Below are 144,179 nucleotides of genomic sequence, written 5' to 3' on the forward strand. Positions count from 1 at the left end.
TCACTGCATCCCATAGATTTTGGGTCGTCGTGTTTTCTTTTTAATATTTCTCGAGATATCTTTTGATTTCTTCCTTGATCTCATGGTTGACCCATTCATTATTTACTAACATGTTATTAAGCCTCCATGAATTTGTGTGTCTTCCAGTTTTTTTCCTGTAGTTCATTTCTAATTTCATAGCACTGTGGTCAGAGAAGACAATGGGTATGATTTCAATTTTCTTAAATTTATCAAGAACTTGATTTGTGGCCTAACATGTGGTCCATCTTGGAAAATGTTCCATGTATGATTGAGAAGAAAAACCAACAAAGAAAAAAACAAATATACTCACATGTAAAAACAACTGATAACCCACACTCAACACAGGCAAAAATATCAAAAATACAAAAAACAAAACAAAACAAAAAAAGCAGCGCCACTCTTGGCTTAAGCCCACCAAGTAATCTCCAGGTTGTCCTCGCTGTACAAAGAGTCCTCTGTGTCTTGTGCAGGAAGAGCCCGCCACCTGGTGCCCAGAGTGACCCTGGGACTGCAGTTCTAGATGAATGGAGCTGTGGGGTCTGGATGGTAGTTTTTACAAAGTCAGTGCAGTTTCTGTTGTTGCCTGCACATATGCACACTCAGAGTAACACAGCCAGCCCTGTGCCCAGGTCTCCTGAGTCTTAGGGCACTTCTGTGTGTGTGTGTGTGTGTGTGTGTGTGTGTGTGTGTAGGGTGGGAGATTTCTGAGCTGCTGATAGCCCAGAGCTTCGTCTGAGCTGCTGATAGCCCAGTTTCGTCTGCCACCTGCTGGGTGTGTGACTCCTGGGTGTGTCTCCACAGTTGTAATTGCCCTGCCCTAGGGCAATTAATTACCCACAGAAAATGTAGGGGTTGGAGATGGAGGAGTCTTCTCTCTCCCAGCCCAGCAGTGTCACACTCTTCCCAGCCTCTTCCCTGGGTGAGAGCTGCAAGCCGGGTCTTCCCAGATCCTGAGCGCTATGGCTCCTTATAGTCTGACACTAATCTTCAACTCAGGGGCCATCTTCAGTCTCTGGAAGGGCCGGAGTAGTAATGGGAGAGTGGGGGGAGGGGCCCAGGTCTGGTGTTTCTGTCCTTTGTCCAATCTAGGGCCCAGCTGGAGGTCTCAGCTGAGGTTACTGCCTTAAATGCTGGATGTGCTGCTCTCTCGGCAGGAGAGGTCAGTTGTGGGATGCAGGGTAAGAGCCCACCTCCTGGCTCTTGTGGTCTCTGTTCTGTCCTGGGACCCCCTGTTTCTCCGCAGTTATGGATGCGGGCCACATCTCCACTCCACTCCCTTCCTTCTTCCCCTGCTCACCCAGTTTGCCCACCTTCAAGTAATCTTCATATGAGTCTCTTAACTGTTCTGTGTGATGAGCAGAGTCCTTTGATGGGTTATAGATGTTCAGTTTGTGGTAGGTTCCGGAGGAGAACTCAAGGAGACCATCTCGCTGCCATCATTCCTATGACGTCACTGGAGCCATTATTTATTTGACTAAACTTTCTGCCCCTATCTCTTTCTTTTCTCATTCTGCATGCACATATTTTTGATTGATGGTATCATGTAGGCTTCCTCTTACATTCTTTTTTCCCCCTGTTCTCTGACTGGATAATGTCAAATGACTTGTCTTTGAGTTCATAGGTATTTTTTCCTGCTTGGTAAAGTCTGCTATTGATACTCTTTATGGTTTTATTTTATTTATTGTACCTTTCAGCTCTAGAATTTCAGTTTTGTGTTTTCTTATAATTTTTATCACACCATTGAACCTCATTTTTTCATGTATTTCTTTCTAGACTTCATAGAGTTCTATTCGTGTTCTATTATAACTCTCTGAGCTTTCCTAAAACAATTATTTTGAATCCTTTGTCAGGCAACTTGTAGATTTCTCTCTTTGGGGTTCAGTTACTGTAAAATTATTGTGTCCCTTTATTAGTGTTGTGTTTCCTTGATTTTTTTTTCATGTTCTTTGAAGTCATGCATTGCTCTCTTCTTATTTAAAGAAACAGTTACCTTCTCCAGTCTTTATTGACTGGCTTTAGGAGAGAAATACATTTACTAGTCTGTCTGGCTCGGGATTCTGAAGGTTTCAGAGTTTTTCTATGGATATGCCTATGTCACCCTTCTTGTTCTCTCTGAATGGGGGAATTGTTAGATTGTATGCGTTGTCTCAGTCTTGCAAAGTAGGGGAGAGTGCTGAGATCCTCTTATTTGTTTTCCCTGTGATGGTGCCCAGAAATGCCCAAGTTTGTGTGCCTTCTCCCAATCCTCCATAGCCAGACCCGCTTTCTGCATATTCTCTGTAGTCGTCTGCAAAGACACTCATCATCCACGGGAGCAGGAGCAGGAGTTGGCCATGGGAGTGGGCTAAGTGAGGTTCATGGAACTTTGTATTACCTGTGGATTTGTTAAGGAAGTCCACAGGTAAGGTGTCCCCAGTGGCTAGCGGGTAGGCTTTTTAATGAAGTACACAAAGTGGTTAGTAAGATCCTCATTCCATTGATGAGTTCTGTGTCCTGGTTGCTGGGCTCTCAGCTTCTCCCAATCCTTCAGCCACGTAGATAACAGCACTCTGGGCGTGATGAGAAAGAAGTGGGCCTCTTAGGCGGTATCCACTGTGGCTGGGGAGTCAAGGTTTTCACTCACACTCTCTCTCTCTCTTTCATGGGAAAAATTATTAGCCCGTAGAGTCTCTCTTGGCACTGATCTGTGATGCATTAACAATTTTTGTTGTTTAATCTTTATCTTAGAGTTAAGTGATTCGCACACCACCATTACAGTAGTTGAGTATTGTGAATTCTGAATTTGAGGGGTCATTTGCCTAAAGTAAAACTGTTCTTACCCTCTTCTATACATCTATTCTCAGATTATGTTGCTCTAACAAGGTGCTAGAACTTTACAGCTGATCTCCTGTACTCCCATAAAAGTACTCTCAACTATGGGTGATTATCAAAACTGATGTTCTATGGGGATGACAGTAAAAACTTCTCTTCTGCCATCTTGCTGACATCACTCCTCTATCAAACGCATACAATTTTAGATCAAATTATTATCTCAAAATCTTCACTGCTTTTTTTCTGTGGCCTCATGGTGATGTGGGTATACTTCCTTGCTCATTAACTTTGGGTTCTGCCATGAAACTTGCTTTGACTAGTGAGTGGGATGTGACTGTTGTGACCTTGTCAGACTTTTAAAATGTGCTTGTACTATCTCCATGAGAAAACTCTAACTTGGGCAGCTGCTAAGTCATCAGGGTTGAACCCTTAATGACATAAAGCATTACAAACAAAGCTGCCCTGGCTTATCCACAGGTCTGCAGCCTGAATTAGATCTATCCCACTCAATCCATGGTCACAGGTGCTACACATAAAACATCGATAATTGTTTCTGAATTTTGTCTATTTTTTAGTATTATTGTTGCGATAGCTAACTGATACACACCCAATGACCCATCGATTTTATTCCTTTGTATATTCTCAACAGAAATGCAAGTATATATTCATCAAAAGACATGAATTAGAATGTTCATAGGGTCATAACTAGCTATCTGTGCTAGCTCTCCACTGGAAGCTCTCCATAAGAAACTACCCAAATATCCATAAATAGATAAACTGATAAGCAAATATTGAGCAAAAGATACCAGATACAAAAGAGATACATTTTAATCACATTATTAAAGTAACAATATAAGACAAACTAATATGGAGAGATAGAAGTCAAAATAATGGTTACTTCTGAGTATATAAGATTAGAAATGAGTGTGATAGTAGGATTCTAAGGGTGCTGGTAACATTCTACTTCTTTCTGTTGGTTCTATTTTCATAGTTCAGTTATGCTTATAAAAACCAATTGATAGTGATGTCAGCATCATGGTAGAGTAAGTTGTTCCTTTTTACTCTCCCCTTTGATTTACAACTAATTTAGACATCAAGAACCAAACATAAGTGCCTCTGCACATTACACCAGGACACCCAGGAGGTTTCTGCCCACCTGTGCATCCAAAAGTAGGCAGACAAAACCTTAGTGGGAGCTTTGGATTCAAGGGAGTTATTGAGCCTGCTCCACCCCCACTCATACCAATTGGGAGAAAAGGAACCCTGAGAGTACAAAACTGGGCAGAAACCCAGAGCTGGTAGAGAACTTACGGAGATTTAGCCTGCCTGAGAGAGGAATCTGTCATGCCATCAGAGTGGGATAGAGAATGAATTGTGAGGCAGAAAAGGTGAAGAAACTCACCAAGTTGGTTCCTGTCCCCAGGGCGATACTGCAAGACACAGGGCTTTTGTCTTCCTCAGAGGTAACCGTTCCTGGCAGAGGATGCGGAAAGCAGAAGGGGTGAGAGACCACCTGGCTGCCAAGTTGTACAAGTTAAGCTGAAGGGACCTGTTCTCTCCAGCAGCACCCATACTTCTGAGAAGTGAACTCTGTGACTGTGGGAGGTAGAAGAAAGAGTGGGAGACAGAAAGGAATGTCAAGGGGCATTGAAGAAACAAGGCTTCCTGTGTCAGCTTTGGGATTCCAGAGGAGGTCTGCCCACAGACTTCTGGGAATGCCCCAATTGAGGATCCTCCCACCAGGCATGTGGGCATCCGTAAAACCCCAGGTGCTAAGCCCAAACATCCTCCCACTCTAATGGCAGCTCCTTGCACATGCTTCTGAGTGCATCCTTGAGAGCCAGTTCTGGTAGGAGAAACCACAAACTTGAGTTATAGTGCCACCTCCTGGAATATAAAAGATTATTTCTAATTGCCAACCTGTTAAACTGCAAGAACCAAAGAAAACATACATTCTTAACTAAGAAAGGTGGTTGAGGTTGAAATAGCATGGTGGACATCATTATGATTCATCTTAGGCTTACCAAGATGTGCTGTGGCAAGGCCAGCTGAGTTTCTGAATATGACATTTTAACCTCACAACCATAGCTGGTTAGCAATTGAGTCCAAGTTGACTCAGTATGGAGATATCAGGCCAAATATCACAAGGTCTCCTCATTGGTCAACTGAGTTTCAATAAGAGTCCAATAGAAAGTAAATTACTTCTTTTCAAAAGTAGTATACAAGGCAGCCATGTCAGGGAGTCAAGGAGTCCAAAACCCCAAGGACTCTCTCCAGGTTTAGTCTGACTTGCTTTTGTAGTGTTTCCCTTCAGCAAAACATCAATCACAGAGACTTGTAGTTCAAAGGGGTGACGAGGGTTATCAGATCACAAAGTAACTTGAAAATAATATATATCCTATATTGTGCCTGTGGGAAAGTAGAATCCAGATTCAGGCAATATAATGTTACTCTTGCTTCCACATCTGAAGTCACATTTATATATATTTTACATATATATATATATACACACACTGGGGATGCCAAAAAATATATATGCACATGACTTGTATTTACCTTTTGTTACTGGTATATATTGAGTATTACAATTATAATGCAGTTTTTTCCTTTCTTAAAATGTGTGTGTGTGTATATATATCTCCATCCTCCTAGATCTTGTTAGTACTCTTTTTTTTATTAGTTTCAGGTGTACAAAACAATGCAATAGTTAGACTTTATAATTTATATCCCTAACACAGTGATAACCCCCTTTCCCCCCATCTACTACCCCTCCGACAGTACTCTATGTATAATTGTAAACCTTGTATAGATTTTCTGCCTTGGCTATTGCTCATAACCTGGCTGTTTGGTCTGCTACTTGGAAAATTACAAAATGGCTGATTAAACACATTGATCTCTGGGATCATGACCAGTGAAATGAACCGCAAGTGCGTTTTGGACTATCTTGACCATGATTGTAAGATTGAGATCAATCTCCTTAATGATCTTGCACCAACTAGATGACCATCACTGTTTCCTCAAACAATCGTTTAATGATATGGTATCCCATCCACCATAATAGACTGAACACAAATAGAAAAAATCTATTTTCTTAATGCAGATCCTACCATAGTAATCCTTCAAACTGAAATATGGAGAGGAAAATCATGAAAAAAGCCGAAAATTTCAGAGACTGTGGGAAAATATAAAATCATCTAACACACATAGAATCAGACTAATAGAATGAGAGAAGAGAGGAAATTGGGTAGGGAAAATATTTGAAATGATAATGGCTAAAATTTCTCTAAAATGTATGAAGGATATAAACTCATGGACTCAACACATTCTCAAATCCTAAGAAAAATCAATATAAATGTTACACTTCTGAGCACATCATAATCAAACTACTGCTAACCAAATATAAAGAGAAAAATCATTAAAATAATTAGAAAAAAATACTCTGGGGAGCAAAATTAAGAATAATGTAGAAGTAATGGAAGCCAGAAACCACTTTTCATTAGAAACAATGGAAAGCAAAAATCAATGGGATAATTTTTTTAAAGATACTAAATAAATAAATAAATAAATAAATAAATAAATAAATAAATAAAATATCAAATGTCAGTATAGAATTTTTTATCCAACAGGGTACACGTAAAAATTAAGGCCAAAAAAAAATTAAAAAAAATTCATAAAAACAAAAAGCTGAAAAGAATTTATCTATATAAAATATGACATTTAAGATTTTATATTACATTAATTTAAGGAAATCAAATATTAAAATAATGTTTATAGATATGCCATGAAAAGATATGGAGGAACCTTAAATGCATATGACTAATGGAAAGAAGCCTACTTAAAAAGGTTATTTACTTGTAATTCCAACTATATGACATTCTGGAAAAGGCAAAGCTATGGAGACAGTAAAGAAAAAAATCAGTGGTGGCCATAGGTTCGAAAGGAAGAAAAGAGGGATGATTAGGTGGGGCATGGTGTAAGGAACCTATTCTGTATGCTACTATAATTGTGGATACTAGTCATTAGACATTTGGCAAATCCCATAGAATGTGCAAGTACAACATTAAGAGTTAAACCTAATGTAAACTGTGGATTTGGTAGATAATGACATGTCAACGTAGGCTCATTGATTGTAATAACTGTACTACATTGATGCAGAATAATGATGTGGAGGAGACTGTGTGTGTGTGTGTGGAGGGGATAAGTCAGATCTCTCTATTTTCACTCTATTTTTCTGTGAACCTAGAATTGTGTGTATATGTATGTGTGTGTGCATGTGTGTAAAACATTACAATAATAAATGAAAGGGCTTAAGTGAAATTATCTTGTTGCAACATTCTTATATTTTTCCTGATACAGTATGTGGAATGCAATATGTTCAATATATATAATATAATCTCTAATCACTGAAAAACAAAATAATAACTAGTACATTTAAAAATTCAAGAGAATAGATCTAATGGACTATTAAAGTACTTCCATTATTTAAGAAGATAAAGAAGTAAAAAATACAGACAAGAAAAATAGAAAACTGCTACCAAGATGAGAGAAGTAAACTTAGCATCTCTGTAATTTACAGTAAATGAAATGGACCTATTGCTTCAATCATAGCCAAATATTGTCAAACTGGATTTTACCTCTTTATTTTGTCAGTGGTTTCTTTTGCTGTGCAGAAGCTTTTTTTTTTTTTTTCAGTTTATTTTTTAAATTTATTGGGGTGACAATGTTTAGTAAAATTACATAGATTTCAGGTGTACAATTCTGTATTACATCATCTATAAATCCCATTGTGTGTTCACCACCCAGAGTCAGTTCTCCTTCCATCACCATATATTTGATCCCCCTTACCCTCATCTCCTACCCTCTACCCCCCACCCCCCTTACCCTCTGGCAACCACTAAACTATTGTCTGTGTCTATGAGTTTCTGTTTCTCATTTGTTTGTCTTCTTTTGTTGTTTTTGGTTTATATACCACATATCAGTGAAATCACATGGTTCTCTGCTTTTTCTGTCTGACTTATTTCGCTCAGCATTACACTCTCAAGATCCATCCATCCATGTTGTCACAAATGTTCCTATATCATCTTTTCTTACCGCCGAATAGTATTCCATTGTGTATATATACCACAACTTCTTTATCCATTCATCTATCGAAGGACATTTTGGTTGTTTCCATGTCTTGGCCACCGTAAACAAAGCTGCAATGAACATTGGAGCACACGTGTCTTTATGGATAAATGTTTTCAGGTTTTTTGGGTAGATACCAAGGAGAGGGATTGCTGGGTCATATGGTAATTCTATTCTTAATTTTTTGAGGAACCTCCACACTGCCTTCCATGACAGCTGCACCAGTCTGCATTCCTACCAACAGTGTATGAGGGTTCCTTTTTCTCCACAGCCTCTCCAACACTTGTTATTATTTGTCTTGTTGATGATAGCCATTCTGACTGGGGTGAGGTGATATCTCATTGTGGTTTTTGTATGCATTTCTCTGATGATTAGTGATGTTGAGCATTTTTTCATATGTCTATTTGCCATTTGTATGTCCTGTTTGGAGAAATGTCTCTCCAGCTCCTCTGCCTATTTTTCAATTGGGTTGTCTGTTTCTCTGTTGTTGAGTTGCATGAGTTCCTTGTATATTTTGGATATTAGCCCCTTATCGGAGGCACTGTTTGCAAAAATCTTCTCCCATTCAGTTGGTTGCCTCTTTATGTTGTCGATGGTTTCTTTTGCTATGCAGAAGCTTTTAAGTTTCATATAGTCCCATTTGTTTATTTTAGCTTTTACTTTCCTTGCCTCTGAGGTCAAATTCATAAAATGCTCTTTGAACCCAAGGCCCATAAGTTTAGTGCCTATGTTTTCTTCTATGCAGTTTATTGTTTCGGGTCTTATGTTTAGGTCTTTGATCCATTTTGAGTTAATTTGGGTACATGGTGACAAATGGCAGTTCAGTTTCACTATTTTGCACTTAATTTTTTGATTTTCCCAGCACCATTTATTGAAGAGGCTGTCTTTTCTCCATTGTATGTTTTTGGCTTCTTTGTCAAGAATTGTCTGTCTATATTTATGTGGGTTTATTTCTGGGTTCTCAATTCTATTCCATTGGTCTGTGTGTCTGTTTTTCTGCCAATACCATGTTGTTTTGATTATTGTTACCCTGTAGTACAAGATGAAGTCAGGTAGTGTGATACCTCCAGCATTGTTCTTTTTTCTTAGTGTTACTTTGGCTATTTGGGATCTTTTGTGTTACCATACAAATCTGATGATTTTTTGTTCTACTTCTTCAAAAAATGCCATTGGGATTTCGATGGGCATTACATTAAATCTGTATATTACTTTGGGTAATATGGCCATTTTGACTATGCTAATATCCAAAATATATAAGGGACTCATACAATTCAACAACAAAAAAACAAACAATCCAATGAAAAAATGGGCAGAGGATCTGAAGAGACATTTCTCCAAAGAGGACATACAAATGTCCAATAAACTTATGAAAAAATGCTCAACATCACTAATCATCAGAGAAATGCAAATAAAATCCACAATGAGATATTACCTCACACCAGTTAGAATGGCTATCATCAACAAGACAAATAATGACAAGTGTTGGAGAGGCTGTGGAGAAAAAGGAACCCTCATACACTGCTGGTGGGAATGAAGATTGGTGCAGCTGCTATGGAAGGCAGTGTGGAGGTTCCTCAAAAAATTAAGAATGGAATTACTATATGACCCAGCAATCTCTCCCCTGGGTACCTACTCAAAAAATTTGAAAACACTTATCTGTGAAGATATATGTGCTCCAATGTTCATTGCAGTGTTATTGACAGTGCCCAAGACATGGAAACAACTAAAGCATCCTTGGATAGAGGATTGGATCAAGAACATGTGGTATATATACACAACAGAATACTACTCTGCCATAAGAAAAGATGAAATAGTGCCATTTGCGACAACATAGATGGATCTTGAGATTATAATGGTAAGTGAAATAAGTCAGACAGAAAAAAGGCAAGAAACACATGATTTCACTGATATGTCATATCTAAAACAAAACAATAAAGGAACAAGACAAACAAATGAAAAACAAAAACTCCTAGACACAAACAATAGACATTGACAATTTACCAGAGGGTAGGGGATGAGGTGGGTGGTAATTGAGGATAAAGGGGATCAAATATATGGTGATGCAAAGAGAACTGACTCTGGGTGGTGAACACACAATGTGATATAGAGATGATGTAATACAGAATTGTACACCTGAAATCTATGTAATTTTACTAACAATTGTCACCCCAATAAACTTTAATAATAATAAAAAAAAACTATATGCCATCCACACACACATTTTACGTATAAGGACACACTTTTAAAGCAAAGTACAATATTTTTGTTAAATATCCCGTGCAAATTCTAATCATAATAAAGCAAATCTGTCTATGGAATTGTGAGACAAAATAGACAATGACAAAGGAGTGTTACAACAAATAAAGAGTGATATTCATAATGATAAATGTTATTTGACACAGAAGGTAAACCATCCCTAAATGACATATACAAAATAATATATATTCAAATTAGAAGAATCAAAAATTGATAGAGCACAAAAGAGTAATAGAAAAATGTATTATCTTAGTTGACTATATTAAAAAAACAAGCAGGCAAAAGACTCAGGAAAGATATAAAATATTTGAAACTCTGTTATCTAATTTGACCTAAGTGACATTTATAGACTAATATGAGTCACAACTAACTAATTTACATTCTTTTAAAGTTTACATGGAGCCAGCTATCTATAATCAACAATCTCATGCAGACTAAGTCTTGCTCAGTAAATTGCAATGGCTTAAAATAATTCAGAGTATTATTATGACCTCAATGGAATTAAATTAGATATCAATAAGAAAAATGTAATTGGAATGCCCTCAAATGTGTGGAATTTAAAGAACACATGGGGCAAAGAAGAAATCACGATGAAAATTAGAAAATACTTTCACCTGACTATTAATGGAAATAAGGCACATCAAAATATGATATATTAAAAATGCAATACATATCAATTTGGTGATAAATTAGATGAAACTTATAATTTGAAATGCATATGTTAGAAAGAAGAAAGGTTTAAAATGAGTAAGAAAAAATTCCATTCTTAGAAGCTAGAAAAAAAAATTGCACTTACATTAGGAAAAAAGGAAATGAACACAAAGCAAAAATCAATGAAATAAGAAAATAAACATATAATAGAAAAACATTTTAAAATCCCAAACTTAGTTCTTTTAAATGTTAATAAAAATAATAAACTCCAAGAATGATTGATCATGAATAAAGAGAAAGAAAATCACAAAATTATCAACATTGAGAATGACAAAAGAGCTATCTACAGATTCCACAGAGCTCAAAAGGATGATAAAGGAGAGAAGGATATCATGAACAACTTTGGCCAATACGTCTAACATCTCAGAAGAAGCGTACAATTCTATCAGAAACCCAACTTTCTCTAGCAGAAGGAGAAAGAGAATATCTGAATACTTTTTTAAAAATTAGATTTATGACTAAGAAAAGAAACTCTCACACAGAAAATTCTAAGTCCATATCACTTAATTTCTAACTTCTAAAAAACACTAAATATTCACAACATCACACTCTTTTACAAAATAGAGCAAGAATAACATTTTCCAATTTATTTTATGAGACCAGCATGTCTCTGATACAAAAACCATCAATAAATTATAATAAAAGAAAATGACGGACAAATATTTCTTATAAATATTGATGCAAAATCTTAAAATGCTGGCCAATCGATCCAGCAAAATATAAAAAGGATAATATATCATTACCAAATAGAGTATATTCCAGGAATACAAATTTGTTTGAACACTGGAAAATCAATAATTTTAATTAAAAACATTAACAGAAAATGGAGAAAACTATGTGATCACTTCAGTTTATAAAATTCAACATCCATGCTAAGATACATATTATAAAAATCCTAGCAAATTGTGAAAAAAAGTAAATTTCTGAATATAAATGTGTATCTACAAAAATCCATTGAATGTAAGCCCTGGTATAGATGATATTTGCAATTGTTATATTCAACACTGGAATCATATCTAGGACGTGTTAATAGCTTTTATATATTATGAGAAAAGGGACAAGGCTACTTAATTGGAAAATGGACCAGTCTCAAATAGGCATTTACAAAAGAAGTTATAAAAATGACCAACAAACATATAAAACTGCACTAAATTAATTGTTAACAATTAACAATAATGAAATACATATTAAAACCAAAATGCAGGACATCTACAGATCCACCAAAATGAAAAAAAAATACAAGTGTAGGCATTGATGTAAGGTGTAATTCTCATTCACACCTGGTTGGAATACAAATTAGTACAACAATCTTGGAAAACTCTTTGGAAGTATCTACTAAAGCATACTCTGTAATCAGGCAACCTCACTCTAGTAATATACCCAATGAAAATTCACTATAGATATTCACCTACTGATATGTACAAGAAATAAAATAGCCTAATATGGTTTTTAATAGCTGCAACTATAAATGAACCAAATTTTAACAGTAAAATGTAAAAGCAGATGGTGTTATATTCATTCAATGTGTAATACATGCCAACAAGAAGAAAACAACTATTGCTACTTACATGTTTGGATCTTATAATCTTCATATTAAAAGAACTCAAACATAAAAAAAAAAAGTGAATGGTGATTTGTTCCATTCATACAAAGTTCAAAAATAGACAAAGTTACCTATGGTGTTAGAGGTCATGATTGTCAGAGGGCAATCTGGGGTCTTTTGTGGTTCTATATTTTATTTTTTGATCTGGATATAGGTACTAATTACTCTGGTTTCTTTACTTGAGTATTAGTTGATGTATGCGCCTGTGGTTTGTAGAAAAAATATATGTACGTATTTTATAACTTCATTTCAAAGTTCTCTTAAGAAGTGTATATGAGCCTTCCTGTCTCTTAGCTGTTTCTTCACCCCTGCCCTTTGGAAGTGATTCGGCTCTTTATTCAGCCTAAAAGTGGCCTCAAACTGAGTTGAAGCCTCCTACTGCATATCTATGCAGAATAACAGCACACAGCATCCACCCTCCGCACCCACGTTTGCACCCACAGCTGTCTGCTTCTTACAGGAGTCTCCTCGCGCTTCCAACAGCCTTCTAGCCAAGCCAACTGCCATTACTCCGCCTGGGATCCAGGACGTCAAGCCATGCTGTGCCTTCTCCTTCTGCTCATTGGGCTCATCGGACTCCAAACAGAGGACAGTAAGAACAAAAAACCCTCCTCTAACCTGTCGGGAATGTCGCCTCTCCTATGGGTTTCCGAGAGGCTGGATAGCCCTGGGAAAGTGCTTTCTTGTGGGGGCTCCAACTCTGGAAGCCTGAGCCCACTCCCACATTGCCACCTTCTCAAAACCAATACCCACATTGCACGCGAGGGGGCTTTACCACTCATCTTGGGGCCATAGAAAACATAGGAGATGCTATGCATGGCTTGAGCGGATGGCTCAGGATCAGTGTTTCATATACCCCTCTGCGTTTTTTACCTCTGGGCTCTATAGTTGGATGGTCAAAAGGATCTGAGTTTATCTGTAAAGTGCTTGGTCCTGTTGCCTCAGGATTAACACGGCCTGCCCACAGGTCAATATTCCCAAAGCAATATACATGCTCTTTTTACAAAGTCTTGTTATTCTAGAGAGACTGGATTGAGGGTATTTGAAAAGATAGTAAAAATAAGCGATGGCATATAAAATACCATGAATTTAGATGAGGAAATAATGACGGAAGCTATGAGGCAATGGGTGTTGCTCTAATAAAACATTTTGCACCTTGCAGATTCTCACAGACTACGTATGCAAATTACAATTCCAGAGAAAATACGGTCACTGTCAAGTGAAGGAGTTGAATCTCATGTAATTAAGCACTAACATTTTTCACAATCTAAAAACCATGTGACTATTTTGTTCCTAAAAAGTAAACCTGGCATTTGTCATCTATGCACACTTGCTGAATTTTATATTTATACCTAATTTTCTTAAGTAAAAAAGCCCTTTGAAAATGAACCAAGATTAACAATGTTTCATAGACATATGGTGCAATGATGTTTATTATCAAAGACACAAGTCCCACCTTCTAAATTTATTTCCTTCTTGATTGTTTGAATAATCATTGACCTGATCCATCTAGAGATTCTTTCACTCACTCACCAGGCTATATTTGAAGGAAATTGTTGTTATTGTTGTTTTTGTTAAGTAAGCTTATGGCTTCCTTATGGGGGATGATGCTCATTTGATTTACTGAAGTGTTATGTGAGTGAGTGATTTTTGCATTTTGATTGCAAGTATGTTAATCATTAAGGCTGTTTTTTTCATGCCATCTTAGTTCATCTTGGTTCAGGGTACTAGTTTTTCTTTGAATTGGAAAGATTTGTATTTCTTTTTTACTAATTTCTAGAATCATTTCTACAGAAGTAAAATGTATTTTTTGATACACCCCTCCTTAATTTTCTTTTGGTTGGGTAGTAAATGTTCTGGTAATTTGAATACAAATATTTCCTTAGTGACTACACACTTGTCACATTAATGCAGATATTATAAGCTTAACATATTCAATACAGAGGGTGCCAAAAAATGTACATACATTTTAAGAAAGGAAAAAACTATTAAAATTGTAATACTCAATATATACCCGTAACAAAATATGAATAGAAGTCACGTGTATATATATATATATATATATATATTTTTTTTTTTTTTGACACCCTGGTATATCATTTAAAAAGGAATGCATATTTATGAAAACTTCAAATTTAATTATTTAAATAGAAAAAAGAGGTAAGGCATTTAATAGTATTTCAAAGGGTTTATGTTTATGCAAATATATATAATTGCTTGGTCATATTAGAAAATATACACAGAATCTATTTACAGGGCAATATCTCCAACTAGGCACCACTAGATTCTATGATAGTAATTCTCATAAGATTGGTAGAAAAAAAAAATCACCTATCCTCCACTGTCAAATATGTGAGGAAAAAAAATGACTATTTTGTTAATGTCTCTATCCCCAGTGTTTAATACAGGAGATTAATAGTATTTTTTGAACCAATAAGGTTATCGTACTTACTGATTCAACAAATGCTACAAACAACATGAAATTGTATGTTAGTAATTATTATAATTAATAAATAAAGAATAAAGATCATAGAAGAGAATATTCTACTTAAAAAGACTAGGAGCTTTTTAAAAAAAATAACTGGAACATCCAAATGTGAAAAATATAGTATGAAAGTGAAAATATCAACAATTAACAGTGGACCAGAGACAGCTGAAGAGACTACATACTAGACACTGAAGACACCAAAACAAGAGGAGAGGAGTTAAAGACCTAAATAAATTGAATATATCCCATGTTCATGGATTGGAAGATCCAATAATGTAAAGATGTGAAAGCTCCCCAAATTGATCTATAAAGACTAAATTGTCCATTTGTTAAACATAATTTCCTAATCGTAATATTAATAAAACAGATCAATGACTACTGCAGCTAAACTTGAAGAAGACATTATAAAATCTACAAATATTATACACTATGTGCTGTTAATTCTTTCCTCTACTATTTCTGTTAATTTAATTATACTCTTTCATTTTAAGCATAAATTTTGTAATGACATCCATTTTTATTAAGATATAATTATTGGATAAAGATAATCAATTTTTCAGATTTTATTTTATTGGATAAATTTAAAAGTTAACGAATAATAAATTACACAAATCATATTATTCCACCCACTTTTATTATGAAAACCAATATTTTAATATCAAATTCCATTGAAATACATCCTTATTAAATTATAAATTTCTGTTTTTATTGTATTAGTATACTTTAGAATGTGATTATTGTTATCCTTTCTAATATTCTTCTCACTTTTTTTGCCTTTTTAATATATTCTCCTGCCAGGTGTCCTACAACATTGTAATTGAAGGGAAAACATACACTGTGAACCTAATGCAAAAGTAGGTGATCTATATTATTTTATCACCTGTCTTTGTTCTATTTAAAATTATTATTTATAATTATCCAAAATGTAATTATTTTGTATTTGTAAACGATTCCACTTACTGGCTGTTCATTTGTTTCTTATTTTATCCTTTGAAAAAACATTCAAAATCTATAATGAATATCTAGGACTTGAATCCATAGTTTACAAGTATGCTCTCATCTTCCTCCTTCCCAGTAGCAACAGATTTTTGTTTATCCATGTTGTTTTATAAAGGATACATTTGATAATTTTTTTGTCTTTATTAAAACGTGAGTAGTACTTGCTTTTGAGTTTCTTTACATTCAACTCTATTTGAAAGAACATAGAGGATTTTTAAGTAGAAAGAGTAGTGATAATTAAAAAAAATAAGTTTACATACTGTGTCAGAATATATTAAAGATTTAGAATATAATTGTAATTAGCCAAACTTAATTCGATGTCAGCCGATGAATTTGGGGAAAACAAGCACATGATACTAAAGAATAAAGAAAAAGCAAAATGATAATGGACCTTTTAAAAATAAGAATAGACTCCTAAGAATAATGACAAGCAGAAGTCTGCAAATGAAGTTACAAAATCAATACAAAGATAAGAAATACTTCTGTATTATTTCTAGATTTCACAGCTGCAATCCTTTTATACACCATACAGCTTGAAAAACGTTTTCTATATATAAAATGAATGATACCAGCTTGAAGGAAGATATTGAGAACCGACTCAAAATTACTTCTTTCTGAATTAAAAAATGCTGCATTTTTGCAAGGAATATTATTCTATTAGTTATTTCATCCCTCTTTTCTTTTCTCTTTGATAAACCTCAACATAATCTTTCCATGAACTAATTTTTGTTTTGTTGATCATCTATTATATATGATTTTTGCATTATTGCATTGCTTTAAATTTCTTTGGGTTTATTTTGATCTTTGTTTCTAACTTCCTTAAATGAATTCTAAGTTTATTACTCATCAACCAGTTGTATATTTTCTAGTTTAAGAATTTAAGGCTAATTTTTCCCCCAAAGTATTGTTCAGCTGCCCCCCACTTCTTTGGATATGTAGAATTTTCTCATCATTAGCAAACATTTTCTAGCTTATATTACATTTCTCCTTTGTCCCATAAATTATTTCATTGTATCTCTCAGTGTCAATACATGTGGCACTTTTCTAATTTTTAGTTCTAATAATTTTTGATTACAGAATATTCTCTAATTTTAATCCTTTAAAAGTTATTGAGACTTACTTTTTGATGTAATGTGTATTCAGTTTTTGTAACGTTAAATATGTACTAGAAAATGGCATGTATTCTCGTTATTTCAGACAATGTTTTTTAATCATATCATAAAACTCTTCTGCTATATCCAAACTGATATTTTTATTTATTCTATTATTTTGTAATATATATGCATTGAAATTTTCCACAAACATTGTCAAATTGACAAGGTTCTTTGTATTCTTGAATTGTATTCTTTGTATTCTTGAAGATAAATTTTGAATTATATATTTTGAGATTATAAAATTTTTAAGTAAAAATTTTAAATAGTTTATCTTTTCTTGAATAAAATTTTAGCATTATTAAATGACTATTTTCTAGTAGTTTGTCTTAAACTTTAATTTATCTGATGTGCATGCAGTTACATTAACTGTCTTTTTGGTTTAATATTTGTAAACTATATTTTTCTTTTTCAATTTTTTATTTAGTCTAGATTTTTTAATTGAGCCTGTAATTCTTTCTTTTAATGCAGTCCAAATTATCATTTTTACTTTGTATTCTTTTCATATTTTAAAATAAACCATTGTCTACATATAGTCATAAATCCAAGCTATTTTCTTCTAATGGTTTTCATTGTTTTCACTTTCATATTTAACTCTAGAATTCATCTAGAATTGATGTTTGTGTATTTTGTGAGCATAGGAGTCAAGATTTATTTATTTTTCCATGTTAGCATTCAGTGAATCCAGCACATGCTATTGAAAAATAATTTTTTTCTCACTCCACTGTAATATAATCTTTGTCATAAATAAAATGACTATTGATGAGAGGGTCTCTTTCTGTACTCCTTTTTTCCCCTTCTGTTAGTTTATATGTTTATTCTTGATCCCTATTTTATCTATGGAAACAACACACAGTATTTATTACTAAGACTCTGTAATAAGTCTTGATACCCGAGCTAGTTCTACAGTTCTCAGATGTCCTTGATTTTCTTCATCCTTTGATTTTCCATATATTTTTGAAATCATTTTATTATTTTTTCTTTGGTACCATTTATTTTATATCCCTGTTTTTCATTGTGTCCATTTTAATGCATCCATTATTTTATATTACACTATGTCCCGTCAACTGAATTTTTTTGTCATGTATCTTTTTACTCTTTTTTTAGTACTTTCTTTAGATTACCATATTAATTCTGAATTGTTGAATCTAATATACATTATTACCTTTACCAATTATCCTATATTGTTAGATCATTAAACCTTTTTCTTCCACTTATCGTCATCTACCTTCTGATTATTTTTTATATATCATAATCCTGGATACTTTTAAACCCCAATAAACTTTTCCTATTATTTTTAGTGATGTCAATATTCCTTTATATTTAACAATAAATTTACCCATTCTGGTGCTCTTTATTTCTTCTTACATTTCTGTTTCTGCCTGTAGCTAATTTTCAGGTCTTGGGATTTCTCTGTATTTCTATTACAGGTCTGCTTGTTTTGAATTATATTTGTTTGTGTTCATTGTTAAATCTTAACTCTATTCTTAAAAACTTTTTTGCTGGAATAAATTCTAGGATGACTTTTTTAAAATGACTTTAGCCCTTTTTCTATTATTATGTTTTAAATTTTTATTAAATTTATTAGGGTGACATTGGTTAGTAAACTTATATTGGTTTCAAGTGTACATTTCTATAATACATCATCTATACCACCCTGAACCTGCCTGATTTCATCTGACTTTAACCCTTTAAATTATCATTTCATTGTCTTCTGGCATTCTTTATTTCTATTGAAAAAGCAGCTATAGGTCTTCTTGCTGTTTCTTTGAAGGTAACATCTTTTTTTTTTTCCCCCTTGATACTTTGAAGGTTTTATTTTTGTTTCCATCAGTCTTTTAAAAAATATTTAGGTATGATTTTTTGTGTGTGTGTGCTTGAATTACACAGACCATATTGATTCTGTATCATTAATTTTGAGAATATTTTGCTCTTATTTTCAGAGATTTTAAGTTTAGCTCCTTGGCCTGCATGACCACCAACAGTTCTGCTTGTTTTTAGTTCCCAATAGCAGCTTTGTCCTTAGGACAGATATGGATATTTGGAATCTTTCTCTGCCAACAAATAGTGCCTGAATGTAACCAGCTAAATTACTTTATAGGACTTTCAACTCAGAATCGGTGTATTCCCTGGAGCCCTACCCCATTGTGGGTCCTTTTGTCTTTTGTTATGACAAGAGCAGAAAAAACTTTGTGCTGCGCGTCAGTGGCTTGACTCTTGTACCCGTTGCTTCAATAAATCCAAACTGTCATGGCACTCACAATCTTTATATTATACTTGGTGGGCAAAATGAAAATTGGATACCTTCACCTACCTTTCTCTTTATAGAACCTTTTAAACATTTCTTCTCATATTTAAAAATAATATATTTTAATGTGAGATCTCCATCTAATCTGTTGAATTTATGTCATATCAGTTCATTATTTATTGACCATTTGCTATTTTTCAGATATTCTTCTAAATGCTTGAGATGCATTAGTAAACAAACTGGATATGAATCTCTGAGTTTATATTGTTATCAGATGACACTAATAATGATTTAATAAATAAGTAGATCAAGAAGAGTGTTAGAAGATGGTAAATGCTTAAGCAAAATTATAAAGAAAAATAAAAAGTATATTTTGGAAATCTAATGATTAATAATTTTTTTTATGTACTGTCAAGATAAGCTTCCCTGAGAAGCTGCTATATAAGCAAAGACTTGAAATAGCTGAGACAGTGAGCAGTGTTGAAGGACATCCCAGGAAAGGACAACTTCTGCAAATACCCTGAGGCAAAAGCTTGCCTGTGTATTTAAAAAACAGCTAGGAGGAGAGTGTGATGGTAAAAGTGAGTGAGGGGAGGACTGGAGACTAGGATTTTTGAGTGAAATTATAACAAAATTAGAGAATCAATCTCTCTGTTTTTCCCTCTCTCTCCCTCTGCCTACCTACCTATTTATAATAAGCATAATGAAATAATATTTCAAATTAAAAGCTTAGGAAAAACTTTTTCCATTAAATACTTTTAATCTTTATTTTACAGGGCTTTTTTACCTCATAATTTTAGAGTTTATGGTTATAAAGGCGCAGGAAGTAGGAAACCTTTTGAACAACAGTTTCAGGTATGATTTTTATTGTCTGTTTTGCCTCTGTTATGTGAGTTTCTGTGATCATCATACTTAGGATCCACTTGTTGCTGGAGTACAAAGGGTTGGAGTCATGTTTTGTTTTGGCATGAATTTATTTCTTTTTGATGATGTGTCTTGAGTAAGCCTTATTACATAGATGGTTATGCAAACCAAAAATAATTGTGATGTTTTTAGGCCATTATTTCATGATGATGTACATGTATGTGCTTATAAACCTGTGGGGAAAGGGTTGACTATGTTGTGAAATACTTCAAATGAAAATACATGGCTTGGGTTAGGAAAGCTAAATATGGGAAGCAAAGAAGGCTCCAAATATATGTCTGAAGTATTTTCAGAGACCAAGTAAATACACATGGAATTTCATGTACATTTAGGAATATATTAAGTTTTCATATATTTGGAATTCTTGGAGCTTCATTTTATGTCTATTTTTTTGGAAAAATAATAGAGAAGTGTGCATGTAATTGCATTAATTACCCATACCTAAAATGCTGTTTTCTTTTTACTTTTGCCTTGCCCTACCAATTCCTATTGGTTTTTCCATTTGTATTGCTGATTTCTATGTAGTGAATCTACCAGTACTTCGAAATTAAAGCATTTTTATAGAGATTAAGCTTCTAAAAGAAGAAATAATAGATACGTGAATAATTGCTTTAAATTTTGCTGAACAGATGGGGCAAATATATTTGAGTCATCTATGGAGTAGCCTATACAGATATATAAATAATACATAGTCAAATTATGTTATGACATATATTTATATGTATGCATGTATATATATACACACACAAGTATATATGTACATGTATGTGCACATGGCATGTATATGTGTGTGTGACTGTGTGTGTATGTGTGTGTATGTGTAAGAGACAGAGAGAGAGTTACAATTAAAAAGACAAAGAGACACATATCCCATGGCTGAATTTTATACAATTGTGCTATACCTAACACTTAACCCCACCTCCTACCTCTAGGAGGTAACCATGAAAGATAAATGTATAATTACAAAGACAAAGAAAAGAATGTTTTATTAGCCTGAATGTGGAAGTCGTTGCATATTGACCTCAGTTAAATGTTGGCCTCAAATATAATGAATATAACCATGAGCTGCATAATGATGTTTTAGTCACTGACAGACCGTATATACAATGGTCGTCCCATAAGATTATAATGGAGCTGAAAAGTTCCTAATGCCTAGTGACATCATAGCCATGAGTAATAAAGCCAATGCATTACTCATGTATTTATGGTGATGCTGGTGTAAACAAACCTGTGCTGCCAGTCGTGGAAAAGTGTAGCACATACAATTATGCACAGTACATAATACTTAATAATGATAAACCACTATGATACTAGTTTATGTACTTACTATGCTTACTTTTGTCATTATTTTAGAGTGTACTCTTTCTACTGAAAAGAGTGTACTCTTTCTATTGAAAAAAAGTTTATCGTAAAACAATATGTTGTGTTACTCCTGCAGCAGCCTCAAGTATCTCACTGAACTTGGAGTGGGGGAAGGAGGATGTGATCTTGGCTCAAATAACACAGGCTTTCGTTTTTCTTACTGTATTTTCATAAGTTTTCTTGAGTAACTGTTTATTCATTTTCTCTTAGGACCATTTGTCCCTTTGACTATTTGCAGAGGGTTTAAATGGTTGTTTATTTATAATTTTCATTCATTTTGCTAGGGTCAGATTTGTGGAGTTCATCATGTTGTCATACCAGCCATCAGTTCTCTACATCTTATTTATTTATTTATTTATTTATTTATTTATTTATTTATTTATTTATTTTGATAGTCAATATTATTTTATATTAATTTCAGGTGTACAGCATAGTGGTTAGACATTTACAAGTACATGATTTAGAAGGGATCCCCCGGACTAGTCTAGTACCTACCTGGCAGTATGCGTAGCTATTACCATATTTTGGACCATATTCCCTATGTTTTACTTTACATCCCCATGACTGTTTTGTAATTACCAATTTGTATTTCTTATTCCCTTCACCTTTTCATCCTGCCCTCCAAACCCCTCCCCTGCCCAGCTATCACCCCGATAAATCTAGTACCCATCTGACACCATACACAGTTATTACAATATTATTGACTATATTCCTTATGCTATACCTTATATCCCTATGAATACTGTGTAACAGTCAAGGTGTATTTATTAATCACTTCATCTTTTTCACTCACCCCCAACAGCCCTCCCATCTGACAACCACCAAAATGTTCTCTGTATCTATGAGTCTGTTTCTGTTTTGTTTATTTTGTTCTTTAGATTCCATATAAATGAAATCACATTATATCTGTCTTTCTGTATCTGACATACCCCACTCTGCACAATACCCTCTAGTTCCATGAATGCTACTGCAGATGGAAATAACTCATTCCTATCCATGGCCAAGAAATATTCCATTGTATGTATGTACCACCTACTTTTTATCCATTCATCTATTGACGGACACCTAGACTGCTTCCATATCTTGGCCATTATGAACAATGCTGCAATTAACATATGGATGCATTTGTTCCCTCATAGTAGCATTTTGGGTTTCTTAAGATAAATACCCAGGAATTGGATTACAAGGTCCTTTGTCTCGTTATAACCTTTGTTTTAAAGTATATTTTGTCTCTTGTCTTGCTACCTCAGCTTTATTTTTCCCCATGAAATATCATTTTCCTATCCCTTTACTTCCAGTCTCTGTGTGCCTTTCGATCTGAAGTGAGTCTCTTGTAGGCTGCATATGTAAGGGTCTTGTTTTCTCAACCATTCAGCCGCCTTATCTTTTGATTGGAACATTTAATCCATTTGCATGGAAAGTAATTGTTGATAGATATGTGGTTTTTGCCATTTTATTATTCTTACTATTTATTTATTTTTTTCTTTTCAACTTTAAGACATCCCTCTAAAATTCCTTGTAATACTGTTTTGGTGGTGATGAATTCTTTTAGGTTTTTATTTGTTGTTGTTCTTGGAAACTCTTTATCTGTCCTTTGATTCTAAATGATAGCTTTGCTGGGTAGAGTAATCTTGGTTGTAGGTCCTTTCTTTTCATCACTTTGAATATTTCCTGCCAATCCCTCTGGCTTGCAAAGTTTCCATTGAGTAGTCACCTGACAGTCTTATGGGAGCTCCCTTGTAGTAACTAACTGCATTTCTCTTGCTGCTTTTAAGATTCTCTCTTTTTCTTTATCCTTTGGCATTTTAGTTATGATATATCTTACTGTGGACCTATTTGTGTTCACCTTGTTTGGGATTCTGTGCACTTCCTTGACTTGTATATCTATTTCCATTGCCAGTTTAGGAAAGTTTTCTGTCATTATTTCTTCAAATAGGTTTTCAATTTATTGCTCTTTCTTCTTCTGGTATCCCTATGATGCAAATGTTGGTATGTTTGATGTTTTCCCAGAGGCTCCTGAAACTATCCTCAGTTTTTTTAATTCCTTTTTTCTTTTTGCTGTTTTGATTGGGTATTTTCTACAACCTTATCTTCTAAATTGCTGATTTAACTCTCTGCTTTATCTAATCTACTGTTGATTCCCTCTCATGTATTCTTCATTTCAGTTATTGTAGTCTTTATTTCTGACTGGTTATTCTTTATGTTTTCTATCTCCATTTTTATGTTTCCTATCTTTTTATTGAAGTTCTCCCAGAGATCATTGAGTGTTCTTATAACCAGTGTTTTGAACTCTGCATCTGGTAGATTGCTTGTCTTCATTTTATTTTGTTCTTTTTCTGGAGCTTTGTTCTTTTTTTTTATTTGAAACATGTTTCTTTGTCTCCCCATTTTGGCTGCCTCTTGGTGTTTGTTTCTATGTATGAGGTAGAGCTGCTATGCCTCCTGGTCCTAGTAGAGAGAAGCCTTATGTAATAGGCGTCTTGTGGGACCCAGTGGTGCAGTCTCCCTGGTCACCAGAGCTGGGTGCTCCAGTGTGTCCCTTGTGTGTGTTTTGTGTGCCCGCTTGTTGTGGTTGAGCCTTGGTTGCTGTTTGTACATCAATGGGAGGGATTGACCCTCAGCCTGATTGGCTGTGAGGACTGACCTTGACTACAGTGGAGGAGCTACTGTGCAAGGACTGACCCTACAGAGCAGGGCACCTGTCCAGTCTGCCCTCTTGATGTGTTGTCCTTGAAGGTGGCTGGGTGATGCTCCAGCTTAGTCTGAAGCTGGCCACCAGGAAGGCCAGCACTGGGGCCTCCTGGGAGGGGACCAGCTGTAAGCCTAGTTTAACCACAACATGTGCCCTGCCTGGGTCTACTTGGTATAAGCCACAAAGCAATCTGCAGGTGGCCCCCCCCACACACACACCAGGCTTGGAGGTGCCTTGAGAGGACAATCTGTGAACTGAGACCAGCTGTTGCTAGTGCCAGGCTTATGACTGCTCAGCCAGAGGTACGAGACACACAGAAGCCAGATGCTGCTTGTTTGGGTTTTGTGAACATTTGAGAGATTTTATGAAAGTCCACACATGAGTTAAGACAGGTTATTTGTACAGAAAATCCACTGAAAGTGACTTGGGTGGGCCCAAATGTTGGGTGGGGTGGGGTCTCAGGGAATCAGTAGGGCAGGGCAGATGACAGGTGATAGCACATTTGATGGAGATGCAGATATGACATCTGCCTGCCTCTGCATGCAGCGAGGGGGAGGGCTTAACAAAGAAACAATAGCTTTCACCAGCTACTCCATCTACTCCATCTGGAAGAAAGCTAGCTGCCCCTCCAGCCCTCACCCTGAAGCTAGACTACTCAGTTACTCCCTGTATGTCCTTGGCATCTTTAGAGCTGCTGCCTCAGCACTGAAGCTCAGAGTGAGTGAGTCTGACAGTAAGTAAGTCCATCCGTGGGTCCTTTAATAGGAGCACTTGGGAGTGCAGCCACCCTCTGGCTCTGACTTACTCATCCACAATCTCTGCTGGTTTTCACAGCCAGAAGTTATGGGGACTTCTCTTCCCAGCACTGGAACCCTGGGCTGGGGAGCCTGGGGTGAGGCTGGGACCCCTCACTCCTCTGGGGGTACATATGTAATCAAGATATCACTCCAATTTTTAATGGTCACATGCGGTTTTGGGATTAGCCCATTCTGTGTCTCTGCCCTAGTCTTGAGGTGGCTACTTCTCTATGTCTGTAGTTGTAGGGTTTCAGTTCAGTTAGACTTCAAGTGATTCTCAGTGATGGTTGTTCTGTAGTTTAGTTGTAATTGATGTGGTCCTGAGAGCCAAATCTTCATTTCCAAAGAACAGTTTTTCTTAATACATTTTTTACATGCCAGGGCATTTTTTTCTCTCTTAGCATGTTATTCTATTTCATCGTATCCTGACTCAGTAGCTATGTGTACCTATATCTATCTATAGATATATATAGTAAGAAGTATCATTGTTTGCATTGTTTGCATCTCTAGTCCTCTGACTGTTATGTGCTACTTTTCTTTGGCTTATTTCAAGATTTTCTCTTCATTTTTCATTTCTATTAGTTTATCATGATGTGCTGAGTTCCTTATATAATGAGAATGCACAAAAACCAAACAAATGAAAATAAGCAAAATACATTTATTCAGAGCTTGACATACATAGCAAGGAAGTCAGACACCAGCACTTGTGTTTTGACAGATACACTAAGACAAGCAGAGGAGTGGTAGAGCTTCATATAGTGGAAAGTAAGGAAAACTTCAGGTATGTCCTGATTGGAGATTGGTGGCATGGAGAAGCTGTAGGTAGGCTAACTAGAAGTGAAACATGCTATGTGATTGTCTAGGGGTACATATTTGGCATTCTATGGTTGGTCTTAAGTTGGAGGCAGAGACAAAATTTAGGGAAACTGACAGTTTTTAATTAAGTCCTTGTCATTTGGGGCTGACTATTATGTATTTAGCTTCCTGGATTGTTACCGGAGGTAGCAATGTGACTTCCTACAAGCTCTGATTTGTAGCGGGCTGGCTTCCTGGCTAGTTATTGTCAATAAGGGGGTTGATTTCCTGGGCAGATTGCTGCACATTATGGGTCAGGATTATATTTTTACAAATAATCTAGCCATTGTCCATTTGTATATTCAGTGCCTGAATCTACAAATTGTAGTATCTCAATATATTTGGGGAAATTTTGATCTTTTTTTTCCAAATATTATTATGCCTACTTTCTCTTTCCATTTCTCTGGACTCCAATTAGACATATGTTAGGTAACAGTGTTCCACAGGTTGCTATAGCTATGTTCAGATTTGATGATTTGTATACATCTATTTTTTTTTTTTTAACCTTTTTTTTCCATCTCCAATGTCTAGTAATTAAAACCTATCCCCTGTGTTACATTTTAAATATATTTTTGTTCTAGAATTTAGAGTTGGCATTTTTATAATCTTCATTTCTCTTCTGAATTTCCTAACTGCTTCCCTATTATGCCTAAATTTTCCTTTTTGTTCTTGGTTACATTTTTAATATCTGCTCTAAAGCCTTTTTTTTTTTTTTTTTTTTTCTAACTCCAAAATCTAGGTTAATTTTTCAGGATCAGTTCTCTTTCTGATTTTTCCCTTGACTATGTGCCACATTTTTCTTTTGTCGCATATTTAATATTTTAAAACCATAGTGGTTATATTCAGTGATACATTGTAAAGCCTGTGACTCTTTTCTTTAAAGAGTTTTCATTTTTATTCCAGCAGGCAGCTAACTCTGAGTTTATATTTGTAATTGGTGAGAGGATTAATCCAATACAAGCTACTCTGCTATTACACTCAAATAATTATGGAAAGAAAAATTTCTCTTTTGAATTCATTTTGTTTTTTACCTGTACCCTGCAAAATTAAATCAAAAGAGTATGGAAAAATAATTTTTTGATGATTTTTACCTTGATCCTAATGACCAAGAATATCACGTTTAATTCAGAACAGGAAAAAATATGGAAGTGTACTAATTCTTTTTGAACCTGTGGGAAATTTTTTTGATAATTGTGCCAAATGCTCATCTAATAATCCTATAAATCTATCTAGGAAGCAATGAGTATTTGACACATACACAACAATAAACATATCTGTTTTAAATATTTGAAAACATTAATATGAAAACTTTAACATAATTTACTCTAATATAGCTATATGTATTTTATCTCTTATTTTTCAGAGTTTTTGCTTCTACCAAGGGTACATTGAAGGTTATCCAAATTCTATGGTGATCCTTAGCACATGTACTGGACTCAGGTTGTGATATATAATTTTATAACTACAAAATGGATTTTTTTTTTTAGAATTTTTTTTGTGTGTGGGAAACTGCCTTTGGAAAGTGTAGTGTGGAAATTCTTGTAATGTCTCCTACCCTTATCCTGTATTAAGATATTTGATATATTTGGAGACCATGAAATATTAATAGCTAGGCAAATACCAATATTCTGTGCCACTCAATAAGTTTGGGGATACTTAGAAACTTTTTCCTATTTTACTACCTAAGACTAAGACTGAAAATTATCTGCATACTATTAAGAAAACCCTGACTAAATGGCATTTTATCAACTTTAAAAAGTGTATTGTTTATTTGCTTATTTTTTGAAATTTTTAGGGGCATATTACAGTTTGAAAATGTAAGTTATGGAATTGAGCCCTTGGAGCCTTCAATTGGTTTTGAACATGTGATTTATCAAGTAAAACATAAGAATACAGGTGCTTCTTTATATGCTGAGGAGGATATTGAGCCAAAAGAAATGCCCTATACAATACAAACTATAGAGGTAGGTAATTAATTGAGTAAACTATATGGTTATTACTATTCAGCAATATAAACAATGTACTTTTTCTGATAAAAATCAGAAATTAATATATAAGATAGACAGATAGATGTACCAGAAACTTTGTGACTTATATTGTAAGCCTTAAAGCTGCTAGTCATTCAAATTTCCAGACCTCCAAGCTTGTATTTTTTGCTGTTAATGACATTTTTCCTCCATGATCTAAACCTTTATTGTCTGCAGATGTACTTCTTTCTCCATATCCAGTATGTCAAAATTTTGATATAATAATACAAATACCATTCACAAAAATATTGAAGATACATAGCTAGGGTCCTGAGGAGAATCACTACTATCTTTTAAGGCAACTGCCGCAGGGGCAGAGATTATGTTTTCCTCAAGATGCAGGGTTAATATCCTCATACAGGGATGGAGAAGCTGCTTAGGAGTTTGTAACCCCAGATTCATCAGAGTCGCCCTCCCGTATATCCCTATTCCAATATTCAGGATTTAATTTCTTCCCAATTAATGTCCTCATTATAACAGTATACATCCTGTGATGGTGGAAATCAATTTGTATTGTAATTCATCTACTCATAAAATGAGCTTCTGGGTTTGATTGTCAACCATCTCAGATATGCAACTATAGTAGTTAAGAGTCTTTTTCAGGGCATATATTTCTCCAGAGAAACAGAACCAACATGATATATGTATACATGTATGTGTGCACATATGTGTATGTACATAAACACACACACACACACACACACACACACACAAATACATTCATGTATATCTGGACATTGTGGCCTAGTCAAGTTGACAGATAAAATTAACCATCACACCAGGACTACAAAATTTATTTCTATATTTCTCCTGTAAGTTTTATTGTTTAACTTCCAACATTTTAATACATGATTCAATTTAAGTTAATTATTGTGTGGTCTGATGTGAAATGCTAAACTCAAAATTTATCATATGGAAATCTAGTTTTCCCAACACCATTTGGTCAAAAGATTGTTTTTTTGTTCCACTGAATTATCATGGCCTTTTTTTTTTTTTTCAAAGATCGGTTGACCATTAATGTTAAGGATGATTTCTGCAATTGCAATTGAATTCCATTGGTATTTATGCTTATTCTTATGCCAGAACCACACATTTTTAGTACTATACCTTTGAAATAAGTTTTGGAATTAGTAAGTGTGCATTCTTCTGTTTTGATATTCTTGCTACTGGAATTTCCAAATAAATTTTAAAATTCATTTATTTCAATTTTCTTAAAAAGTCAGTTGGGATTTTGTTGATTCTGTAGATTCATTTGGGAAATATTGCCATTTAACAATACAAACTCTTTTTATCCATAAACATTGAATAGCTTTGTTTTTAGGTTTTCTTTCATATTTTTCTGAATTGTTTTCAATAGTTGAGTCTTAAAGTTATCAAGTAAACTTCTTTTGTTACTTGTTAAATTAGTTTTCTACACATTTTATTATTTAAATGCTGTTGAACATTTAATTTTTATTTTAAATTTGCATTTCACATTATTAGTGTTTGGAAATTATTGATTTTTGTATACTGATTTTGTATTTTGCAAATTTGTTGAAATTGTTCATTAGTTTTTTTATTAGACCCTGTGACTTTCTATATACATGGTCATGTCATCTTGAATAAAGATAGTTTATATTCTTTCTTTTCAATTAGGATAACTTTCATTTCTTTTTTATTGTCTAATTGCCCTGGTCAGCTCCCGCAGTATAATATTGAGTAGGTGAGAAGACTTATCCTTGTCTTGCCCCAATCTTACGAAGAAAGGATCCAGTCCATCACCATTAGGTACAATGTTAATGGTGAAATAAAATCAAAACCCCCTGGAATTTTTCACTCACTTTACTCTTCAATAAAACTCTCCTGCTTCACATTCTGTCTCACTTTTTCTGACTTTTCCTTCTATACTTAGATTCTAGATATTGATATTTCCTGTTATGCCTCAGGTTTTTGTTTGTCTTCTATATTTTTCCATGTCTTTATTGTGATTCACAGCTCTCTCACTCTCATTCCAAGCTTTTTGCTTAGTTTATTGATTCGAAATTGGACATAATGGTTGCTCAAGCTAAACAAAACACACTAACACATTGTTTACCTACTTGTCTATTTATCTATTATCTATCTGTCATCTATCTATCTTTCTATCATCATCTATCTATCAAACCCCTTCTCACTCTCTGAATATTTTTACCAATGACCTTTGACATATTTTAAATTTAACTCCAATCCATCTATATTGCAATTGTATCATTAAGTAGTGTTCTCTAATCTTTTTGCCTAGATCCAATTCTTTAGTATTTACTTGACCAAAGAAAACTTTATTGCAGTTGAAGTAATCTTTATATAATGCACATCTAAACAACAGATATGTTAAATTTAAAAAGTCCTGAAAAGCCATTTTAGATAGTAAGAGAATGGGTACATGTAAGGAGACATCCCATATGGAGACTCCTTATATGACTCTATATAAGATGTCTCCTTACATGGCCTCATTCTCTTACTAAATAAAATCGGTTTTGAGGTCTTTTGAAATTTGATGTCTGCTCACCTTTTAACACACACATTTCCTGGCATTCTTTTATTCACCCTTATCTTAAATTTATTTATATGGCTAAAATAGACTATGTACTTTTTCTCCATAAAATTTTATTGTTTATTAAATGAGTGAATAAATTATTAACTATCACCAATTCTAATTTCAAAGAAAAAAACGAACAAGGATGACTTCAGGGAATGTTAGACAACTAACACTTGTGTTGGTTAAAACAAAGAAATAGTTTTGAATCCCTCAATGCATTAATACATTGTTTCTCTCAATTAATTTAAGTGTTTATGTTTACCCTCCAGTAAAGTAGCATTATTTCCTTTTTTCAGGGACTTTAATGAAAGGATGGAGTCCTATAAGCAAACTATCATGAAACATTTAATGCTTAATTTTGAATGGAATTGATAAGAAACCAGGTAGACCATAAGATTATTTCATCTGCATTTTTTGAATAAAACCCTGAAATCTCCAAGGCTTGGGCCAATAAATAGAATTTTTAAATGGGGAAAAATGAGTGATCAACAATCAGCCCTATATTTGTCCTACTGTCATTTCTCAACTTTTTTTTTCCTTTAAGTTACTACAACCACTACTATTGACAGATTAGAGTTAAATTTCTGATCTCTACAAAATCTCAGATGTCTTGTTTTCTCTTCAATTGCTCCTTTTAATATGTTAAGGAAAATGGTTTAACTAAATGGGATAGTTTTGAACTTCAATGTAAAGAAAAAATCAGACATTAAAATAAACATAAAAGTTTCCTCAATTTCTGAAATTTTATCCTCCTTTTCTGCTTCTAGATATTTGTCCAATGTTTGTAGATGGTATGCTATTTTAGTAACAAGGTATTTTGAGTCATCTACACTATAGTCTTAAAGTGTTTGCAAAGCCTGTCTTACAAGTTTTCCCTAGTCCATTCCTCCTAGGTTACCTTCATGTAAAAATGATCATGAAAATAAGGTACATTTTTTTGATAGCAGATACAACAATTATTACTTTATCTCCATTTTTTGGGGAGAGTCTAAATCACATAAATGATAAACCAGAGTTCAAACGCCCATCAGGCCTCATTTTTGTGCCCAATTTAACCACTGTGATCTAAGTGGATGACATCATACCCAGAACCTACATTTTGAGATAGCTATGGTCCAGTTTAAGAAAGTTTGTCATTTTGATTCTCCGTTGCTCACCTTTTTCTGAGGAGATTTGTACAAGGGTTAACTTTATCCTCCGATGTGATATCACCCCTCTAAACACAGAGATGGGTCTATACTCTTTCAGGGTCAGAAATAAAATCTACATGGTATTGTATAATAGCATGATTAAGCTAATAGAAATTCACACCTTTTGTAATGGAGAGAAAATAGAAGGGTTTATTCAGAAAAGGGAAAAATATGAATAGCCCAGTACCAATGAGAATATGGAGAATGGAAGGTAGAGGAAAGTTATTTTTTGTGTAAATTAAGTGGTTGATAGGGTGCAAAAGAGGTGACAAAGGCAATATTCTGAAAAATAATTATGTGATACCTGATTTTGCTTATATTACCTGGTTCTATTTATGTATATAAAAGTGAATTTTTCAACACTGAAATCATGAAGTAGTGATAAACACTAAAATATTTAAGTAATTTTTAAATTTTGATGTGGATTTTTTTCAGCCACTTACAGATGTCTCTCAGTATATAGAAATGCATGTTGTAGTTGAGAAAACTTTGGTAAGTATATTTTGATTTTTGTGTCTTATGTCAATTTATATTAGTAATGAGGGTTATATAAAAAGTTGGAATATATTTTTAACACAGGACAATAAATGATAATCTTTGTTTTATCTCTGCTTCAAATCTATAGTAAGTTGGAAATCAAATCTCTAAGTTTATTCTTACTCTTACATAAATAATGAAAACAATTGCTGCCTTTAGAATAGTTTCTTGATAATTTTTATTCATCCCTGTATCCTCCCAATGCCTGGCAACCACTGACTTTTCTACTGTTCCATAGATTTGCCTTTTGCTGAATGTCCTATAATTAAAATATTCAGTATATAGCTATACAAAATGGCTTCTTTACTGTAGTAATGTGAATTGAACTTTCTCCATGTCTTTTTATGGCTTGATAGCTCTTTTTATTTAACACTAAATAATATTCCATTGTATGTATATACCACAGTTTATTTATTCATTCACCTACTAAAGGACAACTTTTGACAATTATGTATCAAGCTGCTATTAATATAAACATTCATGCACAGGTTTGTGTGTGGACGTAAGTTTCAACTGCTTTGGGTAAATATCAAAGAGCATGGCTGCTGGATTATATAGTAAGTGTATGTTTCATTTTGTAAGAAACTGTCAGACTATTTTCTTCCAAAGTGGCTGTACCATGTTGCATTCAGCACTTTAAATCATCTTGTTGTCTTCTAGCCTCCGAGATTAATGCTGAGAAATTAGCTGATAATCTAATTATCATCACTTTTATGTGATGAGTTACTTCCCTCTTGCTGCTTTCAATATTCTCTTTGTCTTTAGTTTTTGACAGTTTGATTATAATGAGTTTGATTATACAATAATTCCCCCTTATTCATGGTGTCACTTTCTGCAGTTTTGGTTTCCTGTGGTCAAGCGTGGTCTAAAAATAATAAATGGACAATTCCAGAAATAAAGAATTTGTAAGTTTTAAAATACATACTGTTCTGAGTAGCATGAAGAAATCGTGCAATGTCCCATATAGTCCTGCCTGGGATGTGAATTATCCCTTTGACCAGCCTATCCATGCTGTTAGGCCACCTGCCCTTTAGTCACTTAGTAGCAGTCATGGTTATTAGATTGGCTTGTCATGGTATTGCAATGCTTATGTTCAGTAACCCTTATTTTACCTAAGAATGGCCCCAAAGTATAAGAGTAATGATGCTGGCAATTTAGATATGCCAGAGAAGCCATAAACTTTATCATAAGAATGTATGTATAGAAAAAACAGTATATATAGGGTTTGATACTATTCATAGTTTCAGGCATCCCCTGGGCATCTACTGTAATAAGTAGCTTCCTGCCCTCTGCCCCTGGTAAGGGGAAATTACTGTAATGTGTCTTGGTGTTGGTCTCCTTGGTTTTATCCTTCTTACTGTTTGTTGAGCTTCCAGAATTTGTAGGTTTATGCGTTTCATCATTTTTTTCTTCAAGTAATCGCTCTTCCTCTGGGACTATCATTATTCATATATTGTTTCTGTTTAATGGTATCCCACAAGTCCCTCGTTTTTTCTTTCTGGTCCTTAGACTCAATTGTCCTCCCCTCAAGTTTGTTGATTCTTTCTCCTGCCTCTTGAAATCTGCTTTTGAACCCTTCTAGTGAATTTTCAATTCAGTTGTCGTATTTTTTGGCTCTAGAATTTGGCTTCTTTTTATAATTTCCATATTTTTGTTGATTTTCTCATTGTGTTTATGTGTCATTTTCCTGATTACCCTTAGTCTGTGTTTTCCTTTCACTCTTTGGGCATATTTTAAACAGTTGTTTTAAAGACTTTGTCTGGTAAGTCTGCATTCCCTTAAGGATGGTTTCTCCCAATTTATCTTGCACCTCTGGGCCATGCTTTCTTTGTTTCTGTGTTTGTCTTATGACATAGACTTAATGTTTGTGTTTCTCCAAAATTCATATTGAAATCTAATACAATGTGATGGTATTTGGAGGTGGTGCCTTTGGGAGTGGCTTAGGTCATTAAGGTGAAGCCCTCACGAATGGCATTAGGGCCCTATGAAAGAGCCCCAGAAAGTTCCCTCACCTTTCTGCTATGTAAGGACCCAGCAAGAAGATGGCAAGATGGCCATTTATGAACCAGGAAGAGGGTTTTCATCACACACCAAATCTACTAGAACTTTGATCTTAAACTTTCCAGCTTCCAGAACAGTGAGAAATAAATGCCTGTTATTTAAGTACCCAGTCTATGGTATTTCTGTTATAGCAGCCCAAAATGACTAAGGAACCTTGTGATTTTTGTTGAAAATTGAGCATTTGAAAAAAATAACCCCTTCTTGCAGTTTTTGCAGATTAGCTCTATGCCAGGGCAGTACTTCGCCAATTAGCTAGGATTGTTCTCAATTTAAGGGTCATCGGAGGTAGAAGTTTAGTGTGTTCTCAGGTCTTTCCTGAACATATATTTTTATGAGCTTTCTTAATTTAACCATATACAGGGCTGCTTTTGAATATCTCAGTTTTCCAAAGAGGCTTACCCCAGCTTCTCCTCAGGGTCTTGACTGGTCTGTTGTATGAGGTCTGACAATTAGGTTTGCGAACTCATTCTAGAAAAAGTGCTACATACCTCATTGTTGAATATCACTATGGTCACCTTCAAAGTACTCCCTTTGAGAAGCTGTGCACTGATGCCAGCACCTAGTTTACCCTTCAAAGCAATTTTGGAACTCTTTTTCTCGAATGGCCATCAGAGATATCATCGTATTACCCTTGATATCCTGAATGTCATAAAATGTCTTCCTTTCAATATTTCTTTTATTTTCAGGTAAAGAAAGAAGTCATTGGGGGCCAGATCAGATAAGTAGGGAGTTCCACTATAGTTATTTGTTTACTGGCTAAAAACTTTTTCACAGACAGTGCTGTGTGAGCTGGTGCATTGTCATGATGCAAGAGCTCCTTCGGGACCATTATTATTATTATTTTTATTAGTTTCAAGTGTACAAAACAATATAATAGTTACACATTTATCATTTAAATCCCTCACAAAGTGATAACCCCTCTCCCCCAAACTACCAGCCCCCGATATTGCATATATCCTTTATATTTCCGCTGCCTTCGGGACCATTTTTACACACACCTTTCTCATGCCAAGATTTTCAGTTAACATTTTCCTAATTGTTTCTCTATCAGTGTTTACTTGGTCTGCTATACTTCTCACAGTCAGCCAACACTTTTGATGCACAATTCAATGAATCTTTGCAATGTTTTCATCAGTTCTGCTTGTTAGTGGTTGCCCTGACCTCTCTTCATCAGTGATGCATTCTCTCTCCTCCCTCAGAAAAATGTTTAATCCATTTGTACACTGCCATTTTCTTCATGGCATTGTCTCCATAAACTTGGACTAACATGTCCCTGATTTCACTTCCACTCTTGCCAAGTTTAACAGAAATTTAATGTTTCTTCACTGCTCTAATTCAAGCTCAGACATTCTTGTGATGGCCCACAAAAACATGCAGCAACAATAATGAAGGCCACTCAGCAAGACACCGCCCATGTCTACACGAACACAGCTGTGAGACACTGATATACCAAGGTTATGTTTGTACAGTGCTGCCAACGTAAGCACACTGTGGCAAGTTTGCGAACTTAATTGTCAGACCTCGTATATCTTCACCTGTAATCTCTTGCTCCAGGCATCTGAAGATCTGTCATCCCCCTGAAGTTTTCACAAGCAGTGGCCACTCCTTTTTTCTGTCTGAAATCTAAGTTAGATTCAACAGAAACCAGCCTTTCCGGCAGCTATTAGCCAGGTTACAACATTTCATATAAGGTCTTCTCTGAAACCTTTATTTGAAGGAGGGAACTGCTATCTCCTCCAGATTAAACCATGCCATATCAGAGAGGGAGTAGGGCAAAGGAAAGTAAAAGCACTACAAAATTTCTTGACATTTTCAAGTTGAATTTTTCGTGATTTGGTATTTGCTTGGTTGCTGTAGATCTTTGATTATTTGCCAGAGCTCCTATGAGTTTATTTCAGCCAGTTTCTAAGTGTCTTGACATTTCCATTGAGGAATAAGGACTTGGAATTTTCTAGCGTTCCATTTTGCTGATGTCACTCCCCCTGAAGGATATTTTTAATTACTTGTTGTCATATTTTTATGAAGGCTACTTTAAAAGCCTTGTCTGAGAGTTCAAACAGATGATTTACCTTGGTGTTTACATGTGGGTTTTGCCTTTTCTCACTGAAGTTGTGATTTTCGTGGTTCTTGGTATGACAAGTGATTTTCAATTGCTATCTGGACATTTTGATCATTATGTTATGAGATTCTGGATTCTACATATATCTTTTATTTTATTAGCACACCAATATTGACCAAGTTAGGTGTTTGTATTCAATGACAAAAGTTGTCAGGGCCTTCCTGATACTATTTTGGTCTTCTTGATTCAGTTGGTGCTTCTGTAGATCCCACTGAGATCTGCCTGCGCTGCTTGCAGGAGTGGAGGCTTTCCCTGTCTGTCTGGGAAATTGTAGATGATAGGCCTGGAGGGGGAAAGTGTTTTCCTGGCCTACCCAGTGCTAGTGGGATTCCTGCTTACATTTTCCCAGTGCTGTTTGTGGGAGTAGACGTTCCTTTCAGGGTTTTTCTGCCTAGTGTATATAGGTAGGGGTAGGAGACATCTGGCCTCAGGGGGTGGAGCTATTTTGTGTTATCAGAACCACTCATTCCCTGCTGTTACTGACAGCAGAGCAAATGGCCCTTCACTGGTCCAGGCTACCTGTTGTTTCAAGTTGGACCATGAGCGATTCTATGCTGTGGGGCACAAATTACTACTCCATACACCAGAGTGTTAGTGGGTTTCTCACTCCATTTCTATCTGGGCTACTTATTGCCAGTGGGTGAAGTGTTGGAAGTTACTGGGCGGCTGATTTTCCTCCATTTCTAGCATACTATATAGGCACCTTTCTATTCTATATTTTTAGAGACCTCTTATGACTTTTCTTCTATGATTTCAGAGTTTATAGTTTTTCATAGTTTTGCTCAGCTGGGAGACAGGGCAAGAGAAGTCTACATCATCTTATCTGAACCAGAAGTCTCCACAATACATGTTGAAATTTAAATTATTGTGTTTTGCAAGTGTTAGTGTTTTATTAAGAAAAGACAAAATATTTATTGTGATTTATACTTAACCTTGCAATTGTCATTACCAATGCTCTTTGTCTGTGTAGATACAAGTTATTGTCTTGTGTCTTCAACCCAAAGAAATTTCTTTAATAGTTCTTTCTTTATTGTTCTTAGTCACACAGCTCTGCTGTCAACCATTTTCTCTGCCTTTTTGGGAATGCCTTTCTGTTGCCTTTACTTTAGAAGAATCGTTTTTCTGGATGTGGAATTCTTGATTGAGAATGTTTTCTTTTGGCACTTTATATTTGTAATTCTACCCGTTCTCCACTGATTCTGATGAGAAGTCAGCTCTTAAACTTGTGCCTCCCTGTATGTGATGCATCATTTTTCTCTTCTCACTCTAGAGATTTGTTTTCTTATGGCTGATGTCCAGTAACTTAACTATGATGTGTCTGTGTGAATGTCTTATTTTGTCTTACTTGCTTCATTGAGCCTATACAATATGTAGATTAATGATTTTCATTAAATTTGGGGAGTTTTTAGCCATTACTTAAGGTTCTTTGTCTTTTTTTTCTCTGTTCTCCTTCTAAGACTCTCATTATATAAGTGCTGGTTTGCATTATAGTGTCAAATAGGTATCTGAGATTATGTTCACTTCTTTTTTGTTTTTCCTTTCTGTTATTTATGTTGTATAATATCTACTGATACATCATCAGGTTTACATTTTTTCCTACTGCTGAACTCATATAATGAACTTCTCATTTTAGCTATTGTATTTTTCAACTCAGGAATGTCCATTTAGTTCTTTTTTAATAGTTTTGTCATTTTTATTATTTTTCTATTTTTCCAGCTTTATTGATATATAATCGACACATAACTGTAAATTTAAGGTTTATGTGTTGATTTGACACATTTTTAAATTACAAAGTGATTACCACCATAGTATTAACTCCACCCAGTCACATAATTGTCAATTCCTTTTTTGTGGTGAGATTATTTAAGATTTACTCTTTTAATAATATTCAAGTATATGATAATGTATTATTAGCTATAATCACTATGCTGTACATTATTATGTATAACTTACATTCTTTATTGATATTATCTTTTTTATGCATCAATATCATTATTCCTTTATTTCTTTAAACATCCTTTCCTTCTGTTCAATGTTTTCAGTATCTGCTTTGAAGTTTTGTCTGCTAAGTTGAGTTTCTAACAAGTGCATTTTTTATATGTGAGAAACATTGTTTTGTTTTATTGTGCATATCATACTTTTGTTGAAAACTGGACATTTTATATAAAATATTTTAGCAATACTGGATCCTGAAATCTCCTCTTGCAACTGTTGTTATTTTTCTTGATTGTTTCATTTAAATGTTAAATGCCTTGCTACGGTAATTATGTAGATTCTGTCTCCAATTCTGTAGATTCTGTCTCCCTACCAGTGTGTCACCACTGATATCTCTAGCTACTACTATTTTTTCAAATTCTTGTTCTTATTTTTAAGCCAGGATTCCTAGTGATTGACCTTGGCTCGACATATCTTAGTGGTCAACCAATAGTTGATCAGTGGCTATGCTCCAACAATTAAGCTAGTAAGGCTTCTACCCTTTGTAAATGGATTTATCTGTGGATTGGGTAAAATATTCAATATTCAAGCAGTTTTCAAGACAGGCAGATTTTGATTTCTACAAGATTTTCTCACATATCCTCTGCTAGTGAGTGATATCTCAAGTTTAGCCATGACTTTGTAGATATCTTGGACCCCTTTCAAGCTCTCCTGAGTGTGAATGCTACCTTATGTATGTATGGACTATTCAAGACTGTCAAGGAAATATGGGAGATTGTCAAGATCCATTATTGCTGTTGTATTCTCTATATCTCCATGTTAGATACCAGGCTCATCTTCTGGTCTGTTGTGTGAAATAACCAATATCACAATCTAAGTTTAGCTGTGACAATGACCTGCAATGTTTCTTTGCCATAAGAGATCACTATATTTTTGGCATTGTTCTTGGGCATGTGGTTTTGTCCTGCTCTGCTCCCTATCAGAGGAGAATTTCCCTATCTAGTCATTCTCCTCTGATAGGGAAATTGCTAGATTTTATGACTTAACCTACCATGGTAAAAGTAGCACACAATAGATCTTGGAGTGGGGATAGGGATAGCCTGAGGTAAAATGCCACAGGTTTCCAGCTGTTCTTGTTATAAGATTAGTAGTTTTTCTTTAATAAATACTTGTCAATTTTTGCATGTCTTTGGTCAATTGCCATTCTCTTAAAATATTTTTTTTGACAATTTGTCTTGTTTTGTTATTGCTTATTGTGGAAAGAATTTGCAGAGCTCATCATTTTACCATCTCAGGAGTGCCACTCCCTGTAATTACTTTTTAAATCTTCCAGGAGTTTATGAACTTTTTTCCCCTATAGGTTTCACACATTTTGTAATTATTTTATTCTACTGTTTTTGTAAATTAGGTATTTTCATATATTGTCACATCTAGTCATTTATAGATCCCTGAGTCACTTTTTGTGCATCAGTTTGCCTTTGTTGCATTAAAAAACTATTCCAACATTTAGTGGCTTTAAATACAAATATATTTTTAGCTCACACTTCTTAAATTAATTCTTATCTCAGCAAGATTTTCTTATGCTAGACTGGTGTCATTTATGCAACTTTAGCAAGCTACTGATTTTGCTTGGGTTTGGCTGGCCTTCACAGGATGTTTCACCTGGCATATCTCATCTCTGTTCCGCATGGTATTTCATCAGGCAGAAACCAATCCTATACTTTTCTTTTTATAGTGGTGTTGATGGGGTTCCGTCAAACAGTAATTGGTGAGTGAAAGTGAAGGCCAAGGATATTACTGTAGATTACTCTAGACTTTATGGTCATTTAAGTGTACACTTAGGTTACACTGAGGTTACACTTAGGTTACACTAAGTTTATAAAACAGCATAAGGTTAAAGCAAACCGAGAGAAAATGATGCAAGCAAGAGACTGTAAATATGAAATGTAAGAGGCTTCTGCTGCTGGCAGAACATGACATACTGTTTTACAGCAAACTTTTTTTATAAATAGAAGAATACACTCTAAAATAAGGATAAAATATATAACAAATACATAAACCAATAACAGTCATTTGTTATCATTATCAAGTATTATGGGTTGTATATAATTGTATTTGCTATACTTCTATACAACTGGAAGCACAGTGAGCTTGTTTATACAAGCATAACCAGAAACATGTGATGCATTGCACTATAATTTTAGGATGACTACGACATCACTAGGCAATTATATTCTTAAATGACCATCATCATATATGTGGTCTGTTGTTGACCGAAACATTATGCAGTCCCTAACTGTAAATGAAAGCAAAATATTGGTGTATTAGCTAAGAAAAAGGAGCCTGTTTTTTAATTGTTTTCCTTTTTTTTTTTAATGTGGGAGAATACTTATTTGCTGATGAAAATAGCCAAGTACTAATGAAAATTGATGATGTGGGCTGGAATTTTTAGTCACATCTTTGAGTGAGGGTTAATGTGTACAATTGTAATTCTAATGTCAGATAGGCCACCATTTCATCCATATTAACATCAAGGAAAGCAGAGTATATGATTAGATATCCAAGTTCAATGTTCAATAAAGTGACACAAGTTTGTGGACTTTCTCATCTGTTCATTGCTTTATAAAAAGACCATATATATTATTTTAGAGGGGTATTAGATTGGGGGATGGGGTTATCACTTTGTGAGGGGTATAAATGTCTGTTACATTGTTTTGTACACCTGAAACTAATTAAAAAAAAGACTATATAACTTTTCACATCTCTAAGATAAAACTGAAAGTACTATTTTCCTCATACCTGCCAATCATCAGTTTTACATTTCTTTTTAATTTTTGCCAGTCAATGGGTATAAAATTATCACATTGGGATTTTAATTTCCATTTTTTAAATGAGAATTAATTTAATCATAATTAAATGTTTACTGGCTACTGGTATTTGCTTTTCTCTGAACTGACATCTTATGCCTTTTGCTCATTTTCTTAATGGTTGTTTACCTTCTTCTCAATTTGTAAGAAATCTTGGCTGTTAAAAATATTCATGCTTTGTTCATTATCTGCAATAAAATATCAAAGCATTACCTTTGGTAATTGGCTTTATTGGTGGGCTTTTTGTATACACAAAACTTTATTTTTCATATATTCAAATATGCCTTCACATTCATATGTAATTTTGGGATTTGCAGTTTTAATTAAGAGGGTATTCCTAACTCCTATATTATTTATGTAGTTTTCTACATTTGTCTGCATTTAACTCTTTACTTCATCTGGAGTGTGTTTTTATATATGTCATAGGAGAAACTATTGCTTAAGATGGGTGTCTAACTATATTTTCTTTTAGATAAGTAGCTGATTGTGCCAGCACCATTTATTAAATATTAAAGTCTCACATGTAATCATGTTTTCTGTTTTGTGTTCCATTAATCTAATTGTCTATTCACAAACTGACAACATACTCACTTGATTACAGGGTATAATGATATCTAGCAAGCAAATCTCTACTCTGTTCTTTCTCATACTTCTCTTGCACATTTTCTCTCAGCCTCTTATTCTTATATATCAAGCTTATGTTCATTTTCTCAGTCCCCACACCTGAAAAGGGGACTTCAATTAACATGATATTTAAATGTAATACTAATTTAGGGTAATAAAGAAGTTTCTGATATGAAGTCTTCTTATCCAAGAATAACATATACTTTTTGGTTTAGACTGATTTTGCATCTTTTAATAATTAATGTAGTTTTCTTTATATAGATTTAGACTTTCTTGTTTTACTTTTAAGTACTTTAGACTTTTCCGAATTGCAAATACATTTCTTCATCTCACTGCTAAAAACTGTTTAGAAAAAAAATCATTAATTTTTGTAGATAGCTCCTATATCCAGCCACCTTACCATATTCTCTTAATAATAGCAGTAGTTTTCTAAACATCTCATGGGTTTTCTAGTATAAAACATAAGTTCAAAGATATAGTTTTATTTCTTTTTTCTAAATGTTGTAATAGTTATTTTCTTTTCTTGTGTTTTTCCATTTATAAAAATTCCCCTGAATGTGTTAAATAATGGAGGGAATAGTAGGCAAGCTATATAGTTCCTGATTTGAATTAAAATGTTTTTTTCATTTAGAATAATGTTTATTACCAAGTTTTGGTTGTTGATATTGCCATTTTTGTGTTTAGTCTTTATCATATATAAATAGTTTTACTTGGTTTCCATTTTTTGAGTTGTTATTAGAAATTGCTGCTGAATTTTATCAAATGCTTTCTCAGCATTTACTGTTATGAACATGTAGGTTCTTTCCTTCTGTCTGTTTATATAATGGATAATGTTACGTATTTCATTGATGTCGAATCTTAGTTTACTGGAAGATAACTCTGCCTTATCATCACACATTATTCTTTTGAATAACATTGCTGGAATATATTCACTAATATTTAGAAGTTTTGCATTTATATTCATGGATACAATTGTTTTATAGTTTTATTGAATAAATCAATTACCACAGAAGGAACTTGAAAGATAATTAAAGAACTACTACTGAAAAACTCAGAAAGAACTTATGAGCTCACAGCTGCATTTTATCTAGCCTTTAAATAACAGATAATTGCACTGTATTCTAATCTAGTGGGGTTTGGTATGAATAAAAATCAGCTGGGAAACTTGGTGGAAAAAAAAGAGGCCCAGACCCTGCAACTTCAACAAATCTGAGTCTCTATTCTTTGTTAACTTTCCAGGTAAGTCTGACACATACCAAAACCAAGAATCAGTGTTCTAAACTGTTTAGAAAGCTTCCAATTCATTTTATAAAGACAAAAATCTTTAATTACAAAATCTAAGCTAGGGCATTTGTATCTTTTTAATACATAAATTAGATTGTATTAATCCTTTGCTTAAGACTTTTGAATTATTTGTCTTTATTTCTTTCATTGTTATTGAGGATAACTGACATACACATTATATTAGTTTCAGATGTACAACATAATGATTTAAATATTTGTATGTATTGCAAATTGATCACCATAAGTCTAGTTAACATTTGTCACCATACAGTTACAGAATTTTATTTTCCATGATTACTTTTAAGATCTACTGTCTTAGCAATTTGCAAATATGTAATACAGCATGCTGTTCGTTACATCACTTTGACATGCTGTTCATTACATCACCTTGACTTATTAATTTTTTAACTGGAAGTTTCTACCATTCGATTCCTCTCATTCATTTTGCACACCCCCACACCCTACCTCTGGAAACTACCACTCTATTCTCTATATCTATGAGCTTGCTTATTTTAAATTTCATATATAAGTGAGATCAAACACTTACTTAGAAGTTCTTCCTCTTAAATCTCTCAAATCATCTTGCTTTTTCACCTAATCCTGAAAAATCTATGATTTTACTCTCTCTTAGTTTCAACACAACTTTAGTATATGTGCTGCTGAAGCGAGCACAACACAATTTTAAATAACTAATCTACCAGTAATTTCTTTGATTACTGTCATGTAGGGAGGCCTGCGGGGTTTCAGCTCCCGCTCCCCACATAAGAACGCAGGACACAGTGAGGCCAAAAAGGAACACCCACGGAACCATAAGTAGGGGAGTCATATCACTATATTCTCACTGGCGGCGTCCACCTCTCTGCAATCCGCTTTTGTTAGCTCAGCCACCATCTTCTTGCTAGCCCCCATTTTTCTGCCAGCGTAGCCACAGCAGTTATATTAGTGGCCAATGGCTCACTGGTTATAGCTGACGGCCAACTAGCCACAGCTGATGGCCATCCAATCACAGTTGATGGCCATTTACTACCTGAGCCAGCAGCTTTCTATGTGAGGCCGAGAGCCTGGAAACTGCTTTCTGGGGCTCTGTCCCCACAATTACCTTTATGCACTATCTGTTGTCCAAACATTATATCCTTGGTCTTCCTTCTTATTTGTACATTGGTGAGTTCTAAACTTGAACTTGAAGCATATACTACAGCTTTGTTATGTCAAATGTTGGCATACAGTAATCAAACTACTGATTGTTCACCTTTATTTCTATGTGTTTGTGGATTTGTGCTGTCTATGTATGTATCACCAATAGTCTCGTTGGTTGTTTAAAAAAAACTTGATAAAGTATGAATAAAATATGTATTAAAATAAAAAAAGAATATATAGAGATCCTGTATATCCTTTAAGGGATTTCCCCTCCCACCCCCAATTTGTAACATCTTGTAATACTATAGTACAATATTACATCCAGGATATTGACCTTGATAGTCGAGATACAGAATAATTCCATCATAAGATGTTGTATAGCCTTTTCATAGCCACACCCACTTCTCCCTCACCCTGTTTCCCTGCTCTCTGTCTGGCAACCACTAATCTGATCTTTGTGTCAATACTTTTTTTAAAATTTCAAAATGTTATAGAAGTGGAATCATTTAGTATGTAACATTATGAATTTTTTTCACACCGCTATTCTGGAAGTTCTCCCTGTCTTAAGTACTTTTTCAACTTTAAGTCAATCGACATGTTCTTAGTGCCAATTTTTCGTACTTTCAAAGTAACAGATGTAGCCAATCTGAATATTTGGGGGTTTTTAAGATAAATTACATTGCTATAATTGCTTATCATTCAAATTTTTTAAATCTTTTTAAGCATTTACCAGTAATCCATTCTTTTTTTAAGCATTTGACGCTAACCCATTCTTTTTTACATTAAAAGTTTTGAATTAAAAATTAGTAAAATTTTATAGGTTAATAAAATTATACAGGTTTCAAGTGTACAATTCTATAATACATCATCTACACATTGTATTGTGTGTTCACCACCCAGAGTCAGTTCTTCTTCCATCACCATATATTTGAGGCCTTGTGCCCTCTTCTCTCACCCCCACCCCCTTACCCTCTGGTAACTAGTAAACTGTTGTCTGTGTCTGAGTTTTATTTGTTTCTTTGTCTTGTTCATTTCTTGCTTTCAGCTTTGTATACCACATATGAGTGAAACCATATGGTTCTCAACTTTCTCTGTCTGATTTATTTTGGTTTGCATGATAATCTAAAGATCCATCTATGTCGTGGCAAATAGCGGCATTTTGTCTTTTCTTACGGACGTATAATATTCCATTGCATATATGTACCACACCTTTTTCCAATCATCTATGAATGAAAACTTTGGTTGTTTCCATGTGTTGGACACCATGAGTAATGCTGCAATGAACATAGGGGTACATATTTCTTTATAAATGAATATTTTCAGATTTGGGGGGTAGATACCCAGAAGAGGGATTGCTGGGTAGTATGGTAATTCTATTCTTAATTTTTTGAGAAATTTTCATACTGTTTTCCATAGTGTTGTGCCAATTTACATTCCCACCTGCAGTGTATGTGTGTTCCTTTTTCTCCACAACCTCTCCAACACTTGTTATTGCTTGTCTTGTTGATAATAGCCATTCTAACAGGTGTGAGGTGGTATCATTGTGGTTTTCATTTGCATTTCCCTAATAGCTAGTGAAGTTGTACATTTTTTCATATATCTGTTGGCTGTATGCCTTCTTTGGAGAAATGTCTGTTTAGGTTCTATGCCCATTTTTTAATTGGACTGTTTGTTTTTTAGTTGTTGAGTTGTATAAGGTCTTTATATATTTTGGATATTAGCCCCTTATCGGAGGTGTTGTTTGCAAATATTTTCTCCCATCCCGTTGGTTGCCTCTTTGATTTGTTGATGGTTTCTTTGGCTGTGCAGAAGCTTTTAAATTTGATGCAGTCCCATTCATTCATTTATTTTACTTTTTTAAAGTTTATTGGCTTGACAATTTACATAGGTTTCAGGTGTTTATTTTTACTTTTACTTTCCTTGACTTTGAGGTTAAATTCACAAAATTCTCTCTAAACCCAAGGTCCGTAAGTTTAGTAACTATGCTTTCTTCTATGGAATTTATAGTTTCAAGTCTTATATTTAGGTCTTTGATCCATTTTGAGTCAATTTTAGTGTATGGTGACAAATAGCAGTCTAGTTTCATTCTTTTGTACGTGGCTTTCCAATTTTCCCAGCACCACTTATTGAAGAGTATTGAAGAGGCTTTCTTTTCTCTGTCGTGTGTTTTTGGCTCCTTGTCAAAAATTATCTGCCCATGTTTATGTGGATTTATTTTTGGGTTCTTAATTCTGTTTCATTGGTCTGTGTGTCTGTTTTTCTCCCAGTACCATGCTGTTTTGATTATTGTCTCTTTGTAGTATAATTTGAAATCAGGGAGTGTGATACCTCCAGCATTGTTCCTTTTTCTCAGGATTGCTTTGGATAGTCAGGGTCTTTTGTAATTGCACACAAATCTGATGGTTTTGTTGTTGTTGTTGTTCTATTTCTTTTTAAAATTCTATTGGGATTTTCATGGGGATTGCATTAAATCTATATATTGCTTTAGGTAAGATGACCATTTTAATTATGTTGATTCTTCCAACCCATAAACATGGAATATCCTTCTATTTCCTTGTGTTTTCTTCAATTTCTTTTAATAATGTCTTGCAGTTTTCAGTGTATAGGTCCTTTATGTCCTTTGCTAAGTATATTCCTAGGTATTTTATTCTTCATGTTGCAATTGGAAAACAAATTATTTTTTTTATTTCTTTTTGTAAAATTTCATGTTAGTGTATTGAAATGCAATGAATTTTTGTACATTGATTTTATATCTTGCAACTTTACTGTATTTATTTATTGGTTTTTGGTGGAATCTTTAGGATTTTCTACATAAAAAATTATGTCATCTATGAAAAATGACAATTTGACTTCTTCTTTCCTAATTTGGATGCCTTTTATTTCCTTGTCTTTTCTGATTGCTCTACTATGTTAAATAACAATGGTGACAGGGGGCATTCTTGTCTTGTTCCTTATATTAAGGAAAAAGCTTTCAGTTTTTCACCATTAAATTGACATTAGGTGAGGGTTTGTCATATATGGTCTTTATTATGTTGAGGTAATTTTTCTATACCCATTTTGTGTTATAATCATAAATGTATGTATATCGTATCAAATGCTTTTTCTGCATCTATTGATAATGATTATAGGATTTTTTATCCTTCATTTTATGTGGTATATCATATTGATTAATTTGTGTATGTTGAACCATCCTTGGATCCCTGGAATGAACCGCATTTGATCATGGTGTATAATTTTTTAATGTACTGTTGTATTCAATTTTCTATTGTTTTGTTTAGGATTTCTCTTTAGAGATATTGTTCTGTAATTTTCTTTTTTTGTGTTATCCATACCAGGTTTTGGTATCAGGGTAATGTTGGCCTCATAAAATGAGTTAGGAAGTATTGCTTCTTCTTCAATTTTTTGAAAGAGTTTGAGAAAGACAGGCATTAAATCATGTTTGAATGTTTAGTAGAATTCACTAGTGAAGCCATCTGATCCTGTAGTTTTGCTGTCAGGAAGGTTCTGTATGATTGTTTCAATTTCCTTACTGTTAATTGGTCTGTTTAGATTTTCCAGTTTTTTATGATTCAGTGTAGGAAGGTCATATATTTCTAAGAACTTGTCTATTTCCTCTAGGTTGTTGAATTTGGTGGCATATAGTCTTTTATAGTATCTTGTATGATCCTTTGTATTTCTGCGGTATCCATTATAACTTCGCCTCTTTCATTCCTGATTTTGTTTATTTGTGTCTTTTTTCCTTGGTGAGTCTTGCCAGCGGTTTGTCAATTTTATTAATGTTTCCAAAGAACCAGCTCTTTATTGTGTTAATTTTTTTCTATTGTCTTTTTGTTCTTTATCCACGCATCAGTTTCCAAATTTTTTTTTTTAATTTATTGGGGTGACAATTGTTAGTAAAATTACATAGATTTCAGGTGTACAATTCTGTGTTACATCATCTATAAATCCCATTGTGTGTTCACCACCCAGAGTCAGTTCTCCTTCCATCACCATATATTTGATCCCCCTTACCCTCATCTCCCACCCCCCACCCCCCTTACCCTCTGGTAACCACTAAACTGTTGTCTTTGTGTATGAGTTTTTGTTTCTCATTTGTTTGTCTTGTTCTTTTGTTGTTTTTGGTTTATATACCACATATCAGTGAAATCATATGGTTCTCTGCTTTTTCTGTCTGACTTATTCTGCTTAGCATCATACTCTCAAGATCCATCCATGTTGTCACAAATGTTCCTATATCATCATTTCTTACCGCCGAATAGTATTCCATTGTGTATATATACCACAACTTCTTTATCCATTCATCTATCGAAGGACATTTTGGTTGTTTCCATGTCTTGGCCATTAAACAAAGCTGCAATGAACATTGGAGCACATGTGTCTTTATGTATAAATGTCAGATTTTTTGGGTAGATACCCAGGAGACGGATTGCTGGGTCATATGGTAATTCTATTCGTAATTTTTTGAGGCACCTCCACACTGCCTTCAGTTTCCAAGTTTTGTCTTTCCTTTTTCTTCATTTGTTTTTCTTGTGAGAAAACAAATGAGCCTTTATTTCCTATTGATACTTTTATAATATTTAAATGAGGGTTCAGTATAATATTTAAATGGCTTTGAATGAATATGTTCAATCTATAATCTTTATTCTTCATATTTAAATTTTATAGTTTAAAGCTTACATTGTCTTTCAGTAATTATCATTATTTGATAATAAAATGATATCTTATTTCTAGTACTTTCAGTTCTAAAAATTGAGACATAATTGTCATATAAAATTATATTAGTATCAAGTGAACAATATAATGATTTTATATTTGTATATATTACAAAATGATCACCATAGTAAGTTTAATTAATATAAGCACACATAGCTACGTTTTTTTTATTATGATGAGAACTATAAAGATCTACTCTCTTAGCAAGTTTCAGTTATACAATGCAGTATTATTATTTATAGTCAACCTGCTGTACATTACATCCCCAGGACTTAATTTATTTTATCACTGAAGTTTGTACCTTTGACAACCTTTACAATTTTTGCCCACTCTCCACCCTATCTCTGTCAATCACCAGTCTGTTCTCTGTATGTATAAACTAGTTTTTCTGATTTGTTTTGTGTTTAGATTCTCTATATAAATAAGGTCATATAGTATTTGTCTTTTTCTGTCTGACTTATTTCACTTAGTATAATGCCTTCAAAGTCCATCAATATTGTCACAAATAGCAAGATTTGTTTCTTTTTACTGCTGAATAATATTCTAGTGTGTGTGTGTGTGTGTATATATATATATATATATATATATATATATATATATATATATAATCTCACAATTTTTTCATCCATTCATCCATTGATGAACACTTATGTTCTTTCCATATCATGGTATGAATATGCTACAATGAACATGAGATGTACTCATATATATATTTTTGAGTTAGTGTTTTTGCTTCCTTCAGATAAATACCCAGACACAGCATTGCTGGATTGATCATATGGTAACTTTATCTTGAGTGTTTTTAGGAACCTCCATACTGTTTTCCATAGTGGCTGCATTAATTTACATTCCCACCAACAGTGCACAAATGTTCCCTTTTTTCCACATCCTCCCCAACACTTGTTATTTCTTTGCTTTTTGACAGTAGCCATTCTAACAAGAGTGAGGTGATATTTCATTGTGGTTTTGACTTGCATTTCACTGATAATCAGTGATGTTGATAACCTTTTCATATATCTCTTGGCAATCTCTGTGTTTTCTTTGGAAAAATGAGTACTCAGATCTTCTGCCCATTTTTAAATCAGATTATTTGCTTTTTTTTCGCTATGGAGTGTTATGAGTTCTTTATATATTTTGGATATTAACCCCCTATCAGATATATGATTTGCAAATATTTTATCCCATTTGTTATATGTATTGCCTTTCCATTTTGTTAATGGTTTCCTATGTTTGCAGAAGCTTTTTAGTGTAATGTATTCCCACTTGCTTAATTTTGCTTTTGTTGCCTTTGTTTTGGTGTCAAATCCAAAAAATTGTTACCAAATCAAAAAATGTGAAGGAGTTTACCACCTATATTTTCTACTGGAAGTTTTATGCTTTCAGGTCTTATGTTCACATTTTTAATCCATTTTGAGTTAATTTTTCTGTATGGTGTAAGATAGTGGTCCAGTTTCATTTTTCTCATGTGCTGTCCAATTTTCCCAATACCATTTACTAGAGAGAATGTTCTTTACCCATTCTATATTCTTTGGCCCATTTGTTGTAAATTAATTGACCATTATGTATGGGTTTATTTCTGAGCTCTGTATTCTGCTCCATTATTCTCAGTGTCTATTTTTATGGCAATATCATATTGTTTTGATTATTATGGCCTTGTAGTATAGTTTGAAATCAGAGATCAGGATTCCTCCAGCTTTGTTTTCACTTTCTCAAATTTCTTTGGCTCTTCCAGCTTTGTTTTTCTTTTTCAAATTGCTTTGGCTATTTGAGGTCTTTTGTGGTTACATATAAATTTTAGAAATGTTTGTTCTATTTCTGTGAAAAATGACATCAGAATTTTGATAGGGATTTCATCAAATATGTAGATTGCTTTGGGTAGTATAAACATTTTTATTTTTATTTTATTTTATTAAATTTATTGGGTATTAATTCTTGTAATTCATCAACATATTCATGAATATGAAGGAAATGTATTAATTTGTGTTTTCTTCAATTTATTTCAATACCTTATAGTTTTCATCGTTTAGATCCTTTACCTCCTTGCTTAAGTTTATTCCTATGCATCTTTTTCTTTTTGATGCCATTGTAAATGGCATTATTTTCTTAATTTCTCTTCCTGACAGCTATTAGTACATAGAAATTAAACAGATTTTTGCATATTTATTTTGTATTCTGCAACTTTACTGAATTTGTTTGTTCTAACTTTATGTGTGTGTGTGTGTGTGTGTGTGTGTGTGTGTGTGTGTGTGTGTGAAGTCTTTACAGCTTCCTATATATAATATCATGGCATCTGCAAGTAATAACAGTTTTACTTCTTCCTGTCAATTTGAACACATTTTGTTTATTTTTCTGACCTAATTTCTCTGGCTAAGGCTTTCAATAGTATGTTGAATAAAAATGGTGAGTGTGGGCATCTTTGGCTTATTTTTGATCATACGGGAAAAGTTTTCAACTTTTCACCATTGATTAAGATGTTGGCTATGGGCCTGTTATATATGGTCTTTATTATGTTGAAGTATGTTCCTTCTATACCTGCTTTGTTGAGAGTTTTTATGCTGAAAATATGTTGAATTTGTCAAATGCCTTTTATGCATCTATTGAGATGATTATATGATTTTTATCCTTCATTTTGTTATTGTAGTGTATCACACTCACTGATTTGGGGATGTTGAACCATTTTTGCATCCATGGAATAAATTCCAGTGGGTCATGGTGTACGATCCCTTTAATGTGCTGTTGAATTCAGGTTGCCAACATTTGGTTGAAGATTTTTTCATCTATGTTCATCAGAGATCTTGGGTTGTAATTTTTTATCCTGAAAATATAATTTTATATTAAATGTAATTTTTCTTTTCTTTTTTTTTTTTTTTTGTGTGTGTGTGGTGTCCTTGTCTGACTTTGGTATCAGAGTAATGCTGGCCTTGTAAAATGAGTTGGTAGTGTTCCTTCCTCTTCTATTTTTGGGAATTCATCATGTATTTTTGTATTTTTTTTGTATATTTCATTTCTCACACTGAATATATGTCATATTATTTCTATAATATTTAATGTTTAAAAGCGAATGATTAGTAATTTAAACATTTTAACTTAATGTATTAAAATGTAAACAAAATAGAAATCATTAAATGTTAAACAATGTATATTTAGATCTAAATGGTGTGATTATCTTTTTCAGTATAATCATATGGGTTCTGATACGGCTGTTGTCACTCAAAAAATCTTCCAGTTAATTGGATTGACTAATGCTGTGAGTGTTTACTTTTTAGTACTTTTGCATTTGCTTGTGTTACTTAAAAATTCCCATGTTTTCTTTTACGACACTGCCTTAATACACGAATAGGAAAAATTATAACCATTTTAGGTTTCACTTTTCTAACTGTGCAATAGCAATAATAATAATTATGTATACCTAATTAGGTTATTGTAAGGATTAAATTAAATAAAGATCTTGACATGGGGCTCATTTAAATACAAGCATTTCAAAATGTTAATTATTACTTGTTTCATTAGTATGTATTATTTACTTTATAAGATCCAATACAGACTTACAGTTCAGTTGTTTAATATTTGTCATTAGTATAGTGTTTATTTTCACACTTAATTTCCAAATCTATTTAGACCATAATATTTGAATATATTTTCTTTATGTGTTCTATTTTAGATTTTTGCTTCATTTAATATTACAATAATTCTATCTTCATTGGAGCTTTGGATAGATGAAAATAAAATTTCTGTAACTGGAGATGCTAATGAATTATTACACAGATTTTTAAAATGGAAAAGATCTTATCTTGTTTTGCGTCCGCATGATGTGGCATTTTTACTTGTGTAAGCATATCTTAGCATTACTAAATCTTACATAAAGAAAACATATCCACATTTGACCTAATTTCTAACAGTTGATAGGTCTTTAGAGAAAAAAAATCTTGTGCCATTTTTCTTACATACAATATCATGTGAAGATTATTTTTCACAACACAGGTTATATAGCTGAATTATTGATATAATTGTATTTATTGGTTTGCAGTTAAACATCACTTCTTCAATCTTGTTGCCGTATACCTTCATAGCTTACCCTGTATAACGTATCAAGTGTCCCTAAGAATACATGAAATATTAATAATATATATCTGAAAAAATGTGACTAAATTCTATGAACATAGTAATTTGACCTTCTTCTTATGCTTTATTTCCATAAAATGAAAACAAAAATAATGAGGAAATGAAAATACTATTGTATATTTAAACATCTCCAACACACCACATTCACACTATGCTGCATTTTCCATAATAGAAGCTTCCCTTTGTATTTAATAAGCTTTTTGTTCTTTTATTAATGGTCAGAACCTATATACATATTATTGTATTATTTAAAATCATACATATGATTAAAAAATCATAATATTTTAAATTATTTTCTGCCCCACAAAAATGTCATACATTTGCATGCCTCTGGCAAACTAATTCTGTCTGATTAAGGGGAAACTTCAGTCCATAAAGTGATTCTGCCTATTTATAAAATGCATTGCCTTATTTTTCTAAATTTAAAAAATTGTGTTTATTTTTATTACTTTGATATTTTAGGAATTATTTATTATTTTTTATTAAATTTATTGGGGTTACATTGATTAGTAAAATTACATAGGTCAAGTGTACAATTGTATAATACTTATACATCATCTATATATTGCATTGTGTCTTCACCACCCATAGTCAGTTCTCCTTCCATCACCATATATTTGACCCTCTTATAACAAAATCTTCATTATTTTTTTAAATTTCATATGAGAATACACTTCATATTGTTTGTTTTTTAAATCTATTTTGTTGGTTTCAAAAGAAGCAGACACATTTAGTCACTCCCTATGCTTTGTTATTCTAATGTTACGTGGAAATATGTATGAATTTATTGTATAACTATGCAAAACAAAAGCTATATTAGGGAAATTCAATATTAATTGTTTAGTTTTACAAAATTGTATGATTATGATCTTTTTTAAACTTAAGTTACAGAGAAAAATCAAAGTATGTTGGTGCAACCTTTCAAGGGAAGATGTGCGATAGCCAATATGGAGGAGGTATTGCTCTGGTTGGTATGGTTTAATTTACTTGGCTAAGATGTGTAAGTAGAATGCTATTTAGATCATATGTAATTAAATATTTCCTTATTTTATTATTTCAAAGTATATTAAAATTTGCATAATGAATCTAGAAATCTTTGTCCTTGCTGCTGAGAGAAATGTTTGAACTATAACAAGTCCTCATTGAACTTACCATTTTCCTCTCATGAGTTCAAAATATCCTTTTTAGAAAGTTAAGATAGTGATCTATTTTAGTCTTATAAAATGCTCATGAATTTTCATGTGCTCAATATTTAATCATTAATTGATTTTAATTTCAAGCTTATATTTTGAATGTTTTCTTAATTATGAAGCTAATATATTTATGAAACAGATTAAAATAAAACCTTTGAAACTATCAATTCTTTTAAATTGTTTCATGGGGCACAGGTGAAGAATAATAGAATCAAATGCCCTAATTGGCATTATTTATCTTAGTAGAAAATTTTGGTGTACTTAAAATTGGTATGATTTTGCTCCTCTTTCATAATGCTATGGTTTTTCTGACATATAGAGCTTGACTTTGTGTGTGTGTGTGTGTGTGTGTGTGTGTGTGTGTGTGTGTGTGTACAATGTCTGCTGGAATTTGAGGGAGGCAATGCATAATAATCTTAGTTCAGGGAACAAGTTAAATGAAGCTAAGTGAAGATATAAAAAGATGAATCAATCAAATAGAGACACAAATTTCAACTTTAAAATTCATACATCACAGTTTGGAAAATGTGGCTTATATTTATTTATAAGAAAGTCATTGCCTAGTCTGAAAAGCTGGAATTTGGCTGATTTACCCAGTCAGCTACAATATGGAAAAATCATAAGACTCTCACATGAAGCAGGATTAACAAAAAGAAAAGCAGAACTCGTTCTCTCTAAATCCAGGCTAGCTACTAAGAAGAAGTAAATGCCATCATTTACTGAAAAGTATGTGGCTCATGGTAAAGGGCAGTGGTCTCTGTAGAGAGAGGAGTGAACAGAGAAGAGCGTCCTAATCTTCTTTCTTATTCTCCACATTTCATTGGGATAATCGTTGCCTGACCTTTCACTGGAAAAATCAGCAGCTGTCGATATGCCCAGTAGTGAGATGTTGAAGTCAACAGTTGAAGCTCTGCATTCTGATATTAAACACGCACCACTCTTCCTACATAGTCCCCAGTTGGTGCCTTTATTATATTAATCAGGACATCATATTTCTACTCTCTTTCTGGAGTCTTTTATGATCATTGGTATAGTCTGTCTTTTCACCACCAACACATTGTCTTAATAACTATAGTTTTATAATAAATCATCAAAAATGGTAGTATAAATCCTATTTCTATTTCTTCAGACTGATTTAGGTATTCTAAGTATTCTGCATTACCATTTTAAAATCAGCTTGTCAACTTCAACAAAAATTGCTTGGATTTTGATTGGTTTTGAATTTCATCTTTAGGCCAATTTGAAAGACATTGAAGTCTTAACAATACTGAGTCCTCCTATCCCTGAAATGGTTTACGTGTGGTATATTCACATATTGTTAGCAATGAAAAAAAAAAATTACAGTCAACATTGATGGATCTCAAAAACTGTATGTTGACCAAAAAGAGGTTATAAGAGTGGGCCTCTAACACAATAGGATGGGTGTCCTTATGAAAAGAGGAAAAGACAACAGAGATATCTATCTGTGCATACACTGAAGAAGGCTATGTGAGGACACTGAAAAGGCAGCCTTCTACAAGCCAGGAAGAGAAAACTCACCAGATACCTACCCTGCTGTCACCTTGACCTTGCACTTCTTTTTTTAAATTAAAGTTTACTGGGTGACAATTGTTAGTAAAGTTACATAGGTTTCAGGTATACAGGTCTATAATATATCCTCTATATATCACATTGTGTGTTCACCACCCAGAGTCGTTCTTTCCATCACTATATATTTGGCTCCCTTTACCCTCATCTATCCCCTCCTTCCCTCATACTCTCTGTTAACCACTAAACTATTGTCTGTGTCTATGAGTTTTTGTTTCTTCATTGCACTGATGTGTGGTATATCAAACTGAAAACAACAAAAGAACAAGACCAACAAATGAAGATCTTGCACTTTTAATCTCCAGAACTGTGAGATGTCATCTCAAATACAAAATCATATCTTTGATCCTATCATACAATGAAAGGAAAGACTAGAATATATGCACACTAGTAAGAAGATCGAGAATAAAGGAACAATTGCACAGGGGAGTGCTGATGACTGTTTTTATAAAAATAACTAAAGTGAAACTTTGGATGTTGTTATTTCCATCTTACTGAGTTATAATAGGTAACAGGGAACAGGGGAGACAGAGAAACAATTATAAAGCTACATTGATTGAATGGTTGCCAGGACTTTTCTACAATATCCTGGAAACAAGAAAATCTAAAATAATTACTCTAATAACATAATGTCTTATCATTTATTATATTATGTATGATATCTTATTATTTACATTATTGAAATTTATCAGAATCCTTCATTTTCTATTCCACAGAATCCAACATTCTTTCCTCCCTTTCCCCTCCCACTCTCCCCCATCTTCTCCCTTCCCTCCTTTCTCCTCCTCTTCCTCCTCTTCCACCTCCTCTTTGTCTTCTTATTCTTCTTTTCCTCTCCCTTATTCTCTCTGAAAATGGATGGTACTTTCAACTGTGGTAATTTGAGAAAGGGACATTTTATCAATGTGCATGACAGAAGTAGGGACTTTTCAGTATCTCAGGGCTAGTAATAAAGATATTTAATTTGTCACCCAGGCTTGAAGGAAAGGACATTCTATTAGGGTCACAGACAGAAGGAAGAGACCTCCACTCAAGGGTTCAGGCTATCATAGATGCCCTGGTAATAAATACCTTGCACTTTTCTCACCCTCTCCTCCCCATTAGACCCAATCAAAGTAAAGCAGAGGGCACAGGAACCCTTTGACATAGTCCATTTGTCGTCCTGGGCTAGAGAGCAGAGTAGAAAATGATGGAACGTTGATTTGGAGAAGCAAACAGAAGATAAAGATACCAAAATATATTCCTACAAACCTATCTTAAAGTATACTCATTAAAATGTTATTATATATATTTGAGGAGGTACTGTGATTTGTGGATTTTTCTTAAACTGCATATGTTAGTATGGTCAAAATGTGCTATAATAAGCATCTTACTTTTACAAAAAGAAAATGATAAAGGCATTTTAATTTTGAAAATAAAGTTTAAACAACTGTGGAAAGTTGGCATTCTAATGATCAGTCGTTATTACCAAAATATAAATTAATTCAATGAGTTAATTTGTGATTTTTTTAAAAAAAGAATGGAACATTTATATAAAATATCATCTCTAAATAATCAAATTATAATTCAACACAACCTGTTAATAATTTAATACTATATATGTGTATCTTTAAAAATTTTATTTTGTGAGAACAAATATGGCTATAATTACTGTTTTGTATAACTAAGTTATTGGGGAAATTTTTTTTCTTTTTCTGATGCCACCAAGTGAACCATACATACATTTAGATTTTGGTAAAATTTCAGATTTCAATATTCATATATTTCTTATATTGATAATAACATATTAGGCCAACATGGATGGCAGTTCTGTGGCTAATATATTAGAAGCCTCTGTTCCATTTTATTGCGTGATGATTTTTAATAATTACATTATTCTCTCAGTAAGTGCGTTATCTCCTAAACAGTGAATATGTACATGTAATTTTTTTCCCCAGCATCCCAGAACCATAAGTCTGGAATCACTTGCAGTTATTATAGCTCAATTACTGAGCCTTAGTATGGGAATAACTTATGATGATATTAACAAATGCCAGTGCCCATCGTCTGTCTGCATAATGAACCCAGAAGCAATGTAAGATGCTTTACTTTTATATGCTTTACATATACAGTTTATATATAAATAAGTTTGGTATATTTAAAGAAAGTTTAAACTGTGAAAATAATTAATAATGATAGAATATAATCTGTGACCAATGATGCCCAGATCAAAATATATTATCCAATTTCCATGCTGCATATCTATCTCAATATCTCCTAATCTAAGACCACACTTGCTTTGTCATATGTGATCTAACCTTACATTTATCACTATGTGTACTTGCATAATTCTATAACTTAAGGCCTTATTAGATAAGTGAAATACAGGCTTGTGATCATTATACAAGAATGATTTATTAGTATGGCCTTGTCTGCATGAATCTCCTTCATTCTACCCTGGCTCAGTCTGAGGTCTTGCCATCTATTGATTTCATAGATGCTGTTTTTCAGCTTTCTCTTTGTCATTAGGGAAGGTCTTTTGCAGTATCCTTATCATGCCTTAACGACATAGTGAATTTGTTTGCTATTATTATCATTATTCTTATAGAATTAAGACTAGTCAGTTATTTAGAAAAAAGTATCTTTCTTTTCCTTTTTTTTTTTAATTGAAATGCCTCACTTTTTATTTTTTATGTTTCAAATACCACTGACATACAATATTATTTTATATGAGTTTCAGGTGTACAACATAGTGATTAGACATTTATATAATTTTAAAGTTTATTGAGACTTATTTAATAATAGAATTTTTAAATCTCTCTTGTTTTCCATTTTTTCTTGATTCTCTCCATGCTATACATACTTCATAGTAAAAGTATGTGTTGAGGTGTTATTATTCTGTTTTCAGTTAGTTACTCAGATGCCTCTTATAATTTCTTTAAAATTATATTTGAAGACAGATTTTATTCATTTTATTTCTAATAGTATTGCTTCTTCTAAAAATTCAGAATATGGGAGATGTGTTTTGCTTATGGATTAAGAAAAGATGCTCCATTCTATTATTCTCTATCTCATTGTAATGAGAACATTGTATTCTATGGTCAATGCTCTGCAATGTTATAGTGAGGAAATACGTGTTTGAAATGTGACTAAAACAGTAATATTCTGACTGAGACCTGTATTTATTGAGACAGAATTTTACTTATATTTGGCTGGGAATTACAGAAAACTGAAAGTAATAATGGCTTAAAACAAAGAAAAGTTTCTTTTCACTTTGGAAAACTAGCATTATATTACTTGTTTGGCGTTTCACAGTATAATTTCACATTGATTTCTACAAGTGGCTTCCATTCCCAAGATCACGTCATAGCTCATAATGGAAGCTTTAACTACAAGAATTAACCAAATTTATAGTTATCAGTAGATAAAGGGGGATATAAAAGCATAGCTCTCAACATTATTTCCTAGAACTTAAATTGATGGCTTTATTTTTAGCCAATTATCTAACCTATATATATGCCCATTCCTAACTTTACAAAAAGCTAAAAAAAAAATGTAGTCAGTATACAAGGAAGTTATGTATTGAACTGAAAATCAGAGACTCTATTATCAAGAAAAGATGAGAGAAAGGGAAATGGGAATAGCCAGCAAATCTGTGCAAAGATTCACGCTGCAAATAAATTCTCCAATTAGATATAATTATGATTAATATTTTCTTTTTAATGGTAACATTAATTTCATTACCAGAAAGTGTATCCTCTATGGGCCAGTTCCACAGAGCAACCATATCTTCCATTGCCTGGTTCTCCGTAATATTAAAGTTCTACACATTTTCCCCTTTTGGTTTTTGGCATTGAGATAGAAATCATTTAAATTGCTGGCAGTGTAATAATAAATCCATTAGATATGGTTACTATAACTGAAGGGTATGTTCAACCAGGATGTGACAACAAAAAAATACCAAAATTGGTAGTTTATTCAAAACTCCTTAATTTGTTCATAGTCCTCATATGAATAACATTTTTTTCTGTAATAATCTGAGTGAGTAGGATTTAAGTCTATGGATTTAAAATATATAATAACTTCACATTAGCTTTATCTGCCATCAAATTATAGACCTTCATCATTATAATTTTTACCTATTCAGACCAACACTATTCAGAATAATACTATTATTACTATTCAGAATAATACTATTCAGAATAATAAAAATTATAATGAAGCAGCAACCAAAGAATCTACTATATAAGAGATAGTTTTAACTATGCATTCATTCCCTTTTAAAAAACAGTCATTGAACTCTTAACTCTGTGTTAGTGAACAAAACAGTCAGAATACCTTTTCTCCTAGAGCTAAAAAACTAGTAGGACAAGATGTTCAGTCAATCTATCAATAAATAATATTCCAGTTACTGATAAATATTTTGAAGAAAAATAAATGTCACTAAGGGAATAAGGAGTAGTAAGGGTGGTAGTACGCTAAATTTGTGCTTTAAAATGTTCTCTCTGTTTGTGTAAACACTGAGTAAAGAATTGGATATTGGACTCTGGAGTTTAGGTGATAAGTTTGAGTTAGAAAAACCAATATCTGAGCTGTCAGGTATTGGTGTTATTAAAACCTATAATGGAATAAGATTACCTATGAGTAAATATAAAAAAGGGAAAAGCCTAATCTCTTTTATCAGTACAAGGACATTATAATATTTAGAAGCCATGAACGGAAAAGAAAGCAACAAATAAAACAGAGATGGACCACTCTGTGAGGTAGGCGCTACAAAAGAAATCAATGTCACAAATAATTGTACTATAAGAATCAATACAATTTTATTGATTATTTATTCCTATTGAAAATATTTAAATGCTTGCACTGTTGACTTATGCACAGATAGTGAAAGTTTGACATTAACTAAATTGAGCCTTTTGTCTGTTGTGGAATGCTATTAAATAGTTTTATTCCAAGGCTAGTAGTTTATGGAAGCAAGGTTTACATAAAAATTTGATGTTTGATGTGTTTTTAGTCATTCCAGTGGTGTGAAGATCTTTAGTAACTGCAGTATGGAAGATTTTGCACGTTTTATTTCAAAGCCACAATCCCAATGTCTTCAAAACCAGCCACGTTTAGATCCATCATATAAAGCTGCAGTTTGTGGTAATGGAAAAGTGGAACAAGGAGAACAATGTGACTGTGGGACTCAGGAGGTTGGTACTCATTGGGAAGCATATAAATTAATAAAATTATTAATTTTTGTAGTGGTACCCTGCCATTTTCCATCATTTATCAAACTCACTTCTTTACAATGAATTTAAGAAGACATATAGGGATTATAATAAACTAGTGAGTGCATTTATATACTGGTATTCATTGGTTTGTAGATTCAGTGGTTTGTAGATTATCCATACAAGTGATTTTCAAAGTTATTAATCCTATAGCTAAATTGACCTAAGTTTAAACTTGCCCTTGTGAGTCTTCCCTATTATTTCTTGTTAACCTAAAATCCTCTGCCATTCAAAAAGATAGATATAAACTTTTATAGTTGATTAAGAAAATATAAGAGGCACATTTCTGGCTTTGAGTAGTTTAATCCAGGTCAATATTTAAGTAAAAAAGATTTGGAAATACATAATCCATAAAAGCCAGTTTTTGAACCCACAGAAACTTAGAACAAGCTGCTGGATCAGAGGGAGGTGGGAAGAGTAGAGAAAAAGGAATGCAATGAGGGAGCGAGAGATTGTGAGACTCAGAGTGAGTGGTATGGACCTGAAAGAATCAAGATGACATGAATGGAGTTCAGCATTCCCCGTAGCAGTAGCTAAGGTCATTCTTGTGTTCCCTCCCCAACATGAAAAGTGTGTATTTTTATACATAGTTGGGTGATGTGCTTTTATTATAAGAAATTATTACCCAGCACCCACATGTTTTTGTTTGTTTGGGTCTGAATGGAAATACCTTGAAAATTTCTAATAAAAATTGATGGTAGTGTATCTTAGCTCTAGCAAATATCATATAATTGAGTCCCAAATCACTGTTATATAACTTAACCCTCTGGAATGCCATATAGACAGCAATAGCAATGACATAGATTAGGCAGAATAGTGCTGGAAAATACTGCAAATTTCGTGTGCCCTAGTAAGTGCATGCATGCTATAACTCATATTAAGACTATGGAAATTTTTGATTGATTTTTGTGTAGCTTATTGAAATTTTTGGCCCAATCAACCCTGTTTCAAATCCCTGGGAATTTAAAAAGTGTATGTGTGTGTGTGTGTGCACATATGCATGAATTCATCATGTTTCCAGCCTTCTCCTTTCTTATCTGTTGCTTTTATTAAGCCTAATAATAGAATTTTAAAAAACAGAACCAATGGCCATAAATGAATTATAACATAAAACAAGGAATCATAAAATATGGATGAGTGATATAAAGGTGATAATTTCAATCATGTTAAGAAACATCATTTTCTAGCTCTTCATCTTTAGAGAATTAAAAGTAAAGTAAACTTTGAATAACTCGTAAAGTTACAGACTTATTAAAATACAGTAGACTCATCAAGGATGAGTAAGAACTGAGTAATTACTATAATGAGTAATTACTATAATGAAATTGTTAGATCTTAACTTTTATTTCATGTCTTATATTTAACTATCTCTGTCTACAAGAGCCAGAGCTCTTGATGTCAGCTTGGGTGGACTCCAGGACTTCAGATAATCCTACTACCAATGTAGTCAAATCTACTGTAGGGATATAAAAAATGTAGTCTAGCACATTGTAGGTAACTAATAAATTCCTGTTAAATACATGAATGAATACGTTGGTTTATTTTTTTCTGTTTGCTAACATATAAGTTAAGCATCTATCTATAGGATAGACAACATAGATGATATAGATATAGATATATAGATATAGATATAGATATAGATATAGATATAGATATAGATATAGATATAGATATAGATACACATATATATACACACTGTTTTCTATTTTGTTATCATTAAAATACATATCCAACATAAATAAAAGTTAAAAGATACCTTAAGAGCATGCGATTTGCCTTTCAGCAGTGTGATGCTCAGCAAAACAAATGCTGTGAGGCTGCCTCATGTACACTAAAAGCCGGTTACAATTGTGATGATGGACAATGCTGTGAAAATTGTCAGGTAAGAGTATTCTTAAAATTTTCATATTACCTACATAAGTAAAGTTATTCTTTAACATATTTATGTATTCACATTCACTCTATTCAATGTCATTTACCTCACCCCATCAGTATAAGGCAAAAGGACAAGATTGCAGGGTTTCCGTCAATGAATGTGATCTCCCTGAATATTGCAATGGATCATCTGCATCATGTCAAGATGACTTTTTTGTTCTTAATGGTTATCCATGTAGCATGAATCAATGGCTCTGTCTGGATGGAATATGTGTAAGTGGAACAAAACAATGTACAGACACATTTGGTGAAGGTATTTATTTTAATTTGATTTCCTATATATGCATTTTTCTGAAAACCGAAAACAAATAGATGTTGATATGTAATTGTGATTTTTTTTAAATAATGCAAATTTCAAGGATTACAGAAAGAGGAATACTTTAAGGGAAAAAAAATCATACAAATTCTCTGAGATTAAAATTCTAAATTATTTCCACAAAATAATAAAGGGAAAGATTCAAAGTCTACAGGATGTGCATTTAAGAAGGAAGAAGGCAGACCGAACACAAGTTGCACTTCCTTCTCTCACTCCATAGCCACAGTTTTTTTAGTAAATATAGAATAAATACATATGCCTATGGACATGAAAAAGATCATAAATATAAGTTGGTATATGAATACAATTTAAACTACACATACAGACACACAGTAATAGATGCACACATTCATACCAGGAAACTACAACGATAACTCATGAAAAATCCTAGAGGATTCCTGAAAAATCCAGGAATGAGGAAATGATTGAAAAATGTTGTTCACTGTGGTTGAAAACCATAAGGAAAACCATAATACAAAATATATATGGAATAATTTGCTGAAGAAGATGGAAACAGCAGCAATTGCAACAGTATTTCATGTCTATATCAGAGGAATCAAAAGCAATTGACAGAGGAAATCTTTAGGAAATTTATAGAAACAGCCAGATGGATCAAACCATCATTCAACTGGAACAAGTAGCAATGCGTACTCTAATTTCTGTGTAAAAAGGAGTTGCGAAGTAATTATCAACTCTCAAAATGAACATACAATCAGAATGAATATTGACTTGAAGACAAGCAATACAAAAACACAAGGAAAGAAACTTACAGAATGAAAAAGTGTTCTCCTGAGATAGCAGGTGACTTGTAATCACTGTGAGGAAATTTTTAAAAGATAGATAAATGAATCTATCTATCTATCTATCTATCTATCTATCTATCTATCTATCTATCTATCTATCTATCTATAGAGAGGGTTGGAAGAAGACCATGAACTGAAAGGTATACTGGTTAAAGTTGAAAAATAAATGAACACATTGGTTAAATAACTAAAAAGGTAGAACTTCTGTTTAAGCTGACAGATCGAATTGAGAAATTCATCCCTATGTTAAAAATACATCAAAAAAAAAAAAAAAAAGAAAGGAAAAAAGGGGGGGTATGTGGTAAGTATACTAAAGCATTTGAACTCAGATAATTTGCTTTCCAAATTCATCTCTGTGGAATTGGTTGTGAATGATATCCCATATAAAGGAGACTAAGAGATTAAACCAGGAGAAAGAAGAATTAAGCAAGAAGAATGATAATCACAGAAATTAGTAAAAGTCATTGCTGATTAATATACATATCTTCTAAAATATAAAAGATAAGTATATATATACATTTTTAAAAGATAAAAAGTAGTATGAAATTAAGCTATTAATATGTTAAAAATATGTTAACCTCTAGAACAAAAATCATAAAAGTTTCACCAGAAATCAAATACCAAACAAAATTTATCATCCCAATAAAATGCAGCACAGAAAGAAATTAAAAATTGGAATAAGTCAAATATTTGTTTATAATCTAAGATAACTATAAGAAGAACAATAAAATAATGTGAAACTAAAAGCTAATAAAAATGGATAAAACAAAAGCAATAACAATATTTGATTAACCCTTAAGAAAGAGTAAAACAGAATATACGATAGGAAAACAAATACTAAGATAGTTTATTTACATATAAATATTTAGCAATCACATCAAATGTAAAGCCTGTATTAAATATTAAATTTAAGGAAAGGGTGTATCAAGTAGTGACAGATCCAACTATAAGAAAATTACTAGAAAAATCAAGATACACTTCATTGATGATATTTTTAAAGGCATTAGAGTACAGTGAAACCAAAGACAGGCTAATGTTTTAAAGTCCCACAGGGAGAAACTTTGCTTATCTTAGGGGACAACTGTCAGCCATTTACGTCCCTGGGAACATTTTCAAATTCTGAAAATAGAGATATTCTACTAGAAAACAAAGATAAAATAAAAAACTTTTAGCAGTTGCAATTGAAGGGGGGGCTGTCAAAACCGTAGACCATTTTATCCAATGAGGCATTCCAGAGCTCTGAAATTGCTCAGGAACTTGGTCAATTAGGTGAAAAATATTGAAAAGGGATTATAAATTTCCCTGAAGATGATAAAAGACCAAATGGTGAAGGAATCCTACCGAGAAAATCTTAACTTCCTAAAAGCTTTTGCTACATTTTGAAATGCCTGTGTTAGTACCAGGTCTGACAATTAAGTTCACGAACTCATCCTAGAAAAAGTGCTACATACTTCATTGCTGAATATCACTAAGGCCACCTTGGGAAGCTATGCACTGAAGCCAGCACCTAGCCCACTCTTCAAAGCAATTTTGGAACTCTTTTTTTCTGGAAACGCCATCAGAGCTGTTGTCGTATTTCCCGTGATGTCCTGAATGTCATCAAAATGTCTTCCTTTCAATATTTCCTTTATCTTTGGGTAAAGAAAGAAGTCATTGGGGGCCAGATCAGGTGAGTAGGGAGGGTGTTCCAATAGTTATTTGTTTACTGGCTAAAATCTCCCCCATAGATAGTGCCGTGTGAGCTGGTGCATTGTGGTGATGCAAGAGCTCCTTTAGGACCATTTTTGCACACACCTTTCTCACGCCAAGATTTTCAGTTAAGATTTTCCTAACTCTTTCTCTATCAATGTTTATTTTGTCTGCTATGCTTCTCACAGTCAGCCAATGATTTTGACACACGATTCAATGAATTTTTGCAATGTTTTCGTAAGTTCTGCTTGTTGCAGGCTGCCCGGACCTCTCTTCATCAGTGACACATTCTCTCCCCTCAGAAAAATGTTTAATCCATTGGTACACTGCAGTTTTCTTCATGACATTATCGCCATAAACTTGAATTAACATGTCCCTGATTTCACTTCCACTCTTGCCAAATTTAACAAGAAATTTAATGTTTCTTCACTGCTCTAATTCAAGCTCAGACATTCTCGCGATGGCACAGAAAAACATGCAACAATAATGAATGCCACTCAGCAAGACACCACCATATGTCAACACTAACACAGCTGTGAGACACTGACACACCAAGGTTATGAAACCTTACCGAACTGTTTGTACAGTGCTGCCAGTGTGAGCGCACAGTGGCAAGTTTGCGAAATTAAATGTCAGACTTCATAGACTAGGAAAGCTGTTCTGAGATTCCCTGGCTGACTATCAGTGAAGAAAAGGTAAAGGCTTGCAAGTCTCTCTATCAGTAGCTTGCAAGGGCCACACCCAAGATAATGAGAAAAATACAGAATAAAACTGAACTGCAGCCCTGGCTTTATTGCCTGATTGGATTTGTGTCATCACTGCCTCACACAATCTGCCTAGCTCAGGAAAGGGAGTTTTTAAAACGATAAGATAATGAATAGACAGAAACAATATTTAAGAAGGTAAAAAACAATAATTTTCAAAAGAGGTCAACTCTCAAATTCAAGATGCTCTAAAAATCTTAAGGATAAAGGGAGTCAAATATATAGTGATGGAAGATTTTACTTTGGGTGGTAAACACAATTTAATACATAGATGATGTACTATAGAATTGTACACTTAAAGCCTATATCATTTTCCTAACCAATGTCTCCCCAATAAATTTAATAAAAATTAAAAACACATAAAGACATCACAGCAAAACTGCCAGAAAATAGAGAACAAAAGCACAGGAGACACAATATCTTTAAAAGAGCAGGAATGAGTTAGACTTCTCATTTCTCAACAATTATAGATGCCAGAAGACAAAGTAAAGTTATCTCTTAAAGGCTAAAAGAAAGTAAGTGCTCATCTAGAAATCTCTAATGAGCAAAAATACCCTTCAAGTCTTTTCAACAAAAGTGCTTGAACAACTGTATATTCACATGCAAAAGAATGAGTTTAAACCCCTACTTCATACCAAACATAAGAATTAACTTAAAATGTATCATAGACATATATGTAAAGCAAAACCCATAAAACTTTTAAAGGAAAAAAGAATTCACCTAAAGGTGGGCAAATTGTGCAAGCAGGGGAGGAGGGAAGGGAGAAGTGAGGAGATGGAGCTGCGCGGGCGCAGGACGAAGACCTAGCTCAGTGCTTCGAGCTCGCTGCATCCCAGAACTACCGCAGCTGAGGGAGAGGGAAGAACTCGGACTGCTAGGGCTCCGCTTATGGCCCACAGGGCTGAGGGGACAGCATATAACACGGCTGAACCCAACGTTCACGGCAGAGACCTCTGAGCAAAGACCGAGGGAAGAAGGCTGAAAATGGTGGTTTAAGCCCTCACTACCGAGCAGAGAATGGACGCCTTAGGCACTGAGACTAACCACCTCCTCTCAACCCTCCCAGAGCTCCACCTGCTCCCACCTGCCCTGTGATAGAAACAGAACAGTAGCAATGTCAGATCAAAAGAACAGAATATTTGCAGTTCTGAGAACTGTGGTCCACAGACACAGATTCACAGCCCAACTAGTCCTGGCAAAGAGGACGGAATTGTGGAAGCAAACTGGCTGTGGTGGTGGTCCCTACAATTGCTCTGGGCTAATTCTCACAACTCACCCCACTCCTGTCCTTACCTATCTGGGCGGATCCCTGCAGGAGTAAACAGAACTGCTGAAAAACACCAGCTCTGAATCTGGTGCAGGAAGAGATTTGGAACTTTAAAAGTTCTCTGCATCCCCACAGGGATGCGGTACCCTATGACACAGGAAAACTGTTAACAGAGGAGAAGTCCGCCTTCCAGGGAATACCCCATTGTGTGAGAAGCTGGAAGAGTGCAGAGAAAACAAAACATAACACTACAGTGTGAGAGAGAAAAACATGGCTACAGCCGGAGAGAAAATAAAACACTCTACAAACACATACTGGGAAACGAAAGAAAGACCTCTTCCTATCAACCTCTTGCAGAACCCAGTCCTGTAGATGTCTCTGAAGAGAAATAATAAATCATTAATTGCCATGAATAACCAAGGCAACAAGACAGCTCAGAAAGAAAGTGAAAAGTCTCCAGAAAATCAACTTAAAGATATGGAAATGACAGAGAATTCAAGATTGCAGTTCTGAAAAAACTCAATGAGATTCAAGAAAACAGAGAAAGGCAGTATAATGAACTCAGAAACACAATCAAAGAACAACATGAACATTTTACAAAAGATATTGAAATTTAAAAAAAGAACCAAATAGAATTTCTGGAGATTAAGAACTTTATAGAAGAAATTAATGAAATAGCTAGCTTAGGTAGTAGAGTTGACCAGATGGAGTAAAGAATCAGTGACATCGAAGATAGAAACCTGGAAATGACATGGATGGAAGAAGAAAGAGACTTGAGACTTAAAATAAATGAAAGAATTCTACAAAAATTTTCTGATTCCATCAGAAAGAGCAATAAAAGAATAATAGTCATACCAAACTGAGAAGAAAGAGAGAAGGGAGCAGAGAGTATATTCAAACAAATAGTCGATGAGAACTCCCCAAACTTGTGGAAAGAACTGGATCCTCGAATCCAAGAAGCAAATAGAACCCCTAATTACCTCAACCCCAACAGGCCTTCCCCAAGACACATTGTATTGAAGCTGTCAAAAATCAATGACAAAGAAAGAATCCTCATGGCAGCCAGGGAAAAGAAGACAGTAACCTACAAAGGAAAGCCCATTAGATTATCATCAGATTTCTCAGCAGAAACTCTACAAGCCAGGAGGGAGTGGAATCAAATATTCAAACTATTGAAAGAGAGAAATTATGAGCCAAGAATAATATACCCAGCAAAGATATCCTTTAGATATGAAGAAGGAATAAAGACCTTTCCAGACATACAGAAACTGAGGGAATTTTCTAATACATGACTTGCACTACAAGAAATACTAAAGGAGGCTATGCGACCACCATCAACAGGGACAATTTGTGGCAACCAAAACATAAAAGGGGGGAGAGTGAAGGCCTGAACCGGAATATGGGAATGGAGAAAGTAGGCATGCTGAAGAAAATGGAATACTCTAAATATCAAACTTTCTTTTACATAAACTTAAGGGTAGCCACTCAAAAAAAATCCAGAACTGAAATATATACTGTAACAAAAGAAGATACAAAGAAAAACATCATAGAATACCACCACACAGAAATAATAGACAACAACAAAACGGCAAGGAAACAATGGAGACACAGTCTTACCAGAAAACTGAAGATAGAATGACAGGAAATCTTCACATATCAGTAATCACCCTAAATGTAAATGGACTGAACTCACCAATAAAAGACACAGAGTAGCAGATTGGATCAAAAAACTAAACCCAACCATATGCTGTCTCCAAGAGACACATCTCAGCTACAAGGACAAGCATAGACTCAAAGTGAAAGGGTGGAAATTGACACTCCAAGCAAATGGTATCCAGAGAAAATCAGGTGTAGCTATACTGATATCAGATGAAACAGACTTCAGGGTGAAAAAGGTAACAAGAGACAAAGATGGACATTTCATAATGGTAAAGGGGACTATACAACAAGAAGACATAACAGTCATCAATATTTATGCCCCCAATCAGGGAGCACCGAAATATACCAAGCAACTACTAACAGAACTAAAGGGAGAAATTGACCAAAACACAATTATACTAGGGGACCTAAATACATCATTGACAGCTATGGATAGATCATCCAAACAGAAAATAAATAATGAAATAGCAGCCCTAAATGACACATTAGATGAAATGGACATAATTGACATTTATAGAGCACTTCATCCTAAAACATCAGACTATACATTTTTTTTCTAGTGTACATGGAACATTCTTAAGGATAGACCATATAGTGGGACATAAAACTAACCTCAGCAAATTTAAGAAGATTGAAATCATACCAAGCATAATCTCTGATCACAAGGCTTTGAAATTGGATATCAACTGTAAAAAGAAAGCACGAAAAAACACAAATACATGGAGATTAAACAACATACTTTTAAAGAATGACGGGGTCAAAGAAGAAATTAGAGAAGAGATCAAAACATACATAGAAACAAATGAGAATGAAAATACATCCTACCAAAAATTTTGGGATGCAGTGAAAGCAGTTTTAAGAGGGAAATTTATATCTTTACAGGCCTATCTCGAGAAACAAGAAAAATCGCAAATAAATAACCTCACGTTACACCTTAAAGAACTAGAAAAAGAGAGCAAATGAAACCCAAGTTCAGCAGAAGAAAGAAAATAATAAAAATCAGATCAGAACTAAATGAAATAGAGAACAAAAAGACAATAGCAAAAATTAATGTGACAAAGAGCTGGTTCGTTGAAAAGATTAACAAAATTGACAATCCCTTGGCTAGGCTTTAAGAGAAAAAGAGAGAAGACACTACTAAACAAAATCACAAATGAAAAAGGGAAAGTTATCACGGATTTACAGAAATACAAAGGATCATTGAAGGACTATATGCCACCAAATTTAGTAACCTGGAAGAAATGGACAAGTTCTTAGAAACATATAGCCTTCCTAGGCTGAACCATGAAGAACTGAAAAATCTAAACAGACTGATCACCAGTAACAAAATTGAATCAGTCATCCAAAACTTTGCCAAAAGCAAAAGTCCGGGACCAGATGGCTTCACTAGTGAATACTACCAAACATTCAAAGAGGATCTAACACCCGTCCTTCTCAAACTCTTCCAAACAATTGAAGAAGAGACAGTACTCCCTAACTCATTTTATGAGGCCAACATTACCCTGATACCAAAACCTGGTAAGGACAGCACAAAAAAAGAGAACTACAGACCAATATCTCTGATGAATACAGATGCAAAAATCCTAAACAGAATTCTAGCCAATCGAATGCAACAATGCATTAAAAAGATTATTCATCACGACCAAGTGGGTTTCATTCCAGGGGCACAAGGATGGTTCAACATATGCAAGTCCATCAATGTGATACATCACATAAACAAAATAAAGGTCAAAAATCATATGATTATATCAATTGATGTAGAAAAAGTATTGAACAAGGTATAACATCCATTTATGATTAAAACACTTAAAAAAATAGACATAGAAGGAAAATATCTTAACATAATAAAGGCCATATATGACAAACCCTCAGCTAATCTCATAATTAACAGTGAAAAACTGAAGCCCTTTACTCTATGTTCAGGAACACGACAGGGCTGTCCCCTATCACCTCTGCTTTTCAACATAGTGTTGGAAGTCCTCACCAGAGCAATCAGGCAAGAGAAAGAAATAAAAGGCATCCAAATTTGGAATGAAGAAGTTAAATTGTCACTCTTTGCATCTGACATGATGCTATATATAGAAAACCCTAAAGACTCCACCAAAAAACTATTAGAAACAATCAACGAATACAGTAAAGTTGTCAGCTACAAAATCAACATACAAGATTCCATTGCATTCCTATATACTAACAATGAAATTTCAGAAAAAGAAATTTTAAAAAATTCATTTTGTAATTACAGCAAAAAGAATAAAATACCTAGGAATAAACTTAACCAAGGATGTGAAAGACCTATATGCTGAAAACTATAAGACATTCTTAAAAGAAATTGAAGACACAAAGAAATGGAAAAACATTCCGTGCTCATGGATTGGAAGAATCAACATAGTTAAAATGGCCAGATTACCCAAAGCAATATACAGATTTAATGCAATCCCCATCAAAATCCCAATGGCATTTTTTAAAGAAATAGAACAAAAAAATCTTCAGTCCCCCAATAGGGGGCTAATATCCAAAATATACAAGGAATTCATACAACTCAACAACAAAAAAACAGACAACTCAATTGAAAAATGGGAACAGGACCTGAAGAGACATTTCTCCAAAGAGGACATACAGATGGCCAATAGACATATGAAAAAATGCTCAACATCGCTAATCGTTAGAGAAATGCAAATAAAAACCACGAGATATCACCTCACCCCAGTCAGAATGGCGATCATCAACAAGGCAAACAGTAACAAGTGTTGGAGAGGCTGTGGAGAAAAAGGAACCCTCATACAATGTAGGGAATGCAGACTGGTGCAGCTGCTATGGAAGGCAGTGTGGAGGTTCCTGAAAAAATTAAGAATAGAATTACCATATGACCCAGCAATCCCTCTCCTGAATTGAAAAAAATCTGAAAACATTTATACATAAAGACACGTGTGGTCCAATGTTCATTGCAGCTTTTTTTACGGTGGCCAAGACATGGAAACAATCAAAATGTCCTTCGATAGATGAATGGATAAAGAAGTTGGGGTACATATACACAATGGAATACTATTCGGCGGGAAGAAAAGATGAAATAGGACCATTTGTGACAACATGGATGGACCTTGAGAGTATGATACTAAGCGAAATAAGTCAGACAGAAAAAGGAGAGAACCATATGATTACACTGATATGTGGTAAATGAACCAAAAACAACAAAAGACCAAGAGAAACAAATGAGAAACAAAAACTCACAAACACAAACAATAGTCTTGTGGTTACCAGAGGGTAAAGGGGAAGGGGGTGGTAGCTGAGGGTAAAGGGGATCAAATATATGGTGATGGAAGGAGAACTGACTCTGGGTGGTGAACACACAATGGGATTTATAGATGATGTAATACAGAATTGTACACCTGAAATCTATATAACTTTACAAACAATTGTCACCCCAATGAACTTTAACTAAAAAAAAAACCAAAAATAAAAAAAAAACCCAAGGAAATGCAAATCAAACCACAGCAAGAACTTCTTCATGTTCACTAGGATGGCTGTAATTAAAAAAGACAGATAACAACATGCGTTAGTGAGAATGTGGCAAAATCAGAACTTTTATGCAGTGCTCGTAGGAATATAAAATGGTTGTAGTGGCTTAGAAAACAATTTGGCACTTCCTTAAAATGTTGAGCATAGCAATTTCACCCCTGATATATACCTAAGAAAACTGAAAACATATGTTCCCACAAAACCTTGTATACAGATGTTCATAGCACCATTATTCATAATAGACTAAATGTAGAAGTAACCCAAATGCCAATCAACTGAGAAAACAGTAAAATAAACAAGATATGGAACATTATTAGGCAATAAAAATTAACGAAGTGCTGATACTTGCTAAATGTAGCTGAATTTTGAAAACATTATGCTAAGGTAAGGAAGGCAGTTGCAAAGGGCCACAGACATATTCTATGATTTCATTTATATACAGTGTATGAAATAGGCAAATTATAGAGACAGAAAGTACAATAATGGTTGCCTCAGGCTAGAAGAGGGAATGGGGGAAGGAATGCATTTGTGTGTGTCTGTGTGTGTGTGTTGTTTGACATATATCCAATTTAGTATTAACAGCATACTGATAACCACTTTATTGTCATAACTTGATACCCTTGAATGGACTGTAATTTATATATGATCTATATTAAGAGTTTGGTTGGTTGTTTTTAAACTAAATGTGTGAATGTTTCTCAATTTTCTCTTCAGTTCTCTTGGTCATTTTTCTCTACATATGCCAGTCATACACCGTTTAATTTCTCTACCTTTACAATTATTTTAATATATCAAAGACAAGTAATCTTAGCTTTTATTGTCTTCTTTATATGTCTTGACTTGTCTCTCCACTCTTGCATCTGAGTCTAAGAACCAGATTTATATATTAATTCAGATGTTAATTTTAGTTTAATTGATTTCCTTGTAATATTGAGTTATTCTGTGGATGACCTAATGGATGTGAAGTGGTATTGTAAGGGTGAAACTCAAAATTAATGACTTAGTTAGATTTAGTTCAGTCAACTCATAGTCTGATTCACCTCACAGCTTGCTATGTAACTGTTTTCCCTTTTTTTTCCCCTTCACTGCTTAATTCAATGACTCTGCTTGATTCCCTTTCTTAAGACTATACATACCTTGTTGATCTAATTAATCAGCAGAGAACTAATCTGGAAAGAACAATTTCTCAATTCTCAGGTGCCCGGACACCAGGATCCAGGGTTGCAACTCCCTTACAGGTTTTGCTCATGATGCATGAAACACTCCAGCCATGGCTGCTGAGTTCGAAATAACATTATGAAGCTGAGGAAGCCATGGGAGGCGATTTCTGAGACCAGGCCCTGGGAGGCAATTTCCTGAAACTTACATGACCGACTCTCATTTTTCTTTGTTCTTTCTCCCACCAGCCTACTTGATTATAAAACCATTTGATTATTCTCAGTTCGGGGAAGATGGTTTTTTCCTGGATATTAATTAGTCTGCCGTCTTCCCTATCTGCCAGAATCTAGAATAAAGAATGCTTTTCTCCTCACCAACTCTTGTCACTAGAGTTCTTGGGCCCCAGGCGAAAAGTGGCACTGGACCTGAGTCCGGTAACAGTACCTTGTTATGGTTTTGATTGGAGTTTAGCTAATAATTAATGATGAACATCTTTTTATGTGCTTGTTAGCCATTTGTATATCTTCTTTGTAGAAATGTCTATTCGAATCCTTTACCTATTTTTTAATTATTTATCTTATTGAGTTGTAACAGTTCTTTATATTTTCTGGATTCAAGTTTATTGTCAAATTCATGTTTTGCAAATATTTACTCCCATTTTGTAGATTATCTCATCACTTTCTTGATGGCTTTTTTTGAAGCAGTTTTAATTTTAGTGAAGTTCAATTTATCTTTTATTTTGTACTTGTAATTTTGGTGTTATATCTAAGGAAGCATGGCCTAATCCAAGGTCCTGACTTATTCCTTTGTTTTCTTCAGGAATTTTATAGCTTTCACTATTAAATTTGAGTCACTAATCCATTTTGAGTTAGTTTTTTGTATATGGTGTGAGAAATGGTTCCAACTTAAATCTTTAGCATGTGGATACCCAATTGCCTCAGCATCACTGTTGAAAGATGATTATCCCCCCATTCAACCTACTTGGAACCTCTACTGAAAAATCACTTGATTGTAAAATGTGAATTATGTACATTATGTGCATGAATTAAATAGTGAATGTGAAAATGAATCAATTGTGGGTCCAAGGTTTTTTTGGTCTGAGGAAATTATGATGAAAAAAAGCAGGATATTAGTTGAGTGGTTTGACTTGAAAACACATTTATGCAAACACAGATTATTGACCAATAAGTCAATTATTTTTTAAGTTTCTTATATACTTATAGATATGTATTTCTAGAGTTACTAAAATTAGAAAACAAATTGCATACCATGTTTAAATCTAAGATATATTTTTGGATAGCAAACGAGTATTCACAACTTCTAGATATCTCATTGAAGTGGTTATGTCTGATCTTTTTTCTTTATTAAATTTATTGGGGTAACATTGGTTAAAAAAGTTATATAGGTTTCAAGTGTACAATTCTATGATACATCATCTATACACTGATTGCATTGTGTGTTTACCAACCGAAGTCAAATATTCTTCTGTCACCATATATTTGACCCCTTTCCCCTCTTCTAGCTCCCCTCTCTCCTAACTAAACTATTGCCTTTGTCCATGAGTTTTTGCTTGTTTGTCTTATTCGTTTGTTGCTTTCAGTTTTATATTGTACATATAAGTGAAATAAAAACCTAGTTTTTATTTTCAATTTTATATTGTAATCTTATTTTGTGCAGTATGTTTTAAACCATTTTAGAATTTTAAATGTATTCATTAATTATTTTAAATTAATATAAGTTCAATATAACTAAGCAAACTTTTTTTTTTCAGGTACACAGATGGCGCCTCCTGAGTGTTTTCAACACCTTAATTCTATGGCCGATCAATCTGGGAACTGTGGTTCAGATTCTTCAGGATACAAAAAGTGTAACCCTAAGTATGCTTTATAAAATCTGACAAACTCCATTTATTTCCTTAAATTAGAAAATATTACCAGATAAATTTATATGTAATTAAAATTTCACCTGGCCATGAAATATGACTATATTTAATACAATTATAAATACATGAAATACAAAATGTCTGTACTTCCTTCTCATATATCCAAATTTATCCTCATACCTTCCCACATAATATTTAATTTACATGTAGATGCATTAATTTTCTATTAGTTAGAAGGACTGATTATTTTTGTTTTGCATGCTGTCACTTTAATTTACAAAGGATGACTACTCTTAGAGTGATGGAATGAAAATATATGAATTTTTACTATCTAGGAAGTAAAGCACTATGTTTATGAACATGTACTGTACAGCTAGATGTCATGGTTTCAAATCCTAACTACACTGCCTACCTAATTGTATGATCTTGAACATATATTCCACTTTTCTGATATGTAAACTATTAATATCAATTCCACTAACATCATTGGTCTGGCACCAGTGTGAAATTTAGATACTTCATGAAAAGCTCTAGAATGAGACTGACATATAATATGCTCACCACAAAATACATCTTAGTGCATTTATAAGTTGCTTCCTCATATGCTCAAATTTAGAATACACAGAAGTTTGTTTCACAATTGCTAAAGCATACAAGGTGTGATCAAAAACTATAGTGAATGTTTAATTTTTTAAAAATTTATTACAGCAAAAGACACATTGTTATTAATTCCCCTCAGAGTACGCCCCCTTCACTTTGAACACACTCATGCCATTGTTCTTGCCACTTTCTGAAGCAGTTCTGGAAGTCCTCTTTAGTGAGTGTCATTAGTTGTGCTGTTGTGGCTGCCTCAATGTCCTGAATCGATTCAAAACGTTTACCTTTCATGGTCATTTTGACTTTGGGGAAGAGCCAGAAGTAACACAGTGCCAGTTCTGGTAAAGGTGGATAAGGACACACCATAATGTTTTTATTTGAAAGAAATTGCCATTCCAGAAGTAATGTGTGACACGGAGCCTTTCCATTGTGATCCCAAAATATGGTGAATGCTGTTGCCATGTGCCATCCAACGGAAAGGCAGGGATCTTCAATATGGGAAGCAGCACGTCAAACCTTAGTAACAGTGTGTGACAAGTTTCAACTTATTCGGTGCAGTCAGTCAGGTGTGAGATATAGTTGAGAGAAGGTGTGTTTTAAAGTGTGCCATAAATCATCCTCCATCATGACAATATTACACATTGCTTCTGGTACAGCAATTTCTGTCAAATAAAAAGGTTACAGTGTATCCTCATCCACTTTGTTTACTGGATCTGGCACCGTGTGACTTCCCCCAAGTCAAAATGACCATGAAAGGTAAACATTTTGAATCGATTCAGGACATTGAGGCAGTCATGACAGTGCAACTAAAGACACACACTATAGAGGACTTCCAGAACTGCTTCAGAAAGTGGCAAAAATGATGGGATGAGTGTGTTCAAAGCAAGGTGGAGTATTTTGAGAGGAATTAATGGCAATGTATCTTTTACTACAATAATTTTTATTTTATTTAAACATTCACCTTTTGTTTGTATATTGATTAAGTCCAGCTATTATGACTATATTTTCCTTGAAATCACTGATAAATTTTATATTAGCTGCTATAAAGTACTTCTCTGCTAATTGCAGTATCTGGGTAATTTTAATAGTGGTATCTAGTGATTTATTTGCTCCTTGATTATGTCTCATTTTAATTTTTTGATATGCCTAGCATTTTTGACTTTGTATTGGGTATCATGACTAATATAAAATGGAAGCTTTGTATGCATTTATGCTTTTCAGACTAACCATTGTCACCCCAATAAATTTTAATATTTTTAAGTTAAAGTTTATCGGGGTGACAGTTGTTAGTAAAGTTACATAGGTTTCAGGTGTACAATTCTGTAATACATCATCTATATGTCACATTGTGTGTTTTCCACCCAGAGTCAGTTCTCCTTTCATCACCATATATTTTATCCCGTTTACCCTCATCTACCACCCCCCTCCCCACTTACCCTCTGTTAACCACTGAACTATTGTCTGTGTCTATGAGTTTTTATTTCTTTACTTGCTTGTCTTATTCCTTTGTTGCTTTCAGTTTTATATCCCACATATCAGTGAAATCATATGGTTCTCGACTTTTTCTGTCTGACTTATTTCACGCAGCATAATAATCTCAAGATCTATCCATTGTTGCAAATGGCACTATTTCCTCTTTTCTTGTGACAGAATAGTATTCCATTGTGTATATATACCACAACTTCTTTATCCATTCATCTATCAAAGGACATTTTGGTTGTTTCCCCGTCTTGGCCACCATAAATAAAGCTGCAATGAACAGTGGAGCACATGTGTCTTTATGGATAGATGTTTTCAGATTTTTGGGATAGATAACCAGCAGAGGGATTACTGGGTCATATGGTAATTCTATTCTTAATTTTTTGAGGAATTTCCATACTGCCTTCCAGAGCGGCTGCACCAGTCTGCATTCCCACCAACTGTGTATGAGGGTTCCTTTTTCTCCACAGCCTCTCCAACACTTATTATTTGAATGTTGATGATAGCCATTGTAACTGGGGTGAGGTGATATCTCATTGTGGTTTTCATTTGCATTTCTCTGATGATTAGTGATGTTGAACATTTTTTCATATTTCTATTGGTCATTTGTATGTCTTCTTTGGAGAAATGTCTCTTCAGGTCCTCTGACCATTTTTTTAATTGGATTGTTTGGTGTTTTTTTGTTGTTAAGTTGTATGAATTCCTTATATATTTTGGGTATTAGTCCCTTATTGGAGGCCTTGTTTGCAAAAATCTTCCCCATTTGGTTGGTTGCCTCTTTATTTTGTCGATGGTTTCTTTTGCTGGTCAAAATTTTTTTGCTTAATATAGTACCACTCATTTATTTTACCTATTACTTCCCTTACCTTTGAGGTTAAATTCGTGAAATGCTCTTTGAACCCAAGGTCCATAAGTTTAGTACCTATGTTTTTCTTCTATGCATTTTTTTGTCTCAGGTCATATGTTTAGGTCTTGATCCATTTTTAGTTAATTTTGCTACACAGTGACAGATAGCAGTGCAGTTTCATTCTTTTGCATGTGACTTTCCTATTCTCCCAGCCCCATTTATTGAAGAGACTTTCTTTCCTCCATTGTTTGTTTTTGGCTTCTTTGTTGAAAATTATCTGTCCATATTTATGTAGCTTTATTTTTGGGTTTCAATTATATTCCATTGGTCAGTGTGTCTGTTTTTCTGCCAATACCATGTTATTTTGATTATTGTCACTTTGTAGTACAAGTTGAAGTCAGGGAATGTGATACCTCACCAAGACTAATACCAGTCTTGTTCTTATTTCTTAGGATCGCTTTGGCTATTTGGTGTCTTCTGTGATTTCATACAAATCTGATGATTTTTCGTTCTATTTTTTTAAAAATGCCCTTGGGATTTTGATGGGGATTGCATTAAATCTGTATATTGCTTTGGGTAATATGGCCATTTTAACTATGCTTATTCTTGCAATCCATGAACACGGAATGTCTTTCCATTTCTTTGTGTCTTCTTTAATTTCTTTTAAAAATGTCTTACAATTTCAGTGTATAAGTCCTTTATATCCTGTGTTAAGTTTATTCCTAGGTGTTTTATTATTTTTGTTGCAGTTGCAAAAGGAATTGCTTGTTTGTTTTTTCATTTCTTTTTCTGAAATTTCATTGTTAGTATATAGGGAAAGCTATGGATTTTTGTACATTGATTTCTGTAACCAGCAACTTTACTGTATTTGTTTACTGTTTCTAATACCTTTTTGGTGGCGTCTTTAGGGTTTTCTATATAAAGAATCATGCTATTTGCAAAAAGTGACAATTTAACTTTTTCATTCCCAATTCAGATGCCTTTTATTTCCTCCTCTTACATATCCTGTTATTTTCATGATTTTTTTTCCTGTGGTTTACAGCACTATCATTATAATGTATTTTAGTGATTTTACTTTAATAATATATATTGTATACAATATTCCTTGAGTGTGCATCTCAAACTCTTGTCAGTTTTAGACCCATAATTCTGAACATAGGTATTGTGTTTGAGAAACTAAAAAAGAAGTCCGATGAGACTGGTGATTAGATAAACTTTACTAATTTTTTAGGATAGAATAAACTAGGAATTTATTATGTCTAAGAATCAAAAAAGAGTGAAGGAATCATTACAAAAAAGTGATCAGACTAACTAGGAAATAGTTCATAATTATTAAAAATGATCAGTTATTATTAACAATGTAGGCAAGGCCCTCATATTTTTTTGGTTTGTCACAATTAACTGCAGCATGCATCTTTTTCCAAAACTTTAATGTTTTATTTATAACTTCTTGCTTTAGAAATGATATCCTAATATTTATCTGTATTTAAAACTAATGATTTTCATTTACTGGTAAATAATAGGGACCAGATGTGTGGAAAATTAATATGTAGATATGAAAGACAACAGATACTTCATATTCCTAATGCTACTATTATTTATTCTAACATAAATGGACATATCTGCATCTCATTGGAGTATTTACATGATCATAAAGACAGTGAAAAGATGTGGGTAAAAGATGGAACAATGTGTGGTGAAAATAAGGTATGTAGTCTTTCATTACCAAACGACTTCCTAATATTTTATACTCTTTTTTAAATGCATATTTAGTACTTTCCTTGTAATTTAAGTGCACATTCAATTTCAAAAATAAGAAAATAAATTTTTTAAAATAAAAAAATACTTAAGGAAAAACATAATATAATCTGCGTTCATTTATAGATGATATCACCATGAATATTTCACTGGCTTTTTTCATAGAAATTATATACATTCACTGAATTGAGAATCATATTGTTCCTTAACTGTATTTTATTAAATTAGATCATATTTCACAGAATATTTCTAATGTCATGAATTATTTTATGGTATAATTACTTTTAAATAGTTGTTAAAATAATGTAAAGAATATGTAAAGTGAAAGTTAATTAAAGGCATATGTCTGAGATGTAACTACTCTTTCCATTTTCATGAACCTTCTATCAACTCTTTATTTATATACACATATACACAAATATAGAATACTTATCTAGCTATACTAATTATATATATATCTTTATAAGAACATCCCATCTTATTGTCTGTTTTTGCTCTATTATCATTCTATAGCCTGTGTGGATATAAATATCAACATTTTCTGTCTTCCTAGATTTTTCCTCTATGAAATATGTTACTGATATAGATATACATAAATACACTACGAAGCTCAAGTTTAAACTATTCTGATATCAAAAATTTTTTTAATTATAACGTCTGGTCTAATAAGAAACATAATATATTAAATCACTTAACTTAGAACAGAGGGAAAGGCAAAACATAATTGACTTGGGAACAGAAGTTTATTTTTGTAAGTGAGGAGTAAAAATTTTATGTTTTGGATGTAACCAGGTATAAATGAAATCTAACAATTTTTCACATTTTAATTGTAAATCATTATGAATGTATACATATTTAAAATAATTATTTTACCTGATAATTATGGAAATATTTGTCATACATATTAAAGCCCTATCACAACCTAATTTATTATTATTCTTTTAAAAATTAGGAAGTAAAAAAGTAAACAAAAGAAAAATTGTCACCCCAAATTTTTACACAAAAATCCGTTTAATAAACTTTGTAATAACTTTGCTTTTATGAAATTCACTTTGCAAAATACTTCCCAACTTATTGCCAAAACACTCTTTAATTTTGAACTCTCCATTATTTCCAAATAGCCTACCACAGACTGTATGAGTTAGGAATTGCACAGGAAACAAGAACCACAAAGAATGACTTAAACAGTGTGTGGGTTATTCTTCCCCATCATGTAAAAAATTGTGGAGATGTCCATCCAGAGTAGTTATGGGGTTCCATCATGTATCAATTATCCAGACTCAGTCTAATTTTCAGCTATAGATTCTGTACAGTGATACTCTTCCTTATGCTTTCAAGATGGTTGATGGAACTCCAACCATCTCCACATTTCAAGAAGGATTATTGTAAAGAGCAAAGGGGGAAAGGGTGTATGGCATCTTTATTCACCACAGTTAGTTAACAGGATGAGGGATATCTGGCAGTCACTACTTTACCACAGTATTCATGACCAAGGTAATGCTTTATCAAACAGACATCTACTTCAGCAGCTTGAAAACATGCTACTATTCATCATTAAAAAACAATCCATTATGATGTTAGAGAAGTTTCTGTTTCACAGTAGAGAGATTAGAGAAGCTGGGTGGAGATCTTAGGAGGTGTTATCCAAGAGATGGCCGCAAAACTTTGGCTTCACATATATCTATTAGCAAAAGATGATCAAGCTAGCTGCATATTAGTGCTCGAAAACATTTTTTAATGTATTCTGCCAATTACAGTGACATTGTTTTCTTTAAATACTCATATATAAAATATTCATTTGGATTAAAATGAGCTCATTGTCGCAAGAAATTAAAATTTTTCTTTTATCAACAAAGAAATAGGAAGAGATATTGAATTCTGTACATATTGTTTCAATTCTCAAACATTAGTGACTAAGTAATCAAAATAGTTGTAAATATTACCACCTACTTGCACACAGTTAATCCTAGAAGAACATAACAAGGATTTGCCAAGATCTGTTATTTAAAGTTTTGATATTAAGTTCAAGTAGAAAAGATAAGCATAAACCCTGATTTTAAAATGTTTTGCGCAAGAAATAAATACAGATACTCATAAAAATATTTTAAGAAGATTAGGATAGGAAATATCAATGTATGATTCTAAGGAAGCAACTAAAGGAGTCATGGAGGAATATTATAGAAACAAGAAATCCCAGATAATTGTCATGATTCTCACTATCAAGCTTTCCCACTCTGACTGATCACAAGAAAGCACATGAGGAATATGACATCACCACTGAAAACAGACATGATCATTATGAACACTCCAACACACACTTTGGTGTTATTTTTTTCTTCCTTGACTATGAAAAGATCTCTAAAATGTGAGCAAGGTAATGTTAATTTACCTCCTTTTCCAAAATGGAAAAGAGGAACTGGTTTCAAGTTGCAAAAACATAAACCATTTGTGTACTTATAAAAAGAATATACACGATATACACGAATCAGTATATCACACTACTGATGGAGATAAAGCAGATTGTTGGAAGTGACCTGGCTGGGTCAGAAACACCACAGTAACTTTGCTAAACAGAACCCCCAGTCATAATCAATTTTAATCAAACGTATACCACATTGAAAACTTTGTTCCTTAAGGATTCCCCTTTATTTCTTGTTTTGAATTTTTTCTTATTATAATGAATGTATTTGCAAACTTTTCAAAATATTTCTGTCTGGATTGATTTCACCTTTTGTTCCACATTTAATCCCTTTATTATATTAAATAAATATTCTGATTTCCCCCCACCATTTCAACCAAGGAAAACAATTATATTTGTTCAAATTGTACATTCCTCATAAACTACAGAATTCAATATATGGTTTTTTAGGATGCCCTTAGCTGATGAGTATAACAATATATACAGTTGACCTTCAAATAACACAGGTTTGAACTTACACTTATATGTGGATTTTTTAAATAAATAAATGGCTCTCTATGTCCATGGGTTTCACATCCATGGATTCAACCAACAGTGGATTGTAAACAGTATTTTAAAAACTGCATATGCAGAGGGCTGAGAGTATGCCCGTTTTATATAAGGGACTTGAATATCTGTGGATTTTTGAACCCACAGGGGTTCTGGAACCAATCCTCCAAGGATACCAAGGGCTGACTGTAGTTAAGTTATATACTAATTTTGACTGTACTGGGATCAGCTCCCCTAACCCTTGAGTTGTTCAAGTATTGATTTCATAACAAGAGTTAAGTGATTTCACCTCTTATCCTAGACTATAAAACACAGAATATAAAATACTATTTGTGGTATAATATGCATAACATAAAATTTACCACTTTTAATCATTTTGAAGTGTACAGTTCAGAGACACTAGCACATTTACATCGTTCTGCAAACATCATCACCTCTTATCTCCAGAAATTTTCATCATCCGAAACAGAAACTCTGTACCCATCAAACTCTAACTCCCCAGTGACCCCTTCCCACAGCCCCTGGTAATCACTATTCTACTCTCTGTCTCTATAAATTTGAATATTCTAGGTACCTCATGCAAGTGGAATTATTCAGTATTTGTCCTTTTGAGTCCTTATTTCACCCGGCATAATGTTTTCAAAGTAATCCATGTTGTTGCATGTATCAAAGTTTCATTCCTTTTTAAGGCTAAATATTCTGTTTGGTGTTTATATCACATGTTGTTTATTCACTCATCTGTCAATGGACATTTGGTTTATTTGAACCTTTTGGCTATTGTAAAAAATGCTACTCTCATCACTGTACAAATTTCTGTTCAGGTGTCTGTTTTCAAATGTTTTGGTTATATACCTACATGTGGAATTGCTGGATCATATAATAATTTGTTTGATTCCTGGGGAACTCCTTTACTGTTTTCTACTACTTTACATTCTGACCATCAGTGCACAATGGTTACAATTTCTCCACATCCTCACCAACATTTGTTCTTTTGCATGTTTTCTGATAGCTATTCTAATCGGTCATATCCAATAATTCATTGCCGAATCCAATGTCATGAAGTATCCCCCTGTTTTTTTCAAGGAGTTTCATAGTTTTAGATCTTATCTTTAGGTCTAGGATTCATTTTGAGTTAATTTTTGTATATGATGTAAGTTAAAGGTCTAAGTCCATTAGTTTGCATGTGAATATGTAGTATGAATTTCTATGGCCAACCTTATTGAAAATCATTTGATCATAGCTGAAAGATTTTATTTCTGGGCTCTTTATTCTTTTCCACTGGTCTGTATGTCTGTTTGTCAGTACCACAGTGTTTAGATTACTATAGCTTTTTTAGTAAGGTTGAAATTAATAAGTGGGTGTCCAGATTTTTCTTATTTTTTAAGATTGTTTTAACTATTTGCAGTCCCTTAAGATTGTATAGTAAGTTTTAGAATGACTTTTTCTATTTCTGCCAAAAATAAATTGGGATTTTATAAAGATTGTGTTGAATCTGTAGGTTGCTTTTAAGTTAAGTTGACACTTAACAATATTAAATCTTCAATGTATGAATATGGAATATCTTTCCAATTGTTCATGTTTTCTTTAACATCTTTCAGCAATGTTTTGTAATTTTCAGTGTACAAGTCTTTCACCTTGAACAAGTTTATTCCTCAGTATTTTATTCTTTTTGATGCTATTGTAAATGTAACTGTTTACTTAATTCCCTTCTCAAATGTGCACCATTATTGTATAGAAATGCAACTGATTATTATGTGTTGATTTTGTATCCTGCAACTGCTGTATTTGTTTACTAGTTCTAACATTGTGTGTGTCAGTGTGTGTGTGTGTGTGTGTGTGTGTGTAATATTTATAGTTTTCTACATATAAGATTACATCATCTGTGAACAGAGATCATTTTATTTCTTCCTTTACAATTTGGATATTATTTGTTTCTTTTTGTTGCTGTGGATAGAACTTCCAGTACTATGTTGAATACAAGTTGTGAAAATAGTTATCCTTGTTCTTGGTATTAGATGAAAAGCTTTTTTTATCCTTGAGTATAATGTTAGCTATTTGCTTTTTATAGATAGGCTTTATTACATTGAGATAGTTTCCTTCCAGTTTGTTGAATGTTTTTATCATTAATGGGTGTTAAATTTCGTCAAATTACTTTTCTGCATCAAATGTGGTGCTTGTGTTTTTGTCCCTTCATTCCATTCATGTAGTTTATTTCATTGTTTGCTTTTTGCATATTGAGCCATCTTTACATTACAGGAATAAATCCCACTTGGTCATATTGTATAAACTCTTCATTATGCCGCTGAACTTGGTTTACTAGTATTTTGTTGAGGTATTTGCATCAATGTTCACAAGCAATATTTGTTTGTAGTTTTCTTTTCTCATAGTGTCTTTGGCTGGCTCTTGTATTGGGGTAACACTGGCATCATTGAATGCATCTGGAAGTGTTCCCTCTCATTCAAATTTTTTGGAAGAGTTTGAGAAAGATTGATTTAATTTTTCTCTAAATGTTTGGTAGAAATGACCAGTGAAGCCATACAGTCCAGGGGTTATCTTTGTTTCAAGGTTTTCATTACTGATTAAACTCCTTGTGAATTATAAGTCTATTCAGATTTTCTATTTCTTCATGATTCAGTGTTGGTAGATGGGGTATTCCTATAAATTTTTCCATTTCATTCAGCTTATACACATTGATGGCTTATAATTTTTCATAGTACTCTCTCATAATCCTCAATATTTCTGTAAAATTAGTACCAATGTCCCTACTTTCATTTCTAATTTAAATATTTGAGTCTTCTCTCTTTTCTTTGTCATTCCAGGTAAAGTTTTTTAATTTTGTTGGTTTTTCATTTTTCTACTCTCTATTTTAATTGTCGTCTGACCTCTATTATTTCCTTCTTCCTGTTAATTTTGGGTTTAGTATGTTCTTTATTTATTTACCTACGGTGCAAATTTAGGTTGTTGATTTAAGATCTTTTTTCCTTTTTAATATGAAGGTTTGCAGTTTAAAATTTATATCAGCAGTGTTTTGCATCATGTCATAAGTCTTTGGTGTTTTGTGTTTTCATTTGTAACAGTAGTTCATTTAAGATCTACTTTGATATTATTATGCTATTAGTGCCCTTTTTTTATATTATTTGTATGGATTATATTTTTCCATCTTTTCACTTTCAACCTTTTTGTGTCATTAGATACCAAGGTAGTCTTTTGCAGAGTCTCTTTCAGCATATAGTTGAAAAATGTTATCTAATCTGCAAATTCATGCCATTTGATTGGGGAACTTTAGCCATTAACATTAATTCATAGAAAAGGACTTGTTTTTGACATTTTATTTGTTCTTTGTATTTTTTATAGCTTTTTAAATACTTCATTTGATTCATTATCAGCTTCCTTTTTGTTTAGTTGATGTTTTGTAATGACACTTATCTATTTCTTTTTCCTCATTTCCTTTTGTGTATATTCTAGAGGTTTTTTTATGGTTACCATAGAATTACATATAACATACTAAATTTATAATAATCTATTTTGAATTGATACCAAATTAACCTCAAACACATAAAAAACCTCCACTCCTTTACAGTTTGTGCTCAACACTTATTTTTGATGTCAAAAATTACATGTTTACGTTGTATAGCCGTTAAATAGATTTAAAATTATTTATTTTCATGTATGTCTTTCAAACCTCATAGAAATTTTATTAAATGGAGTTATAAATTAAAATTACATTAATACATATTTTTATGTTTCCATTTATTTAACTTTACCAGAGCTCTTTATTTGTGCATATGACTTTTAGTTACATTAGCAACCTTTTATTTATCATGAAGGATTCCTTTTAGTTTTTTTTGTGTTTTTTTTGTTTTTGTAAGCCAGGTCTCATGGTAATAAATTTCCTCAGCTTTTTTGTTTGTTCATCTTTCAATCTGGGAATGTCTTAATTTCTCCATCAATTTCAAAAGACAGTTTTGTTGGATATAGAATTCTCAGTTGGCAGGATAATTTTTTGTTTTTTGTTGTTGTTTTTTTTCAGGTATTCAAATATGTCAGCTCACTGCCTTTTAGCCTCAAAAGTTTTTGCTAACAAATCTGCTATCATCTTGTTGAGGATCCCTTGTACATGATGATTCATTTTTACTTGCCGCTTTCAAGATTCTCTCTTTTTCTTTGGCATTTCACAGTTTGATTATAATGTGTCTTAGTGTGAGTATCTTTGTGTTGTTAACAAAAGAAATTCCAAACCTTAAGCAGTTAAAAGAATTTATTTTGAGCCAGCAATTTGGGGCTAGTCCTAGAAAAAGATCTCAAAGGGTTGAGATAATGCAGTTTTGCAGTTTATTTTATGCATTTGAATAAAAGGAGAAGATTTTTTAAAAGTTACATGAAATCCATTGATGGCAGATTGAGGCAGGAGAAAGTAAAGCAGGGAAATCTTTAAGATTGGATAAAAACTAAAATGGAGAGATACATGTTTCTTTTACATGGATGGGTACAAGACAGTTAACATTTCACATTCATATTTTACAGAGATATGTTGTAAATGATAATAATGTGGAATGTTAGGGTTGTCTCACCCCAAATGGGTGTTTATCTTTGGAGGTCTAGAGAAAAGGTCATTCTGACATTTTAAGTATGTTATTCTAGATGCACAGAAACAAAAAACAAGGCTTGATCCAGGTAGAGATTAATCTTTCATATAGGCCTTTTCCCACCGTAACTTGCTCAGTTAGGAATTAAAAAAAAAAATAATTAAAACACCCTGTGTGGCTACTTTCAGTAATTGAGCTTCTCAGGCTTGCCAAGATAGCTCTCTTTTTTTGTTCACAGTGTTTATCCTACTTGCAATTCACTGATTTAGAATTTATAAATCAATCTTTCTTCAAATATGGGACATTTTCAGCCACCATTTCTTCAAATAGTCTCCCTGGTCCTTTCCTTCTCATGTCTTTCAGGGACTTCCATAATGTGTATATTGATCTACTTGATGGTGTTTCATAAATATCTTAGCCTTTTTTTTTTAATTTTTTCTTTGTTCTTTTATCTTTCTGCATTTCAGACTCAATTATTTAAACTGTCCTATATTCAAATTCACTAATTCTTTCTTTTGCTTACCTAAATCTGTTCTTGCACACATCTAGTGAATTTTTCAATTCAGTTACAGGCATAACACAAAGATATTGCAGGTTTGGTCCAGACCACCACAATAAAATGAATATTGTAATAAAGCTAGTCACACTGTTTGTTTGTTTCCCAGCATACTCAAAAGTTCTGTTTAGAGTATACTGTAATCTATTAAGTCTGAAATAGCATTATATGTTTTTTTAAATGTACATACCTTAATTAAAAATACTTTATTGCTAAAATATACTATCAATCATCTAAACCCTTAGCAAGTCATAAACTTTTTGTGGTAGAGGGTCTTGCCTTGATGTTGATGGCTGCTGACTGATTAGGATGGTGGTTTCTAAAGGTTGGGATGGCTGTAGCAATTTCTTAAAATAATGAAATTTGCTGCATCAATTGCCTCTTTTCATGAATAATTTCTCTGCATCATGTGATGCTGTTCAGTAGTGTTTTACCCACAGTAGTAGTACTTTCAAAATTGGAGTCATTCCTCTCAAATTGTGTGCTGCATTATCAACTAAGTTTATGTAATATTCTAAATCCTTTGTTGTCATTTCAGCAATCTTCACAGCCTCCTTATCAAGAGTAGTTTTAATCTCAAGAAACCACTTTTTTTGCTCACTCATAAGAAGAATCTCCTCATACATTAAAGTTTTATCAGGAGATAGCAGCAATTGAGTCACATCTCCAGGCTCCACTTCTAATTTTAATTCTCTTGCTATTTCCACCACGTCTGCAGTTGCTTCCTTTACTGAAGTCTTGAACCTTTCAAAGTCATCCATGAAGTTTGGAATCAACATCTTTCAAACTCCTGTGAATGTTGATATTTTGACCTCTTTCCATGAATCATGAATGTTCTTAATGGCATCTAGAATGGTGAATCCTTTCCAGAGGTTTTTAATTTACTTTGCCCAGATACATCAAGGAATCACTATCTATGACAGCTATAACTTTACAAAAATGTGTTTCTTAAATAATAAGACTTGAAAGACTAAATTATTTCTTTATCCATGAGCTGTAGAGTGGATGTTATGTTAGCAGGCATGAAAAAACAATCTCATTGTACATCTCATCAGAGCCCTTGCAGTAATATTTTGAAGGAATTTTTTTTTTCTAAGCAGTAGATCACAACACTTGGCTTAAAATATTCAGCACACCATGTTGTAAACAGATGTGCTGTCATCAAACTTTGTTATTCCATTTATAAAGCAAAGACAGAGCTGATTTAGCATAATTTAAGGGCCCTAGATTTTTGGAATAGTAAATGTCCATCAGCTTCAATTTAAAGTCACCAGCTGCATTAACCCCTAACAGGAGAGTCAGCTAGTCCTTCAAAGCTTTGAAGTCGGGCATTGACTTCTCCTCTCTAGCTATGAAAGTCCTAGATGACATCTTCTTCCAATATAAGCCTGTTTCACATTGAAATGTTTCATATTTAATATTGAAAATTTTTTGTTTAGTTTAGCCATCTTCATTAATTATCTAGCTAGATCGTCTGGATAACTTGCTGCAGTACTTGCTGCTTCTCATATTTTTATGTTGTGGAGATCACTTCTTTCCTTAATCCTCATTAACCAACCTCTGCTAGCTTCAAACGTTTCTTGCGCAGTTCCTCACCTCTCTCACTCTTTATAGAATTAAAGAGAGTTAGGTCCTTGCTCTGGATTAGGCTTTGGTTTAAAGGAATGTTAAGGCTGGTTTGATCTTCTACCCAGACCACTAAAACTTTCTCCATATTAGCAAGAAGGCTGTACCGCTTTCTTATCATTCGTGTGTTCTCTGGACTAACATTTTTAATTTCCTTCAGGAACTTTGATTTTGCATTCACAACTTAGCTAACTGTTTGGCACAAGAGTCTAGCTTTTGACCTATCTCAGCTTTTGACATGGCTTCCTCACTAAACTTAGTTATTTTTAGCTTTTGATTTAAGGTGAAAGATGTGAGACTCTTCCTTTCACTTGAACACATAGAAGCCATTGTAGGGTTATTAATTTGCCAAATTGCAATATTCCTTGTTCTCAGTGAATAGGGAGGCTTGAGGAGACGGAGAGAGATTTGGGAACAGCCAGCGGTTGAGCAGTCAGAATACACACAACATTTATTGATTATATCTGCCATCTTATATGGGCATGGATCATGGTGCCCCAAAACAATTGCAGTGGTGACATCAAAGTGACTGATAACAGATCACCATAACAAATATAATTGTGAAAAAGTTTAAAATATTGTGAAAATTACTGAATTGTGACACAGAGATACAAGGTGAACAACAGCTATCGGAAAAATGGCACTGATAGTCTTGCTCTATGCAGGGTTGCCACATACCTTCAATTGGTAAAAAACACAGATTCTGTAAAGTACAATAAAGTGGAGCATGAAGTATGTTTGTATTGGATCTTTCAGCACCACAATTTCTTTTGTTTGCTATTTATAATTGCTGTCTCTGTTGATATTTTCATTTGGTTTACATCATTTTCCTGATTTACTTTCATTCTTTATCCATGTTTTCATTTAGTTTCTTCAGCATATTTAGTACAGTTATTTAAAAATAGTATTTTGTCACTTCATTTTTTTCTTTTAAATGAGCCATGTTTTCCTGTTTCTTTTTTATATCTTGTGATTTTTTGTTGTTGTGGAAAATTGAACATTTGGGGAAAAAAAAGAAAAAAACAGTCACTTCCAGTGTTTGCAGACTGGCTTTGTGCTGGGACAGTCCTTTATTGATTTGGTAGGTCAGTGTCAGCTTTAGGACAAAGCTTGTGGTCTTCTGATATCTTTCATGAGCATGCATCTTTCCTAGACCATCAGGCAGCTCTCAGACAGGTTGTAATATTGAAAACATGGTTTCCTCTGCTCCGTTCAGTTCAACAGAGGGAATTGGGAACTCATCTGCTGCCATCTCCAGAGTAAGACTTTGCCATGCCAGGAAAGGAGTAGGACAAGAGGGAACAAACAAGCAACAATGTTTTCTACTATTTTGAAAGTGGCTTTTTCTTTTCTTTTTTTAAATTTTTTTATTTAAAGTTTATTGGAGTGACAATTGTTAGAAAAGTTACATAGATTTTAGGTGTACAATTCTGTAATACATCATCTATATATCAATTGTGTGTTCACTACCCAGAGTCAGTTCTCTTTCTATCACTATACATTTGATCCCTTTTACCCTCATCTATCACCCCTGTCCCCCCTTACCCTCTGGTAACCACTAAACTATTGTCTGTGTCTAGGAGTTTTTGTTTCTTCATTTGTTTGTCTTGTTCTTTTGTTGTTTTCAGTTTTATATACCACGTATCAGTGAAATTATATGGTTCTTCACATTTTCTGTCTTACTTATTTCACCTGGCATTATAATCTCAAGATCCATCCATGTTGTCGCAAATGTTTTCTCATCACTGAGTAGTATTCCATTGTGTATGTATACCATGATTTCTTTATCCATTCATCTACCGAAGGACATTTTTGTTGTTTCCATGTCTTGGCCACCATGACTAAAGCTGCAATGAACGTTGGAGCACATATGTCTTTATGGATAAATGTTTTCATATTTTTTTGGGTAGATATCCAGGAAAGAGATTGCTGGGTCATATGGTAATTCAATTCTTAATTTATTAAGGAACCTCCACACTACGTCCTATAGTGGCTGCACCAATCTGCATTCCCACCAACAGTGTATGAGGGTTCCTTTTTCTCCACAGCCTCTCCAACACTTGTTGCTATTTGTCTTGTTGATGGTAGCCATTTTAACGGAGGTGAGGTGATATCTCATTTTTTTTTATTTGTATTTCTCTATGATTAGTGATGAGCATTTTTTTTTATGTCTATTGGCTATTTGTATGTACTCTTTGGAGAAATGTCTCTTCAGGTCTTCTGCTCATTTTTCAATTGGGTTGTTTGTTTTTTTGTTGTTGAGTTGTATGAGTTCCTTATATATTTTAGATATTAGCCCCTTATCAGAGGAGTTGTTTGCAAAAATCATCTCCCATTAGGGTGGTTGAATGTGGCTTTTTCTTGATTGGAATTTGCTTCATTGCCACAGAACTTAAACTGCTTCCAGAGCTCCTATGGGTTCTCTCTCTCTCTCTCTCTCTCTCTCTCTCTCTCTCTCTCCCTCCCGCCCTCCCTTCCTTTTTTTTTTCTTTCCTTCTTTTTAAAAAATATCACTAAGGGAGAAAAACATTGGGGGTTTTCTAGTGAACTACTTCGCTGATGTCACTCTCCAGACTTTTTCCCCTCAATATCAGGTAAAACTTGCTTGTAATTGTCACTGGTGTAGAGTGCACATGACCATTTAAATCCTACAGGATGAATCACTGATAGTCACTGGAGGAATGCTGTCCTCAGTTTTTTGGTTCTTTTGAGAAATCACATTGTCTCACATTTTCTGAACCTAAAAGTAACTTTTACTTTATCTCCAGTAAAAACCATGTGTTTTTAAAAATGAATATGTATAATGTTTTTTGTTTTATTTGTCATTTTAGATTCCCCATACAAGAAGGTTTCTATAGAAACGTATTCTGCCATAGTGAAAGGAATAAGAAGCTGAATTATCTTTCTTATCGCATAACAAATAAAAAAATATCCATTTCAGAGAGTTTGGTGATGAACCATTGTTTTTTTGTATGGAGATAAATAATTTTTGTGGTTTATAGCTAGATTCCTACTTTGGATGGTGTTTCTCCCTAGCCTTCCTGCATGACACAACAGAAATAAGCATGCTAAATCAGAAAAAAACTATTTCATTACACAGAAACAATACCAGTGATACCAATAATCCCTTCTCAACTTCTTTCTAGTCTGGCTCAAATAAATTATTTAACTGTCCTGAGAATTATGTTTATATTCTTCTGCAAAACAGCTCTGCAGATTATAATATATCTAGCTTCTCTGCCCAAGTTCTAGTTAGGTTTGAAGGGATCACTCTAACAGAACAGATATATTTCTAACTATAGCAGCACTAGTGTGTATCCAGAGCTAGAACTTTTAGACTATTACCACAATCTCTCAAAATAAACTATTTCTCATCAGTATATTTCCTTCTAAGTTTTAAACAGAGGTATATGTTGCCATAATTATCAGACACTATAATATATTTTTCCATATTCAGTAATGCTTAGCAAAACCTGTGTGAGTAGATTCACTCTCTGACCTTAATAATTATTATATTATGGTCATATATTTTTCAACAGGAAAGAATCCCCAAAAATATTGCCAATATTATTTAGAAAACATTTTTTATATAAAAATAATATTTCTAATTACATGTTCTTTGGTTTATCATCAGTCACTCTAGGGCTTTCTATGAGTTGCAATAAACTTTTTTTTTTTTAGTTTGAAGCATAGTATTATTTAAAAATTACAAGTTGAAAGAACTCTGAAAAAAATAATATTCTACACTTTTGAGCTTTATGCTTAGCTTTTCATATCTCAGTTAATTGTACTATGACCAAGAGAGTTAGACAAGCCAGAAACCTCGGTGTCATTGACCCATCTCATCTCTCTTTTCATCTTCCATATACAATCTATTACTAAATTATAGTTAAATTTTTAACTATATCTCAAATACAATCACTGGTTTCCATCTAAGCCACTATTACTCAGTTTCACTCTAAGGTTATCATTTTCCTGGCATTCGAATTTGTCTCTACATTTTTTTTTTCCTTTCCATCCTCTTTTTCAAAACCTATTTTTATTAGCTTCCCATCTTCCAATGAAATGTCTAAATGCAAACAATTGCTTATAGGTTATAGGGCAACTTTCTGATTAAGAATGGAAGGTCCTACACAATCCTGCCATAACAACTTCTGTCATATCACACTTAGCTTTTTTGTTTGTGTGTGTGTTTCTATACCTTTTATTGCAATATCAGCAATATGAAATTTTTATGTTCATTACTGTGTTCTCAAGACAGGCACATTGTAGACGTCACACATTTAGTTAATTAATGATTTAATTGTTGTTCTCTGTGTAACAGCTACATTGCCCTTAATTATTTCTCAACAGTTTCATACCATGTTCCAAGGCAGAGTCATTTTAAATATCATTTCTTTTCCTATAAGTACCTTGTCTTTCATTTCTGTGTTTCATTAAGTTCTGTTCAACATTAGGGCTCAATAAGGGTTTGCTGTTCTCACATATGAGATAAATCCTCTGTATTTTATTTTTTCATTACACGAATTATCACATATGTATCTTTGTTTTTATTTATTTTATATCTGTACCTTCTATCTCAACATAAGCATGGAAGATGCTTTTATTGTTTTGTTTACTCTCAGATCATCAGAGTCTCATCTAGTGCAGAAAACAGCACCAGTATAATCAATTATTGCTAGTATGTTAATATTTATTGTTAAATGAACCCCTCTTAATTAGATGCCAAATGCACATGACATTTCAGTTGATTTATTTTGGCTTATTTCCCTTTTAGGTGTGCAAGAATAAGGAATGTGTAGATAATTACATCACCTATGACTGTGATTCACAAAAATGCCACAATCACGGTGTAAGTACTAGTATTATGAGTCAAGAATGCAAATCACTGAGAGTGGTCCTAGGAAAGCAAACACACAGCACACACACACACACACATGAACACACACACTCATATACTCATAAACCATGCAAGTAAATCAGCCTTATCTGACTTAGGTATTCCTTTAAAACTATACTTGACCACAAATAATTTGAGCTACTTATCTTATAAGGTGATATTTCTCCCTTTTTCAGGTATGTAATAATAAAAAGAACTGTCACTGTAACCCCACATATTTACCTCCAGATTGCCAAACTGAAGATAGTTCATGGCTTGGTGGGAGTGTTGACAGTGGCAATTTTCCACCTGTATCAGCGCGCAACCTTGGTAAGTATTAATAACAAATTGAAAAGATAATTAAAACAACATTTTAATTTATTAAACTCAATAATAATCTCTTGTCTACCAATTTATATTTAGATTATATTTGGACATAAAAAATAAATCACATATGACTATTTATGTTTTACCTACAGAGAGTAATGTAATATAAGATATATAATGTATATTATAGATGAGATATATGAGTAAGGACCCAGGCAAAAAAAAATAGAAATCACATCCCTTCATACAGAAGGAATTTATTATAAGGCACCGGGTAAGACACAATGGTAGAGATGAAAAGCAATCACAGAATGGTAAAGCAAACTAGAGATTAGCAACAGCAGGAATCCACTATCACTTCTTGTGCTTGGAGGGGCAATAGAAAGAGGTCGTATTTCTACAACCGGAGTCTGAGCCATCTAGCATGATATATAACTCTGGTCAAAGCTACATATCAGGATCTAGACCACAGGGAGAGATATTGTCTAGCATGACATAGACCTATAGAGCATTCACCGCCAGTATTGGAGATGTAGGAGAGGAAGGGGGATAAATATTATGGCTATTTTACTCTTCTGAAACTCAAATTTTATCTAGTGATTCCCATCGGCCAAATCTAACTAATAAACTGAAAGTCAAGGAGCTTAAAATATGTAGTTTCCTACTTTTAAACAAAATGAAATTTATTGAGGTGACGATAGTAAAATTATATAGGTTTTGAGGGTACAATTCTATATCACATTATCTATATGTCACATTCTGTGCTCACTATCCAGAGTCAGTTCTCCTTCCATCACCATATATTTGACCCCTTTACCCTCTTCTACCACGCCCTCCCCCATTACCCTCTGAGTTTTTGTTTCTTTGTTTGATTGTCTTGTTCCTTTATTGCTTTCAGTTTTATATTCCACAAATGAGTGAAATCATATGATTCTCAACTTCTGTCTGACTTATTTTGTTCAGCATAATAATCTCAAGATCCACCCATGTTGTCCCAAATGGATGTATTTCATCTTTTCTTATGGCAGGGTGCTATTCCATTTTGCATGGAATTCTATCTCCCTGGTAATTCTATTCTTCATTTTTTGAGGAACCTCCATACTGTTTTCCATAGTGGCTGTATCAATTTACATCCCCATCAACAGTGTATTACGGTTCCTTTTTCTCCACAACCTCTCCAACACTTGTTATTATTTGTCCTGTTGATAAAAGCCATTCTAACATGTGTGAGGTAATATCACATTGAGGTTTTGATTTGCATTTCCCTAATAGCTAGTGAAGTTGAGCATTTTTTCATATATCTGTTGGCTATTTGTATGTCTTCTTGGGAGTAGTTTCTGTTCATGTTTCCCTTCCCATTTTTTAATTGGATTGCTTGTATTTTTGTTTTTGAGTTGTATGAGTTATTAATATATTTTGGATATTAGCCCTTTATCAGAGGCATTCATTGCAAATATGTTCTTCCATTCTGTTGGTTGACTCTATTTTTTGTTGATGGTTTCTTTGGCTGGGCAGAAACTTTTCAGTTTGATACAGTCCCATTCATTTATTTTAGCATTTACTTCCCTTGACTTTGAGGTCAAATTCATAAAATGCTCTTTTAAGCCAAGGTCCATAAATGTAGTACATATGCTTTCTTCTATGCAATTTATTGTTTCAGGTCTTATGTTTAGGTCATTCACCCATTTTGAGTTAATTGTGTTATATGGTGACAGAGAGCAGTCTAGTTTCATTCTTTTGCACGTGGCTTCTAATACTATGTTGAATAGTAGTGGTGATAGGGGATAACCCTGTCTTTTTCCTGAATGTAGGGCAAAGGGCTTCAGTTTTTCACATTAATTATGATATTAGCTGAGGGTTTGTCATATATGGTATTTATTATGTTAAGGTATTTTCCTTCTATATCCATTTTATTAAGTGTTTTAATCATAAATGGATGTTATATCTTGTCAAATGCTTTTTCTGCATCTATTAATATCATACGATTTTTATCTTTATTTTGTTTATGTGGTGTATAACATTGATCGATTTGTGTATGTTGAACCATCCTTGTGTCCCTGGGATGAATCCCATTTGATTGTGATATATAATCTTTTTAATACATTGTTGTATTCATTTTGCTAGAGTTTTGTTTAGAATATTTTTATCCGTATTCATCAGTGATATTGGTCTGTAATTTTTGTGTGTGTTTTCCTTACCAGATTTTGGTATCAGGGTAATGTTGGCCTCATAAAAGGAGTTAGGAAGTATTGCCTCTTCTTCAATTTTTTGGAAGAGTTTGAGAAGGACGGGTGTTAGATCCTCTTTGAATGTTTGATATAATTCACTAGTGAAGCCATCTGGTCCCAGACTTTTGCTTTTGGCAACGTTTTGGATGACTGATTCAATTTCCTAACTGTTGATCGGTCTATTTAGGTTTTCCAGTTCTTTGTGATTCAGTCTAGGAAGGCTATATGCTTGTACGAACTTCTCCATTTCTTCTAGGTTATTGAATTTGGTAGCATATAGACCTTCACAGCATTCTAGTATGATCATTTATATTGTGGTAACGGTGGTAACTTCTCCTCTTTCATTTCTGATTTTGTTTATTTGTGTCTTTCTCTTTTTATCTTAGTCTAGCCAAAGGTTTCTCTATTTAATTAATTTTTTCAAAGAACCAGCTCTTTGTTGCATTCATTTTTTTATTGTCTTTTTGTTCTCTATATCATTTAGTTCTGCTCTAATTTTTAATATTTCCTTCCTTCTGCTGACTTTGGGTTTCATTTGTTCATCTTTTCCTAGTTCTTTAAGATGTAATGTTATAGTCTCATCTTTCTTTGGAGAGAAAAAAAAACATCTTCTGCGTTTAAGTAGATTTTTTTCCTAGGGAGGAACACTAAAGGACTGGTGGTGAAATTTTTTGAGGCCTTACTTGAAACGTGACATATCACATAAACAAAATAAAGGACATAAATCATATGATTATATCAATTGATGCAGAAAAAGCATTTGACAAGCTACAACATCCATTTATGATTAAAACACTTAATAAAATAGGCATAGAAGGAAAATACCTTAACATAATAAAGACCATATATGACAAACCCTCAGCTATTCTCATAATTAACAGTGAAAAACTGAAGCCCTTTGCTCTATGTTCAGGAACACGACAGGGCTGTCCCCTATCACCTCTGCTTTTCAACACAGTGTTGGAAGTCCTCCCAAGAAGAATCAGGCAAGAGAAAGAAATAAAAGGCATCCAAATTGGGAATGAAGAAGTTAAATTGTCACTCTTTGCCCTAAAGACTCCACCAAAAAGCTATTAGAAACAATCAACGAATACAGTAAAATTGCTGGCTACAAAATCAACGTACAAAAGTCCATTACATTCCTACATACTAACAATGAAATTTCAGAAAAAGAAATAAAAACAATTCCTTTTGCAATTGCAACAAAAAGAATAAAATACCTAGGAATAAACTCAACAAAGGATATAAAGGACATATACACTGAAAATTATAAGACATTTTTAAAAGAAATTGAAGAAGACACAAAGAAATGCAAAGACATTCCATGCTCATGGATTGGAAGAATCAACATAGTTAAAATGGCCATATTACCCAAAGCAATATACAGATTGAATGCAATCCCCATCAAAATCCCAATGGCTTTTTAAAAAAGAAATAGAACAAAAAATCATCAGATTTGTTTGGAACCACAAAAGAGCCCGAATAGCCAAAGCAATCTTAAGAAAAAAGAACAACGCTGGAGGTATCACACTCCCTGACTACAGGACAACAATAATCAAAACAGCATGGCAGAAACAGTATTGGCAGAAAAACAGACACGTAGACCAATGGAATAGAATTGAGAAACCAGAAATAAAACCACATAAATATGGACAGATAATTTTTGACAAAGAAGCAAAAACCATGCAATGGAGAAAAGACACCCTCTTCAATAAATGGTGCTGGCAAAATTGGAAAGTCACATGCAAAAGAATGAAACTGGACTGCTATCTGTCAACATGTACCAAAATTAATTCAAAATGGATCAAAACTTAAGCATAAGACCTGAAACAATAAACTGCATAAAAGAAAACATAGGTACTAAACTTATGGACCTTGGGTTCAAAGAGCATTTCATGAATTTGACTCCAAAGGCAAGGGAAGTAAAAGCTAAAATAAATGAATGGAACTATATCAAACTTAAAAGCTTCTGCACAGCAAAAGAAACCATCAACAAAATAAAGAGGAAACCAACAGAATGGGAGAAGATTTTTGTAAACAGTGGCTCTGATAAGGGGCTAATATCCAAAATATACAAGGAACTTATGCAACTCAACAATAAAAAACCAAACAACCCAATTGAAAAATGGGCAGAGGACCTGAAGAGACATTTCTCCAAAGAGGACATACAAATGGCAAAAAGACATATGAAAAAAATGCTCAACATCACTAATCATCAGAGAAATGCATATAAAAACCACAATGAGATATCACCTCACACCAGTTAGAATGGCTATCATCAACAAGACAAATAGTAACAAGTGTTGGAGAGGCTGTGGAGAAAAAGGAACCCTCATCCACTGTTGGTGGGAATGCAGACTGGTGCAGCCACTATGGAAGGCAGTGTGGAGGTTCCTCAAAATATTACAAATAGAATTACCATATGACCCAGCAATCCCTCTCCTGGGTATCTACCCAAAAATTCTGAAAATATTTTTACATAAAGACATGTGTGCTCCAATGTTCATTGCAGCTTTATTTGCAGTGGCCAAGACATGGAAACAACCAAAATGTCCTTCAATAGATAAATGGTTAAAGAAGTTGTGGTAGATATACACAATGGAATACTATTCAGTGGTAAGAAAAGATGAAATAGGACCATTTGTGACAACATGGATGGACCTTGAGATTATAATGCTAAGCAAAATAAGTCAGGCAGAAAAAGCAGAGAACCATATGATTTTACTGATATGTGGTATAAGAACGAAAAACAACAAAAGAAAAAGACAAACAAATGAGAAACAAAAATTCATACATACAGGCAATAGTTTAGTGGTTACCAGAGTGTTAGGGGGGAGGGGAGTGGTAGATGAGGGTAAAGGGGATCAAATATATGGTGATGGAAGGAGAACTGACTCTGGGTGGTGAACACACAATGTGATTTATAGATGATGTAATACAGAATTGTACACCTTAAATCTATGTAACTTTACTAACAATTGTCACCCCAATAAACTTTAATTTTAAAAAAAGATGTAACATTATGTTGCTTTGGGGAGGTATTTTATTTTTTCTTGAAATAGGCCTGAAATGATATAAATTTTCCTCTTATTATTGATTTTGCTGCTTCCCAATAATTGTGATTAGATGTATTTTCATTCTCATTTGTTTCTATGTATCTTTTGATCTTTTATTTCTTCTTTGCCCCTGTCATTCTTTAATAGCATGTTGTTTAATCTCCACATAATTGTGATTTTTCCTGCTTTCTTTTCCCAGTTGACATACAATTTCAAAGCCTGTGATCAGAGAATATGCTTGGTATGATTTCAATCTAGAATTTGCTAAAGCTAATTTTATGTCCCCACATATGGTCTATCTTTGAAAATGTTCTATGTACACTAGAAAAAAATGCATAGTCTGATGTTCTAGGATGAAGTGCTCTATAAATGTCAGTTATATCCATTTGGTCTAATGTGTCATTCAGGCTGATACTTCCTTACTGATTTTCTGTTTGGATGATCTTCCATAGCTGTCAATGGCATATTTAGGTCACCTACTATACTTGTGTTTTTGTCAATTTCTCCCTTTAATTCTGTTAGTAGTTGCTTTATATATTTTGGTGCTAACTGATTGGGAGTAGATAGATAGATAGATAGATAGATAGATAGATAGATAGATAGATAGATAGATAGATAGATAGATAGATAAGTGTTATCTCTTCTGTTGTATTGTCCCCTTTACCATTTTGAAATGTCCATCTTTGTCTCTTGTTACCCTTTTTATCCTGAAGTCTGTTTCCTCTGATACACCTAGTTTCTCTGGGTACCATTTGCCTGGTATTGATTTCCACCCTTTCACTCGGAGTCTATATTTGTCCTTATAGCTAAGATGTGTCTCTTGGAGGCAGCATATGGTTTGGTTTTTGTTTTGTTTTTTATCCAATCTATTACTCTGTGCCTTTTTACTGGTGAGACTTCAACAGTACATATGTTCTTTGAGTCCCAATTGATTGAGTCCCAATCAATTATGGGAAAGAAGCAACTCAGATATAAAAAGGGTTATTCCTAATGGAAGATGAATTATAAGTTAAAGTATATAACCAAGAAACCCTAGCCAAAAGTTCTTTGATTTGTGGTTTTATGTTTTCTAAAAGTCACCACCAACAAAAATACAGGTTTAGATAGTATAAATACAGGTTAATTTCACGATTTTTTTTCAAGGAAGAAATATCATTTTTAGAAAACAGTGGTGAGAGGGACTCTTATCATCTCATTGTATGAGGAAAACATAACCCTAATGCCAAACCCAGACAAAGAAGTTAACAACAACAAAAAAATACAGAATAATTTCTTTCATGAACATAGATGTAAACATTCTCCATAAAATATTAACTCATGCTATATAATGGTCTACATTAAAAGGATAATAATCTAGAATATATGTGGTTTATCTTAGGAAAGCAAGACTCTTTTAACATTTGAAAGTAATTTAGTGCAATTCACCAAATCAACAAAATTTTTTTAAAGTGTATGATTTTTCACTTGACCCAAAAAAGTCATTAGACAAAATTCACCACATTTTCATGAATTTTTTAAAAAGCAGTAAACTACTAACATGAAGAAACTTCATCATTTGATAAAAAGCATCAACAAAAACATAGTTAATATATTTTATGATTAAATGCATTGTTTTTCCCAAAATATTGAGAGCAAGAGAATAAAGTATGCTCTTACCATGCCTATTCAACCTTTTACTATAAGTCCTAGCCATTGCAATAATAAAAGAACAGATCAGGAGCTAAAGATTGGAAATAACAAAATGAGACTACAGATGATATGGTGAATTACATAGAAAGTCCTAAAGTATCTACAAAAATACTTCCAGAAATAATGAATATTTTTGAAAGTTTAAAGGAAAAATGTTTAAGTCAGTAGTATTATTATACAATAGTAGCAGGAAGTGGAATTCAACTTAAAATTAGTACCATTTACAATATTATCAATATATAAAATATTACAAATAAGCTTAACAAAAGATGCATAAGACCTTTACACTGAAGCTAAAACAAAATGGAGATAAATATTAAGCATACAAATAAAAGGGAAAATATGCCATACTCACCTATTGGAAGGTTTATCACTGTTAAAATGTAATTTTCACCAAATTATAAAAACCAATCATAAAAGCATGTGTTTTTCAGACATTAACAATTTGAAGAGGTTAAAGGGGATCAGATCAAATATATGGTGATAGAAATAGAACTGAATCTGGGTGGTAAATATGCAATGTGATATATAGATGATGTATTACAGAATTGTACACCTGAAAGCTATGTAACTTTACTAACAATTGTCACCCCAATAAACTTTAAAATAAAATAAAAATAAAGCATACAAAAAAGTGCTTAGAATAGCCAAACAATCCTGAAAAAAAATAAAGAATGACAAAAAAGGACAATTTAATCTATTTGCCTTATATTGAATTTAGTATAGTTTTAGTATATAGTTACACTAATGAAAATAGTGTGGCATTTGTTAATGATAGATATAAAAATAGATCAATGAAATGAAATAGAGAGTCTAGACATTTATCCCTTAATATAAGGTTAATCAATTTTTCAAGAAAAGTACAAAGACAGTTCAATGTGGAAGGAAAGTCAGTTCAAAACATTGTACTGTCTCACAACTAAGCCCCAAAGAATCTCAAAGGCCCCACAAGCCCCAAAGAATCTCAAAGATTTTAACTTATTCAACAATTCATGTGGCATAGATCATAAATCTAAATGTAGAAGCTAAAATTATAAATCTTCTTGAAAGAAACATAGGGAAATTTTTACATGATCTTGGGATCAGCAATAATTTCTTAGATAAGAACATATATCAATGCAATAAAAGTAAAGATAATTTAGACTTTATTACAATTTTTATATGTATAGTATTTCTTACTGAAAATAGAGATCGAGAAAAACTCAACTTTTATACGGATCACACTTTAATTCTTTTCATCCCTATTATACAGTTCTGAAAATTGACTACATGTAATAGAAGTTCTTAATAAAAAGAAAAAGATAGTACTATTATTGTAAGAATTAGAAGAGTCTCTTTGGGCACTTACACTGTCAATTTATCTAATTCATTAAAAATGTTAATTATAAGATACTTCAAATTTTTATTCTACTAGTTATATTGAAAACAGAAGTGTCTTTGCTGTATTTCTGGTAATTGCTTTCAAATCACTGGTGTTTTCTTTCCTAGAAAGGCTCTATATTGAGAATGCTTACCACTCCAAACCTACGAGATGGCCAATTTTCCTACTCATTCCGTTTTCTGTTGTTCTCTGTGTAATGATCGCAATCCTGGTAAAGGTTTATTTCCAAAGGAAAAAAAGGAGAATTGAGGAGTATACAAGCAATGAGTATGTTAATTTCATATTTAAGATTTATTACTTATTAATATTTATTATTTATTACGTATTATAATTTGTTGGCATACATAGTAACATCTTAATAAATAACATCATGATAATGTTACTGGTAACAATGAAGACTTAATTTTTATCTTCATATGGACATTAAATAGTTAATATATCAATGATTAATATAATGAATAATAAATAAAATTTTTTAAAAGGTCAGCAACTTTAATCTTATAACAACTTGGACTCTGTTAGGGTTAAAAATAAGTAGAAATGATTTTTAGTTGATGTTTATCTACCTCCTCTTATTATTTGATCTTTATTAAAATGTATTAAGCATTTTTAATATGTATACATTTCAAAAATTTTTCATGCACTACTTTATTAAAAGGTAGCAAGGAAATCCAAAAGAGTTGTTAGCCTTTTATGCAGTTAAGTAAATTGAGAGACAAGCAGCCAGAGAGAGAAAAAAATTTAAAATAATATATGATAGTAACATTGAAAAAAATCTAGATTATAGCCATGGCTAATCTACAGAAAAAAATAAAACAAATAATTTTTCATTAAAACACCTTAGAAATATCTGAAAATATGGCTCAAAAATAAATATTAAAATTGGTTTCCTTCTCTTCAGGGATGATATAAAAATGTTTCTGTTTTTGAGTTTTATATCTGGGTCCTCCATTTTACTTAAAATGAATTTTATTATAATATTTAAAGATGAGAAGATAATATAAATTAAAATGGAATACATTTAATGGAAATATTATGAAAAGTTTAGATAAAATTGCTAAAATAATATGCAGCATGTATAACAGTTAACTGTATTAACATTCAGTTAATACTTGAACGTATTAAAGGGATTTTCTTAGATTGCATGATGTCATTGTAAAACTGACATCAAATATCTTTGGTGAAAAAGTAGCTAGTAAAATTACTAGAAATAATTAGGGCAGAAGATGAATGGCAAACATGTTTAAGATAGTTAGCTAATAATGTTATGAATATGAAAATGATCTGAGTTCATTTTCAGGTAAACTTACAGTATTGAGCATTTTTCTCATGTTAGTCTTGAATACCAGCTGAGAGATGTTCTCAGTGGTAAGATGTTCTCAAGTAGTAGCTGCTCCCAGATCTCATAAGGGATTCAAAGTTTCAGTACTGACAGATGGTACAGAGTTTTGTAGAATAGTATTTGAAGAAAATATAATTTTAAGTGATTATATTTACTTTTAAATATATAGGCAACTTGAAAGTGAGAGTGAACCCCAAGAGTAGGATGGAAAACAGAGAATCCATGATATCACAGTGAGTATCAAATATTTTTAAGGATAAGAGGGAGAGACAGAGAAATTTTAATGTATTAGATAAATATAAGTAATATAAATATATATTAAATGGTGATATCATATAGATGCATATAATTTAAATTATATTGGAGGATACTTTTCAATAATGCAAGCTATATCATAGACATAGTAAACTATAAATTACATTCAATTTGTCATTTAAAATTTATTGCACTGTTACCTTTTAAATTTTTTCTAATAATGTTTAATTCTTTAGCATTTGCATATTCAAAATGTTGATTAAAAATAAATTAGATGATTTTGACAAAATTGCCAAAATAATTCAATGGGGGAAGGAACAGTCTTTCAACAACTGGTGCTAGAACAAGTGGATATACGAGTACATATGTGAAAAAAATGATGTTGAACCACTTCCTCACACCACATACAAAAATTAATTCAAAATACGATGAGAGACCTAAGTGTAAAACTAAAAGTCTTAGAAGAAAACGTATCAGTAAATCTTTGTAACCTTGAGTTAGACAAAACCTTTTTGATAGCACAAGCAATAAAATGAAAAATTGATAAACCGGACTTCATCAAAATAAAAAAACTTTTATTCTTCAAAGGACATCATCATAAAAGGAAAATACAACCCACAGAATGGGGGAAAATATTTACAAATCTTATATTGGAATCAGAGACTTATATTCAGGATATATAAGGAACTCTTGCAGCTCAACAATAAAAAGACAAATAATCCAATGTTAAACTGGGCAGTGGATCTAAACATTTTACCAAAGAAGATATACAAATGATCAATTTGTACATGAAAAGATATCAACACTATTAGCACAATTTATACATGAAAAGATATCAACACTATTAGCCAACAGAGAAATGCAAATCAAAATCACAACGAGGTACCACTTCACACCCACTAACGTGTGTATATCAAAAAGCCAGATAATGACAAGAGTTGTGAAGGATTTGGAGAAAGTATAATTCTTACACACTTCTGGTGGAAATGTAAAATGGTACAGGCTTTTTGGAAAACACCCTGGAAGTTCCTCAAAGATTAAACATACAGTTACCTATTATCCAACAATTTCACTCCTTAGTTACATAACCAAGATAAATGAAAACTTACATGTATAGAAAAATGGGTACAGAAATGTTCTTTGCAGCACTATTCATTATAGCCAAAACATAAGAACAATGCAAATGACTGTCATCCTGATGAATAAATAAATAAAATGTGGTATGTTCATAAAATGGAATATTATGCAGGCACAAAAAGAAATGAAGTACTAATACATGCTACACATGGATGAACTTTGAAAGCATGCTAAGTGGAAGAATCCAGACTACATATTGCATGATTCCACTTATATGAAATGTCCAGAATAAGCAAATCCACAGAGACAGAAAATATATTGTTGCCAGGTGCCAGAGGGAGGGGGATATGGATATAGGGTTTCTTTCTGGGATGATGAAATATTCTAAAATTAGATAATGATGGTTGCACAACTCTGTGAATATACTAAACCCACTAAAATATACACTTTAAAAGTATGAGTTTTATAGCATGTGAATTATATTTCAATAAAGCTGTTATGAAGACAAGTAAAAACAATAAAATAAATTACATTGTAGAACTCTACTTCATAATGAGGTTACCTTCATGCTATTTGTTGAATTAACCATCATCTTTAACTTGATTGGACATACAGGTGACTTTTTCCCCTTTATTTATTCTTCCAGAGTAATTATCTTCAATGGACAGGAAAAATGGAAAAGAAAAAGAAAAAGAAAGAGTACATGTATTGCCTGATTGCCTGGGATTTAAAACCTGAAAATTACAGTTTCGATCTGACAAGAAAAAAATAGAAGTTTTCATATATAATTTATGTTATATTATTTATATTATATAACATTTATAATATATAATTTCATAGATAACTTATTTGTAAGAAAAGCATGTTTAGGAGTTTTTATATTACATATTTTTTAAGTTATCTCATATTAATTCTGTTAGGCACTAGGAACAATGTTAATCAGCAGACCTGAGATTAGGAAAAGTTATAATAAATAAAATGCCATCATTAAAGGCTACTATTATATTTTAAATTGTAATGGTATATAGTTATGTTATAATCTGATGATCCATAATCAATCAGAAGAAATCATGATAGACTTTAACACTGAAAGTATTAGTAGAGATAAAGAATATATCATAATGCAAAGCATCAATCTAAGAGGAATCTACAATAATACAAATGTATTTGCTAAGGTTCTCCAGAGAAACAGAACCAATAGGTGATGATAGATAAATAGATATAGATAGATAAATAGATAGATAGATAGATAAGTAGATAGATAGATAGATAGATAGATAGATAGATAGATAGATAGATAGATAGATAGATAGATAGATAATAGATAGATAGATAGATAATAGATAGATAGATAGATAGATAGATAGATAGATAGATAGATAGATAGAAATTTATTATAGGAATTGGCTTGCATGGTTATTGAGGCCAAGAAGTCCCATGATCTGCCATCTACAATCTGGAGAACAAGGAGAGCTAGCGGTGTAATTCAATTCAGTATGAGTCTGAAGGTCTGAGAATTGGGAAGTCAGTGGTTTACTTTCTGGTCTGAATCCCAAAACCCAAGAACCAGGAATGCCAATGGATGTCCAAGAGCAGCAAAAGATAAATGCCTCAGCTCAAGCAAAGAGAAAATTCACCCTTCCTCCACTTTTTTTGTTTTGCTCAGGCCCCCAAGGGATTAGATGATGCCCACTTGCATTGGTGAGGATAATCTTCACTCAGTCTAATGATTTAAACACTAATCTCTTCCAGAGACATACTCATAGACACACACAGAAATAATGTTTTATCAGATATCTGGTCATCCCTAAGTTGACACATAAAATTAACCATCACAAATCTACTCCTTGTCAACTTGGCATGCATAGCGATCTCCTTGAACCATACTTAATCTCCAAATAAATGATATAACTCTGCCTAACATGATACAGCTATCCTGCATACACCTGAAAATGCACTAATTCCTTCCCCAGAAGAGGAGATAAGATCCTTGAATGATGTTTACTCTTCTCTATTTATCTCATAACTTAAATACTATGATGTAATATAACAATACTGAAATACTCACATAAAGTCAATATATCTTATGTTGCATAAGGGAATAAGAGAGGAAAGAAAACAAAAATATTTGCATAATATACTCATATGTATATATACAGACAAGTGTATTCATTACAAAATAAGGAGGAAATACTCATAACATTACAGGCTTCCTTTCTATAACTAGTCATTGTAGCTGGTATTTATAAGTACCTTCTACTGCCCATTCTGTATTCCCTTTGACTTCAGCATACACCTGAACTGGTTTGTTGAGCCAAACCTTTACTTCTGAAGTGTCTGGACCATTAGTAGTCCTGTCTTGATTGAGTGGTTCTAGTTGTCTATTGACTTTAATTACAGGGCATGGTAATACTAAGAGACATCCTAAGGGATATCATATATTCCAGAAATACTTGTTGTTACCTCCATTGTTGAGTAGTAGGCCCATTTCCCCTTGATAGTCAAAATTAATCATCTCTGCCAACACCTTAATTGTTCTTTACTGGTTTGTTCAGGGGCATGAAGACCCCAAAGTGGCCAGGTGGCAGTCATAACTTCCAGTTCAAGGAATCATCGTTATGTCTCCTGCTGAAAGCATTTTTTCCTTAGACACTAAGACATCTAGGCCATCAGAGCATTAAGCCATAGAAACAGGAAGCAAAAATTTCACCAGTGACATAACAGTGAGTGGTGCCACTTCTAGTTCCACTGTTCGATTCATGGACCCATGAATCCTGTCTATGGGAGAAATAGCACCATATAGTATACACTGATTTAATGTGTATGAGGTCTGGCAATTAAGTTCGTGAACTTGTTGCAACGATGTTGCTAACCTTTTTTGATATCAGAGAGATTATTCATTATGAATTTGTACGAACTGGACAAACAGTTAACCAAGTTTACTATTTGGAAGTGCTGAAAGGCTGCGTGAAAAAGTTAGACGATCTGAACTTTTCACCAACAATTCATGGCTCTTGCCTCACGACAATGAACCAGCTCACACAGCACTGTCTGTGAGGGAGTTTTTAGCTAGTAAACAAATAACTCATTGGAACACCCTCCCTACTCATCTGATCTGGCCCCCAATGACTTCTTTCTTTACCCAAATTAAAGGAAATATTCAAAGGAAGACATTTGGATGACATTCAGGACATCATGGGTTATACAAAGACAGCTCTGATGGCCATTCCAGAAAAAGAGTTCCAAAATTGCTTTGAAGGGTGGATTAGGCACTGGAGTCAGTGCATAGCTTTCCAAGGGGAGTACTTCGAAGGTGACTGTAGTGATATTCAGCAATGAAGTATGTAGCACTTTTTCTAGGATGAGTTTGTGAACTTAATTGTCCGACCTCATATACCATTTTCTGGAGAACCTTGTTCCAGCCCTGAAAGGTATTGCCACCTAGCTGGTACCATGTCTGAAAGACCATTCCACCATTCTATCAAGCCAGCTGCTTCAGAATGGTGAGGAACTCGTGAAATCCATGAGAATAGGGCCATTGCCACATTTCTTTTGCAGGGCCTTCCTCCAAAAATTTAAAGGCCTGTATTGTGATGCACTTATGGGGCCTGCCAAAGTCTTCACACACCATCCCTATCTGCCACTGATATTTTAAGACAATCTGATCTGTTAGGTCGTATGGCCCAAGTGGAAGAGCAGCTTGCACTGCAGCCTGGGCCTGTTGCAGAGCCTTTTCTTGTTCTGGGCCCCACACAAAACTAGCAGCTTTATGGATCACTTGGTAAATGAGTTGGAGAAACACACCCAAATGAGGAATATGTTCTCTTCAAAATCCAAAGTGGCCCACTAGGCATTGTGTCTCTTTCTTGGTTGTAGGACAGTCCAGATGCAACAATCCATCCTTCACCTAAGAATGGATATCTCAACATGCCCTACACCATTAAACCCAAAAAATTTCACTAGAAATAGAACTAGAAGACTCAGAAATTTTAGTAAGATTTATTTCCCACCTTCTGGCAGCAAATGTCTTACCAGTAAGTCTGGAGTAGTCTCTACTTCTTGCTCTCTTGGTACAATCATCATAATGTCATCAATATAATGGACTAGTATGATATCTTGTAGAAGGGAAACGCAATCAAGATCTATATTATGATATAGGATTGGAGAGTTGATAGACCCCTGAGGCAGGACAGTGAAAGTGTATTACTGGTTTTGCCTGCTGAAAGTAAACTTTCTGATGGGCATTATGGACAGGGATGGAGAAGGCATTTGCCAGATTAATCCGTGCATACCAGGAACCAGAGGATATGTCAAGTTGCTCAAGCAATGAAACCAACATCTGGTATAGCAGATGCAACTGGAGTCCCCACCTGACTAAGTTTAATGTAATCCATGGTTATTCTTCATAATCCATCTATCTTATGCACAGACCAAATAGAAGAGCTAAATGGGTATGTTGTAGGAATCACTACCCCTGCATCATGAAAGTGTGTGATGGTGAAACTAATCTCTGAATCTCTTCCTCTACATCAAATCAAGGGAGGTTGGACATTTACAATTTTCTCATGGTGGGCCATATTTAATTCAACCAAACAAACAGTTAAAAAGACTTTTAACTCCCTGAGCTGTAACATTAAATGCAAAAGCTCAGCTTAGTGAGCCCATATCAATAAATTTGGTCTTATTCAACTTTATGTTCCCTCCACTATTATCTCACCATTAGTATCCATTTATACAGAGGTTCCCCAGATTTCTGCTTGTATAAATTAGGAAACTCAACTAATTCTTCTGAAGGGTAGTTCACCTGTTCATGGGTCACACTTTGTACCTTAAATTTAAGGATCTGCTGGGTCTTGAGTCTAGTTATAGGCCCAGAAGCAAAAAACTGTGGTGAGGGTGGTGGTTCCCGAGGAGAATCAACATTGTCTTGCATGGCAGCTGCCTCAGGGGAGAATATTACCGTTTCAGAGTTAATCACCTCAAATGAAGGTGGAAAGGTTGATACCACTGTGGGTGGGGAGGCCAATTCCACTGTAGATGGAGATATATATATATATATATATATATATATATATATATATATATATATATATATATTTATATTTATATTTATATTTATATTTATGCTTAGGTATAAGACAACTCAACCAATTTCTCATGACTGAAATATTCAGATTATGTTCACAGACTAAAGAAAATTTAGGACAAACATAAAAATATAAAAATCCCCAAATATTTTGCATAAGCAAAATATTGCTAAATAATCCATGAATCAAAAATTAACGGTAAGAAATAATACAGAAATGAGACAAAAGTAATGAATACCAAAGAAAATTACAATATCAAAAATAAGACCAAAGTTATTTCTTTGAGAAGACTAATAAAATTAGCCTTTCAAAATATAGTCAAGGTAAAGAAACATTTTCAAGATGCAAATTATCAATATCAGGAAAGAAAAGGTACATACTTACAGTAACTACAAATAGTAACAAATTTAAATATTTACTTAAAATACAAATATTTTTATCTAAAGCCTTTCCAACTGACCTAAGAAGAATTTAAATATCTGTATAGAACAGTTAATAAAGCAATCATAATCATAATTAAAATAGGTCTCATAAAGAAAATTCTAAGTGTGACTGGCTTCCTCATTGAAATCTAGCAAATACTTAAGATGATATAACATCAATCTTACTCATGCCTACTCCTTTCAGAGGCCAGCAAAAACTGATAAAACCCAGAAAGGATTATTTAGCCTTAAAAAAGAAGGAAAACCTGGTATATGCTACACCACGGACCTTGACGACATTATAATAAGTGAAATAAGTCAGTCACAAAATTACAAATATTGCATGATTCCACTTATATAAGGCATCTAAAGTAATCAAACTCTTACAAACGGAAAGTAGAATGGTGGTCCCCAGGGCCTGGGAGGATAGGAAAAGGGGGGTTTTTGCTCAAAGTGTATAAAGTTTCAGTTTTGCAATACACAGTTATTTGATACCAGTTTCAAAACACCGTGTATAGATGGATTTAGTGACTATGTTTGCTACAAACCTCTATGGGAAACAAACCAATAAAATATTTTTAGTATCTTTCCTTTATCCCATTGTTTGAAAATTTTAAAATATGCATAATTTGTTTCTACATTCTGGCTATCATATAATGGCATCACCATATACTATTACTCAAGGCCAAAATCTGTGTTTCAACAACATAATGTACCTGTACCTTTCTGGTTATAACAAAAATGTAAAAAATACATTATTTGCATTATGGCTAAGCACTCTATAAAATACCTTATTTTAGTATCACAATATACTTGTAAGCTAGCTATGGTTCTATTTTATCCATTTTATAATTAAGGGAACTAAAGATAAATAGAACTTAGGTTTATTTTGATGCATAGCTAAAATAAGTGATGGCAACTTCCTTTAACACATTTCAGCTTTTTCATCATTATGATGCATACTAAGCCATTTTCAGTGCCCAGGTAGCTTTCACTAAACTTTCTAATTTCTGCTTTGATCTGTGTTATTTCCTTCCACATGTTAACTTTGGGCTTAGTGTGTTCTTTCACATCTAGTTCCTGAGGTGTAACGTTAGATTATTTGAGGTCTTATTTCTATGAACTTCCTTTTTAGAACTGCATTTGCTGCATCCATAAGTTTTGGTATGTTGCGTTTCCATTTTCAATTGTCTCAGGATATTTTTAATTTTTATTTTTTATTATTTTTTTATTTACTTATTATTTTTTAAATTAGTTTCAGGTGTACAAAACAACATAATGATTAGACATTTATACCCCTCACAAAGTCATAACACCCCTCCCAGTCTACTCCCCCTCTGACATCATATATAGTTGGTACTATACCATTAACTACATTCCCTATGCTATACCTCACATCCCGTCACACACACACACACACACACACACACACACACGAGGTCAGACAATTAAGTTCTCAAGCTCATCCTAGAAAGTGCTACATACCTCATTGCTGAATATGACACTGTCACATTCAAAGTACTCCACTTGGGAAGCTATGCACTCATGTTAGTACCTAGTCCACCCTACAAAGCAATTTTGGAACTCTTTTTCTGGCCATCAGAGCTGTCATCGTATTATCCTTGATGTCCTGAATGTCATTAAAATGTCCTCTTTTCAATATTTCCTTTATCTTTGGGTAAAGAAAGAAGTCATTGGGGGCCAGATCAGATGAGTAGGGAAGGTGTTCCAACACAGTTATTTGTTTACTGGCTAAAAACTCTCTCACAGACAGCGCCGTATGAGCTGGTGCATTGTCATAATGCAAGAACCATGAATTGTTGGCGAAAAGTTCAGGTCATCTAACATTTTCATGCAGCCTTTTCAGCACTTCCAAATAGTAAACTTGGTTAACTGTTTGTTCAGTTGGTACAAATTCATAATGAATAATCCCTCTGATATCAAAAAAGGTTAGCGACATCATTGCAACAAATTCGCGAACTTAACTGTCGGATAACATAATATATAATTATAGTTGACATTCAATATTATTCTACATCAGCTTCAGGAATACAGTGCAGTGGTCAGGCATCTACACAGTCTATGAAGTGATCCCCTGTACCCATAATAAGTTCTGTACCCATCTGGCACCCTACGTAACGTAAACAACATTATTGATTATACTCCCCACATTGCACTTCACATACCCGTGACTATTTTGTGACTACCAATTTGTACTTTGTAATCCTCTCAGCTTCTCACCTACTCCCAGTACCCCTCCCATCTAGCAACCATCAGTTTGTTCTCTATCTCTGAGTCTGTTTATGTTTTGTTTGCTTGTTTAGTCTGTTCTTTAGATTCCACATATAAGTTAGATCATATAGTATTTATCTTTCTCAGTCTGACTTATTTCAGTTAGCTTAATATTCTCTAGGTATAGGAATTAAACTCACAGACATTGCCCTTAGTAATATTTTTACTGATATATCCCTTTGGGCAAGGGAAGCAAAAGAAAAAACAAACAAATGGGACTATATCAAACTAAAAAGTTTGTTTCATGATATTTTAAAACTTTTCCTTTTGCTTTCTTCTTCAACCCATTTGTTTCTCAAGAGTGTGTTGCTTAATTTCCACCTCTTATTAAAATTTTCCTAGTTTTGCTTCTGTCATTGGTTTCTATTTTCATACTATTGAGGCAGGTTAGTTAGTATGAAATAGGGCAGTTAGAGACTCCTTGGTAGACTGAGCAAAAACAGAACAAAAACAGAACACAGGACAACTGTACCTGGACAAAAATATCATCAATCACACTCTAGGGCAAATGGGTTTGTTTCAAAGGCCTCCCACAAGCTGAGCAGTAGAGCTAGTCTGGGAAACATTGTATCCATAGGCACCAGCACCCCAACATCCCCCTCTCAAGTAGAAATAAAAGTTCATAAACAGAAGCTTTTTTTCCTTAGCTAGTGGGCATCCCAGCTTAGGGTAGCCCCTCACGCTAGGGAGCTGTAACTCTTTGCTTGCTATAATAAAATATCTTCCTGTGCCACTCTTTGCCTCTCCTTGGTCCATGTATCCATTCTTTGGTTCCATGAGACTGCGAACCATAGCATTCACTAAGCAACATCCTACAGCACTGCATTCACTAAGCAACATCCTACAGCACTATCGTTTTTGGAAAAGATACTTGTATGATTACAATCTTCTCACATTTGCTATGGCTTGTTCTGTGACCTAATAATGATCTACCCTGTTGAATGTTCTATGTGTGCTTGAAAAGAATGTATATTCTTCTGTCATTGGATAGAATGTTCTGTATATATGTATTAGGTGCATTTGCTCTAAAGCGTAGTTCAAATCCAGTTTCCTTGTTGATTTTATGTCTGGATGACCTGTCCATTGCTAAACGGAGAGTACTGAAGTTCCCTACTATTATCATGCTGTGTATTTCTCTCTTCAGATATGGTAATATTTGCTTCACATATTTAGGTGTTCCAGTGTTTGGTGCATAAACAGTTATAAATGTTATATCCTCTTAATGAATTAACCCTTTCATCATTATATAATGTCATTTGTTTCTTGCTACTTTTTTTTTTAAGAGTATACTTTTTCTGATAACTGCTACTACTCTTTTTGGTTTCCATTTGCATGGAATATCTTTTTCCATCTTTTCACTTTCAGCCTATATGTGTCCTTAAAGCTGAAGTGAGTGTCTTGTAGGCAGAATATAGTTTTTTGTTTTGTTTTTTTCAATCCATCTACTCTATGTCTTTTGGCAGGATAATTTAGACTATTTACATTTCAGGTAATTATTGATAGTTATAGACTTACTATACTAATAGCTATGCTATAATCATTTTCTGATATTCACTTCTTTTATTTCTGACTTTCTTCTTGAATTGATGATTTTTTGTAATGATGTGCTTTGATTCCTTCTCTTTATCCCTTATGTATCTATGTACATTTTGCTCTGCATTTACCAACATGTTTAGAGAAAACATCGTACAGATGTTATAGTCTATTTTAAGCTGATAATTTAACTTTCATTGCATATGAAAACTGTACCCTTTAACTCGCTACTGACATTTTATGTTTTTATGTCACAATTTACATCTTTTTATGTTATGTATTCCTTAAGAAGTTATTGTAGCTACAGTTACATTTTTTAAATTAAAGGTTATTGGGGTGACAATTGTTAGTAAAGTTACATAGATTTCAGGTGTATGATTTGTAATACATTATCTATATATCACATTGTGTGTTTACCACCCAGAGTCAGTTCTCCTTCCATCACCATATATTTGATCCCGTTTACCCTCATCTACCACCCCTTGCCTTCTGGTAACCACTAAACTATTGTCTGTGTTTATGAGTTACTTTTAATATTTATGTCCTTTAAATTGTATATTAGAGTTAAATTATTAATACACTACCATAGTAAAGTGTTGGCATACTCTGAATTTTACTGTATACTTGCTTTTACTGATATATTTTTTTACATTTTCATGTTGCTAATTTGCATGCTTTGATTTCAGCTGTAGAGCTCCTTTGCTTTTTAAAGGCAGGTCTAGTGTTAATGATCTCCCTCATTTTTCATTTGTTTAGTAGTGACTTTCCTTCATTTCTGAAAGACAACTTTGATTGGAAAAGTATTCTTGGTTGACTATTTTCTTTTGACACCTGAATCCCACTCTCTCCTGGCCTGCAAGTTTTCTGATGAGATTCACTGAGAGTCATCATGTTGGGATTTCCTTATATATAAAAATTCCTTTTTCTCCTTTTAAAATACTTTCTTTGTTTTTGATTTTATACTGCATTGTTATAATAGGTGTTTGAAAAGATTGTTTTGTTTGAGACTTATGGGTGACCAATTCACTTCATGAACTTGGGTATCCAAATGTTCACCCAGATTTGAGAATTTCTTAGCCATTATTTCTTTAAATAAACTTTCTGCCCCCTTTTCTCTTCTCATTCTGAGAATATAATAATGCTATATTGTTTCTATTATAGTATTGCATAATCAGGTAGCCTTTCTTCAGTCTTTTTTATTTTGCTCCTCTGATTGAATGATTTCAAAGGTCCTGTCTTTAAGTTCATTAAATCTTTCTTCTGATTCATCAAGACTGCTGTTGATGTTCTTTACTGTATTCTTAATTTCAGTTATTTTATTCAACTCTAGGTTTTCTGATTTTTAAAAATATTTCCTAATTCTTTAACATCTCATTTTGTTCATTCTTTTCCCAATTTCATTTAGTTGTCTACCTGTGTTTTCCTGTACTTCACTGAATCTCATTAGGAAGATTATTCTTTACAGACTGGCTTTGGCAGTGAAAACTCTTTACTAGTCAGCAGTCCAAAGATTTTGGGTAGCCCATATATTGGTGACCATGAGAATGCTTGCTGCTGGAGTCGTTGGTCAGGTATGTGTGGCCCTGGGTCAGCAATGGATAGAGATCGCACTTGGGCACATAAGGACTGTCCTAGGGGCATGCCTGGAGCCTGGGTTCACTGGGATAGGCCTGGATCTTGAATCTGCAGTAATGGATCCTGTACCTGGGTCTATGTCAGCCATCCTGAATCCTCGGTCTGGGGGAGATGACCAGTGCCAGGCACCACTAAAGTGGAAGCCATACAATCCAGCAATTACATTGTTTGTAATTTATTTTAATGAACTAAAAACTTTTCTTCACACACAAAACCTAAGCACCGATGTTTTTAGAGTCTTTCTTCATATTTGTCAAAACTTGCAAGCAACCTAGATGTCCTTCAGTAGGTGAGTGGTATATCCAGACAATGGAATAGTATTCAATGCTAAAAGAAATGAGCTATCAAGCCATGAAAAGACATGGAGAAATTTAAATGTATATTATATTACTTAGTGAAAAAAATCTATGTGAAAGATTATATACTGTATGATTCCAACTATATGACATTCTAAAATGCAAAATTATGTAGACTACAAAAATATTAGTGGTTGCCAGTGGGTCACAAGGAGAAAGGAATGAATAGGCACAGCACAGATTATTTTTAGGGCAGTAAAACTGTTATATATGATAGTATAATTGTGGGTTCATATCAGTATACAGTTGACAGAGTCAATAGAACATACAACACCAAGAGTGAACCCTATTGTGAACTATGAACTCTGTGTGACAGTGATATTTTAATGTAGGCTCATCAATTGCAATAAATGTACCACTATGGTATAGAATATTGATAGTAGGGTAGGTTGTACATGTGGAGAATTAAGGGGTATATGAGAACATCTATACTTTGTGCTCAGTTTTTCTGTAAACCTAAAGCTTCCCTGAAAACAAAGTCCACTCTAAAACAACAATGACAAAATGGAAAACAGAAAAACTATATATAAAATCAAGGAAACAGAAAATTTTGTGGGGTTTTTTGAGGGAAAATTGATACAATTTATACACATGTAGCCAGTTCGTTGAGGACCAAAAAGAAGACACAAATTATCAGTATTGGGAATGAAAGAATATCCATCATTACTGCTACTTCATACAATAAAAGGATGCTGACAGAAATTCATACCAATAAAATTGAAAACTCACATGCATTGTCAAATTCCTTGAAAGACACAAATTATTAAAGCTCACTCAAGAAGAAATAGATAACTTGAGTTACTCTATATGTATTAATTAAAATTGTATAGTAAAAAACTTGTCTAGAAAGATATCTTGAGGCCCACATGGCTTCACTGGTGAATTCTACTAAACATTACATGAAGAAATGATTCAATTCTACACAAAATCTCCAAAATAATTGAAGGAAATGGAACACTTCTCCACTCATTCTATGAGGCCAGCATTAACCTGTTACAAAAACCAGGCTAAGAAATAACAAGACAAGGAAATTACATACCCATTTCAATATGTGTTTTTTTTTAAATTAAAGTTTATTAGGGTGACAATTGTTAGTAAAGTTACATAGATTTCAGGTGTACAATTCTGTAATACATCATCTATATATCACATTGTGTGTTTACCATCCAGAGTCAGTTCTCCTTCCATCACCATATATTTGATTCCCTTTTCTCTCTTCTACCAATTCTTACACATCCACACCAATAGTTATTATTTTCAGAGGGTGTTGACAATATCCTTCCTAATGGGGGTGAGGTGGTATGTCATTGTGGGTTTTGATTTGCATTTCCTGAATAATTAATGAAGTTGAGTATTTTTGAGTCTTTTCATGTGCTTAGTGTCTGTTTGTATATCTCTTTGGAGAAACGTCTGTTCAAGTCCTTTGGCCATTTTTGAATCAGATTGTTTTTTTGTTGTTGACTTTTAGGAGTTTCTATATATTCTGGATATTAATCTTTTATCAGATATGTGATTTGCAAATACATTCTCCCACTGTGTGGGTTGTCTTTTTACTCTGTAGTGTCTTTTGATGCTCAAGTTTTTAATTTTTATGGAAGGCAATTTGTCTATGTTTTTCTTTTCTTTTTTTTTCTCACTGCCTCTTTGATCGGGCTTTTATTCAAAATTGGCTGTCCAAAGTGATTTGACCTTTATGGAATAAACAAATTTAAGTTTACACCACAGGCTTCTTCTATGGTGGGTTTCTTTTCTGCAGGCTTCTTTTCAGCTGCTGGTTTCTTGGTAGTTGCAGCCTTTCTTCCCACCAAAGACTTCTTCTGCTTCGTAGCATCAACAGCCTTCTTTCCTGGCTTCCCTATGGCTGGCTTCTTTCCTGGAACCCCCTTCTCATCTGATTTGGTTTCTAGCACTGCTGCTGCTTTATCCACCTGGAGATGGTGATTCTTGGCCTGGTGAAGAGTGGTGTTCCAGCACATGCTCTTTGCATATGGGTTTAGCTTCAACATGATTCTCAGGTCTTTCAGTGGATTCTTCTTCAGGACTCTGTGATAAATCTTCTTGCATGGTGCTCGAAGGGCTCTTTGAATCTCTGGGCTTTTCAAGATTCTGCTAAGGTCTGCATTGAGCATCTTGTACATGGGAAGGTTGTAGTTAATCTAGAAGGAGGGAATTTTACCCCAAGTGCCATACAGATCATCTAACTTGTGGAAAGCACTTTCAATCCAAATGCAGAAATGGCCCACATGCCCACCAGGAGCAGGTTTCAAAACGTTCAGTTTGCTTACATTAAACAGAGTAATTCCAGGGATGTTTCTGAAAGTTTTGCTGATGTCACTGTCCTCATTATATATGATGCAAGGTACCCTGCACTGGATACGATAATGGTTTCTCATTTTGCCCTTGCCAGGTCTCATTCGCTGAGAGGCACAGACCTTTTTGATACCATTCCAGGACTTAAGCGTCTTAAGAAGCAAAACAGTTTCCTTGTAACCTTCGACTTTATCTTCAACCACGAAAGGAAGTACTTCCTCAATACAATGAGCTTTAGACATGACCAGTGCTGGTGAGGCTGAGCCAGCCAAGGCAGAGCAGATAGCTTATAGATTCTGTGTTCTGTCTCCTCTGTGGTGCCAATGGCTCCAGGTTTTGGTTGGTGCAAACATGCAGCCCCACAACACATATTGCAAAAAGGACCCTGGCCAGAACAATGACTCCCACCACCTCAAACTCAGGGAATTAGAGCCACAGCTCTGCCAGTACCCCACAACTCAGCGCTGGTTTTGATGACCTGCTAATTCACTGGTAGTATAAGGCTGTCTATTGTTTTTGTGCAAGTTGGTGTGAACAAAGTTCACAATGTCTGGTCAAATGGGAGCTTTGAACACAGCAGGCAAAGTGACATTTTTGCCAGATGATTCCCACTTTCCAGAGTACACCAATATCAGTGGACAAACACACGCCATGGCAAGGAGAAGAGACAGCCATGCTCCTCTCAACCCGGTGGCTCCCACAGGAAAAGTTATGTTTTTCTTTTGTTACCAAGGAATCATTGCCAAACTCAACATTGTGGAGCTTTAGCCTTAGTCTTTCTTCAAAGACTTTTATAGTTTTAGTTCTTATATTTAAGTCTTCCATTGATCCTGAGAAAATTTTTGTACAGATTCTGAGAAACTGGCTCAAAGTACTACAAATGAATCACCCAAGGTCACTCAACTAATAAGTGGCATAGTTAAGGTGCAGACCCAGCTTCTAACTTTAAATCATCTTTTCCCCACTGTTAATTCTTTCACTTAAGTGATGCCCACTCACTCCAGGCTCATTCATCTATTATTCATTGAGGGTTATTCCTACATTTGTCATGGTGCAGCAATACACAGAGAGACACATACACATAATCCTTGATATCAAAGACATCTTAATTGTCTTAGTCCATTCAGGCTGCTATAGCAAAATACCATAGGTGTTAGGAAAGGGTCGAATTTTCATTCTTTTGCATATGAATGTTCACTTTTTTCCAGCACCATTTGTTGAAAAGATTGTCCTTTCCCCATTGAATGGGATAGCCGCCTTTGTAGAAAATCACATGACCATATACATGAAAGGTTTTGTGTGTTTTTTCGCACTTTCTAATCCCATTCATTGGTCTATATGTTTGTCTTCAAGTCAATACGATTTTGTTTTGATTTCTGTAGATTTGTAGTTAGTTTTGAAATCAGGAAGTGTGAGTCCTCCAACTTTTCCCTTTTCAAGACTGTTTTTGCTATTTGCGACCCCTTGAAATTCCACATGAATTTTAGGATGGATTTTTCTATTTCTGAAAAAAGTCGTATTTTGATACATTGAATTGATAGATTGCTGAGGGTAGTATTGGCATTTTAACAATATATTTTTTTCCAATCAATGTCTATTTGTTTCTTTAATTTCTATAAATATTGTTTGTATTTTTTATTGTACCTCTTTCACCCCTTGGTTGTCTAGAAATATTTATTCTTTTTGATGCTATTGTAAATAGTTTTCTTAATATCTTTTTGGATTGTTCACTGTTAAATGTATAGAAATGTAACTGATTTTTGAGTTTAGATTTTGTATTTTGCTGAATTCATTTATTAGATCTAAGAGGGGTGTGTGTGTGTGTGTGTGTGTGTGTGTGTGTGTGTAATCTTTAGGGTTTTCTGCATATAAGATACCTGTGAACAAAGATAATTTTACTTCTTCATTTTCAATTTACATGCCTCCTCTTTTTCTTGCATAATTGCTATGTCTGGAATTTTGAGTACTTTATTGAAGTGGTAGAATGGGCGTCCTTGCCTTCTTCATAATTTTAGAGGAAATCTTGTCACTCTTTCATATTGAATATGATGTTAGCTACTGGCTTATCCATGTGTCTTTTATTATTGTGAGGTGCTTTCCTTCTGTTTCTAGTTTGTTGAGTGTTTTTGTCATGAAAGGGTATTGAATATTATCAAATGATTTTTTTTAATTATTGAGATGATCACATGATTCTTTTCCCTTGCTCTGTTAATGTGGTGTGGGACATTGATTGCTCTTGTAGGTTAATGTCACAATGAATTTTATAACTGTATTTGCTACAAACTCTCTAGGAAACAAACCAATAAAATATTTCTTTTAGTATCCTTCCTTTATCCTGTTGTTTGAATATAAAAATGTATATCCACATTCCTGATATCACGTAATAATAACATCACCATATATTGTTTTGTTACTCAAGACAGAAATCTGTTTCAACAATATAATGTATAGGCACACTTCATTTTACTGTTTTGTTTTGTAAAAAATTGTGCTTTGCTTTACTGTGATTTACATATATAACAGTTTTTACAAATTGATATTTGTGGTGACTCTGTATCAAGCAAGTTTATCAGTGCCATTTTCCCAACAGTATTTACTCACTTTACATCTCTACGTCACATTTTGACAATTCACACAGTATTTCAAACTTTATCATTATATATTTTTTGGTGATCAATGATCTTTGATGTTACTATTGCAATTATTTGGGGGCTAGAAATGATTAAGCTTAGTGGGAAAGACATGTCAATAGCAAAAATAAGGAAAAAGGTAGGCCTCTGGTGCCAACAGTTAGCCAAGTTATGAATGCAAAGTTCTTGAAGGAAATTAAAACTGCTACTCCAGTGAATGCACGAATGATAAGAAAGCAAAACAACCTTATTTCTAATATGAAGAAAGTTTTAATGGTCTGATAGAAGATCAAACCAGCCACAGCATGCCCATAAACCAAATGCTAATCCAGAGCAATGCCTTAACTCGCTTCCATTTTATGAAGGCTGAGAAAGGTGAAGAAGCTTCAGAAGAAAAGTTTGAAGCTAGCAGAGGTAGGTTCATGAGGTTTAAGGAAAGGGGCCAGTTCCATAACATATTAAGGTGAAGCAGCAAGAGCTAATATACAAGCTACAGCATGTAACCCAGCAGATCTAGCTAAGGCAATTAATGACGGTGGCTACAGAAAACAACAGATTTTCATTGTAGATAGAAAAGCCTGATATTGGAAAAAGAGGCCATCTAGGACTTTCATAGCTAGAGAGGAGAAGTTAGACACATTATGTGTCTTTAAAGATTCAAAGGACAGGCTGACCTGCGTTTTGTGGCTAGTTAGGGGAGTGTCTGAATATCAACCCTGGCACGTTAGTGGGGTGGCCTCAGGCAAGTCACTTTGCTCTTCTGAACCTCCTTTGCTCTTTTGCAAACTACAGAAAATAGAATCTCCCAGGATGAGTTGTTTTTTGGATGTAAGATTATAATCTATATGAGATATATACATATTTTCCCCAGGAGCAATGATGCAGTATTAGCTAATCAGTATTGTGAGACTTGATAGGACACAGCTACCACACAAATCAAAAGAGCATTCCCAGAGGTCATAGAGCATCCTAATTTTTCACATACTTGTCCTCTCCTATCACATGCACTTCCAAGTTCTCTCTCTCTCTCTCTCTCTCTCTCTCTCTCTCTCTCTCTCTCTCTCTCACACACACACACACACATTAGGATTCCAGGAAGAGGCTCCTGTGGATGTGGGAGTATTACCCTACCATTTTCCAGACACTTGCAACTGGCTGACATCAGCCCTGCCTAAAGAAGTGCTGGTCTCAGGACCCCATCCAGGCACTCTCCTTTCTCCACCTGCCCAGAAGATGGGTGCCCTCTCCTGCCAGTGCGGGGTCAGGTAAGTGAGGGACAGTTGTCCCAGACCTGTTCTGAGCTGTCCAACCAGGGTTCTGCCCAGCAGGACCCTGAAACTAGGCAGGCTCTGACAGGACACTGGGCTCTCTCCAGCCCCGCCCTGGGTTCTGGAGCACGGAGGGCTTTAGTTGCCATGCCATGGGCATTGTGCTGTACAGCCCTCCTATGGCCCAGTTCCTCCACTTAAGATAGCCTGTGGAGGTCAGCCAGCCCAGGCCTGAGAGAATCAGCAAGAAAGAAAGCATTGCGTGACCGGTGCGCCTCCCCACCATGATGGCAGTTGGTGGTGGAACAGTGGCAGCTCATGCTTTGGGCCCAGCGCTTGGCTGGGTGCGGGGCAGCAGGAGCAACAGGGCGGCGGCAGGTGGAGGACGCAGCAGCTCTGCCCGCCCACCCGAGCCCGCCGCACACCGGAGCACACAGGAATCTACGGGAGCTTGCCTGCTGCTCACATGCTTTATTTTCCCCAAATTTGACATCTTAAAGAACTTCAGGGGTCACATAGGGGTTTTAAAGCACACTTTCTCCTCTGGAAGTAGGCCATTTGCTGGTGAAGTTCTTGTCAATATTAAGGGTCCACGTCATAGCTTACGGGTACAATGGCTGAATTACTGTAGTGAAGGAAAAGGAAGATAGAAATTCACAATATGTTTAGTAGCAGACAATTGCCTGTTTTTACTATATCTACTGCCAGTTTTCTACTTTAAATCTCAGATCAAAACACACGCACACACATCAAAAATCAATTCTATTACAGATAAGTTTTTTTTCTTAGAAAACTAAGGAGTCCTAATAGCTAAATATTAAATGTGTATATGTGTTTTATTACTTCAGTATTAATTTATAACTGAAGTATGAAGCAAAAAATTAAACTTTGAAATGATTCTCAAAAACAATTGAAATCAATATATTTGTTCAGTTTTGTACGTTTGGTGTTTAGAAAAATCTATGGCTTGAGAAAATTAAGTAAAAGGGTAAGTAGAGAATTTTCCTTATTAATAGGGAGCTCACACATTGAAAGTCAACAAAGTTAATTTGGAAAGAACTTTTATTTCATGTTTGAATATACAGGTTGGTGCCTTCTTAATTTTTTTTCAAAATTTATTTCTTATAATTATTTTCTAACACATGAGCTGCACTCAAGAAATACTGAAGGAGGTTATCAACCTGAAACAAAATACAAAACTATGAGTAGTATTATGAACAGACAAACAGAAGCAGGAAATGGCAACCTGTACACCAAATAAGACACTAAACATTTAAAATAACATATAGGATAAAGAAGAAAACAAAACATTTAAAGAAAAAGACGAAAAAGACAACTTGCTACTGCAGTGCAGGAATCAACTCACAGCATAAATAGAGATAATTTGCAACAACAAAACATAAAAGGGGAGAGAGTAAAGGCCTGAACTGGCATAGGGGAATGAAGAAAGTAAGTGTGCTGAAGAAAATGGAATACTCTAACTATGAAACTTTCTTTTACATAAACATAATGGTAACCACTCAAAAAAATTCAGAGCTGAAATATCTAACATAATGAAAGAAATAGAGGGAAAAACCATAGAATACCACCACACTGAAATAACAGACAGCAACAAAAAGGGAAAGAAACAATGAAGACACAGTCCTACCAGAAAACCAAAGACAGAATGATAGGAAATCTTCATACATCAATAAACACCCTAAATGTAAATGGATTGAACTCACCAATACAAAGTCACAGAGTAGCAGATTGGATCAAAACACTAAACCCAACCATATGCTGCCTCCAAGAGACACATCTCAGCTACAAGGACAAACATAGACTCAAAGTGAAAGGGTGAAAATTGACACTCCAGGCAAATGGCATCCAGATAAAATCAGGTTTAGCCATACTGATATCAGATGAAACAGACTTCAGGGTAAAAAACGGTAACAAGAGACAAAGATGGATCCCACTTGGGGACTATACAACAAGAAGACATAACAGTCATCAATATTTATGCCCCCAATCAGGGAGAACCGAAATATACCAAGCAACTACTAACAGAACTAAAGGGAGAAATTGACCAAAACACAATTATGGTAGGGGACCTAAACACATCATTGACAGCTACAGATAGATCATCCAACAGAAAATAAAGAAATAGTAGTCCTAAATGACACATTAGATGAAATGGACATAATTGACATTTATAGAGCACTTCATCCTAGAACATCAGACTATACATTTTTTTCTAATGTACATGGAACATTCTCAATGATAGATCATATATTGGGATATAAAACTAGCCTCAGCGAATTTAAGAAAACTGAAATCATACCAAGCATATTCTCTGATCACAAGGCTTTAAAATTGGATATCAACTGCAAAAAGAGCAAGAAAACCACAAATATGTGGAGATTAAACAACATACTTTTAAAGAATGACCGGGTCAAAGAAGAAATAAGAGGAGACATCAAAAGATACATAGAAACAAATAAGAATGAAAATACGTCCTATCAAAATTTTTGGGATGCAGCGAAAGTAGTTTTAAGAGGGAAATTTATATCATTACAGGCCTATCTCAAGAAAGAAGAAAAATCCCAGATAAATAACCTTACATTACACCTTAAAGAACTAGAAAAGGAAGAACAAATGAAACCCAAGGTCAGCAGAAGAAAGGAAATAATAAAAATCAGAGCAGAACTAAATGAAATAGAGAAAAAGACAACAGAAAACATTAATGTGACAAAGAGCTGGTTCTTTGAAAAGATTAATAAAATTGACAAACTCTTGGCTAGACTCACTAATATAAAAAAAGACACTAATAAACGAAATCAGAAATGAAAGAGGGGAAGTTATCATGGATGCCACAGAAATACAAAGGATCATCCAAGAATACTATGAAGGACTATACACCACCCAATTCAATAACCTAAAGGAAATGGACAAGTTCTTAAAAACATATAGCCTTCCTAGGCTGAATCATGAAGAACTGGAAAATCTTAAACCAATCACCAGTAAGGAAATTGAATCAGTCATCCGAAACCTTCCCAAAAGCAAAAGTCCGGGACCAGATGGCTTCACTAGTGAATTCTACCAAACATTCAAAGAGGATCTAGTACCTGTCCTACTCAAACTCTTCCAAAAGACTGAGTAAGAGACAATACTCCTAACTCATTTTATGAGGCCAACATTACCCTGATTCTAAAACCTAGTACAAGGGATAGTACAAAAACAGAAAAGTACAGACCAATATCTCTGATGAATAGAGATGCAAAGTTCTAGCAAATCAAATGCAACAATGCATTAAAAAGATTATCCATCACGACCAAGTGAGGTTCACTCCGGGGGTACGAAGATGGTTCAACATACACATATCCATCAATGTGATACATCACATAAACAAAATAAAGGACAAAAATCATATGATTCTATCAATAGACGCAGAAAAAGCATTTGACGAGATACAACATCCATTTATGATTAAAACACTTAATAAAATAGGTAAAGAAGGAAAATACCTTAACATAATAAAGGCCATATATGACAAACTCCCAACCAATATCATAATTACTGGTGAAAAACTAAAGTCTTTTGCCTTACGTTCAGGAACATGACAGGGCTGTCCCCATCACCTCTGCTTTTCAACATAGTGTTGGAAGCCCTTGCCAGAGCAATCATGCAAGAGAAAGAAATAAAAGGCATCCAAATTGGGAAAGAAGAAGTTAAATTGTCACTTTTTGCAGAATGCATGATGCTATATATAGAAAACCCTAAAGACTCCACCAAAAAGCTATTAGAAATAAATAAATACAGTAAAGTTGCCAGTTACAAAATCAACGCAGAAAAGTCATTTGCCTTCCTATATAATAACAGTGAAATTTCAGAAAACAAACAAACAAACAAACAAAACCAATTTCTTTTGCAATTGCAACTAAAAGATTAAACTATCTAGAAATAAACTTACCCAAGGATGTAAAAAACCTATATACTGAAAACTATAGGACATTTTTAAAAGAAATTGAAGAAGACACAAAGAAATGGAAAGACATTCCTTGCTCTTGGATTAGAAGAATCAACATAGTTAAAATGGCCATATTACCCAAAGCAATATACAGATTTAATGTATTCCAATCAAAATCCCAGTGGCATTTTTTAAAGAAGAAAAACAAAACAAAAAAACATCAGATTTGTACGGAACCACAAAAGACCCTGAATAGCCAAAGCAATCTGAAGAAAAAAGAACAATAATGGAGGTATCACATGCCCTGACTGCCGCTTGCACTACAGGACAATAATCAAAATAGTATGGTATTGGCAGAAAAACAGACATACAGACCAATGGAATAGAATTGAAAACCGAGAAATAAAACCAAATAAATATAGACAAATAATTTTTGACAAAGAAGCCAAAAACATACAATGGAGAAAAGACAGCCTGTTCAATAAATTTTGCTGGGAGAATTGGAAAGCCACGTGCAAAAGAATGAAACTAGATTGCTGTCACCAGGTACCAAAATTAACTCAAAATGGATCAAAGATCTAAATATAAGACCTGAGACAATAACCTGCATAGAAGAAAACACATGTACTAAACTGATGGACTAGGGTTCAAAAAGGATTTTATGAATTTGACTCCAAAGACAATGGAAGTAAAAGCTAAAATAAATGAATGGGACTATATCAACCTAAAAAGCTTCTGCATAGCAAAAGAAACCATTGAGAAAATAAAGAGGCAATCAACCTGATAGGAGAAGGTTTTTACAAACAATGCATCTGATAAGGGGTTAATGTTCAAAATATATAAGGAACTCATACAACTCAACAACAACAAAAAAAAACACAACCCAATTAAAAAATGGGCAGAGGACCTGAAGAGTCATTTCTTCAAAGAGGACATACAAATGGCCAATAGACATATGAAAAAATGCTCAACATCACTAATCATCAGAGAAATGCAAATGAAAACCGCAAAGAGATATTGCCTCACACCAGTTAGAACAGGTATCATCAACAAGACAAATAGTAACAAGTGTTGGAGAGGCTGTGGAGAAAAAAGGAACCCTCAAACACTGCTGGTGGGAATGCAGACTGGTGCAGTCGCTATGGAAGGCAGTGTGGAGGTTCCTCAAAAAATTACAAATAGAATTACCATATGACCCAGCAATCCCTCTCCTGGGTATCTACCCAAAAAATCTGAAAACATTTATCCATAAAGACATGTGTGCTCCAATGTTCATTGCAGCTTTATTTACAGTGATCAAGACATGGAAACAACCAAAGAGTCCTTCATTAGATGAATGGAGAAAGAATTTGTGGTATATATACACAATAGAATACTATTCTGCCATAAGAAAAGATGAAATTGTTCCATTTGCAACACATGGATGGATATTGAGATTATTATGATAAGTGAAATAAGTCAGACAGAAAAAGTCGAGAACCATATGATATCACTGATATGTGGTATATAAAACTGAAAACAACAAAAGAACAAGACAAACAAATGAAGAAACAAAAACTCATAAACAATAGTTTAGTGGTTACCAGAGGGTAAGGTGGGAGGGGGTAAAGGGGATCAAATATATGGTGATGCAAAGAGAACTAACTCTGGGTGGTGAACACACAATGTGATATATAGATAATGTATTACAGAATTGTACACCTGAAATCTGTGTAACTTTACTAACAATTGTCACCTCAATAAAATTTAATTTAAAAAAGCCACAATGAGTTATCACCTCACATCCATTAGAATAGCTACTATTAAAAAGGAAACAAAAAACAAAAAACAAAAAAATCAAAAACAGGAAATAACAAGTGTTTGTGAGGGTGTGAAGAAATCAGAACTGTTGTCCACTGTGGGTGGTATATAAAAAGGTACAGCCTCTGTGGAACATAGTGTGGCAATTCTTCAAATATTAAAAATAGAACTACCTAATTTCAATTTTGCAAGGACTTTTTTACAAGGCATTCTTAAATTTTCCATCCGTAAAACTTGTGCTTTTATACCTTATAATTAATATTTATTGACAAAATCAAATATTCGGGGGGGCAGCCGGATGGCTCAGTTGTTTAGAGCGTGAGCTCTGAACAACAGGGTTGCTGGTTTGATTCCCAGATGGGCCAGTGAGCTGTGCCCTCCACAACTAGATTGATGGACAATGACTTGACGGAAAAATGCACTGTTCCCCAATATTCCCCAATAAATTTTTTTTAAATCAAAAATTGATTGTTTTTCCTGTTTGTCAACAGAAAAGATAAAGATAGCTTTTTAAAAATATATTTTCCATGCTTCTTTTAAAATATTTGTTTGAGTGCATGTAATAATTAACAGAACATTTAACCCTCCAAAAGCCACATCTGTTTATTTTAGCATTTATATATTAACCATTTGACTTTTTTGTTGTGATATATATTGAAGGTATAATAAATATTAGTTATTCACGATCTTACTAAATCCCTGGTGTTCAATTAATTCACCAAAAGGGAAACTATTATTTAAATTCTTATCTTTGTCTGACTAGAATGGCATATTTTATAATTTTTTATTAATGTTCACGATGATAGACAGTAAAATCATAAATTCAATTCAACAGTTTTTTTGTTTTTTGAATGCCCACTAGAAGCCAAGCAGTAGGCCTGGGTTATCGAAATAGGAAGGACATCATTCCTGTATCCAAATAAGTCAAGGCTGACAGGATACCAGAAATGTATAGGAGAAATGTATAGAAATTATAAATTTATTGTTAGCATGATGTACAAAGTGCTCTGGGAATATAGCTAAGATAACTTAGTTTTCTCTATGTATATCAAGTGTAGCTACAGAAAGGATATCACATTTAAAATTTGAGCTAAATTGGATGAATGAATGACTTTAATGTCAGTGAATTTTCTCCTAAAAGTAGTATTAAATCATCCAAGAGTTTTAAGTGTGAATAAGTGATGATGTTTTATGTCTTATAAAGATAATTTTTAAATAGTCTGGGGATGATGAGATAGGAATGATGAGAACTGGAAACAGTTCTACAGTTTGCTTCATCATTCATCCATCAAAAGGGTACTTGTATAATTTCCAGTTCGTAGCTATTACAAATAACATTGCTATGAATGTTCATGTACAGGTTTTTGTGTGAATGCAAAATTTCCTGTCTCTAGGATAAAATACCCAAGAGTAAAACTGTTGGGTTGTATGATAAGAGCTGACAATTTGATTGCCACAGTAGCTATACTGTTTTGCATTTCTGCCACCAATGTACGAGTGATCCAGTTTTCAGCATCCTCATCAGTATTTGCTATTATAACTATTTTTTATCTTAGTCATTCTGTTGGGGGAAATATGATATCTCACTGTGGTTTTAATTTGCCTTTTCCCAAAGACTAATTATGTTAAGCATATTTTAATGTGCTTATTTGTCATCCATATATCCCTGCAGCCAATTCCCTGTTCATCTCTTTGCCCATTTTCTAACCAGATTTTTTTAAATGTTGAGCATGAATTTATATATATACATATACATATATATATATATATGTATATATATATATGAAAAGCATTGCAAATATATGATTTGCAAGCACATTCTTCTAAACTGCAAATTGTCTTTTTACACTTATTTTTCAGATCAAATATCTTTCATTTTGACCAAATCCAAATTTTCCTTACGGTTCATGATTTGTTCTTATGTGTATGAACTCTTGGTATAGTTCTAGATCCACAAAATTATCCAAGTTTTTTCCAAAATGTTGCATAATTTAGACTTTTACTAACTATAATCACTATGCTGTACATTAAATCCCCAGAAATTATTCACTTTATAACTGGAAGTTTGTACCTTGTACCCTTAGACCGACATCTCCCATTTCCCCCAAACCCCAGCCCCTGACAACCACTAGGAGTCACTTCTAATGAAAACAGAATTTCTTTATTGAGGTGATAAAAATGTTCTAAAAAATGTTCTAAAATTGATTGTGGTGATAATTACACAACTGTGAATAAAATAAAATCACTGAATTGTACACTTAAATGAGTGAATTGTACGGTGTATGGAATTTATTTTAATAAAGCTGTTTTAAGAAGATAATTGACTGTTTCAACAAAAATAATTACAATTTATAACATATACATTTATAACAAATGACTTACTTGAACCCATGTGGAGAACCAACTGAACGTTTTGTATGTGAAGTGAACTGCACATCTAAAACTTCTGTTTCACCAATAATGCATTGTATTTGAATAGAGTCTTTATGTGAGTATGCTACATGAAGTCTTGTGGCTTTGAAATATCCAAACTTGTGAAATCATTGCAAAGCAAAATTAGTAACCTCAGTAAAAACTGAAACTGTCTATATAGTTTTATCTTAAGATACGTGGAGGCAAGTGAGATGAGGTTAATGATTTCAGAAAAAAACAGTTTGTAAATTTACATTTTTTTCTTAAACAGTTATTTAATATATTATATTGTTCTATGCCCAAGTGTCATTTAAAATACAAGGCTATGTCATGATCAAGTTCTCATGACTGAGAAAGTGGTACTTGGTAACAAATGAAAAGATAGTTGGATAAAAGAGAGGATCCAGGATGGCAGAGTAGAAAACACTGTGCCTGCATCCTCCCTTGACCACATTAAAATTACAACTAAATTATAGAACAGTCGACCTGGAGACCCATCTGAAGTCTAGCTAAACAGAAGTCCTATAACTAAGGATATAAGGAAGAAACTTTATATAAGACACTGGTAGGAGGGGCAGAGATGCGAAACAGGCTGGCTCCACACCTGTGCTGTCATTGAAGATTGGTAGGGATATCTCGGGCCATGGAGGTCTCCTCCCTCCAGAGGAGCAAGAGACCCCAGACCCACACTGGCCTCCCCAGCCCGGAGGACTAGTACCAAGAGGAGGAGAACCCACAATATCTGTGAAAAGCAGTGGGGATTCTGCCCATCTGGGTGAGACAGAGGCTGCAGAAAACCCAGACATCTTCTTAAAGGGTCTGTGAACAGACTCACTCACTCACAGGTACTCAGGAGGCATCAGAGACATACAGTGAGGGACTGAGTTGTGTGGCTTGAGGGTGAGGACTAGAGGGACAGTCACCATTTTCCCTGTGTAGAATCCTCCTTCTGTGCAGTTGGCAGGTGGGCACAATCTTTCCTGTTTGGAGTCTATCCACACAGCCAAATCTGAATCTGCATTGGCCTAGTGAACTCTGCTCACTCCACCCTGGTGACTCTCTGGGACTCCTCCTTCCTAACTTGTGCCACTTTGGAGGCACTTTTGTGGCCAAGAGCCAACCCTGCCAACACTGCACTCGTTCTTAGACACTCTTGGGGATGCATGGGCCCCAGGTGGGTGGTGGCTAGCCTCAATGTGCTCTGAGACTGAGTAGCTCTCGGCTCAGTTCTGACACGAAGCCAGAATATACATTAACCTGGTGAACACTACCCATCCCGGTCTAGTGATTCCCTGTGATGTCACCTCAGCCAACTCATGTACCACCTGAGGCTCCATTAGTGGCTGAGCTTTACAGGAACTGGCAGGTGGCAACAGCCCTCAAGTTACCCTGGGCCTTTTGTGGAGCTACCCCAGGCCTGGTAAATAAACAAAAAGAAAAGGGAAATCTCATGCACTGTTGGTAGAATGGCAAATTGGTGCAGTCACTATGGAAAATGGTTTAGAGGTTCTTCAAAAAATTAAATATAAATCTATCATATGACCCAGCAATTCCACTTCTGGGTATTTACCGGAAGAAATCCAAAACACTAATTCAAAAAGATTTATGTACCTCTATGTTCATTGCAGCACTACTTACAATAGCCAAGATATGGAAGCAACCCAAGTGCCCATCAATAGACGACTGGATAAAGTAGATGTAATACATAAATACAATGGGATATTACTCGGCCATAAGAAAGAATGAAAGCTTATCATTTTTGACAACATGGATGGACCTAGACGGCATTATGCTAGTGAAAGAAATCAGACAGAAAAAGACAAATACCATATGATCTCACTTGTATGTGGAATCTAAATAACAAAATAAACAAACAAAGAAAGCAGAAACAGACTCATAGATACAGAGAACATACTGATGGTTACCAGAGAGGAGGGAGTGTTGGTGAACTGGTTGAGAAAGTTAAGGGATTAAAAAATACAACTTGATAGTTACAAAATAATCATGGAGACATAAAGTGCTGCAGAGAATATAGTCAATAATGTTGTAACAACTATGTATAGTGCTAAGCAGGTACTAGGCTAATCAGGGGAACCACTGTGTAAATTATATAACTGTCTAACCACTATGCTGATACTAATGTAAAATTATATTGAATGTCAACTGTAACCAAAATAAATAAATAATATTTAAAAGGTAAGTGGGTAGATATAAATAAATACATACACAAATACATTATTACTGAAAGAAATTTCTGAGAAATTCATTTCACTTTTACATAAAATGTTCTGTTGGTTCCCCACTTGATAATATTTATTTGCATGCCTCTTTTATATACATATATATGTATATACAGGGGGTGCCAAAAAAATGTATACACATGATTTGTATTCATTTTTTGTTATCGGTATATATTGAGTATTACAATTTTAATACAGTTTTTTTCCTTTCTTAAAATGTGTATACATTTTTGCACCCACTATATATACACTTATGTATGTATGTATGTGTATGTGTGTGTGTGTGTGTATGTGTGTGTATCAACACACACACAACTTTTGGAAAACAAAATTGTAAAAATACCATTTATATTAGATTAAAAATAACATATACTTAGGAATAAATATAACAAATATCCTAAAATGTAACATAAATTTATGCCACTGGTCAGTGACCAGTACAATTATGATAATAGATTATTTATATTATTTACCCTTTATATTCTGCATTCTCTCTGTTGCATGATTTTCTTATTTCTTTTTGTTTCGTGATCACAATGGTGAAAAGTAGGAGAAAGGGCAAAGCAATGTAGAAACTCAGAATAAGCCAGTTGTTCTGTTGTAGATGATAGTCTTTTTTATTAAAAACTGTGTCTAGAAATGAAATGTAGAGGTCAGTGGATATTCACTGAATATTTAAATAAATTTATATTTCTTTCACTGTAATCATATGTATGTACATATATACACTTTTATATAAAACATAACTGAAATTTTAATACATTGCAAACTCTTATAGGGAAAATCAAAGGACATTTAAGTACAACCCAAAACTTTTTCCATAAATTTTCTATTTGTATTTTATGCATATTTGTTTAATTATTATGGTACTGTAAATATGTTTTGAGTACTGCTTACTACATTTATCTTATTTATGACATCAATATTTTAAAAGGTAATAATACATTAGTAGGGCTTAAGTTAAAAATATAGAAAGAAATATACTGTAAAAAAACTCCCATTCTCCTGACTTGCCAAGTCAGTTTCTCTCCTTGGAGAAAACCATTTTTAAATGACTCATATTTCTCCATCTAGCATTTATATTTTATGCATATAAATAAAATCCTTATCTATACCTATACTTGTATCTGCATCTATATCTACGTACTTATATGTAATTTGTGTGTTTTCCCCTCATTAACATTCTGTAATATGTTATATACCCTTTTGTTATTCCTTACACTTTAAAAATTGACACAATTTTTATTATTGTATTACACAATTCAGACAAGTATACAATATATAAATATATTAGCAATGAGTTAGCAAAACCACCCAGATCTCAAAATAGTCCCTACTAGAATCCCAGAAGCATCCTCAGGTCATTTTTCTAATCATCATTCTTCTCAAAGGTTCCAAGTATCTTGATTTTTCCATTATTATTCATGTAGTAAATGTTAACAGAAATACATGCATGCCATAATTTACAGCTCAAACAAGTTTCTAAATTGAGCACATCTATATAACCAGCACCAAATCCAGAAAACATATTACCAGCACTTTAGAAACCCCAATCTGCTGTCTTCTAGTCACTATTCTTCCCCAAAATAATCACTACTTTGGTCTCTAAGAGCATATATCATTTTTGGCAGATTTTAAACTTTATATAAATAGAATCATATTAATGTCCTTTTTCTTACCTAATTTTGGGATTCACCCATATTTTTGCTTACAGTTGCAAAATGTTCATTCTCATCTCTACATACTATATCTTTGTATAGATGTAATAGCCATTAAAGCATTCTATTCCCTATGAGCATTTGGGCAATTTGCAATTGTGGATATTACAAATTATGTTGCTATGGATATTCTACTACAAATCTTTAAGTCAACATATGTACACATATCTTGCAGATATATGCCCTTGAGAGTGGCAATGCCTATTCATAGTAGATGCCTATATTCAACATTAGCAAATATTCTAATGGTTTTCCAAACTGGTTATAACAATTATATTTTCATTAGTGGATGATAGTCTTGGTTGTTGCATATATTTGATATTTTCCTTCCTTTATTATAGTTATTATTTATATATAATGAAATGGAAACATTTTAACTGTACCAATGAATAACATTTGATAAACGTATACCCCAATGAGGCAAATATTTAGATTTTTTTTATTTTGTTCTGACATCTGTGTGTTTTCTCCATTGAGTGTAAAATTCTTACAATTTTTATTTGATAAGTAAATAAAATGGGTTTAACTAGTGTCTGAGATTTGACAACAAAACAGTGTGAACATCCTCATGTACATTATTTAAATTTTGTTATTTTAGCAGCTTTATTGAGGTAGTTTGACACATAACAAATTCACCTACTTAAAATGTACAATTTGGTAGGTTTTGTTATATGTATACACGCATATCCATGAAACCATTACATCAATCAAAATAATGAATACATCCATCATCCAAAGTTTCCTATGCTACTTTATAATCCTGTCATGCTGCCGCTCCCCCAGAAAGGCAACAACTGATAGGATCTGCATTCTCTCAGTGTCAATTAGTTTGCATGTTCTACAATATAAACAGTCAGACAGTAATTTATTCTTTTTAGTCTTGCTTCTTACTCATAGCATAAATGTTGAGACACATCCACATTGGTACATGTATAAAAATACCTTATTCCTTTTTATTGTTCAGTGGTATTCTATTGTTTGCATACACCACACTTTGTTTATCCATCACCTCTTGATTTACATTTGGGTTGTTCCCAAATTTTATCTATTGCAAATAAAGCTGTTATGAACATTTGTATACAAAGCTTTGTATGGGTTTAAGCATTCTATTCTCTCAGGTAAATATTGAAATGACTGGATTACATGGCAGGTAAATGTTTACCTTTTTAAGGAATTGTGGAACTGTTTGTACAATTTTACATTACAACAGCAGTTTATGAGACACTATCCTTACATTTTGGCCAAGCTTCATGAGGTTAGTCCTTTAAATTTAAGCATTTTTTAAAAGAATGTAATGGTATATATTTCTGATTATAATTTGCATTTCCCTGATAAATAACAACTGTGGGCATCTTTATATGTACTTATTTGCCATCCATATATTTTCTTTGATGAAATATTAGTTCAAATATTTTGCCCATTTTTATAGGGCTGTTTTGTATTATTAAGTTTCAAAGATTATTTATATGTTGTGATTATAATTTTTTATATATTCTGAATGCAAATACTTTATTACGTAAATGCCTAATAGGGACTTTTGAAGAACAAAAGTTTATAATTTTGATAACGTCCAATTTATCATTTTTCCTATTTGGATTGTGCTTTTGGTGTCATATATAAAAAGGTCTTTGCTTAACTGAAGTTATAAAGGCTTACTTCTAGAAGTTTTATATATTTTGGCTTCAGCTTTTGGTCTGTGATCCACTTTGAGTCAATTTTTGTATATGATAGTAGATACAGCTCAAAATATTTTCTCTGTTTTTGCACATGGATATATAATTGTTCCAGCACCTTTTGTTTAAAAGGCTATCATTTCTAAACCATGAATTTGACCTTAAAAGCAAAAGAAGTAAAAGCAAAAATAAATGAATGGGACTATATAAAACCACAAAGCATCTGCACAGCATAAGAAACCACCAACAAAACAAAGAGGCAACAAACGGAATGGAAGAAGATATTTGCAAGCAATACCTCCAATTAAAGACTAATATCCAAAATATATAAAGAACTCATACAACTCAACAACAACAACAAAATAATCCATTTTAAAAATGGGCAGAGGACCTGAACAGATACTTATCCCAAGAAGAAAATCAAACAGCCAACAGACATATGAAAAGATGCACAACCTCAATAGCTATTAGGGAAATGCAAATCAAAACCACAATGAGATACCACCTTACACCTATTAGAATGGCTATCATCAACAAGACAAATAATAACAAGTGTTGGAAAGGCTATGGAGAAAAAGGAACCCTCATACACTGCTGGTGGGAATGTAAATTGGTACAGCCACCATGGAAAACAGTATGGAGGTTCCTCAAAAAATTAAAAATAGAATTACCATGTGACCCAGCAATCCCTCTTCTGGGTATCTACCCAAGAAATCCGAAAACATTTATTTATTTGTAATGATATATGTACTTCTATGTTCATTGTAGCATTATTCACAGTGGCCAAGACATGAAAACAATAAAAATGTCCTTCAATAGATGATTGGATAAAGAAGATCTGATATATATATATATATATATATATATATATATATATATATACACAATGGAATATTTCTTGGCCATAAGAAAAGATGAAATACTTGGCTATTGTAAGTAGCACTACAGTTAACATAGAGGTGCATATATTTTTTTTTTTCAAATTAGTGTTGCAGATTTCTTTGGATAAATAGGAGTGGAATCGCTAGGACATAAAATAGTTCTATTGTTAACAGGGAAATAAAAGCCCCCCCCCCACCAAAGAAAAAGGAAGAAGAAAAATTGTTATTATTTGCAGACAATATGAGCTGACATACAGAAAATCCCAGAAACTCAACCAAAAAAACTGTTGGAACTAATCAACAAATTCAGTAAAGTTGCAGGATAGAACATTAACATACAGATATTAGTTGCACTTCTATACACTAACAACAAAACATCTGAAAAAGAAAGAGAAAACTCACATTCACAATAGCATCAAAACATTAAATTCCTAGGAATAAATTTAACCAAGGAGGTGCAAGATATGTACAACAAAAACTATAAAACTTTGCTGAAAGAAATTGGAAAAAAAAAGGAAAGACACTTTGTGTTCATGGATCAGAATTAAGATTGTTAAATACTACCCAAAGCTATCTCTATGTTCAATGCAATCCCCATCAAATTACCAATGGCTTTTTATCACAGAAACAGAAAACACAATCCTAAAATTTGTAGGGAACCACGAAAGAGAGCTTATCTTTTCCCTTATGACAGTCTCATCTCCTGACACTCCCAATTAACTTCATAGTTATTTCCTGGTCTGTTGTTTTTCCTAAAAGGGTTGCCATCTCAGTACAGCAAGGCAGTTATTCTCCATATTCTGCCAACAAAATGACTGGCACTGTAATTGACAATACTCCAACAAATCAAGTAACCCCCTTTTTCTTCCCACCCATCCTGAAGCAGTGGCAGCAAAACTAATGGTGTTCATATCTTACTGAGTCTGTTAAATTACCCTGTTGACAGAGCTAGGGCAGGAGAGATAGGAGCAGCCTCAAGAACTCAGATTCACACTCCTATTTTCTGATGTTGTTTTCAAGAATAAACACTTTTTAGGTTGCCTTTGATTAATTTCCAGAGTAACGAAATGGCAGGTTTTGACAGTTTTAGTCAACCTTTTTAGTTGCTTTTGGAGACATGATTTTGTTGACCATCTCCCTCTATATTGCAGGATATCAGAAATCTAGCTCCAGCTTCTTTAAAATTTGTTCTTTTTATTTATTAAACTTATTGGGCAACATTAATAAAATAATATGTTTAAAATATACATTTCTATAATACATCTTGTATACATTGCACTGTATGTTCAACACCCAGAGTCAGTTCTCCTTCCATCACCATACATGTATATTTGATCCTCTTTTCCCTCTTCTACCACCCTCTCCACCCTTACTCTCTGGTAACTACTAAACTGTTGTCTCTGTCTATGAGTTTTTGTTTCTTTGTTTGTTTGTATTGTTCCTTTATTGCTTTCAGTTTTATATCTCACATATGAGAGAAGTCATATTGTTCTTGACTTTTTCTGTCTAACTTATTTCACTTAGCATGATAATCTCAAGATCCATCCACATTGTCAAAAATGGCAATATTTCATTTTTTCTTATAGCTAGGTAATAATCCATTGTATATAAGTACCACTTCTTTATCCAATCATCTATTCAAAAACACTTCGGTTATTTCTATGTCTTAGCCACTCTGAATAATACTGCAATGAATATAGGGGTACATATATCTTTATGGATAAAAGGTTTCAGATTTTGGGGGTAGATGACCAGAAGAGGGATTGCTGGGTCATATTGTAATTCATTCTTAATTTTTTCAGAATCCTCCATACTGTTTTCCATAGTGGCTGTACAAATTTCCATTCCCACCAGCAGTGTATAGGGGTTTCTTTTTCCCCACAACCTCTCCAGCACTTGTTATTACTTGTCTTGTTGATTTCTTCATATTCATCTTGCCTGAGGTTCACTTAGCTTCTTGTATTTGAGTATTATATTTTTCATCTTGTTTAAGAAATTTGGGAGCATTATTTTATCAAATATATTTTCTGTACATTCATTCTCTTTTTCCTTTTCATCTGAATCTTCTATTACACATATGCAAGAATGATTGACATTGTCTCACAAACATACAATGGTGAGTCTCATGTGTTTCTCTTATCTCAAGAATCATAACCTTATACTATTGCCCTGTAACAAAAACCTAATGTAATTTTCTAGTATTTCTATCATGGCAAGAAATAGAAGTCCTTGTGACTACTCGTTTTTATTATCTTTCTTTACAAATTATCAGTAATGTCAGACATCATGTCTCTGAAATATTATTGCTTCCTGAAGTTATACCCAAATCTCTTATCTCACAGAAAAATACACATTTTTACCATTCCATGAACTACTTTAATTATAAAGTAACTAAGGAATACCAATCTCTGATGTCCCTATTGAGTTGGAAACATTATCAAATTCTAATGTATGCTGAGATATCTTCACATAGATTCTTCAACAGGTAACCCAAATTTGTAGCTATTCAAAATTAAATTCATTATCTCATCCACTTTCAAACCACTCATTCTTTTGTGGAAACTTGGATATATCATCATTACACATTCTTTTCCATGTGCCAAACACAACTGATCATCATTTCTTATTCATTGTTACTCACAAATATCTGATATTATGCAATGACTTTTTGTATCTGCTCTTTCAGTGTTTACTTCAGGGCCTCTTAATTAAAGCAATTGTTTTCCAAGTAATTTACCTTCATTCAGACTCATGTAATGAAACCTGTTCTCCACATTGCTGCATGAGTAGACTTTCTGAAACATGGATCTCAATTTCATTGCCTTGCCAGGTACTTGGTAACATGTTTGTGTAGTAAATGTATTAATGAAGGAATGAATGACAGAGTCAAAGAATAGCATATGACACTTGTCTTCAATCATAGGAAAAAAGGAAAGTATAAACATGTACTCCATCACTCAAAATGTGATTTACGATTATGTTGTAATAAATATATACATTCATATTTTGCCATATGATTTTTCCAAATTTCATTTATAATGAATACTTTATCCTATGGTTTCCTCAAATTAAAATTTATTGGGGTGACAACAGTTAGTAAAATTACATAGGTTTCAAGTGTACAATTCTGTAATACATCAGCTATATTGTTTTTAAATAATCTGTAATTTAAAATTCTGTAATACATCAGCTATATTGTTTTTAAATAAACAAGTGTTTTATAATATGGAATGTAAATCATTAATTCTTCCATATTTGAGTTTGTTTTTAATTAATACTATGACATTTATTGAAATTTTTTTTCTTTTTTTCTTTTTGTTAATTAAACTTTATTAGGGTGGCAACTGTTAGCAAAGTTACATAGATTTCAGGTGTACAATTCTGTAATACATCACCTATATATCACACTGTGTGTTCAACCCCCAGAGTCAGTTCTCTTACCATCACCATATATGTGATCCCTTTTACCCTCATCTACCACCCCTCTTCCCCTTACCCTCTGGTAACCACTAAACTATAGTTTGTGTCTATGAGTTTTGTTTCTTCATTTGTTTTTCTTGTTCTTTTGTTTTTCCCTTTTATATACCACATATCCGTGAAATCATATGGTTCTCTACTTTTTCTGTCAGACTATATACACAATGGAATACTATTCTGCCATAAGAAAAGATGAAATAGTGCTATTTGCAACAACATGGATGGATCTTGAGATTATAATACTAAGAGAAATAAATCAGACATTTATTGAAATTTAAGAGTACTATATTCTAACCAATTTAACTGAGTTGATTAAAACTGAGTGTCTCTGAAAAAAATCTCATTACAAATTTTGTTTAACACTAATTTAATTAAAGCTACGCTTCATGATAGCTCTTAATTACTCAGGAGATGATGAAAGATTCGACTTGTCAGTACATTTCTTTGATTATTTCATAAAACAATATTCTATTTTATTTTAAAAGTTTAACTTCTACTCACCAGATTTCTGAACATTTCCATCATCAATACTTCCCCCTGGTGAACCAATCTGGAATTCACAATCTGGAGGCCGATAGCCAGGAAAGCAATGACAATTGCCCAAATTATTACATATCTGAAACAGAAAAACATATCATCACTATAAATCATGTTAGTCTTAATATATTATATAAAAATGCCTAAATTATAATGAATAAAACCACTATTTTTCTAAGTTTTTTCAGACTATATTCAGTCAAGTGCCACTTAGGGGTACATTCTGAGAAATGCACGGTTAGGCGATTTTGTCATTGTGTGAACATCGGAATGCACTTACACAAACCTAGATGGTATAGTCTACTACATACGTAGTCTATATTGTATAGCCTATTGCTCCTAGGTTACAAGCCTATACAGCATGTTACTGTATTAAATAAGATTAAATCAAGCACAAGAGAAAATTATGCAATCAAGACATGGTAAACACGAGATGTATGAGACTGCTCCCAATATAACACAACATACCATTTTACAGCAAAACTTTTTATAAGTAGAAAGAGTACACTCTAAAATTATGACAAAAGTATAGTATAATAAATACATACACCAAAAATCTAGTTGTTTATTATTTTCAAGCATTATGCAGTGTACATAATTGTATGTGCTATACTTTTAAATGACTAGCAGCACAGTAGGTTTGTTTATACCAGCATCACCACAACTTAATAGTAATGCACTGTGCTATGAAGTTGCAATGGCTCGGACAGCTAATACATCATGGGGTGACAGGAATTTTTCAGCTCAGTGATAGTTTTATAGGACCACAGTCGTACATGCAGTCATTGACTGAAATATGAGAAGTAGGTTAGAAAAAGTACTAAAAATGTTGACAACATAATGGTCAATGGCAAAATCACTACCTACATGGTTGTTATGTGGTAGATGCAAAAAATATTTTAAATGGACAGCAAAATAGAACTTTATGACAAACTTGCATCGCTAGCAGTTTACATAAAATAAAAATATTTCAAACTAAATAAAAATGTAAATTCAATTTACCAAAATTTATGGGATTCAGGGAAACCAGTGCTTAGAGACTAATGTATACTACTGAAAGCATATATTAGAA

The 144,179-nt window shown here is 33.6% G+C and overlaps 1 protein-coding gene and 1 pseudogene across 1 annotated transcript; one reads left to right on the forward strand and one right to left on the reverse strand.

Annotated features, from left to right (window-relative positions):
- Window positions 1-12,915: 12,915 nt before the first annotated feature.
- ADAM2 (ADAM metallopeptidase domain 2) lies at window positions 12,916-107,644 on the forward strand. Its single transcript, XM_019742046.2, has 21 exons — window positions 12,916-13,118; window positions 13,689-13,765; window positions 15,813-15,868; window positions 20,189-20,267; window positions 27,406-27,482; window positions 27,838-28,006; window positions 32,252-32,308; window positions 52,269-52,340; window positions 52,755-52,921; window positions 54,101-54,182; window positions 57,933-58,069; window positions 60,992-61,172; window positions 63,034-63,132; window positions 63,243-63,438; window positions 76,129-76,234; window positions 80,686-80,869; window positions 95,434-95,508; window positions 95,733-95,865; window positions 104,324-104,483; window positions 105,728-105,791; window positions 107,537-107,644. Exons 1-20 carry the CDS (start codon window positions 13,064-13,066, stop codon window positions 105,759-105,761), a joined length of 2,196 nt encoding a protein of 731 aa, XP_019597605.2. The 5' UTR covers window positions 12,916-13,063; the 3' UTR covers window positions 105,762-105,791; window positions 107,537-107,644.
- Window positions 107,645-119,703: 12,059 nt separating this feature from the next.
- LOC109452812 (large ribosomal subunit protein uL4) lies at window positions 119,704-121,335 on the reverse strand (annotated as a pseudogene).
- Between the last annotated feature and the right edge of the window lie 22,844 nt (window positions 121,336-144,179).

Source organism: Rhinolophus sinicus, linkage group LG04 (genome assembly GCF_036562045.2).
Source record: "Rhinolophus sinicus isolate RSC01 linkage group LG04, ASM3656204v1, whole genome shotgun sequence".
In the NCBI taxonomy this organism is placed as follows: domain Eukaryota; kingdom Metazoa; phylum Chordata; class Mammalia; order Chiroptera; family Rhinolophidae; genus Rhinolophus; species Rhinolophus sinicus.

What these genes read in the sequence shown, in the direction of transcription:
- ADAM2 (XM_019742046.2), top strand. Translation starts at nt 13,064, where the DNA reads ATGCTGTGCCTTCTCCTTCTGCTCATTGGGCTCATCGGACTCCAAACA. An exon ending in TACAGACACATTTGGTGAAG is followed by an intron (nt 63,439 to 76,128) that starts GTATTTATTTTA and finishes TTTTTTTTTCAG; the next exon opens with GTACACAGATGGCGCCTCCT. An exon ending in TACAAAAAGTGTAACCCTAA is followed by an intron (nt 76,235 to 80,685) that starts GTATGCTTTATA and finishes GGTAAATAATAG; the next exon opens with GGACCAGATGTGTGGAAAAT.